General features: G+C 40.0%; 1 protein-coding gene across 1 annotated transcript; it reads left to right on the top strand.

The window, feature by feature from the left end:
- The first annotated feature begins 41,825 nt into the window (after nucleotides 1-41,825).
- CD44 (CD44 molecule (Indian blood group)) lies at nucleotides 41,826-143,058 on the top strand. The gene is made up of 20 exons (XM_030560054.1): nucleotides 41,826-41,912; nucleotides 46,092-46,191; nucleotides 83,618-83,783; nucleotides 87,873-88,009; nucleotides 89,454-89,525; nucleotides 90,230-90,469; nucleotides 92,591-92,716; nucleotides 107,446-107,562; nucleotides 111,315-111,434; nucleotides 113,494-113,619; nucleotides 114,685-114,792; nucleotides 117,133-117,351; nucleotides 122,375-122,542; nucleotides 126,715-126,894; nucleotides 129,039-129,203; nucleotides 130,099-130,278; nucleotides 131,394-131,579; nucleotides 135,818-135,916; nucleotides 137,723-137,801; nucleotides 142,140-143,058. Exons 1-20 carry the CDS (start codon nucleotides 41,907-41,909, stop codon nucleotides 142,354-142,356), a joined length of 2,811 nt encoding a protein of 936 aa, XP_030415914.1. The 5' UTR covers nucleotides 41,826-41,906; the 3' UTR covers nucleotides 142,357-143,058.
- Nucleotides 143,059-144,179: the final 1,121 nt, after the last annotated feature.

Raw genomic sequence — 144,179 nt, 5'->3', positions numbered from 1 at the left:
GCACCGCAAGCCTGGGAAGCAGGAGAAGTGAAGCAGTGATGACATGCTTGGGGTGCTTGTGCACGGAGCATGGGTGAGCTGGGGCGGGGAGGTGGTGCCTCATGGCAGAGGGTGGAGGTTGGGGAGCTGCCGCAAGGGGGGCACCTCAGGGTGGAGGGGGGGAGTGCCTTAGGGCAGGGGCGCGGGGGGGTGGGTGCAAGTTGGAAGTTTCACCTAGGGCACGAAACGTCCTTGCACCGGCCCTGGCTCCACATGCTACTGCTGGTTGGGAGATGTTCTTTATCTCTTTCACAACCTCCACCTGTTTACTCAACCTGTTTATCAGTAAACTAGATTTAGTCTTAGTTAGAATTGAACAGTCTCCCAGAATGGTGCTAGGGACTACTCTGCTGGTGGAGTGCTCACAAATAGTCCTGTGCACCAGAGATGTGGATGTTAGCCCCAGTGTGCACCAGCCAAATTCCAGGTAATTACATTCTTTCCTTCCTGTGTTCAGTGCCATGTGCCATGTGCTTTCAATCAGTTGCTGCATTTCAGTAATGAACAAAATTATAGTCTGTATCCAGGATCCTTCAGAATAAAGATGCTAAAGAAATGGTCATTATTGTCAATTACAAATATCTATAGGGATGAACATTCATTAAAAAGTTGTGAGGGCAAAAAGAGTGGAATATTCCATTCAGTAAATTACTCTGTGGTTTTGCTATTCATATGTAAAATGTATAGTACATCATGATCTACTACCAGACACATCACAAGCTCATTTGGTCTAGTGCCAGCCAAGAGACCTAATACGATTATGTGAATCTCCAATAGCTATCAGACTTGCAGAAGACTGATATGCTCTTTCTGTCCTGTGAATATGCAAACATTCTGGTGCTTGGAACATTGTTATCTGGAAATAAAAGTAGGATATGTAATGGACTGAACTGCAGTGCAAAAAAGTTAACTTTCACTAAAAAATTAGGTTTCTGATGAATAGTGCTGGATTGAGATGCAGGAACTGGAAGTCCTTTATTCAAAGAATATCAAAAGCAGCCATACACATTTGAAATGAACATTAGAAATACCATAGATGCATTCCCTCCACACTCTCTCTCTTCAACCAGGGTAAGAGGGTAGTTTAGACTCTGGGTCTAATCAATCCCTGGACTTCCAACGATTGTCTGTTATGGGCTTTTCTTGCTCTTTCTTCTGAAGCATCTAGTATTGGTCACTCTCAGAGACAGGACATTGGATTAGATGGACCACTGGCCGGGTTGGCAATTCCTACAGTTGTATATTCCTCCCTGCTGAAACACCCAACAAAGCCCCAAATTACTATACTATGTTGTCCCTGGGGGTGCCATTCAAATACTCTCAAGCTTGAGTCACTGCACGCTTCGCTAGCTCATTTTTTGAGTGGGCTGAGCTGTTACAAATATACAAAACCACTGTTCTGTTCTGCTCTGGCTAATTGTGATGGGCACTAATTAAGGAAAAAACATGCAATGTGTTTAAAATTTCCCCATCTTTGAGTAATTTCCCATTCTAAATAGAGGGAGTTTCTTCATTAGCATCAAATAACACTGTGTAGTAAAGTACTAATTGCCTCTCCATCCAAATACAGTCTACAAAGCTCTCCAGATATGGTCTCTCTCCTCATGTTCTGTCCTGTCACCTGTGATCTGCTATTTCACTCTAGCTGTGAGTTTCTGGGAGTTCCGGGAGCTGTGTCAGGGCATTTTCAAGGGAGAGACACATCTATGGAAATTTCCCTCTTTTATACTCTCTCATACCTTAAGCTTGGCGAGCTTGTAAGCACAAAGAACAAGAGTACTTGTGGCACATTGTTCTTTTTGCAGATACAGACTAACACGGCTGCTACTCTGAAACTTGTAAGCACAGCTTCTCTCTTTGATCAGGAGTTAGTTCAATATCAGCTATCTTTGCATCAGGGTCTGAAGAGCTTCTATACTGGCTCTTAATTTTAATAGGCTTATACTTTGTTTATGTTATAGTTTTGTTGAGGTGGATAGGCTATTTTCTACTGCCTAGAAGGGGTCCCATGTCTCTGCCTCATCTTGCCTCCCATACTCTGTGAGTAGGCACCACCATAACAGAAGGTAGCATAGGTGTTTTGGGGGTTAAATCCTAGCTGAAGTGTCTGAGCCCAAGCCTAGACAATCCAGCGCTGAGCCTAGACAGATTTAGATCCTTAAAATAGGACTAGGCTACTCCAAAGGAAGGAGGGAGGGAAAGTCAGGTGGTGGTTGGCCACAAGCTGGGCAGGAGAAGATCTGGATATAGAAGTGCCATCAAAGGCTTATTTTGGCAGATTTGGGCAGATTTTCATGGGGGTGGCAAAAGGCACATCCCTGACACAAGGGCCTCCCCCCACCAAAGTTCAAGTCCCTAGTATGAGGTCACTAGAGTTTCTGAAAGAAAAAGTCATCAGATTTCTTTTTAAATGGGCAAAACAATATATTTCCCCCTAGACTTGTTTTCAGAAACAGCTGAACCATTTTGGCTGAAATTATGTATAAAATCAGCTGGAGGCATACTCCCTGTAAGCAAAATTTCAGCCCAGTTGATTTAAATTTGTTAAAGTTAGAAGTACCTGACTTTTTAAAGTTAGAAGTACCTATAATAAACTCCTTGTGAGTCAGCAGATGGGAATGACTTTCTAGCAGAGCTGTACAAATAGTTGATTTTTCAAATTGCTGAATGAGCCAAAAAAAATTTTTAGAAGAATTGATGTGGATGAACCTTAAAAATGTTTTGAACTTTTCACCAACAAAATAAAAAATAAAAAGAAAGAAAAACAATTAATATCTGGGTGAATGAAACACTTTGTCAACCTGAAATGAAACAATTTATTTCATCTTTCATCTTTTTTTAAAATGAAATTATAACAAAGCCTGAAATGAAAAGTCACTTTGTATCAAAAATATTTTATTTTGGTGTTTTTTCTTTTCTGCCTTCTCTTCCCCCCTCCCCCGAATAATGTGGTGAATTGACAGAAATTTGCAAAATGTTTCAGCTTAAATCTTCCTTTCCTCCACCAATCTGCCCTTCCTGCCATAGGGTAAATTCTTTTGTTTCATGATTTAGAGTACTGGACATGAATCAAGCCAATTTTGCATCCTTTCAAAAGGACAGATATATTACTTGACATATGCAGGGAACATATTTTAACTATTAGCTGAAGACTGTTCATAAAATTTTCCATTCCCCTTTAAAAACTCTTCAGATTTCTCTGGCTTTTTCTTCCTCTTTTTTAAAAAAAATATCATCTAGAAATACTGGGGTGGAGTTTCTGGTTGAAGAGAGGATAAAAGACTCCTATAGCGGGCTGGAACATTCAGAGAGGGGAGCTGAGCCAGAGTTTCTCTCTCCTGCTGTAGATGCTGTTTCTAAATGGCAGGCAAAAACAAAACAAAACCAAAAAAACCCTTGAAACTATTCCAGATTTCTTAGTATTTCTGCTAGCTGCCAATGTTCCCTTTGAATTGTCTGAAGTAATTTCAAGGGGAAAGTCAAACAGCAGCACCAGAAAGCTGGGGTTTATTGCACAGTTGCTTTAATCCCCCTCTCTCCGTACTCGTGTGGAAATCTTTTGCTACTTTTACCCCATCCCTTTCATTTTTGCTGTCTCCCTCTCACCCACTTATTCCTCTTTCCCTTTCTGTCTCCTCCTTCTTCCTATCCCCTCTATTTTATTGCTCACATTAAACAGTAAATTGGGTTGTGGCTTGACTGTGCCATAATTTGCAAGCCAGGAGGCTGCCTCTTTAAAAACCCATTAAGGTTCTATATAGAATTTTCAGGGGGTTATATTCCGTTCCATCACATCCACACAAAGACGTATGCCAAATCTATATTTTCATACCCAGGAGTTAAAAAATAAACTGAGGGGTGGGAGGAATGAACAATGGTCTATTTATGTTTTCACAGCTGAGGACCACACACTTCATGGCGGGTATGTCAGGATCTGCTTCTCCAGGATTGGGTGCACAATAATAAAACTGTAAGAAATTCAGAAGCTTGAGTGTTGCATGAGAAATGGAAGGACAAAGAAGCCCTTTTAATGCTATCGTTCCCAGCATCCCTGAGAGAGAAAATCAATTACTATCTGTAGCCTACTCTCTGAGGCTGAGAAACAGGGAATGTTTTCTTTGTAACTCAATGCTACATGCTAAGGTGAATGGAAGTCCACAGCCCCTCTATCTCTGCTCCCTATTTTCCTTGTCAGGGTTCTGCTGGAATTAGTGAATCCTTAGACAGCAATGAAGTGCTCTTCAGAGGAATTCACAGTATGGATATTTGAAACATCTTGCTGAGAGAGATCCATCATTTCATTGCAAGAATTTATTAGGTAAAAATCTTCAAATTTATCATACCTTAGAATTCTAAAAGATGTAGTTTCATAGACCTTGGGTTATCCATGAACGCAGAAGCCATTCAGAAATGGTTTAAAATACCTAATTTCTGCAAATACAAAATTCTCTCTTCCACATGGTTTTGGTCTGGTTGCTTGAAAAAAAAAATGATTTTTTGTTTTGATCTAGGGTATAGCTACTACACATTGTAGTGTTTATTTATTTGCATTGCAGGTCTGTGTTTGTAGAGCAACTAGCAAAATGGGGTTCTGAACTATGACCAGGGCCCCTAAGCCCTATGTTGGTACAAATAATAATTATAATCAAGGCCCCAGTCATGGATCAGGAAGCTGCTTTACTGAGTGCTGTGCATAAAAAGGTATTTCCTGTCTCATCTATGTATAAAACAAGAGACAACTTGTGACTGCAACAGACAGAAAGGGAGGAATACAAGGCAACAATGAGACAGTACTGGTCGGGAGGAAAAACATGGTAACTGTATATCTTGATTTAACTGTTGTACAATGATGCTGTTAAATTTGTGAATCTGGCATTGGACAAAATACCTACGTTGCCTTTAGGCAATGCAGTTCGTTTCATTTATGTTTATTTTGATCTGAATACTTTGTTCAATTCTGGGAATCCCATACCAGGTATTGATAAACTGGAAGAAGCCAGAGAAAGACAACAAAATGATTAAGGGGCTGGAAGGACTGACTTAGGCAGAAAGATTAAAATAAAAGATATAGCTTGGGGAAGTGATGATTAAGAAAGAGTCATGATAACAGTCTGCAAATATTTGAAGGGTGTAAATGCCGAGAAGGAAGAGGAATTATTTAGTGTGGTGCACTGAGGTAATAGGATGAAATTAATTAAGGGAAATTTTCCTAAGAGTTAGATCCGTCAGGTTGTGAAATGGTGTTCAAAGGGATATTCCATTGCTTTGGACTTTAAAAAACTAGACTGGACAAGTGACTAAGGAAGGCATTGCTAGGACCAATGGGATGGATAATCTACTGGAATATTCTGTTCTATTTAGGTTCCTACATCACACCCGTTACCTTGGTACCTAGTGTCAGGTCTTTCTGTTTCTTACTTCTGTGTTAATGCTCTCAAGCAGTGCAACAACCTCTTCGAGGGACTGCTTCTAGAGATGAATGTAATTCAGCCTTTATGACCTTTCAGTCCTGGATGTCTCTGTCAAACACAGGGCCGGCGCTACCATTTAGGCAGCCTAGGCAATTGCCTAGGGCGCCAGAATAATTGGTGGGCGGCATTTTGCCGGAGGGGGCGGCAGGCAGTTCCGATGCAGCTGCCGCAGTGGTGCCTGCAGAGGGTCTGCTCGTCCGCGGCTCTGGTGGAGCTGCCGCAATTGTGCCTGCGGACGGTCGGCTCCTTACGCGGCTCCAGTCAACCGCCCGCAGGCATGACTGTAGCAGCTCCATCGGAGCCGCGGAGCACCGGACCCTCCGCAGGCACCACTGCGGCAGCTCCACAGGAGCCGCGGCACCAGCGCATGGGGCGGCGAAATTGCCGTCCGCTTAGGGCACTCAAACCCCTAGCGCTGGTCCTGGTCAAACACACTTGCTCTACACTGCATGAATTTACCATTTCACCCAAGGGACACACACAAATACTTTTAAAAGAAAAGTCTTCAATTCTCACTAAACACTTCCCAAGCTTCATCTTCCTGGAAAAGGCAGAGTTTGCAGGGTGAAGAAAGTGGAGAAAGTTCAGCCACAAATTATTGGGCACAATAGCATTTACTACAGTAGTAGGGATGGAAAAATCCCCACCACTGCAGAATCACCAGCTGAATTCCTTTGATTTGTATTTTCCAGGGCATATAAGTAGATAATAATTGTGATTCCTTCCTACCTTAAACCCTTTGAACTAGTGAAAACCTCTGGCTTGCAATACCCAAATTACTGCACTATCAAAAGCTGAGAAAATCAGTTGATGAGCTGACAGTGTGATGCTCTTGCTGCTGTGAATTATTTAAATCACAAGCAGAAAGGTGTCTGTTCTAAGATGTTAACAGATGTATTGGTCTAATAATTTATAAGCTCATTTAATGCCTTTCCCCCTTCTCATCTGATTTTACCCATCATCTCCCTCATTTTAGGAAAGTCACCCTGTGGCACCTTGTCACAAATATACATGGATAATGGAATGGCTGCGTCTTCTATCCCAGTGTGTATGACTTTTATAGGAGATGTCTGCAGAGGACCACCCCAGACCAAGCTATCTATCACAACTTTGATGTACTTCTCTTGCCTTATGCAGGCACCTGCATTAGAATTTGGAGACTGCCCATGCTTTCATTTCAGAGTGAATGACGTATCTGGGATGGCCAGGTATGCCTGGAATTTTGATGTGTGAACTGGTATCTAAGAATGCAAAGCATTTAGAAAAAGTTAGTATGCAAAGATTGTTGCTCTATAAAAAAATATATATATATATATTCTGTGGATTATTTCCATGCAATCCATGTAAGAAAAAGCTTTGGGACCACACCAGATGGTTAGTGCATCAGATTGCCAGGAATGGGACCTGCATTATTAGCTATATTTGAGCTTTGCTTTTGGGGCCACTGAGACTGTACAAAGGAAAGTAATGATCAGAACATGCGGGAGGGAATGGGCTAGGTAGAGAGAATTGACATGGTCACTTTGAGTGGGAGAAGCAAGTGGGAGCATAGAAGAAGGGAGTTCACCCTCATATGGAAGATATTGCCATTGCACATACCTTAATACAGGCAGAGATGAAGAGGCTTGTTTTGTTCCAGGCTATTGGCAGGGATGCATTTAATCTTGGTGGCAATGTAAATAACTAGCAGCCCTATTGAGACTATCTAGTTTGGTTTCAAGTTTTACAGAAAAAAAGCCACCAAAAGCCACTAGAACAATTTTCATTTTGTGATTATTTCGTGGTCCAGAAATGTAGTTTGTCATGAAATTTTCATGACAAGTCTATAGTCTCTATGATGAGATGAGAAATTTTGAAATTTCTTCTGTTTTTAAATACAAATTGATTTCCACAGCAAAAAAATCTCTCTATATATATCTCAAAATCTCTCTCTCTCTCTCTCTCTCTCTCTCTCTCTCTCTCTCTAATGTCAAAACTCTAATGAAAAAGGATTTATTTACACTCAAAAATTCAAAATTTTATAAGAAGTGGGTAGTGACTGTTGATTTGGAAAATTGGACCATTTTGACCAGTATCAAATAGGAAACCCAAAATACATGAAACTTATGAATATATGAGGAACTCCACCAGTTTGACACTTACAAATCATGCCTGCTGTCTTAGCCTACATCTACACAGCAGAAGGATTCAGTCATACTCACAGCTCTAGCAATCCGGTATTGTGTGGTACAATTGAAAAGTTCATCTTTTATCTCCTCCAAATTTCTCAGATGGGGAAGAACCCCCAGGACCTTTTGTTGCTCTCCACTCCCACATCTGTCCCCACTCAGTGCCCAGATTCGACTCATGTGACTGTACATTTCCAATGAAATGCAATTTTATACTCTCATCCATCTCCACACTAAGTAGATCCATGTTACATGCATCTGCTTTTAAACACTGCTTCAGCTAATATGGATTAAACGCTCTTTGCTTGGTCTGTGTTTATCAGGTGGGACCATGTAACATGAGATTTAGAAAAAACAATGTTAGATTCTTCTGTCAGCTACACTGATGTCAATTTGGAATAAATCTTTAGACTTCAATAAAGTTGCTCTGAATTTACACTAGAGAGAAGAATTTGGCCTCCAGTCTCCAGTCTAGGTTCTTACGTATCTGTTAAACTAAGGCTATGTCTGCACTACAATCTTAAGTCGACCTATGTTAGGTTGACTTACAGCCATCGCCTTAATTACTGTGGTGGCTGGTGACCACACTGCCCTCCTTCTGTCGGCAGTGTGCGTTCTCACCAGGAGCTCTTCCACAGACTGAAGAGGGGCAGTGTGGGGAACTGAGAGCTAGGACTCAGCTCTGTGCAGCTCCCCATGGGGAGCCCAGTTCTCCCCTGCCCATGAGCTTCTCACCTTTGCACTCCTAGTCGGGAGCAGGTGGGAAGCCACCAAAGGCTTCTTGCCTTTCGGTTCCCCACTGGGAACAGGGAGGCAGCCACACATGTCTTCCTGTCTCTGGAGTTCAGTTGGCTGCCGTGCTCCCAGAAAGGAGCAAGGACCCTGTGGGGCAGCAGGGCTTCCAGTGAGGACTGGGAAGCCTGAGCAGCTGCCCAAGCTGGCAGCCTGGCTTGGAGTGGAGACCTGGCTGCAGCCTGGCTTCTGAGCTATGAAATTGACAAGAATGACAGACAAAGCTGATGAATCTACGCAGACACTGCATCACCCTAACTACACTGATATAAGCCCTACCACTCTCTTTGAGGTGGTTTTATTATGTCAGCATAGCATGGGAGTTACACTGGTGGGAAGAGCATTTCAGCGTGTACACCATCACTGTTCTGTCGACCAAAACTAGTAAAGTAGGGAAGGCCTAGCTTAAGTAAAACAGCTTCTAGTCTAGATCCATGCACAGAACAGGATTTACATGCAGTGTTCTTAAACATCCTTACCAGGCTAGGCACACTTCACCTGTCTTAGCTGAAATCATTTTAAACAGAAACGTTGGGGAACTGGGGTACTCAGAACCTATAACCAGATCTGAATTTCAGAACTTGTCCCATCTCACTAATGGGCTGAACTACCCACCACATGCAAACATTCTCCACATCTGAACAACCCTGATTATTATTTTGGGGGTGGGGGGTGAGGAGGGGTGTCACAGGGATGGCCAATTGCAGCAGCTGAATTTTGCACATCAGCCCTGTCTCTAGTGGATACTGAGTAATTCTTATTATTTTGGACACATATTAATAGCAGCATAATATTGGAATTCCAGCTAGGATAACACATTAAATATAAGAAGCAGAATGGCCTTCAGGTACTGCCAAGATAGACTGTACTGCAACGAGGGAACAAGAGACATAAAGCTTTATTTTCCCCTGTGAATTCCTTGAGTCACCTAGTTCCATGTAGCCGGTGCTGCGTGCTGTTTTCACTGGCTATTTTCAGCTGGGAACCATTTCTTCAGTCTGCCTCTTTGATGAGAGAGACTGAAAATAAATTGAACTGGTATTAGATAGTATGAGCTCCCTCTGAATAAAATTAGACCACCTGGCCTGCACAAGGAAGGGAAATGAATGCTACCTGTGGCTCAAGAAATAGTTAAGATTCAAAGCTTTCAAGAAGGAAAAAAAAATTATATTGCTGGGGTTAGGGGCCCTAATCCTGTGGAGGTTGAAAGGATTGTACAGTTGTCTCAGCACCTGATACAGCTGGCAACTCATTTGCTCATACACAGAAATAAAACTAGGTTTTATTTGATACAAAGAATATGGAAAGCAGCAGAGCTCAGAAGAAGGGAAAGACAGAGAGCCTGGAGCACCCTTTGTCACATAATCCATGTGTGAGTCCCTTGGTGTCTGCTCTTGAGACAGGGAGTATCAATTCTTTGGTACTATCCAAGATTTCTTCGACGTTCTTCCACCAGTGCTTCATGTGGAAGGGGCTCAATGGGCTTTTTTTGGGGGTGGGGGTGGGGGGGGAGAACAATGGCATGATGCCTGCTGGGGTGCGGGTGCAGGTGCAGTGGATGGAGAGCCATTCATATATGGTGAGATATCCTTCCCTGCTCATTCCAGTGATTTGGTAGGCCTTACCTTCTGGAAATTCTACAGAGCCCCAAGTTCCTGTCACTAAATGATATTCTGAGAGGGTGCCTTTCTCCCCTCCGGTGGGTTTCTTTATGGCGAAGGCAGGGTAGGAGCAGTGTGGTTCCAAATAATTTCCTTTCCTCTCCCTTGATCCTCTCTCACCTAGCAGTATTACTAGGACCCTACTAAATTCACAGTCCATTTTGGTCAACTTCATGGCCATAGGATTTTAAAAATCATAAATTTCATTATTTCAGCTATTTAAATATGAAGTTTCATGGTGTTGTAATTATAGGAGTCCTGACCCAAAAAGGAGTTGGGGGATGTGATGCTCTGTACCTTGGGGGAACACCCAGCACCCCCATGTTCATCCTTGTGAAATGACTGTGTGGTATCCAGTGCAAAGTTTGTCATGTTGGGGATCTTTGGAAGGCTCATGATGCACTGAGCATGGTTGTTATAGTGACGTTATAGTAATTGTTACAGATTATAATTTCATGTATATAGTTATGAGGCTGAAAAAGTATCCTCATGACTTCAAATAAGTCCAGGCAAAAACTCTCCAAGAGCAGAGAGGCAATTCACGCCTCATCAGGGCAGGTATTAGACAAACCCGGCCCAGCCTCACAGCAACAAAAGAATCTGTTGGACTCTCGAGTGAGTCACCTGCCCTTCCTTTGGCCAGTTTGAGACTGCGAGGAAGTAAGGCTCACCTGACTCTGAAGGAGGGAGGGCAAAGCCAAGAGGGAAGAAAGGACATGATAAAAGGGAGAGACGTTTGCCGTGCTCTCTCTCTTCCACCTACATCTACAGGCACCACCACACTAAGTGATTGAAGCACAGATCAAAGGGGAGAGCCTGGCTGAAGAGCAACCAGGCAGCCTGTGGTGAGAAGCATCTAGGTTTGTAAGGGCATTGACAGTGTTAAGATCAATTTAGAATTAGTTTTGCTTTTATGTCATTTGACCAAATCTGACTTTTTATGCTTTGATTTATAATCACTTAAAATCTATCTTTATAGTTAATAATTCTGTTTGTTTATTCTACCTGAAGCAGTGCATTTGGTTTGAAGCATAACAGAGACTCCCCTTGGGATAACAAGCCTGGTGCATATCAATTTCTTTGTTAAATTGATTAACTTGTATAAGCTTGCAATGTCCAGCGGGCATAACTGGACAATGCAAGATGGAGGTTCCTAGGGTTGTGTCTGGGACTGGAGATATTAGCTAGTGTAAATCGGTTGCACAATCCCAAGAGCAGCTTACATGCCAGAGGCTGTGCATGAACAGCCCAGGAGTGGGGGTTCTCACAGAAGACCAGGGTAAGGCTGGCTCCCAGAGTCAAGGATTGGAGTGATCTAGCAGATCACCAGTCCGGATAACACCAGAAGGGAACGTCATGGGGGAGGCGGGTCACAAGGTTATTGTAGGGATGGGGTTGTGGTGCTGCTACCCTTACTTCTGCGCTGCTCTGGAGGAAGCACTGCCTTCAGAGCTGGGCAGCTGGAGAGTGGCGGCTGCTGGCTGGGATCCCAGCTCTGAAGGCAGAGCCCCCACCAGCAGCAGCACAGAAGGAAGGATGGCATGGAATGCACCCTTACTTCTGTGCTGCAGCCTGCAGAGCTGAGCCCTCCGTCAGCACCCAGCACTCTCTGGCCACCCAGCTCTGAATGCAGCAGCAGAAAAATAAAGGTGGTATGGTATGGTATGGTATGGTATTGCCACCCTAATTCCACACTACTGCTGGCAGGGTGCTGCCTTCAGAGCTAGGTGCCCGGCCAACTGCTGCTGGTCTCTGGCCTCCCAGCTCTGAAGGCAGTGCAAAAGTAAGGGTGGCAATATCGTGCCCCCCTAAAATAACCTTGCAACCCCCACAACCCGTTTTTGGTTCAGGATCCCCACTTTGAGAAACACTGGTCTCCCTCATGAAATCTGTGTAGTATAGGGTAAAAGTACACAAAAGGCCAGATTTCACGATCTGTGATGTGTTTTTCATGGCAGTGAATTTGGTAGGGCCCTAAATATTACAAACCACAAAGACCCTTAGCCAGGCAAACAGGAAGCCCAAACTATGAAAGCTCTTTGTCCAAGATATGAGACCTCTTTGTGAGATCCCACAAAACATACACACACAGAGCAAAACAAACCATCAGAATTTTCTCCTCAAATATGTAATGCATATGTTCAACATTTCTTGCAAGAAATTTTGAGTGGATTCAACAATAGAAGAGAACAAGCAAGAAAAGGACTAAAGAAGAGAGAAGGAAGGGGAGGGAAATTGGAATTGAATAGAAATGAGTCAATGAGGAAATGTTTTGGTTAAAAAGATCCCTGTCAGGGCTGAATGGCTAAATTATGTGCTTCACAAGTGGCTTGTTGTATGGGTTCATTTTAAAAGCAGGGAGACCACTGCGGATCTACATAATCTTCATCTAAACACATGTGCCTCGGAGCACTTGGCAAAGGGACAAAAGATTAAGAGTTGTTATTAGGCTAGTCTGCTCCAGTGATGTTTTAATAAGGTGTTAGCATTTGGTTTAAAGTTGCTTTCTCCAATCCCCTGGGTAAATTGTGATAAAATCTGCCCTAATCTATTTCATAGCAAACAACATTGAATTGGAGGGGAGAAGGATAAGCTAGTTAAACATTTGTACTTTAAAGGCTCTTTATTTTATAGTATAATCTTCCATTTACTAGGACAGCTAAACAGTGAACTGTTTGTGTCTTAGAGCAGGGCCCCAATCACAAAAGCACTACAGAAATGACTAGAACCCAATCCCATTTAGGGCTTGTATGCATGGTGGGGTAATGCACTCTACAGGGGGGTGATTTTTTTTAAAGGGCACTAATGTGTTACACATGAATTGGTCCATGTAGACCCTGCTGGTGCACTTAGAAACAGCACTATATTAAAGTGCACTAGAGAACCTTTAGTGCACAGCAGCAGGGTCTACACAGACCAATTTATGTGCAACACATTATGGCACGTTAGAAATCACATACCCATAGAGCACATTACGCCATTATCTTTAATATGTAGCTCCTCTGTAAGAGTCTAGACCTGGAGGAGATTCTGAAAAGATAAACATCAATAGTGATAGATAAACATCAATAGTGATAGTCTGGAACTAACACTCCAGATTCAAATTAAATAATAAACAAGAGTTTTGAAAGGAATACAAATTTCAGGGATTAGGCCATCTTCTATGTGGTTAGGAGGAAACATTCTCTGGGGACAGGTTATCATTATAACTGTGACTTGAAGGCTTTTTTGCACCTTTCTGTCAAGCAGCTGATATTGGCCATTGCTGGAGAAGGGATGCTGAACTAGATGGATTTTGAATGATAGAATCTGGCTATTCCCATGTTCCTAACCTCTCAGAAATTTGGAGAAGTGTCATGAGAGGAGTGTACACTGCAGGTCCCCCTAGCTGGAGCATAAACTGTAGGAATAATTTTGAGGCAAATTGTCTATATTTGAATCTGGCAGTCACAGCTTTATCTCTAGTTTGACTCTTTCTTCATCTTTATGGGATATTTGCAGGGAATGAAAACAATATGGCAAATCTGTACTATTAAGCTGTCTGCCAATTTTTCTTCTATTATACCAGTGCAAGAACAATAGAAGTATTCCATTAAATTTAATTTTAAAAATCCAATAGTAAGATAAAACAAAATCAATTAAACCGGAAAACAAAAAAATTGTTCTGTGTTGTTAGCAATGCAAACATTGCACCATTGGGCTAGTGCAGGAGAATCAGGAACTGAAACTGGCTGGAAACGGAAAGTTGACTTCAATAGACTTTCAGTGGGGTTTCTGAAACGAGAATTGGACCCAGGTGTTAATTGTAGCCTACTGGATTCTTGAGCAACCACTGGCAGTTGTTAAATAAGATGCTACAATAATGCTACACTTTGAAATCTGCTAATGGAGAGTTTATGGGCATCACTTTAGCTGAAGATGTGAACATAAGATTGTTCATAAAAATGATACTATAGGCATTGTATAGGCATTTCTTGTATACACAGACATTGTGGTCAGAAAATTAACACTGAACAAAATCTGTCAGTGTGACACATTAAATAGATTAAAAACTGGCTAATTGATAGATCTCAAAGGAACTATAAATGGAGAATCATCGACCAATAAGGATGTTTGTAGTGGGGACTTGTCTTGATGCTGTTCAAGATCTTTATCAGTGATCTCTTGGTAAAGTTTACCGGTGATTCAAAGTTTGATGGAGTGGTAAATAGTGATAAGTATATGTCAGTTTTGCATAACAACCTGTATCACATGGTAAACTCAGCTCATTTAATCAATGTGTTTTAATATAGCCACTTACTGGATGGGGAATATGTTCTGGAAAGAGCAGTCTCTGAAATGGGCTAGGTGTTATGGTGTATAAACAAGAACATAGTTCCCAATATGGAGATGATATTACTGCAATATTAGAGCTGATTGATGATTTTTCATTAAAATGTTTGGAGTCTTTTGCATGCAGTTACATCAAACTATGGGAACATTTAGATTCTGCTATTTTTGTTTTGTTTTATTTTTCCTTCAGATCAACTCACAGTAAAACATTCTGGGTTTTCAAACCAAATTGAATGTTTCCTTTTGGGTCAGTTCAACATTAATCTGTGTCCATCTGAGCTGCCATGGTCTTTCATGGGTGTTGTAGTTCTGGTGCCTTATACCCCCATTCTCCTCTCTAGGAAAGCTCTCTGGTTGTACTACATCCCCCATGATGCACCAGGTTTTTCCCTCTTGCAGAGTCACGGTGGTTGTATCATGGGATGATGCACTCCACCTTTGAGATGACTGAGAAACATTTTTGCAGCTATACTGACTTATGGGATCTAATGTCTGATTTGCCTGGTAGATTCTGAGATTGAATGACATATACAACTTGGAAGTATTATCATAACTACTGTGTTATAATGTCAGTATTTGCACGGAGAGGGTATAATTTGCAGTTCAGGGCTTTGCCCTGCATCATTAGTTATGAAAGTTTTTTCCATTGGCTCGAATAGAAACAGGATCAAGCTCTTAGTGTTTTTTTAGGATTTGGCTAATTTAAACTGCTGCTAACATGTAATGCACCAGATACCAACTTGGATAGTGTTCAACTGACCTTTATATCCAAGACATATTTCCTTTAGAAATCAAAAGACACAGGAGAGAAAGTGCCTGGAGTTTTGAAACCAAATGATGAATAGACTAGACCAGTGGAGATTGTTCCCGACATATTCTGGCTAGACATACAGTTGTGGTGGACCTCATGCTTTGTTTTCAGGAGCTGTATGAAGCAGGGAGTTTCTTGCTTAAGCAATTGACAGGAGCTATATTGAGCTTTCTCCTAAAAGTTGCGGTTTAATGGTTAGAGCAAGGAGTCTGTGTGGTGGGGAAGCACTTCTCTGTTCTGTTTCTATTTCTGCTGCTGACTAATTCTATACCTTGTGCAAGCCAATTCATGTCTCTGTGTCTCAGTTTTCCCAGCTGTAATATGGGAATAATATCATATACTGCAAAGGGGTATTGTGAGGCTAAATGCTTTAGTATTTGCTCAGTGCTTTGAGATCTTCAGTTGAAAGTTTCTGTGGCACTGTAAGGTAGTATTCTCTGTTAGAAGTCACTCTCAGGGTTTATGCACAGTTACTGCTGGTTTTTCTACTTTACATTGTAGCTAAGGCAGAGAAAATATAATCTTATAGATAACATATTTGATTTTCTAGTTGAGTATCTTAGAGACTCACTTAAGCAGACATGATCGCAAACACAAGGTCTGCACCATGTTTTCATACTAAATTGTAGCAAGGAAACACACCACTTTTCTCCCAAATCTTGTACAGGAACCTACCTGTAACATGCCAACAACCTGCTTTTTGAATTACTGAGCATACATAAGTCTATGTGTACTTTACGCAGCCACAATTCCCTATTGTAACTTTCACAAAGCAACCTCATTTCATTATTTCCTTATTTCATTTCATTCTTAAGGTTCAATTGTCTATAATAAACCTAGACTTTCATCTGACCATCTTTGATTTTCACTTTTGCTGACCTATAGTGATTAAACACATCTCTATGAATTTATTTTTACCGCATATCTCTCAGAAAAACAGGTGGAAGTAGTTGATAGAGTTGAAATATGATCTATTCATCTTTACATCCCCAAATGCATAGGAGAAGGAGATGATAATTGATTGGTTATTTTACTGATAACTGCTATAGTAAAATTCAGTAATATAGTAATCCTTCCTCACTGCTTATCTGGAATAGCCTTTCCTTCCAGGTTTTACCATGGAGGCTGTTAGTGTCATGGCATCACTTCATGCATTTTGCTTTTGTTGATATCACCAGTGTGAATTTCAGTTGAGTTAATAATTAATGCCACCCTAAGAGTAAACTCTAAAATATGCATCTAATAATTGATGGAGTTTGTATCCAATAATATGTAAAGGGACACTGTCCAGTTTCTATATATCTATCAAAGTCCCTGTGTTACAGATACCACTTTTAATTATTAACAACTGAAAGAATTTGAAAAAAACAAACAAACTATTTTACTTTTCACAGGTGCTTCTGTTTTTTGCTTCTTGGATTCTACTTAACCTGGACAATAAGAACAGACTTCCTGAGTTCAGTCTTTGATAGTTGATTTCGCTTTCAGTTTCTTATACATCGAGTCAAGGCTGCAATACTTTATTTGCAGACACCGAAATGGGATGTTTAATTCCTCTTTACTTTAAAAATGTTTCTCTTGGAATTAGAAATATCAAAAAATGGAAATATTATATGGGTCTTTAGGTTTTGTAAAAACTTTTTCCTGTACTAAAATGAACTGAGAGTTTCTTATTAAAGATGATCTGAAAAACAGTATTGATTATGCCAAGACCTAGCAACAATATTCAATATCTCTCCTGCAATAAGTGATGTTGCCCCTACTTATCACAGGAGAAATACGGAAACTGTGAAATCAAACATGTGAGTAAAAATGATTTTATTCTGTTATTTTAAAATGCAAATGTACAGGGCAAAATTGTCATTTGAAGTCGATGGAATAACAAAGGAGAATGTGTTGCATTGCAGCTGAAGTGACAAAGGAGAATGTGATGCATTGTCTATTCCTTGTTTCTTACTTAAAGACTTAATTAGCTAATTAAATTTTAGAAACATCTTTTCAGTTCATCTTACAAAGAGAAATATATTATTTAACTCCTAATCTAAATGTTCTTCTGGGGAACTGTGAGCGTGCATATCATCTGTCTGATTACAAGAATGTGTAGAAAACAAATGGAAAAAGGAACAGTACCCAAATACAATATAAGAACCACTCAGATGCAGTAATTCAGATGTTCCCACCAGAGAGAACTAATGCTTTTTGGGTAACAGAAATACTTTGTGATTAAAGCCACATAGTGGTTCTGGGTTGTAGGGACCCAAATGAATGTTTTTCTGGTTTCTGACCTTGAGAATTCCAGTCTGAGATTTGGATTTCCGCAAAACTCAGAGTGAAACTATTTCCAGACCACTGAGTTATATCTCAGAGTGGCAGCCATGTTAGTCTATATCTGCAAAAAGAAGGACACCTTAGAGACTAACAAATTTATTTGAGCATAAGCTTCCGTGGGCTACAGCCCACTTCATCAGATGCATAGTCTGGAACATACAGCAAGAAGATATTTCTACATATAGAGAACATGAAAAGGTGGAAATAGCCATACCAACTGTCAGAGGCCCATCAACAGAGAGGAGCTATCAACAGCAGGAGAAAAAAACCTTTTGAAGTGATAATCGAGATGACCCATAGAAGATGTGAGGATACTTAACATGGGGGAATAGATTCAATTAGTGTAATGGCCCAACCATTCCCAGTCTCTGTTCAAACCTAAGTTAATTGTATCTAATTTAAATAAATGTGTTAGTCTCTAAGGTGCCACAAGTACTCCTGTTCTTTTTGAGTTACATCTGGTTTCTGTGTGAAGCTAATTGAAACTAGGCTCAGGTATACTCAGAAAATTTAAGAACATTAATGAAGCATTTGGTGAACCTAGCTGATAATGAGAGGTGAAATCTGACAAGCCTCATGTGGTTTGAGTTCCAGAGAGATGTGGGCTCAGATTGTATCGTATGGATCAAAGATGAGATCTGAACAAACTCAAATGATCAGTATTCTAAACGGATCAATGCACAATTAAAAGCCAGCTGTGGATCTCATTCCAAACTCCCAGGATTTGAATTCAGTCTCCTCAGCCAGATTAATCGCTAGTTTCTACTTTTCTAATGAAAGATTTCCACAGCTCAGTTTGTTGATTTGGATTCTAGCCACAGCAACTTTGTGACCAAAGTTCAGTCAAGAGAAGGAGTAGAGCGTTAGTGCTGTAAAGCTGCTCTGCTGTCTGCAGAGTTCCTGTCTTAGACATTCTGGACTCCAAAGTTCCATCCTTTTTTCATTAATGATTTGGAAAGATGCATGATGATTACAATGTAAAGATGATCCCAAGGTGGAAAGTCTGAATCTGGACTTTAGATATGGTCCATTATAAAGATAGGACATATTTGTGAAATCCAGACCTGAATCTGAATGTCAAATACCTCCAAAGTTCATTTTGGATCCAGAGGTGAGGTTTGGGCTTATTTCCAATCCTGAGAACTAGTAACTGCTGTTCTGAGAATTGTTACCTGTTTGGTGTATGTGTAGAAAAAGTTGATGAGACTTGTACATAGCAAAAGAGCTTTTGAATGAAAACAGACATCTGCTATAGTAATTCAGGACACAATGCATTTTCTAAAGGAAAACAATACTATAAGATCAGCGTCTGTTTGAAGCCCACAGCCCTTCAGTATTGTTCTTGTCCCACCATGCTCAGGGACGCAGTACCTCCCTTGCTTTGCTGAGGTGCTTTTACTTGACAATTGCTCTCCATTCCATTAATGTTGTATTTCCCCCCCACACACTTCAGCCCCATATTCCCCCCTCCCATATACATTTTTTTTATTTGCTATTGGGATTTTTACCAGTCTATTTTTTTAAGTGAACATGAGCAAAGCTCTAAGTGGCATCAGTGGCCCTGAGTCCTGAGTGTGTTACCCAGTATTTACTCCATCATTGCTTAGGAAAACTGCCAGTTATGTCAATGGGAGTTTTGACAGACAAAAGTCAGAGTAAAGGATGTGATCCTGTGTGGATTTTCTTGAATGAATGAGAAATGAATAAGACTTCAGGATGTTGACCTCTGGCATCATTTAGAACTGGGCTCAAATAAGGAAAAAATGAATAAAGATCTGAGGTATGGCTTCGCTTTTTTATTTAAATGGGTGGCATTGACTATGTAACTCCCACTTAATATGTTTCCTTTTTGCTGCACATTTTTTGTGTGTGGATGACCAGAGCTCTGAGTGTACAAAAGCCAAGCAAAATTCCAATGAACATATGAGAGCTTCCTCAAATCCTTTTAACAAAGTACAGTATACACTTAAGCAGATGTTTTTAAAGCCATAAAGTGCTATGTACTAAAATATGAATTTCCAAAGCAGTGCAGCATAACTATAGGAATGAGTTCATTGACACTGGAAATGCAGAATGGTTCCCTATTCTATTTTCCTCTGTGCTTTGTCTAGTCCAATGTTGTAAACATTTCAGGCTGTGTATCCTCCACCACTTCCCTGGGGAAGACTATTCCACAGTTTGACAGATCCAACAGTTAGGAAATGTTTTCTTGATTTTGGGCAAAAATTAGCCCTCCTTTCTTGTGTGTAGTTCCATTCAGGCTAATGGGACTGCATGCATAAGTAAAATAAGCAGGATAGTGCCCATTGAGTCTATAGTTTCTTTTGCCCATCTCATCCTATTAGTTGTTAAGAAGGGGAGAATTAAGGAAGATTTTTCAGCACTAACTGACCTACTTATTCATCTCTGATCTCAGTGGAATACTAATAGACAGCTGTACTGCTCCAGCCAACTGAGTAAGAAAGAATCAATAATTACACATTTTTAATTGAATCTATTCCAACTGGAAATTCCCTTTGGCGAATCATTTTGTTTGCACTACATAGATTAATACCTGGACAGTGTGACTCTTTCCGGGTCAAGCAATTGATTCTTAAGAAACTTTCGCTCATTGATTGGAACCAATATGACTTTCTCTCATAATATGGCTTTCTTTCTGGGAGTTTTTTTCTTACAAAATTAATTTGAATGTTATACAGATAAAAACAATGAGCAAGAAATGTTTTCTTATAATAGAGACACAATTCAGCCTGTAAGTGAGCATTGAAAAGTTATTTAAACACAGCATTCTTAAGAAAGAGAGAGAGAGTGAGTGTGAACCTGGCATGACAGATGTGTAATCACATTGCTTAATGCAGTACTGGAAGATGCTCAGATACCAGTAATGAGGATGACATAAGGACCAGCATAGAATAGAATAGGGGGGAAAGTGTCAAAAGAATTAAAAACAATGTGGGTAAGTGCTGAGGCCATTGAGTGTCTGCTGGGTTACTTGATGTTCCATTAGGCAAGGCTCTATGGTCCCCTTCTCTCTAAGGCATTGAGAAGAGCAAATAAAAATAAAAGAAAAAGTCTCAAAGGTCACAGAAGTGGGGAATGGAGCCAATGTCACATGGTACCTCTAAGCCCTTCAGTTCCAATTCTGTGTAGATGTGCAGACATCTTGGCAGAGCTGGCAGATAGCAGCCCAAACAGAACAGCTTTTCTTATAAGCTGGTAGATATCTTGGACCAAACTAATGCTTCACCTGGCAGTACTATCTCTGTCTCTTCACCAGCACTCCAGTAGGAGGTGGGGTTAATTTACAGAGAGAGATGCCAAAGGATCTCTTAGTAGTAGGGCTGTTAAGGAAGAAGAGGCAACTGGTACATTGCAAGAGTGAGTTGGTCTTTCCCTGTGGATCCATGGGGCATGGAGACAGTATCCCTGTTCCTTCCTACCTCAGGAGAATTTGTGTAATACAATCCAAGGTTTTGATCACATCAGGAGAAAATGCAACCTATGCTGATTTACCTGCATGCAGAATAGATGGGCAGTTGCAACATGCTTTAATCAGGGATATATGAGCAAGATGTTATTACATTCCAATAGCTAGAGCCATAGTCACATTAGATGCCAAAGAAAAGGAAAATGCTGATTAAATAGATTGTTATTGTCCAAATAAACCATAAAGCATGCTAAACTAAGGGTAATCCAGTCTCATGCTTCAGGCCATAAACTGATACTTGCAGGGGTACCTACTACCATGTACAGCACTATGAAACTGGTCAGGTTGTTCTAGTAGGAGAGTTTTGCATTTTTCTGAACTAATAGGCAGGATACCAGACCTGAGGGACAGTTTCTCTCAACTGGTATGGCAATTCTTATACTCTTTTCTTCTCCTTTCACTTAATCCTCTGTAGACTGAAAGGTACAGAGAGATAACTATTTGATATGGCCATAAGTAAAGAATAACACTTCTTGCACTATTTGGTCACTAGCGGACCAAACACTAGCTCTGATATCTATTTATTCATCTGGGATATGTACGTAATGCCTATCACTATGGTGATTTCTTTTGATACTCAGCACGTGGTATTATTCATAATGAACACAGTCATTAATAGTGCCTGTGCAGAAGCCAAGAATAACTGAAGCTCTGAAATATCCAGTATATACTTGATGAGTTGGTGTCATGAGGCATTGCTGACTGTGCAGTGACACAAGCAGATATGCTCAGCAGATAATCTGATGGAACATAATGTACTCAGCAGTGCCTTTACCCACAAGTTTGTTTGTAACAAACTGTGTAGGCATTGTGAGCATTAGCATGCAATAAGCCTAGATTGCTTTGCAGCTGCTAATTCAGCAGAGAGAATGGATGGCTCTGGGCAGCATTAACAGAAGAACATAAGAATGGCCATATTAGGTCAGACCAATGGTCGACCCAGTCCAGTATCCTGTCTTCTGACAGTGGCCAATGCCAGGTGCTTCGGAGGGAATGAACAGAACAGGGCAATTATTGAGTGATCCATTCCCTGTCATCCACTGCTGGCTTCTGGCAGTCAGAGGCTTAGCGACACCCATAGGATGGGGTTACATCTCTGATCATGTTGGCTAACAGCTATTGATAGGTCTATCTTCCATGAACTTATCTAATTCATTTTTGACCTCAGTTATAGTTTTGGCAAAGAGTTCTGCAGGGTCACTCTGCTCTGTGTGTTGTATGAAGAAATACTTCCTTTTGTTTGTTTTAAACCTGCTGCCTGCTAATTTCACTCGGTGACCCCTGGTTCTTGTGTTATATGAAGGGGGTAAATAATGTTTCCTTATTGATTTTCTCCAATGCATTCATGAATTTATAGACCTCTATGATATACCCCCTCAGTCATCTCTTTTCTAAGCTGGACAGTCCCAGTCTTTTTAATCTCTCTTCAAATGGAAGCTGTTCCTTGCCCCAGGTAATTTGTTACCCTTTTCTGTACTTTTTCCCAATTCTAATGTACCTTTTTTGAGATGGGGTGACCAGAACTGTATGCAGTACTCAAGCACTTAAGGCTTTATAGGGTGGCATTATGATGTCTTATTGTCTACTCCTTTCTCAATAGTTCCTACATTCTGTTAACTATTTTGACTGCTGTTGCAAATTGAGCAGATGTTTTCAGAGAATTATCCATGATGATTCCAAAATCTCTTTTAGTGGTAATAGCTAATTTAGACCCCATCATTTTGTATGTAGAGTTGGGATGATGTTTTCCAAAGTGAATTATTTTGTATTAATAAACACTGAATTTCATCTGCCATTTTGTTATCCAGTCATCCATTTTAGTAAGATCCCTTTTTAACCCTTCTCTGTCTGCTTTGGACTTAACTATCTTGAGTAATTTTGTATCCCTGACAAACTTGGCCACTTCACTATGTACCACTTCTTTCAGATCATTTATGAGTATGCTGAATGGCACAGATGTCAGTACAGATCCTTGGGAGACCCTGCTTTTTACTTCTTTCCATTCTGAAAACTGACCAGTTAGTCCTACCCTTTGTTTCCTATCTTTTAATTGGTTACTGATACATGAGAGGACCTTCCCTCTTATTCTATGGCTGCTTATCAGTGTTTGGTGAGAGATCTTGTCAAGGCTTTCTGAAAGTCCACATATAGTATATCCACTGGCTCCTCCTTGTCCACATTGTTGTTAACCCTCCCTCTCAGAAAATTCTAATAGATTGGTGAGGTATGATTTCCTTTTACAAAAACTATATTGACCTCTCCCCAACAAATCATGTTCACTATGTGTCTGAGAAGTTTGTTATTTATTGTAGTTTCAACCAGTTTGCCTGGTACTGAAGTTGGCTTCCCGGCCTGTAATTGTCAGAATCACTCTGGAGCCTTTTTTAAAGATTGGAGGATAGATAACCTAATGCCAGTCATCTGACACAGAAACTGATTTAATCGATAGGTTACATACCACAGTTAGTAGTTCTGCAATTTCATATTTGAGTTCCTTCAGAACTCTTGGGTGAATGACTTATTACTGCTTCATTTATTGATTCAATTTACTTCAGTAAAAAGTCTTTCAAGTAAAGCATACATGGGCCCTCATATCCCTCAGAAGGAAAACTGTGCCCACATTATTTCTACAAAATCTAATTTCAAAATTAATGAAAGTTTCAAACAGGGAGTTTTGAAGATTTCATTAGGAATATTTTCCCTGTTTACATATTTTACATATGGTGTTGATGTGAAATCAATGACCATATGGGAAACATGGCTGTTACGGGGGCTGTGGGCAGGGCAAGGAATTTGAGACTCAAAAACTTTGTGTTATTGAAAGTGTATATTTATCCTCAGTAAAGTGTACTGAGGGAACTGAGAAGAAGTATAACGATCCTGCAAGCGGGTGCAGCTTCTATAGTTTCTCCAGGAAAGCCAAATTCTGCTTCTACTGGAGTCAGTGGCATTTTTATCATAGATTTTAGAGGGACCAGAACCTGCCCAGTTATTTAGCTCTCCAGTCTCCACTGTACTGTGAGAATTTAATAGGCTAACCCCCTTAGTGGTTTACCTCTCTGGTAATCCTGAAATCACATCAACTTGACTTTCCCATCCCATTTGCAAATACTCTTGCTTTCACTAGTGCCAATTCCCTTCTTCTGCTCCCTCCTGGTTAAGTGCTCTGTCCCACCTCCTAGTTGCTAGGGTCTGCATCTTACTCACAAAAAAATTCCGATTGGCCCCACCTTCCAGACTTCAGAACATTTGGAGCTAAATCCACAAAGGGATTTAGGTGCTTAACTGCCATTTTAGGGGCCTAAGTCCAAAATGTAGATCCTAAAACCCCCACTCAGCAACTGCCTAACCCTGTAGGTACCTCAGGTGCCTAAGTTTCCACTGATAAAGTCTCTTAGGTACCCAAGAATCTGATGATGGGCATGCGCACAGCCACCTAAGTTCTGATGCCTAGCTCATGCCTAAACTCTGGCAGGATCCTCAGACTCAGCATTACTTCACCTATCCTGACTGAGGAGGCCTGACCCGGTAAGCAGGCTCAGAGGCTGCCTTAGAACTCACCTACTGGATTGGTCCCTGCAGAAAACATGGTGGCAGTGGTGCACATTTTATAGCCTGTAGTCCACTGGTTAGCGCATGCACCCAGGCTGTGGAAGATTTGGCTTATAACCCTACTCTTTCTGTGAGGTGCAAGGACTTGAACCTTTATCTCCCACATGAACCCATCTAACCACTGGCCAGTCGGGTATTCTGGGGTGGATTTCTCAATCTCTCCTGCTGAAACTGTATTTTGAATGAAATACTTAAATATTCATTGGGCTATTAGAGCGCAAGCACATGTAAGACTGACTCTACAGCCCCATTGTTAGGGTACTTTCTGGGGATGTGGGAGATTCAGGTTCAAGTCCCTGCTCCAATGAATAGTTTATACAAAGTTGAATAGCTTCAAGAGGAAACACTGAGAATGGCTTGCCATAGTAGCCCTCCTAACACAGTGGTTCAGGTACTCTCCTGTCAAGTGGGAGATATAGGTTCAAGTCCCTGTTCCTCTTAGAGTGAAGATTTAAAACTGGGCAAACACTGTAAACACCAGGCCATTGGATAGAAGGAGGTTGTTACTACCACTTCCTTATTTTTTTTGTGTGAGACAGAGATGACCTGCTTTAGGCAGCTAGATCCAAGAGTGGGCTCTCAGCTATGAACCCCAAATTAAGCTAGGCACCTAACTCCCTTTAAGAGGTGGAGTCTAGGTCATATCCTTCTCCTTAGCATTCCCTACTGGCTAGCTTAGGCTGCACCCCACTCAGCATGCTGGCTTCTGTGAATCCCATTTGCAGGAGCCTAATTCTCCCCATGCATTGTACAGGGAGCCTGGATGCCTTACTGCATTCCAGCAGGCAGCAGGAAGCCTCAAGTTAGGTGTTGCAATGTTGAGTCTCAGTTCCCTTTGTGGCTCTAGCACTTGGTTTCTGGGTACCACTGCAGGGAAAAGCTAGTGTGTGTTGTTGTAAGAGTGAAGGAACTTCTTGTGTTATGGTTCTGAGTCCAAGTCATGTGTAGGGTTAAAAGGCCTCATTTCTTGGCCACGTTTTCTGAGATACAGTTCTAAAAATGAGCCTATTATGACCAGCTCTAGGATCAACTCTTCATTCCATTTGTAAGATGGTGGGAATCAAGGAATATATTAATGGCCTGGTCAAATAACTCTCTGCATCTCAAAACATCAGACAGCAGACAACCTGAGGGATTATGTAAAGCAAAATGAAATAGACATTAAAGATAATAACAGCTCTAATTTATTTCATTGCTCATATGCTTCTTGTTGGCTGTTTCTTGTAATGAAAGTTAATGTCTTTTTTGGACATGTATGGGAAAAAAAGAATGGAAGAGTACCCAACCGACCATTAAAGAAATGTTCTTTAACTTGTCATGTTACCATCTTGTGTTTAGTCTCTTCAGTTAAGAATAGTTGAACCTGAACAGAAAGTGGATGGGAGAACTGAGAGGGATAACTATAGATTTCTAGCCTCGATGGCCTTGCACTTTGTGTAGTCATTTACAGTAGTTCAAAGTCACTTAAAATGAGATTTGTACTCATTTTGCACAGGTGTAAATGGTTACACAAGACTGTAGAAAATTATCTGGCCGGAGCATTGTAAAAAGTGGTACTGGTCATTCAGAAGACAGCACGAAGGTCCTGTTTCAGTAAAATTCTTAAATATGTAAAGAACTTTAAACACCCCTTTGAAATCAATGGGAACTGCTAACACACTTAGCAAAGCATGTGCTTAAATAACTTGCTAAACTGGGGCCTCAGTCAGTGGTGCCTGAGTTTGGTCTCCGGGGCACTGTGCTGCTGGAAATTCTCTCACTAGACTGAAAAACAAGATCCTGAATGTTTTGGCCCATTAAAGATTTGATGGCACTTTTTGCAAGCATAGGCCTGTTAGCCCTAGTGTCCTGGTCAAACTCTGTTTTATTATGGCTAAGGTTTTATAGAACAGATGCCAAATGTTAGGCTTCTAAATCTTTATTAAGGCATCTAAAGCAATGACCTAATTTCGTAAGTGCTGAACAATCAGCAGCACTCATTGAGATCAGTAGGAGCTGCGGGAAGCTCAGCATTTTGGAAAAGCAGATCACCGATATGTATCCCTCAATAGCTTTGAATGGAGATGGTGTTATTTACTTTTCTGTCTGTCTACCTACCTACCTTAGATACTTGTGTTGTCCCACTTACTGAAGTATCAGAGCACCTCTAACCTTTTAATCATTCAGTAATAGAAATGTATGTCTGGAAGGAACCTTGGGAAGGAATCAAGTCTAGTCCCCTGCGTTGAAGCAGGGTGAAGTAAACCTAGACCATCCCTGAGAGTTGCTTGTCCAACTTCGTCTTAAAAACCTCCAGTGGTGGGGATTCTATAACATTTCCTTGGAAGCATATTCCAGAGCTTGACATTTTCCCTAATATAAAAACTAAGTATTCCTTGCTGCAGATTAAGCCCATTCCTTTTTGTCCGTCAGTGGAGAACAATTGATCACCACTCTTTTTATAATAGGTCTTAACATATTTGCAGACTATCAGGTCCCCCCTCAGTCTTCTTTTTTCAAGACAAAACATGCCCAGTTATTTTTTTTTAACCTTTCCTCAGTGATCGGGTTTTCTGAACCTTTTATCACTTTGGTTGTTCTCCTCCAGACTCTCTCCAATTTGTCCACATCTTTCCCAAAATGTGGCACCCAGAACTGGACACATTACGCTAGCTGGGGCCCTCACCAGTACTGGGTGGAGAGGGACAATTACCTTGCATGTCTTGCATACCACACTCCTGTTAATGCACTCAAGGATATTAGCCTTTTCCACAGCTGCATCACACTGTTGACTCTCATTCAATTTATGATCCACTAGAACCACCAGATCCTTTTTGGCAGTACTACCACCTAGTCAGTTATTACCCATTTTGTAGTGTGCATTTGATTTTTCCATCCTGGGTGTAGTACTTTGCAGCTGTCTTTACTGAATTTTGTCTTGTTGATTTCAGACCAATTCTGCAATTTATCAAGGTTGTTTTGAATTCTAATCCTGTCCTCCAAAGTGCTAGCAACCCCTCCAAACTTAGTTCCATCTGCAAATTTTATAAGCATACTCAACACTCCAGAGAAACTAAATGACTTGCCCAGGGTCACCCAGGAAGTCTGTGGCAGAGTAGGAAATTGAACTTCAGTGTCCCAAGTCCCAGTCTAGTACCCCATCCTCACTCTCTATCACTACATAACACTAACCACTTATTTCATTTTACCCTAAAGGTGGTTCATTTTAACAGCAAACAAAAACATTCTCTCCTTACAGCTTAAAAGGTAAATATGGCTTTGTGGGCCATTAAAGATGCACGATTTTATAGTAAGCCATTGGATCAAATTCAGAACCAAGTTACCACAGAGCTATGCCAAGAAGTCATGCCCACTTACAATAGGTCTGAATTTGGATGATAATGACCGAGTCCTGTTGGAAACCTTCTAAGACTCCCTTGCTCACACATAGTTGGGGTTTTGTTTTTTTGTTTTTGTTTTTATAAATGGTAGGTGTTTTGTAAAGTTGCTAGATATAGACATATATATCAGAACTCAAGGCATCTAAGTCTTTTTGTGTAGGCCTCATTCTTCCTTTCTTTATACATAAAAATAGAACCAGATGCAGAAAAAGAAACCTGAGATCAGTGACAAAGATTGTTGTCTTTTGTTACTTTTTTGTATTTAGTGGTCTTTATAGAACCTGACTTCATGGTGGTTTAAAACCAAAATGGAAATCATATTTTCAGCATCATCTCTACCCTTTAGGGTACAACAATCATCTAGTACTAATTGGGTGACAATTCCAGGCTGCAAGATAACAATGGAGCAACACTTCCTTTGGGATATTTAAAAACAACTGCCCTAAAAAACAACTCCAAGTCCTTTCAATCTGCTGGGCCTCACATTTCCCTTAAGAAGATGTTTTGGAATTTCTATAAGTTGAAACTAAGTCATGTCTAAACACAAAAACAAAAACAAACAAGCAAAAAAACCCCTAATAAACTATCTAACTTTGTTTCCTTTTAATTAAGCTCTGCTGCCTCTCATCTGAGGTGCAATTTCTTGACTATAATAGAATGATTGGACTGCCAAATGCTTGGCAAGGTTATTTATTCCTTTCTTTCACTTGTCATGTAGCTACATGCAGAGAAAAGACACGATTGGGCTAGGTAAAGGTTGTGAAAATGTGTTTGTTCATCTGGAAACTGGAGGGTTTATTTTTAAACCCTTCAGTTGAATTTTGGTTCTATTTCAAAAACTTTAAAAAATATATTTAGGCAAACAGGTTTGTTATTTAAATAACATTTCAAGAAACTAATTTGCACTATTTATCCAAATAAGTAGGTGGTGAAATTGTTTGTTTAGAGAAGCTTATGGATTGATGTGACTACTCCTAATCATTGGGTTTAAATGTGTGCTACTTCTCATCAAGGCTCATCTGTCAGCCTTGTCTCTGAATTGGGACTGTGACTGAAATCAGGTAATTACATTCTATCTTGATTTACCCTCTCCCTCATGTTCATTTTGAGGAGAAACATTTCCTGCCTTATTTGTTACAGTCACAGTAATGGTCATCTGGGATGCACAAATTGGAGTGTTCTAGGTTTAAAAAAGGTGACAAGCTGGGTGTTTTTTGTGAGGGGCCTGAGACTTTGGAATTTGCTCCCAGTCTGCTGATCTTTAGGGCATGCTACAAAACTTTCAGAGAGGAAGGGCATACCTAAGAGCTGGCGTGGGTGGATGGGGGAGTCTGTGAAACTGGGTAGTGGCTGTCATGAAGCGTTTTTTTTTTCTTTACTGGGTGAGAAAATTGCTGTGTTAGCATGCTTTCCTTAACTGATGTGTATTTCCTAAGATCTCTCAAAGAGGCCTAAACCTTTTGTATAGGCTTGTTTTAAGTATACAATGAAATAAATAAAATGATGATAAACAACAATACAGCTGTTGAGCAGTGAAAGTCAAGAGAGGATTTTGCCCAGTGTAGTATATTGGTTTCTATGTATATTTAATGACAACCCTGGATTTGTACACTCCCAGTATCTGGGAAAGTTTGGCTCTTAATCTAGATTGGGACAGAAAATATTATATTGCCTCTATATAAATTCATGGTATGCCCACATCTTGAATACTGTGTGCAGATCTGGTTGCCCCATCTCAAAAAAGATATACTGGAATTGGAAAAGGTACAGGACAGGGTAACAAAAATGATTAGGGGTATGGAAAAGCTTCCATACGAGGAGAGATTAATAAGATTGGGACTTTTTAGCTTGGAAAAGAGATGACTGAGGAGGTATATGATAGAGATCTATAAAATCATGAATGGTGTAGAAAAAATAAATAAGGAAGCATTATTTACCCCCTTCACATAACACAAGAACCAGGGGTCACCCCAGTGCTGGCCTTACCATGAGGCTAACTGAGGTGGCAGCCTCAGGTGCCAGACTGGGGGGAGGGAGGCGTCACTAGGACCCAGAGTGTAGAAAATTGTGTCTGCTGCTGGTACATATGTATTCTCTCTGCTCTGGATGCACAGAGATGGCGGAGTGAAGTGCTGTGCTGGAGAAAGGAGGGCACAAGAGACAAAACAGGCAGGCAGGAGAAAAGGTGAGAGGGAATAACAGAAAGCAACAGGAGCTGCAGGGAGAGAGAGGAGGGGGAGCCTTTTATATACCTCTCTAGCACCCTCAGGAGCCTGAAGTGATTAACACCAGCTTCTCAGGGAGCTTCCGGTTTCCTGCTGCTTCCCTGAACCCACTTGAGGAGAACAGGCAGTCAACTGAAGTAGTAGGAGCCAGTTAGATCCTTAAGATGCTGATATCTTCCCTCACTCAGGCCCTGCTATCGCCTGCTTATTTGTCCCCTTCAACTGAATGTTGAGAGCCACTATAGCTGGCATAGAACAGCAGTCATGAGTGAAAAAAAATGCCCCTCTGGGGCAGCATTCAGAAAAAGAAAGAAAGCAAAGGAAGCTTTTCTATCTAAGCAGGGAGGAGCTCTCCTGAGATACATAGACACAAATGTTCTCGGTGAGCCCTCCGGCCCCATTGAGGATGAGTGATGAGGAGATGCCTGATCTTCCAGTTAGTCAGAGTGCAGGTGACCTGGAAGCTACTGCAGCATCCATATCTCCATCTCAAATGCATGTAACCATGCACATTCCTGGAGAAAAGTGTAGATCAGAGAAGAGTGTGGTGGAGGCGCAAGAAACAACCGCTGCTGAGTTTAGTTCCATAAGTCTAGATGATCGAGGACTGTGGATCCACTTGAGCAGTAGCCTGAGGGATTTCTTTGTACTGCCTGGGCCACAGCCAGTGAAAAACTTTGTTTCCCAAAGACAATGAAAATAGAAGTTTCCATCCAACACATTACTGGCGTGAAATCACCAGTGGTGACAAAGTGGAGAGGCCATGGCTTATGTACTCAAAACCCCAGAATGCTGTATACTGTTTTTGTTGCAAACTCTTCCAGTCTAATGTTCCAGCCACATTAGGTTCTACAGGAACAAACGACTGGAAAAATCTGGCTAGAAATCTGGCATGCCATGAGAAGGCAGCAAATCACCAGAGAGCATTCCATAGGTGGAAAGAGCTTGAGATGAGAGTAAGGTTAAAGGCCACCATAGATGATCAACATCAAGAGAAGAGTGCATCAGAGTCTCTTTACTGGCAAAATGTTCTGAAAAGGCTTGTTGCTATTGTGAGAATGCTTGCTACCCAAAACCTAGCACTGCATGGCACTACAGATCAGCTGTATGTGCCAAACAATGGAAACGTCCTTAAAATTGTGGAGCTGATGACTGAATTTGATGCTGTACTCCAGGAGCGTCTAAGAGTCACCACCCAAGAAATGTACACACACCGCTACCTTGGAAAAACAATTCAAAATGAGATCATACAGTTACTGGCAACAAAAGTCAAACAGAAGATTGTGGCAGATCTGAAGTCAACAAGATATTACTGTTGTTCTGGACTGCACACCTGACATCAGCCATAGGGAACAAATGACTTTAATAGTGAGTTTTGTAGCAATAGAACCTAGTGAAAATGTCCTTGCAATGGTGACTGTCAGAGAGCATTTTCTAGAATTTATTGATATTGATGATACTACAGGAGCTGATATGACAAATATGCTTCTTAAAAAGTTGGATAGCTCAGTGGTTTGAGCATTGGCCTGCTAAACCCAGAGCTGTGAGTTTACTCCTTGAGGGGGCCACTTAGGGATCTGGGGCAAAAATCAGTACTTAGTCCTGCTAGCGAAGGTAGGGTGCTGGAGTCAATGATGTTTCAAGGTCCTTTCCAGTTCTAGGAGATAGGTATATCTCCAATTATTATTACAATACAAGCCAACCTGTGGAACTCCCTGCCAGAGGATGTTGTGAAGGTCAAGATTATAACAGGGTTAAAAAAAGAACAAGATAAGTTCGTGAAGGATAGGTCCATCAATGGCTGTTAATCAGGATGGGAAGGGATGATGTCCCTAGCCTGTTTGCCGTAAGCTGGATGGATAACTTAATGATTACCTGTTCTGTTCCCTCTGAAGAACCTGGCATTGGCCACTATTGGAAGGCAGGATTCTGGGCTTTGGTCTGACCCAGTATGGCCGTTCTTATTGGATCTGAATGTTATGACCATCTCTATAATGGGGCCAAACCAAAATCCTGGGTTTGTATATCCCAAATGTTGAGTAGGTCCATTTCTAGATCTTAATATTGTAGCTTGAGCTCTCTTGTTCAACTCTGAAACCTGAATTCTTTGCAAAATCAGTCTTAGAGTTGCAGACCTATTATATTCTGACCAGAATTATCCTCAAACCTGGGAGAAAGATACCCATTTTTGAATGTTTGAATCCATATTTTCTCTCATACAAACACTCACAATTACTCATACATCAAGTATTATTCATACCCAATCACTCATGTATCAGCCCTTCTAGAAACAGTGGCGTTAGCTAACCTGATTGAAATGCATGCACTGTATGTGCTTCCGTAGTTCATGTTAGCCATGAATAGTATGTCATTTCCCCCTACTCTTTTTACACTGAGCCCTGCATCAAGGAGTCTATTTTTCTTATCACTGGAAAGAAATTTCTCTTCCCAAAGTCAATGGGAATTACTTTTATCCTGTGAAAGAAGAACAGGGTCCCAAGTTTTCACATTTCAAGGGTGGGAGGCCAAAAAAAATGCTATATACAGTGTGGCATGACTAAGCCTTAGAAAGCTGTGAATATAGATAGGCATTCTCAGCATTCATTTGAAGGGCAATCTGCAAAGCACCAGCATTGTAAGGGATTACCCTTGTCTACCTAGAATTAAGTTTTGAGAAGCAAAGAATAGGCTAGGTATGTCTCCATACACAGCAATGTTCCTTCCTATACACCGACATTTCTGATGAGGGAGAAAATAGAGGAGGGGGCATTGTATAGTCGCTCTGAGTTTGTCAGCATAGGGAGGCACCGAAACATTCTTTGGTCCCATTAAAATACTGCCAGCGAGAAAGAAATGTTCATAGTCTTAATATTTGGAAATGGAGGACCACAGTAGTTCTGATGTATTGGATTAAAGTTTTTTAAATCCTGTGGCATGTTCTTCTATGAAATGTTTTAGGAAATACACCATCCCACCCATGTGACTTCAGGCTCCAAAATTATTGTTACCCAGCATATGCATGGCATCAGAAAAGTTTGGCCTTTGCTCCCGAAATGTGCTGTCTGCACTGAGAGTAATGAAGAAAATGTGTAGTGTGACAGTGAGATGTACTGAGGCTAGGGATGACTGCATGCCTTTGATTGAACATACTGTGCTATGAGAATCTGTTTTATGCCAGCTTCTGTTCTTTACAAGGCCTGTGGATAAATGAGAGGCTTCAGACAGACTCCAGACCTGCTGCTTTCTCTTAGTCTTATTACAACCAAGCACTGAATCAGTATATGGCTAGAAAGTAGAAAATGTTTGTCAAAGTGCCTGCTCCGGCAACGTGCTAATTGCATGGCACAGCTCTGCGTATACTGTCACATAGGTGCCGACTCCGTGGGTACATCAGGGCTGGAGCACCCATGGAAAAAATCAACAGGTTCTTAGCATCCAACAGCAGCCACACTCTCCCCCCAACTCCCTCCCCAGGGCCTCCTGTCTGCTGGTGACCCTGCCGATCAACTCCTCAGGTCAGCAGTTCCGCAGTGTGCAGGAAGCACTGGGAGGGAGCGGGAGGAGCGCGAATGGGGTGCACTTGGGCGGGAAAAGGCTGGGTGGAGGGTGGAGCCTTGGGGGAAGGGGTGGAGTGGGGGAGGGCTCTGGTGCAGAGCAGGGGTTGAACACCTTGGGGAAAATTGGAAGCCAGCACCTGTATAGTGTCAGCCCGTTAAGGGAAAGGGATTGGAGAAAGGAGGGTATGGCTCAATTAGCAATTCACTTTCCCATTTCTGAGCACAAAAAAGAAGAAAGATCATCAATAGCAAATCCAGTAAATGCATGTTTCAAATATTCTTCATTTTTGCCCTAGTACTTGGCCAAATGCCAATAACCCTTTGCTCTTCAGAGACCATAAAACAAAATCTGGAGGAATGTGAAGGATGCCATGTCCATGAAATAGTAAATGGTGTGACAGGTGTCCATTTCAGAGGCTAGGCAGGATAAAAGCAAAGACCTATGTGGCCCAACCATCCTTCCAAGGAAAAGAAGCAAACTACAAGTATCATGGGTAGCCATGTTAGTCTGTATCCACAAAAACAATGAGGAGTCTGGTGCCACCTAAAAGACTAACAGATTTAGTTGGGCATAAGCTTTCATGGGTAAAAAACCTCAGTTCTTCAGATGCATGGAGCAAACTACAGACTGCCTCAGTACTTGTCTACACATGATGATGTTCCTGATCAACTGGTCCTGACCAACTCAATATGGGATTTCACCTACTCTGATTAAATTAAACAGGAGCTTTTTAAATTAAAGAGTGACCACACATAGAGCTGGTCAGGTCCAGCTATTGAACTTTAAATTCATACCCTACCTTAATCTGAATTAACTTTCAAGTGTAGACAAGCCTTCAGATTCAGCTGGGCTATATTCTAATTGCTTTCATTGTATTTCAGCCTCAACACTGTGAGACTGGAAATCCTCATTGTCTGTGGTAAGAGCTCTGAAGAGCTGGTGCAATTACTGCTCCGGTTTGACAGTTTTCAGCTCTGGTGGCATTTGAGGTGTGGCATACTCTTAAATGAATCACAGCATCACAGACATTACAGCTGGAAAGACCTATTAGATCATCTTGTCCATACCTCTGTAGGTGTAGCGTTATTCCCTGAAGCATGTTTTCTAGTGCATTGAGAGGCTGTCCCACAATTTAATTGACTTCGTTGGTAGGAAGATCTTCCTGATGATAACCTAGATTTTCCTTTCTATGAGTCTCTAAAAAATCCCCCCACAGCCTTGGGGAAAGAAACAAAAAAACATTTCTCATTGCTTAGCACATGGCAAAGCCAAAATCCAGTACTGAATAGGCTGAAGTTATACCGACTCAAGCTGTGATCTTGTCAGGTCTTATAAATGAAGCAGAGGCAGGCCTGATCCACACTTCAATGGAAGACCTCCCTGGAAAGGCACCGATAATTCAGGGAAGGGTATTTGGGACTCAGGACTTGATTCTGCAAGTTGCTGTTCACTTTGCTCCAACTGTGACAAGGTTTGTGGATCCCAGATAGGTCTCATTAGTCAGCTGTGGGGCCACCGGAAATAACCAGCTATCATTTTATTGGAAGACCATTATCATTATACTCTGAGGGATCACCAGCGACTCTAACCCCAACCCAGCAAGCCACTTAAGCTTGTATTTGGACTATTCACGTACGTAAATGCTCAGGGACTGAATGCTTAGCAGTTAGAAAGTGTCTATCTTCCTCCTTCATTAGAACAGATCCAACAGCTCAGCACATTGGAAAAGATAATGTACTAATGGAGGAGAAGTGTTTAAGTGAGAAGTCTAGGCCGTCAGCATTAAAAAAGTCCCCTTCCATTTTGCAGAAGGGCGGGTGTGATTGTTAACCTAGAGTCTTGGCCACATTCCAACTCAGGTAATTGCATACAGACTATATAAAACTGTATTGTATAATAATAATAATTAATAGGAGATACACCTAGCTCCTAGAACTGGAAGGGACCTTGAAAGGTTATTGAGTCCAGCCCCCCCCCACCTTCGCTAGCAAGACCAAGTACTGATTTTTGCCCTAGATCCCTAAGTGGCTTCCTTCAGAATTGAACTCACAACCCTGGGTTTAGCAGGCCAATGCTCAAAACACTGAGTTATCCTTCCCCCATATAATTATGTGCTAACACTTGCAGAAGTTATTCTTTGCTTCTCCCCCTAAAACGGTGTTGTGTCAAGCATCTGCCACACTCCATGCTAGATGTGGCTGCATGTCAGTAGTAGATGAGTAATCTCGCTTTACACAGAGTCTGGGATCCTTTAGGATGAACAAATCTATATTTTTCTCATTTCTTTAGGTGTATATGGCACTGTAAAATAGGTAAAATGGAAAGAAAATATAGCACAATGGCTACCCGATAGTAAGAATGGAATTCACTGGCTTGAAACCTGGATAAGCTGGAATAGCCACAGCATAATTGTGTTTCTGGATGCATGTTTGTCATGGTATAATTCCCCAATCTTAACCTTAGAGTCCAAAAGATGGGGTACCAGCATGAATTCCTCTAAGCTTAATTACCAGCTTAGATCTGATAGGCTGCCGCCACCCAAAAATATAGTGTTTTGTGGCACTCTGGTCCCCCCCCAAAACCTTCCCTGGGGACCCCAAGACCCAAATTCCTTGAGTCTCACAACAAAGGGGAATAAACCATTTCCCCTCCCCCTCCTTTCTTCCTCCCAGATCTTTCCTGCCCTGGGTACACTAGGAGATCACCGTGATTCAAACTCCTTGAATCACAACACAGAGAAATCAGGTTTTTTCTCCCCCTTTTTTCCCCCTCCCAGGCTTTCCCTCCCTGGGCTATCCTGGAGAGATAGACAGATTCAAGGTCCGTGAATCTAAAACACAGAGGAAATTCACCTTTCCTCCCCTACTCCTCTTTCCCTTCTCCCACCAGTTCCCTGGTGAGTACAGACTCAGTTCCTTTGAGCGTTAACAAGGGAAAAAATTAATCAGGTCTTTTAAAAAGAAAAGCTTTTAATAAAAGAAAGAAAAAAGCAAGAAATCTCTAAAAAATCATGATGGAATATTACAGGGTCTTTCAGCTTATAAAGACTAGAAAGAAGTCTCCCCCCAGCACAAATACCAATCAAAATCCATCCAGCAAAATACACATTTGGAAATACAGAAAACAATCAAAAGACTATAACCGCCTTTTCTACTTAATACTCACTATTCTGAATATATAAGAGACTGTAGCAGGGAGATTGGCAAGAAACCTGGTTGCACGTCAGGTCCTTTCAGGGGGAAGGGGCACAAAGAGAGAGCACAAAGCAAAACCCAAAAACCACAAATAAAGGCTTCCTTCCACCGAGATTTGAAAGTGTCTTGTCTCCTGATTGGTCCTCTGGTCAGGTGTTTCAGGTTCACTGTTTGTTAACCCTTTACAGGTAAAAGAGACATTAATCCTTAACTATCTGTTTATGACATGTTACAGGCACTTATACCAACAGACTTCCCGAAAGATTCTCTTCCCATCATCTTAAAACTCATCCCACCCTGCTTCTCACCTAAATGACAGCAAAAGGGTTAAGGTATGCTATCTGTCATGTGGGATTTTGTACCCTTGGGGGAGTTCATTCCTGCACTGTCACGCTTTCCATGTGTTCTGCTAAGGCAGTTATAGAATATCACTGGACTCCTGCTAACAGAATTTGCTGCACAATTTCTATATTTTGAAGTTGTGCCGCTAGCTCTGGTCTTCCTGGCTGAGATGAGCTTGTGGGCACTAGGCAGTGCTGCTAACCATAGCGCACTAGTGCCAAAGAATGACTTGCCTCCTCTCTCAGAAAGGGCCCTATGAATAAGTAGTTTAACCCTATCCTGTTTTGTTCCAGGGGTCCTTGATGCATTTGTATGGTCTGTTTTTCAAGCTTTTAGAGAGCATCTTCCATTATCTAGACTATAGCATATAGAGTTCATGTAGCACCAGAACTGATAGATTAAAAGGACTGTTTTTTTCCCCTCAGGGAGACTTTTCATTAATTTCATACAGTTATTACATAAAGCAATCAGGGTGGCAACATGGCTAAAGAAAGCAGTCTGGGTGGAGTATGATATGCCAGCTTAATCTTTTTGTATGTATAAAGGTCTTTATTCTAACGTCTTCCTCAGGGTAGAGAGAGAGGTTTTCTAAAAGATAGTGACTGCAGATAAACTTCAGAGATATCCTTGATTACTCTTTTCAACCCCTTTAGTATTTTACAGAGACCCCTTGAAGTGGTTCTCACACAATATTTTTGGAAAAGTTGACTCAGACCTGGATCATTTCTTGTACATTCAGCATGGATAGGCTGCAGCCTTAATTTCCTGAGGAGTTTTAATAATACTAGATTTGACATGTTCAAAATGCTTTACAAACCTGAACTATTTAATCCTCCCCACACCTCAGTGAAATAGTTACAACAGGTAAGTTGCATTATTCAAGTAGAACAAATAACAGTAATTTATTAATCTCCACGTTCCATCTCTTTTTCTGCAAATGAAACGTTCATAAGCAGATAGTAAATTTTTCAGGCACCCATTATTCATCTGTAAATTTATCAGCAAATGTTTTCCTCCATACTAATAACTCATAAGTAGTGGGTTGGAGAAAAAAAAAAGGATATTCAACCATCTCTGTTCCCCATGTTGTATTGCTTAGCTATCTAGGTCACATGATACTGGTTTTGTTCCCTGCTTGGATGATTTACATTATTAACCAAGAGGTTTTTTTTGTTTTGTGTTTTACAACTCAATAAAAAATGAAATTTACTTGATGGTTGTTGGATCATAGCATTTCCTTTCTGTGTGTATATCTGCTGAATGTCTGTAAGCTCAAATGTCTGTAAAAAGCAAACCTAAAGGTTGCATCCACAATTGACTAGAGATGAATTTTCAAATTTAACTTAATAGTCATTGGAAATATTTTCACTTGTTGCTCTGCTATAATTATTATCCCTACTTACAGGAAGGGACCTGAGACTGACTTATCCAAGGCCTTGCAGAGAGTTGGTGCCAAAGCAAAAACTGGAACTCCAGCATTCCTGGCTCCTATTCTTGTGCAGTCCATTGTAGATCAGGAACTTGCCCTTCAAATTCAAACTAAATTTTAAAAGGGTTCTGCTGTCCCAGAGAACTAAGAAAATGATAAGACAGGTAAAATATAAGCTTCAGCTTCTATTGGCCCTTGAGAAGGACACTTACTATAATGGTACATTGAAAGTGAATGAGGTATAGTAAGTGGCTGAACTCTTTCCCGTCATGGTATCATATTGCACAATGAGGTGCATTATGAGTGTTTTCTTCTCTCTCTGAAGTATCTGGCACTGGCTATTGTTTAAGGCAGGGCCTTGGACTAGAGAGATCATTGATGTGTTCTGATGTGGCAGTTCCTGTTTCTAAGATTAGTTCCCCATCTTATGATAGCATTCAACTCTCCCTGAACAGCCATCTATTTCTCTACCCGTCTGCAAAATTATGTGCAAAACTGTGGAAATTCCCTCCACCCGCATAATTGCATGTCCCTTGTTTTTCTGCCCACTTACCCAATTTAACAAAACACTGTCTTTAGAGACATCCACAATTATGCAGTTTTGTCTGATTACACAGTGAAAAAACTTCAGTCATCAACCACGTTTATTTTCTTCCGGCAATTTCCGCATCAAATGTGCGCAGGTTACAAATAAAATGATGATTTTCTCACTGTCATCATTGCAATTTGCAAACTCAGACTTGGCTATAAGAATCAGGTTAGATTCTTTCTATTTTGTGTATCATCTCCAATAATAATGAATGGGCCCCTGGCAACATCTCTGCGGGCTCAATGCCTTCTAGCTGGGTTTTTGGAGACACCAGTGCAGTCCCATTGCCCTCAGTGGGTTTTCAGAGGTGTAAATGATTTAAGGTTAGTAAACAATCTCTCATTGTTCCACAAGAAGGAATAGAATCTAGCTCACTCAATTTTAGCTGTGTTAATTCTGCAGGGCTAATAGGAATAAGAATCAGGAAAACCCTATTGTCACTAGAGTCAACAGATCTGACTCTGAAAATGCAAACGAAGCTGTTCTGGTGAGGAAGCAGCAGCAATGCACCCTGATAGTGGATAGCAAAATGGATTAGGACTCAGGAGACCCAGTGCTGCTGGCCTATTGGTGACCACAGGCAAATTACTTCATCTCCTTCATCAGTTGCCCCATCTGAAAACGAGAATAAGGATGTTGCTCTCTTTTATCAAGCACTGTAAATCTGCTGAGGAAAAGTGCTATATAAGAGATAGGGATTATTATTATTCTCAGAAGAGAACCAGACTTAACACAAGAAGGCAGGCATATTTCCTCACATTAACTTACTTGATAAAACATAACTCTTCCAAACCGGTAGTCTGTGACTGTGGTTCCCCCATATGCTGTCTGTCACATACAATGCACACGACTGCACCTTCCGTCCCAATTCCCGCATGGAACCAGCTATTACCTTAGTCACTAAAAACAAACATGCCTTTAATGGTCTCTATAAATATCATGCTTTTCATTCATATTTACTCTGCACTGGGGTGACATACTGATTGTTAGATACAGGTTGGCAGCCAAACTGCTATTGTGCCTGTTTATATACAGACTGTGTATGGTTTAATAGGTTGTTTGTTAATGGAAAGGAAGTACATGAAAATTCATTCTTGCGTGTTTGTGTTTGGTATACAACATAAATGTTGCTGTATCAATAACAGGGGCAGCACACATCCAGCATGTTACTGTGCAAACAGTAACTGCCACACAGATGAATCCAACATGATTTTGGCTTCTGCTTTTTTAAAGTAGTAACATATTTTGTATTTATCACTGGTTGTGAATCTGACCATGCAATGCCACCCCTATTCCTATACAGACAAAGAAAAATGTTTATGCAACAGATGAGCCATGCACAATGCATGTACTGGACAAAACCCCACATTTGCCCCAAAACCTGAATGAACATCTGGCCTGATCCAAATCCCATTTAAATCAATGGAAAGACTCCCTTTAACTTCCAAGGGCTTTGGATCAGGCCTATACTGGGCAACTGAGGACAAAAAACACCTATTTGCACATGCAGCTAGCATTTTGCATATGCAAATGTAGAGTTTTACTCATGCAGCATAAATGTGTGCATTTGTTTGGCTCACAGGTTGTGCTGGGACTGTGTAAGTTTGGCCCAACCATTCAAATACACAGTGAACAAAGGAGGAAGGGTAGATGAGATGAGAGACAGGACAGAGAGGTCTGGGATCACGGAAAGGGTATGAGATGCCAGGGGATGAGGGGGAGGAAGAAAGAAGGGGAGGTAAATGGGTGAGGGCTGGATAGACTGTGGATGAGGGAGAGAGGAAGGTCTCAGAGGAGAGGAATAGAAGGGAAGTAAAGGCACAGAGGGAAGGACAGAGAGAAGAGCGACAGAAATAAGACACATTGAGAGAGAGAGACCCATATGTGCTTGTTCTACCTATTACTAAGCTGAAAAGGAAAGAGAGACAAGAGGATTGTGGCAGCTTATACCCTGAGACATACATTTTCAGGTTCTCATTACTCCATATCAGGCTTTCCTGAGGTGGCAAAGGGAATCATTCCAACCATCTACAGAGAGAGCTTATTCCTCCCCTCCCCCCAAAACTCCACATAATATTGGCTCGGTTAATAACTAATGCATTCAATATGCCTATGCACACACATCTGGCTTGTGACTGCATCTCTTGTGTGCTCTGTGTGGATCTCCCACTATGCACCCCTGTCTCAAACACACATGTAGGAAGCGGTAGATGGTGGGGAGATTATAAAGGGGGATGGGCAATCTGACTACTTCTCTCTGCAGTGCTTCAGGCTATATGGGCTGGCCAGGGACCAAATGCTTTGATTAAACATTAAGCTTAAGGAAACTGGCGGAGGCACGTGTTCTAAAGTAGATGGGCGTTTGTAAAGTGTCCTTGACAATAAACTTGAATATCTGAGACCATTGTGGTCTTTGCTCTGTTCTAACTCGTGGTTGGGAGAACTGAGGCAAAGCAGCAACGCGGACTGAGAGCTGAGGAGGCTGAACATGAAGGTACCATTCTAGGTTGCTTTTCTTTTTAGAAGTAAACTGGGGGGAGGGAGGGCATTGTTCATCTTCCTAATTCTGTGCAGGACACAGGCTGTAAATTTCATCTGGGAACAAAAGGTTGTTGGGAGTAGAATCGGATGCCCAGCTTCCAAGGAGAATGTTTTGCCCTCAAGCCAAAAAAGCAGCTTCTCTATTTCAGCACAGACTCTGTTATCCCCTCCCTGTCAGCTCCTGGAGCCCAAGGAAAGGTGTACTCCAGCAGTGTTTGCTATAATGAAACTTTAGGACCATTTCCATTATAAAACCTTGTTTCAGGATTAGCCATGACAATTAAAGTTAGGCTGAACTTTAGCAAACAAGATTTCAGAGTGGGAACAGAGGAGCAAAACAGATTAAAAAAATACCCCCCTGTGATTATAGGTAAGGGTAAGAAAAGGTTTTGAAAATGAAACCATCTTACTCTGAATCACAGGACATCTTACTGTAAGCTAAGGTTCAGTTAAAAATTTTGTACTGCAACCCTCTTAAACAATGTTATTATTCTACTTTGAATAAAGGTTCACTGTATTCAGGATTACTCAAAGAGGGTTCTATTGTGCATCTACACTCTGTGTGTGTGTATGTGGTTGGGAAATTATTTTTATTCTCACAAAAAATGTTAACAAATATTTTTTCTTTGAAATATTTTTAGGTTTTGGTGCTAAGTGGAAAATTTTGTGTTAAATCTGAAAAAATTTTGGCTTTCAAAATTTCATTTTTTTCAACAAAATCTCTATTTTTTTTAACAAAAAGGAATTTTTTTGTTGCAAACATTTGTTTCATGGGGAAATTATTTCCCATAAATAAAGTCCACCTTGACTGATTTTTATTTGACAAACTGTAATATACACATTAAGGTATACATCCTTATATGCATATAAACACAAGTACCATGGAAAAATCCTGGCCCCATTGAAGTCAATGGGAGTTTTGACATGTGCACTGGGACCAGAATTTCACTCTATAAGAGGATCCCAGTGCACATATCTTTTTTATACTGCTGTAAGTCACATACACAGTTTTACTGGAGGTCAAAAATATATGCAGAATCCATAATAATGGTTTTATCAGCATGAATTGGTGATGGCTACATTACTGTGAATGATGAAACAAGAATGAATTATTCAGGTACTTGAATGAATGGTAAAACTTCTATTGTACTTGGTACCATTTTGCATTCTATACCATATTCCAGGTGTTTTATAGGAAAACCATTTTAGAAAAGTTTGAGAGAGTTTAACATTTTTAGTTGTCATTTTTTGATGTTTTTCTGTCTTTGTAGCCAAGTTCTTTTAGTGCCATGAATCCAGCTGTACAGAGGAGAGAGAGAGTTAAAAAATTGTAAGAAATATATTTTAGAAACCTCTAATATTTGCATATAGAAATATCCTTTTGGTACCTAATAATTTCGTGGGACCAAATCCTCAATTCTGGTAAATCAGTGAAGCGCCATCCAAGTCAATGGCATTATACTGATTTATATCAGTTGAGGATCTGGCCCAGGGTTTTTATGTGCCTATGTCATGGTGCTGTCTCAGGTTAAACACAAGTGCTGCATGTTCCACTAGAACGGTAGGCAGTTTGTTTCGCCGATGTTATAAAGCTCCCTTTTCAAGCCCTCTAGCATTATGAACCCTAAATCTGATCTAATTTGTGATCAGCCTATGCCTCAGGCCAATGTATTTTGGGGAGAGAAATTCCACATTTGGGTGGAAAAGAAGGAAATAGTTTTGTGCCAAGTATTGTTTAACAGCAACTGTTTGAAGCTGCTTAATAGTTTGGAATGTTAGAATAAGTCCCAGGGAGAAGAATTAGTGGGCAGAGGGCAGGTGAGATGGAAAAAAGTACATACTAAATGCAATTTATCACCTGGCTCTGCAGTTTATCACATGAGGTGACATCCATGTGATAAATTGCATTTATCATGTACGTCTGACTGCCTCTCTTGAACTATGCACTAATCCATCTATGCACCTGGACTACTTATAAAGTTCCAAATCCCTGTACAGTCCCATACAACAATCTACTAAAGAAATATTTTCCAACCAAACCCCACCCCAGTGTGGAATTTTCCCCAAAATTACGCTATTCTGAGCTGCAGGATAGACAATATTCAGTCCTAGATGAGTGACGGGTTTATGATCTGTTGTCTTGGGACCCTCAGAGGCTAGAAGTAGAAGCTTTATTCCAATAGAAAGCCAAGAATTCCCATTTCCAGGGGGAAAAGGCTTTTGAGAAAGATCCTCAACCACTGTAAATTGGCATAGTTTCTATGAAGTCAATGGAACTCTCCAATTTACAGCCGCTGAAGAGCTGGCTTTTTGTTTCTAAAACTGATTGGGCCTTAAAACGGTGTTTTATGTATAAAAACAGCTGTTTCATGTAGTTTTTTTAGAGTTTTTACAAAATTAGTTATGTTTTCCTTCCAATGAGTGAAGTCCAATTATACACATAGGGCCAAATTTTTGAAAATCCCACTGGGTGTCTATATCCTAGAACACCTACACCTTTTGATAATCTTGCCCATAGTCCAAAGGCAGTCTAGCTTTGCAAGTGGAGAAATACAGGATAGAATACACTCACAATAGGCTATAAGCCTATGAACAATACACATTTTCTTTTGAAACAATAAGGAGCAGAGAGGTTATTTTACCTCTGCATTTGATACTAATGCAACCACTGCTGGAATACTGTGACCAGTTCTGGTGTTCCCATTCAAAAAGGATGTTGATAAATTGGAGAGTGCTCAGAGAAGAGCCACGGGAATGATTAAAAGATTAGAAAACATGCCTAAACAAAGAGAAATCAATATATCCACACAATGAAATATGTTTAAAGTGTAACTTTGAAGTTATAAGATCCATAAGAAACAAAACTCTGCATGTTATGAGGAAAGGCTTCCACCATTAGATATTCTAGAGCTGTTGCTAAAATTGGTGCTAGCTGAGGAAGGGGCAGTTAGCCACCTTTTAGTATGTTTTATTAGAAATGTTTGTAAAAGCAGTCACTGCTCTCAGTAGTTTCATTATATCTGCATTGTGAATACTTCACTCTGGATTTTCTGTTTCATATAATGGAATTAGATAATGGAAAGACCTATTAGATGATCCAGTTCATTCATTCTCTCTCACCATCCTGGCCTAATCCAGTGCTTTATAATACATTTCCTAGGGATTTGTCCAATCTAGTTTGAAAGGTGCCCCAGATTGGGACCTTCCATCACTTTCCTTTGGAGGCTATTTAAGAGTGTTCTTGAACCCTCCTCTATTTGCCAATTGAGAACTTGCTGTTCCCCTGTATGTGAAAGCATTGGGTCTCCTGTGTTGTTTCCCAAATCACTTTCAAAAGAGAAAGTCCTGAAATTTCCTTTGTTCTGTAAAGATTTAGTGCCTGTGGCTGGGAGAACCTGTGCTCTATACTTTTCCATTGTTTGTCTTATGCAAAACTAAAAATGTATATAAAAGATCTTTAATGTGTGGAACAGATGGTTCAACAGTATTAATAGTAAAATGATATAGAAACTTTAATCTCTAGGTTGCTCACTGAAATCCAGCCCTGATCAATCATAGAATTGTAGGACAGGAAGGGAGCTCAGGAGGTCTTCTAGTCCAGTCCCCTAAACTCAAGGCAGGACTAAATATTATCAATAGTGACTGAAAGCCATTGCCATCTCCTTGCTGTTAAAGGTTGATGTTTAATGGGCATTGTGGTCTCTGCCCAGTGCCCAGTAAAGTGATGTCTACTTCATGTGAGCCACCACTGTAACACATCAGATGGGAGATGGAGGTATGAATGGACTGTGCAGCATGAACAGGAGAGGGCAGGATGGTGGTAGCTTACACGTTCAGTGCCCATGTTGTATCCTCCCCTTACATAAACATTCATTGGCACCTTTCAATCGCATTAAATTAACATAAAACCCCACACTGCAATGAGTATATGCACATGTAGAAAATAGAAAGTGTCATACTTTCACTGACTCTTCCATTGTCTTTTGGTAATAAAGTCCTTCCCCCTTACACCATAAAAATAAGGAATCATTGGTTTCATCCCAGCTCCCAGTGAGTGTCTGATGTCTCTGACACAAAACAACCCACCATTATAACTGGCACTATTTACCTCTCTTGTTGGCGATGTCTGCAGAGAGGCCACGAATTGAATGGGCCATGGAGAGTGAGCTGTACCCTCATACTTACTGCAGTGGTGGTCTCTCCAGATCAGAACAGAAGCATGTTGGCAAAAGGTAAGTGTGAAAGAAATCTAATCTACCTGTGCTTCATCGGGACACCATATCCCTGTGCTGTCACTCTAGTGCTTTTTCAGCAGTGCTAAATTCACTGGAAAATGAGGGAGAGAAAATGGAAAGAGAAAAATGTCATTTAGAAATGTTCGGAGAGTTGTAGATGTTTTGGTGGGTTTCTAAAACTCAGATGTTTTATGTTCTCCTGCCTCTTATAAAGAGGTTTTTAAACAGGCTAAGGGAGTGGATGCTGATAAGTCAGTCAGCTAACTCGTGAGATGTTGCAGAAACTTTCCAACCAAGAAGCAGTAATATTATACTCATGAGTAAAAGTTTTGGTGCCTCTTTAAAACCCTGCTGGAGCTGCTTACTCAGTAACTTCCCCTTACCCCCTCCCCTTGCTCTGTCTAGTTTTGTTTCGACATGGGTGTGACTTTTGGTTCAGCTCCCCCTCCCTGTTATGTCACTGCTTCAATTTCTTTAGAATCCGAATAAAAACTGCAGCAAACTTCAGAGCTCATTGATTGATTGCAGGCTGACCTAGGCTTTTTTCATTCGTGCACCCTTCAAGGATCTCCTTAGTTTTGGCAAAGTAACTCTGAAGAAACAATGAGCAGGTTCTTGTTGTGTGCAACTTTTGGATTATGCTTGCTGCAGCTTTGTCTAGCAGAGATACGTAAGTAGTGTATGAATGAAAAGTCTAATGTTTGCTAATAAGTTATGCTTCAGACAGCAGCTGCTAGCCAACCAGCCAGCTAGCAGCCTGCTTCTCACACTAGCGCATTTTTGAGTAAAATTTTATTATCTGTAAGTTATTTTCCAGTGAAAATCATACCAAATTATACTTGTGCTGTTTTTCTTTTTACATGCAAGAAAAAAGAGTGTATGTTAAGTGCAGCTACAAAAACTTGAAAAGTTAACTGTAGTTAATCAAAATTAAGTTTAAACTAAGAACTGAAGTACCATAGGCAACTGATCTTCAGCTGAACTGTTCTAAATTAAACTGTAGAAACTGCTGTTATTTATTTATTTTGCTATACCAATGTTGTAAAGCAGACAGTTGGTGGGGGGGAATCCAACCCTCCTGGCATACAATAGCTGTATTATTAGGTTCACACAAGCTGAACTAAAGGCTAATGAATACCGGGTTGGGATGCAAAAACTAGGACAGGCATGCTGAAAAGAAACTTAACTGCTATGAACTGTGACTGAAATCTGGAAGGGGTTTTATGTCCATGGTGCATTTTTCTGACCTTTCTCTAAAGCTTTCTTTTGGGGTTAACTGGGGAGGGTTTGGAGCAAACAAAGGAGTTTGATGGAGATGAGCAATCTGCTTTTCTATACTTTTATAGTGTGACTACCAATACCAGAATAAATAACTTCTTTCAGAAATAAAAGCACTCCATTTTTAAAAATCTGAAAATCAGATGCCCAGGAAGACAAAATGACCTTAAAATTTGAGGTGATGCAGGCACAACAGTGTTTGGGGGAAATAGCTGTGCCTTTAACAGAGTCCCATTGTAACAGAAATTGCCTTGAGTTGGTTTGGAGGGAAACAATTATCCTTCCACCTTGGTTTTCTACTAGCCAGTTCTTGGTAATCTAACAAAATCCATTTGTCATAGACACTGTCACCTCGGTGCTTTTGTTTACCTCTTGTTTACTCGAGCACCAATAAATGGCTCCAGTTGTGCAGATCAGTGAATGGGTGTGTCAGAATGAACAATTCCAGACACATCAGTGATAGCTGGAGAAGCCTTATGCATTGCTTTCTGAAATATTTTTCCTGTTATACTAAGTGTACATTTCATACTAAAATCAAAGACTTGGATAATTCATTTAGGCTCAGGTAGAAGGACTGGAGGCTTGTCTGAGGTGTGGCTAGAACTTCGACTTTGACTTAGCATGTGTATGTACTGTATAATGATTAAGATGATTTGGTTGTCTTTTGCTCAATTAATGTATCCTTTTATGAACTGCCAAAAGTGCCATAAATAAACACAATCTGCACTTACTCTGGGGATAACACTTCTGCTGTGAGAGAGAAGAAAACCCCATAATCTAGTCCCCAGTGCAGTTAGGAAACACATGTCAAGCTTCACGTATGCCCCACAGGAAAGTTTCTTTAGCGGCTTAGCAGGGTATTAGTTTATAGCTACAGTATATTTTACTTGGTATGCAGTGCATTCCAGCCTGCCTTTGTAGTCATTAATGACTTTAAAACTGCAGCCGATTTTTTTATAGCATCCTTCTTACAGTACATCACAAAATACTAGCAGTTATATTTGGAACATATTTAAAAGAAAGGGCCTGAAGTGCAAAATTCAGATTTGGTCCCAATTTTGAATTCTTCTAAAGTTTGGAAATGTTTGAATCTCAAATTTTGATTCAAACCAATCTCTGATACTCTAGTTTGCTTACCAGGTCTCAGCTGCAGGCTGGGTAGGTTTCACTCATTCAGCTGGGAAGTGATGATGACGATGATTAATATTTAAGCAGAGTTAGGACTTGTTTAAACAAAGTTGTTCCTGCTTAAGAAATCCCAATTAACTTCGTGAATGGATACTTTTATTCTGGAACAACAGTGTACGCACATGGAGTTATTCAGGAAAAATTGTTGCACTTTAAATTACCATAATCTGTGTCAACTCTTAAGCGTAGTCAAGCTCTTAGAGTCAAGGCACGGGGCCTGCAAATATGGTAGCTAATGGAAAGATCAGGATCAATGGACACTGATTGCTGTCTTCAGATTAGAACCCAATTCTAGAGCCCAGGAGGTAGGTAAGAGGACATCCTATCTGGAGACTCCCTCCACCCCCACCACAAAACCTATATAAACCAATTGCCTCCAAACTCTTTGCATCTAGTTGGGTAGCATAAGTGTGACTGATGACAGAATATGACCCTAAACTGGAAGAAGATAGAATGGTACCAGAGATCTAAGTTGCAAAGAAAAAGGAGAGCTGGGAATGTCATTGAGAGAGAGAGAGAGAGAGGCAGAATGCCCATCTGCATAGAAGTGGTGGCCAAAGTTGCACCACAAGAGGAGGTGAAAAGAAAGGGATACTATAATTTATCAATCAGTCAAAGAGAGAAAGGGATCTTACCTGCCATTTAGGCTATATAACTCTTATGCAAAACTGTACATAAAACAATTCAAACAAGCCCGTTGTGCTAGTTTATTTCAGGAAGGATGTAACATTGTATACCTTGGCTAGTCTCCCAAAGCTCTCAGTAACTAGATTTTAATAAAGATTGTCTTGAGCTGCCATTGTCGTTTAATGGAAAGGGTACAAATCTGCCCTTAGGCTCTCTGTGCCAAGCCAACAGACCGCAGTTGCGGATATACCAAGGGAGCGAGAGTGAGGCTTAAATGAGGGCAGCTGGAGATGGGAGATGATGGCATCACAGTGCTGAAAACCCTTTAAGCTAAGCTCTCTTACACACATGGTGTGTTGTTGCATGTAGTGTTGTTGAAGCAACTCATCATTTCAGCTAAGATTAAGTGAAGGATCAGAACCATATCTGAGATATGTCTTCCCCTGTGGGATTATACCCTGCACTCTTAAGGACCTGGACTTGAAACATTATTATTATTATTTCTGCTGCTATTTATATTGCACCACAAATGGACACAGGGTTCTTCAGTAGTTGGGTTGCCAGACAATGCTCATAATCTTTGTTCAAAAGAGCTTAGAGACCATACAGAAAGATAAAGTGTAGGCTGTCGTGCTGCCATTCCAGCAAAATTACATTGTGGAACAGATCGGTTCTCGGGCCTATTTTCAAGGAGAAAAGGGAAGTGGGTTGTTGTCCTTACTTGGATAACTGCAAAGATGTTTCAAATTTAAAGGGAAGCATGGAAGACACCAAGAAGGTGAAAAGGGGATGAAGGGAGTAGTCAAGAGGGACGCTTGGATGACATGTAAGGAGTATTGTAAAAGGTGACTATGGAACGAGAGCTAGGGTGGAGGTGTGGAGCTCTTTGAATGAGAAGAGAAGTCTGACATTTATTTATATGGGAAGAATAGAGGAAACTAGTGGGGAGGTAGAAGAACTGGGAAGCTGTTGTCAGAAAAGCAGTAAAATAAGATGGATAAGAGGGATCAGAAGTAGAGTCCAGAGAGAAGAGAGGTTTCAGTAATACAGCTAGGATATAGCTAGAGCATAGTCTACAGATTTGACAGTAGGGTTAAAGAGAGAGAAATAAATTTTGTAGACACTGTAGAGTAGGGGTGGCCAACCTGTGGCTCTGGAGCCACATGCAGCTCTTCAGAAGTTAATATGCAGCTCCTTGTATAGGCACCAACTCCGGGACTGGAACTACAAGCGCCAACTTTCCAGTGGGCCAAGGGGTGCTCACTGCTCAACCCCTGGCTCTGCCACAGGCGCTGGGAGGGGAAGGTGCTGATCAGTGGGGCTGCCAGTGGGCAGGAGGTGCTGGGAGCAGGGGCAGGGGGGAGCTGATGGAGGGGCTCCTGATGTATTATTGTGGCTCTTTGACAATGTACATTGGTAAATTCTGGCTCCTTCTCAGGCACAGTTTGGCCACCCCTGCTGTAGAGGATTTGGGGAAGTTCTGGATATGAGCAGATTCACAGACAAAAATTAGGTAGTAGAAAATGGTAGTGTTGTTGCCAGAGAAGAGATGATCTGATGGAAACATAGTTTAGGTTTGACCATATTAAGCTTTAGGAAACATCAGGGAAAGAGGCAGACTAAACAGAGGTGGGGAAAAGTAATGGTCATCAGAGAAGTGGTTCCCATGATTTTGAAAAAGATGGAATCTAAAGGGACAAGGACTCTGGGGGATTCTGACAGTTTTGTAGCAGCTCTTTTCCATTCCAACTACTGTACTCTTGTATATTTGGTGTTTCTGGCTGTGAGAGTGCATGATCCTTTCAAAATACAGAGTATAATCAAATTTTCATAATTACCTACTGTGTAATGTAATTTGACAGAGAGGATAATAATGGAACAGGCACTGCCCACTATAATATTCTTTCCTACATTTAAGAAGAATGCAACAGTGCATTGGCCCGACAAATCAATACCAGTCAAAGTTTGGATTGGATACGAAACAGTGAAGTTCCCTATTGTGGCTTTGATCAAGCAGTCACATTATCTGTATAGTGCCTTTAATGGCAGCAATAGCCCACAATTTTCAAAGATCAGTGCTGCCGGTCTGAAAAATAGTTCATATATAAGCGCTACAAATCTCTTAACGCCAGTTAGTAAACAAGAACATACTACTAGCCTTAATCAAATACTCGTGTCAATTTTAACACTGGGATTCATGTAGTAGATCCATTTAGGATGATCAGATGTCCCGTTTTTAAAGGAACAGTCACGCTTCTTGGGGAATTTTTCTTATATAGGTGCCTATTACCCTCCAACCCCTCCCTTTTTTTCATGGTTGCTATCTGGTCGCTCTAGATCCACTGAAGTTTAAATTTAATCTTGAAAGTCAACAAAAGTCAGGGTTGAATTATTAATGGGAATTGGAGAGAGGATATGGAATTTTTCATCACTAGCTCCCTGTTTTAAAAGGGGTCATCATTAGTACCTGATATATCTCGTCTCCTGTCCACTAATTTTTTGCCTTTAATCACAAAGCCATCCTTCTTCCCTAATACATTTGGTGTTTTTTCAGGCCATTCTTTATGGATTATTGGCAATTGACCTCACCAATCTTTTTGGTATAATTGATAATCATTTCTCAGGCAAATCCAGCAGTTCACTGGGCTGTTAAATCACAATTGCCTGTCACTCATAAAGAAGCAGTAATCCCTGCAAAGAAAGCCTTCCTGCCTCCATTAAGTTGGTATCTAATTCATAATGGCTACCGTGGCTGTTATATTCCCGGTAGCAAAGCAGTGAGTGTCAAATCTAAGTGCTTGTCAGTTCCTTACCCTTCAAACCACAAACCATCTCCCCTGCAGTGGTATCAGCTATAACAGTAGCAGCTGGCTGTGATTTTCCTGTGTTGGAGCTGACCCCACCCAAAGCACGAAAGGGGAATTTCCGCATATGACTGAATCAGAGAAGAGTAATAAGAAATGACATAGAGAAGGGGGTTTCTTAGAGGAGCTTCTCTCTCAAATTGAAACTCCAGCTAATTCCAATGCATTTGGTCGATGTGTAGTTCCATGACTTGGTTTCCCTTCTAATGATGTCTGCATCAGTATTTAAAGTCTGTGGGTAGTATTAACAAGGAAATTGAACTCTCTTATGCACCCAAGAGATGCAGATCATATCTCTGGGGTTTTCCAATCAGCCTGCATTACAACGCCAGTTATGTTGTACAATGCAATGCAACTTATTTGTGTACAACATCTTTTATCCGCTGTGTCACAAAGCAAAAAAGATGAGATTAGAACAAGTTAAAGGGAGGGTCTCATTTAATTATTCACACTGAAGCTGAAGCAATCACACTAATTCAAAGCAAAAATCACAGGGAAGACCTGATTTTTTAATATATCCACAGCTGGAAAGTATATAGGTTGGCTTTTTTTTTTTTTTACTCATGACTGAACTCATCTCAGTGGGCTTGGAATCTCTGTGATCATTGGAACTCCATGCACTACCAAACCACTGTTGCACACTGATACACTGTGCTGTGTGTTTGCAAAAATAATATCAAGCTGTGGTAAAACTCCCATATCTGTTGCTGCAAATAAAGCTGTTCGAAAAGCAGCTTACGATGGGTATATTAGAGGATACCACTGTGGTGCATGCTGACAGCTGACTTGGAAAAGAATATTGAACAGTGGTAGTAAACTACACCAGTGGTTCTCAACCAGAGGTGTGTGTACCCCTGGTGGGTATGCAGAGGTCTTTCAGGGGGTATGCCAACTCATCTAGATCAGTGTTTCTCAACCTGGGAAAGTTGTGGGATGGTTTTTTTTGGGGGGGGTGGCATTGCAAGTGCGGGCTGACGTTAGGGGGTGGAAAGCAGGGCAATTGTCTATGGCCCCATGCTGCAGGGGGGCCTGTTAAGCTAAATTACTTGCTTCAGCCCCGGGTGGCAGGGCTCTGGCTTCAGACTCCTGAAAGGTTTACAGTAGTTTGGAAAGGTTGAGAACCACTGAACTACACCATTAATATCTGGTTTTGTAAATATTAAAATTGCCTCAGGTGCAGAATAAATTACTGTCAAGTGCCTGTTTTGGGAGACTGGTATATGTTTCACTTTGGGGAGCTGCTGACTGAGTGGACCCCAATGGGAAATGCATTCTTGGTACAGGATTTCCATGAAGTATTTTTGTGTTATTGGATGGGTGCCTTTAAATCAATAGGGTGCGGCAGGTGTAGGTAGATGTGCTAATTATGTTCCTTCAGCGTATCCCCATTCAGCAGTGAGATATTTCCAGGCACTTGGGGATGCTTAAAATGTGACCTGTATTGAATAGAACCCTGATATCCTTTTTGTAAATGTAATGATAATGTTTAGGGCTTTTCATCTGCAGATCTCAAAGCACTTTGCACAGATGAGTAAGCATTAATAGCCATCATTTGCCAATGGGAACATTGTGGTTACAGAGATGTGAAGTGACATGGCAACTTAGTGTCAGTCAGGAACAAAGCCCAAGTCTCCTGACTCACATTCCAGGCCTCCACCTACTAGATAAAGTTGCCATATTGGGAATATGAATAGTTAACAGGGTGGGTTCAAGGGAAAGTGTCATTATGCAACCTGTAGAGGGAAACAATTGATTAACAGTGAACACAGCTAAGGCGTGACGTGGTTGCCTTTCCCTTTCATCTTCTTTTCCCATTTCACTTTCATTCACTTTTCTATTCCTCCTCATCCTCTTCCCATTATATAGCTACTGTTAATTTTTCTGTCCCTTCCCTTTCTCGTGATTTACCTGGACAGTTATGGAATATATAGAGTACTTTAATATTCCTGTGTTTTGCTGAAGCTTCTTCAAATTTTCAATAACTGTTTTTCTTATTCACCATTCATTAATGTTTCTTATGCATGAATTGTAATGATAGGAATAAAGAAAATATTTTAACAGGGAAAGAGACTATATAGATTGTGAAGTTAATTCAGATTAATTTCCTCTGCAGCAAATCTGTAAGAAACCACACTTTGAATGAAGCTTTTGTTCCTTCTGTTGACATTGCTGTCCAATTTCCTGTTTCATTGCATAAATGATACCTGCACATAATCCTATAACCTTTCAGCTATTACCATTCGCTATCGTTTGATTTTTCTTAAGCAGAAGTGGATCCAGGTTGCAATTTCCTAAAAGTGTTCAGATCCAAGGTTTTGATTCAGATTTGTCATTTTTCTTAACTAGGGATGTTCAAAACTATTTGAACAAAATAAGAGTGGACCCAAACCTTTGCCCCAAATTGACGTTAAAAAAATCAGTCTTAAAATTGATTTAAAATAATATTTTTAATCATTTATGGTTTTTTATTTTTCATTGTAGTCCAGAGGACAATTCCTAGAATGTTACAATGTAGCAGCTACTTATATTGTTTGGTACTCATGGATTTTCATGGGTAAATGACATTAAAATATCCATGCCTCCCCGAGCAGATTAAAAATTGCAAACTTTGTCCCTCCTAGACTGCAGACCACCATTGCACAGGCCTCATTATTCTCAGTTTGTGGAAACATCTATCTTTAACTTCCATTGCTTCTTCAGAGTAACTTGCAGGTGCAGTTGGTATTCTGTTTAACCAATTGCTCTGTATGTGATCAGGGCCGGCTCTAGCCATTTCGCCGCCCCAAGCACAGCGGCATGCCACAGGTGGCGCTCTGCTGCTCGCCGGTCCTGAGGCTCTGGGGACCTCCTGCAGGCGTCCCTGCGGAGGATCTGCTGGTCCTGCGGCTCCAGTGGACCTCCTGCAGGCGTGCCTATGGATGCTCCACTGAAGCCACGGGACCAGCGAACCCTCCGCAGGGACGCCTGCGGGAGGTCCACCAGAGCCGCCTGCCGCCCTCCCGGCAACCGGCAGAGCGCCCCCCACAGCATGCCGCCCCAAGCACGCACTTGGCACGCTGGGGCCTGGAGCTGGCCCTGTATGTGATGATCCTAGAAGTCTGCTTCCTTTACATTTCTTATTTCCATCATCTTCATTAGGTTTTTCTCTTTTGTTCATTTTCCCTCTCTCTGGTATCTGGCTGAAGCAATCTGCTAGACTCTGTAGGTTCCTATCTGTCTAAATAGTTACCAGAGGGTTAAATCCAATTTATCTAAATTTGGTCAGTACTCTGGTCATCTTCAGAAGAAATAAAAATCTAGATCACCAATTGCTCTCAAGAAATAGGCCTTGGGGGACACTTGAATGAAAGGAAACTTTACAGGAGCAAATATGTTCTAGTTCTGGACTATATTTTTGTCCCTCACAACAAATATTTCTGTTCCTTTTAATTTCAGCCATCCTGTCCATGTATCTCTGACTTGCATGCCTGTGTTTTTTAACCATACCAATGTCATTCTGGGACCCTGGCTCCCAGTGATTTCATGAGAATGGTACTAATGAAATGTCTCTGTCTGCCAGGGCAAGAAAGATCAGAGTCGTTCTGGTCACCTTTTGATAAGTGATAATCTGAACACTTTCAATTTTAGTGGAGGAACAAAGATCCTTGCTTGAAATGAATTCTTCAGTCTCTGACTTCATATGTGGTACCAAACTGTAATGATGCCTCTCTTCATAGGCAGGGCTCAGCCATTTCATTTTCTAACCTGCAGGGAATAACTTTCTGGAAGTTACAATTAACCACCAGAGGAGTGCAGTGACCCTTTCAGGTGAAAAAGACATCCAATGCTGTTGAAGAAGAAATCTTTGCCCTCTACTTAGTGACTTAATGAGCTGCAGAGCCACTTGCTCATTGAGTGGAGAAACAATCACAGCAGAACATCCTTTGTGCTTTTGTGACGTGTGTTGTGACAGCATCATCCTGCACTGAATCCAGCATCATAATGACAATAATGGAATCCTTTGTCATCATGTTGCACCATGCTGATTTCTGTATCTCCCTGCAGTTCTCTCTTTTCCCTGTAGCCCCATTCGCTCTGTGCTTGGTGGGATGGGAGATAATCCTAGCATCTCTGATCTATTTTATTAGTGTGTTCCCCACCTGAGAAGCTTCAGATGTGTTGTGTAGGAGTAATATGAGTCATGTTCTCCATGAGACCAGGCAGTCAGAGGAATGCCACACATATTTAAGGATTCCAGGAGAGCTGCATTGGAGGGCCCTACAGAGACACATGCAGCTGTTGAGCCACAAGTTGAGTAACATCCCAGGGCTACTGAATGTAGCACACCATTCTCCTTTTTTAGTCTGGAATGATTCAGTATATGGATTGAGGCAGAAGGCCTGCTCCCCTTCCATCCATGAAGAGGCACGCTCCAGGACTTAGAGGTTGTCCACATTCAGTATATTTATAACAGAATGAGAGAGACTGTGTCCAGTTTGCAGCTGTCTCATTAGTAGTTTTGTTCTCTATTAACCTTTGACTGAGAGTACAGTTTTACCTATATAGTTCATACCACAGGGGGTTGGGGTTTCCTTTTTGAACAAAGTCTTTGTTACATTCAACGAGTATTCACTTGGAGTCAATGCTGTCGTGGTAATTGTTGATGAGAGTGGACTGTATATAAATGTACTACAATGGAGCATTGTGCTGCCACTATCTAGTGGCAATCCCAATGATCTTCAAGCACAGCATCTCTTCTTTTGCAAACCACTGCATCTCAGAGCACCTTCCCCTCACTGTGCAAGCAATTTGGAAACTGGAATCCATCTTTCTGTCTACTTATACATTATTATGGTGCCTGTCAATATTAAATATAAGCAAGAGCGGCTTTCCCAGCTGCTGCTAAGTGGGCAAACACTTGCTTCAAACATATAGAATGGCCACACACAATCCAAGATACTGTTGTGCTGATATGGGGATGCTTTGGGCTCAACAAGGGATAAGTTAATATTAACTTCATACAACAATATTTGCTGATATTGCCAAATAGATGTCATCTAACCATATCTCCCAAGGTAAATGGGCTGGAGAACTCTAGCAGTGTGCTAATAAAAGAGCTGATGGTGAACTAACACACCCTCAGTATATCCTATTACACCCAGAAAATGTAAACTGTACACTAAGATGTGCATGATCTGTATTTAGCTACGCCTGTCTCGACCCTCTCTGGAACTATACATCTGAAGGAAACACTCAGATGCCTGTACTTTCTCAACAGACACAATATGTCTGCTCAGAAATGGCTGGAGTATATGATGCAACGTCGCTGAGATGATCCAGTCTGGAGTCAGCATTTGGATGTTTTCTCTTTTTTTTTAGCACTATAGGTGGTTCTGTGTAACTATTACATCATTTGAGCTAGAAGGGAAACTCTGACACAATAGCAGGATGGGGACCATGCTGTAGGTGAATAAAGTACCAAGGAGCTTGACATTTCATCATTTAAGTATACGCATATCATTATGTAACACAACACAGATGAGCCTAGACAATGAGAAGCAAATGAATTAAACTGCTGCAGGACGGCTCATCATAATACCTAGCTGTCTCTCTCACTCTCTTTCTTTCTCTCTCTCTCGTGCTCTCTCTCTATATAATGGCTTTCTATCAGTAGAATTCAAAATACTTCACAAAGCAGATCAGTATCATGATCCCTGTTTTACAGGTGGGGAGACAGAGGCACAGAGAGGGGAAGTGACTTGCCCCACGTGACCCAGCAGGCCAGTATCAGAGCCAGGAATAGGACTCAGGTCTCCTGAGTCCCAGTCTAGTGCTTTATCCACTTCACCTACTTCTTTTGCCTGCTTTTATGAAGGACAACAGTTATGAATTCGTATAGCAGCTGTTTCAGAAATTTGAGGAGGCCATGAGCAAACCTCCTCCTAATGCTGTAGAAGTCAACAATAGTACATAGGGCCAGGGATGTTTTCTGGAATGTGGTGTCTTAAAAAAATTCAAACTAGGAAGGAATCCAGGAAAAAGATCTATATTAAATAGATCTATATAACCTATCCTTGGCCTGATTATGCAACCCTCAGGTGAGTAAGTGCCCACCAATGTAAGTAAAAAAATTTTCAAAAGCAAGGGAAGTGCAAGCCGACATTCAGAAGCAACTCTACAATTACAAGCTACTGGTTGCAGACCAGCACTTGAAGTGTTAGCAATATCAGCCAGCTAAGTTATTCACAGACTTTATCACTCACACTGTGGGAGTTCAGATTAAGCGCAGTTTATCAGTATTGCGGCACACTCTCATCTACCGCCTGACTCACACAGGAAGTTCAGGTTGAACTTCTGCAAGATGATTCATTAACCCCTGAACACCACCCTTTTTTTTTTAACCAAGAGAAAGGAGTATACTCAAGACAAACAGCCCCCTACAAACAACAATAACCATGGTAACACATGCCTATGCCAAGGTGAGACAAGGTGGGATTAGTGAGGTAATATCTTTTATTGGATCAACTTCCATTGGTGAAAGAGACAAGCTTTTGAGCTTACACAAAGTTCTTCCTTCACTCTTTAACATACTGGTTTGGTGCATGAGGTTCATGAATGCCCATTTAGTATCTTCCACCCTCGCAGACTAGAGTTAGTCACCTTGATTAGGAATATTTTCAGGCATTGCCACTGATAAACAATTGTCTGAGACAGACTTTCAACATATGCCATTTCCTGGTGGATAGACAAATCTTTCCCATCTACAATTACTGATCTTGGATCCTCTGGATTGATTGTTGTACTCTGGATTAGCTGTTTATGTAGTTCCGACAAGATGTCTCTAGTTTCTGTGAAGAACTAGACCTTGCTTTGCAAAACCGTGACAGGATCTCGTCACTTCCCTTTTCAGACTCCTTCACTGACTTTCTCTTCCCTTCAGCATCAGCGTGAAACTTCTTGTCCTCACCTTTGAAGCTCTTTATAACTGTATCAGACTGCGCTCTGTTCAGTTCCTCCTTCCCCTCCAAATCTCTTGAGTCCATCTAAACCTCTCACCTAACGACTCTCTTCCTTGACTTACTTTTAACTTCATGCTTTTTTCCTATTTCATCCTCCTTTACTTCTGGAATTCCCTCTCCTCACCTTCCAAGTGATAATCCTCTCGTCTTTCAAATCTCTACTGAAAACACACCTTGTTTGCAATAGCCTATCAGGAGGACCAGTTTGCTTTGAGCAAAAAAGCCCCCACCTTCTGCTCCCTCAGTATATGAAACCCATTTTTTGTCTCATTTGAACTCTGGTCTCTTGATCTCAGCTTATCTTTTGTACTGCATTGAGCACATTGTTAGCATTCACTAAATGACACATTATAATAATGGATGGTCCAAGATCAATTACTTTGTTTGCCCATTGGCCATTCTGAACTCACATTTCTGTCAATGGTTAGCTTTCAGGAACCCCTATCAGTGGTTGAGGTTGAATTTTCTTGCAACACTTATTCTGTGAAACAAGAATTAAGAAGAAACAAGCTTAAGAATGATACATACAGTAATCACACATTTTTATTTGGAATAAGAGTGCTACTGGTGATTTGCCACTCTGACGGTGTGTTGCTCTGTAGCTGAGGATTGCTACATGTAGGTTTATTAACATCTGGTGATTTTCTTAATGAAGGTTTTTTATTCCTGATTCAGCTAATCTATTTCATTATTTAACAGTTGAGAAGAAGGGGTGAGTATCAACAGAGGGAAAATTACTTTTTGTAGTGCTAACAAGGCCAATTCAGTCATGGTGCTAAGAGTGGCCCGTTTTCAACAGATATTCACCTCTTCTTGTCAGCTATTGGAAATGGGCTACATCCTCCCTAACTAAATTGGCCTTGTTAGCACTGACCCCCAACTTGGTAAGGCAACTCTCATCTTTTCATGTGCTGTATATTTATACCTGCCTACTGTATTTTCCACTCCATGCATGTGATGAAGTGGGTTATAGCCCATGAAAGCTTATGCTCAAATACATTTGTTAGTCTTTAAGGTGCCACAAGGACTTTTCATTGTTTTTAGATGAAATTGGTTCATCCTAGCACTTCCAAGGGATAACAATGGTTCTCTGTTTGCTGATTCCTATATTTGAAGCAAATAGTACATACTCTTGGAATAGCAGCAAAGAGTTCTGTGGCACCTTATAGGCTAACAGATGTTTTGGAGCATGAGCTTTCGTGGGTGAATACCCACTTCGTCAGATGCATCCACGAAAGCTCATGCTCCAAAACGTCTGTTAGTCTACAAGGTGCCACAGGACTCTTTGCTGCTTTTACAGATCCAGACTAACATGGCTACCCCTCTGATTCGTGGAATAGTTTGTGTTTGTTTTTACATTTGTACATGGCCAAAACAAAATTTCCTGTGCTTTCCTGGATATTTCAATGCCAATGTCCTTCATGGACAAGCATTTCCCAACATTTAAGCAGAATATTGTCATCCTAGAGATTCTTGAAGATTTGAAGAGTCAGAGAGGATAGCACTTTGTTACTACAGCAATTCCTGATTACTTTGATCCATGTTTAAAACATGGATTGCATCAGTCTTAGTTCTCTTTTTTCACTTCCACATTAGCTGAGAATCTTGACTTAATTTCCCTTTCAGTTGGCAAGAAATCGACTTAACTTAAACTTTATTAACTTTTCCAATATTTTAAAAAATTAAAATAACCCACCCAAATTGTATAATGATACCTGCATATTGTAGATGGGAAGAGGGTGTGACAGGGCTCTGTACTACTACAGCAAACCTGTACTGGTGTAAGATCCTACAAGAATTTTTCCACTGACCTCAGTGAACTCTGGATGGGGCCTTTATTCATCAAATTGAGCTAATACACATTATGTGAGTTTGTTTACTCTACAATGTCTTTTACCGTGACTTTCTATAATTTTAGGTCCATCAAAACCAGCTGAATTCAAATCAAGTCTTTTAGGCTCCTGAGAACCAAGTTTGTTTTTAAGCACTTCTATAGTTAGTTTCATGCTCCATCAGCAGGCAACATTGAAATCGGTATTTCATAAATTTCATTTTTAAGTGCTATGCAGTGTGCTTCCAGTTATCCTAAAGAAATATCATGTTTCCTTCCCCAAATTCACATGTTCACATGACTCAGCACCTCAAATATCTTGGCTTGTTGTGATGAGAAGCAGCTTGACTTTCAGCCCAGGCTTCATTTTTGTGACTGCAATGGCTTGTAGGTACATCTGGAAATGAATCTTAGCTTTTCCCCAGGCTCCTTTAAGACTGTCTGTGAGCTTGCGCTCTGAGGGGGCTTCTGATCTTTATCATGATCCGCGCCTTGGGAAAATGCTGTCTTCCCTCCAGTATCCCGTTTGCTTATTTTGTCTTCTATATCCAGCATTCCTGATCTCTGCAAAGTTGCCATTCCTGGTAACATGTGTTGTTAACAACAACCAGACTACTAAATTGTTTAGCAGAATTTATTTCCCCAAATCAAAGGACTCAAAGTAAGCAGAGCTTCTCAGCATTATGCTACATAAGACAGCTAGCTGCCTGCTGCTGGCCAGTGACTTAGCTAGGCAATTCCCTTTAGTTCCAGTTCAGAACTGAGCTGATGCAAGCTGAATCCTGCACTCCATAGCCACATAATACTCATGAGAGTCCCTACAATAACAGCCCAGTGTGCACAGTCCAGCATTCATAAGTAGCCTTTAATAACAAGCCAGCAAGTATGAGAAAACCTACAATAACAAATCAGCGTGAGTATACCATAGTTCACAAGCAACCCTGCAAAAAGAAAACTGCCTAGTTAGATCAGTGCTCAGTCACAAGTCAGTATCCTCACAATAACAAACCAGTTTGTGCAGCCCAGCAGTCTTGAGTATCTGTGGGGTAATAAACAAGCTTGCAAAGATCTGTGGCCCTGAGCAACCTTATAGTAACAAACCAGTGCACGTATGGAAAGAAGGGTAAATGTTTTGGTAAGAAGAAAGGTAGTGGCTTTTCATCTCAAGCTTTGAAGGAACAAAAGTAACAGTGAGGTGGAAAATGGTTTTTGAAGACTTGCTGATAACTTACTTGTGTCTCATTTTAAGACATGGTATCAAGGTGATATTTTTTCCCTTCCTCAGGTTTTGATAACATTCATTTCTGGGAAGCCAGGCTTTAAACCATTAAAGGTTGCAGGGCTGAGATGCCTGGCCATAAATTAATCCAGTAATTTATTGGACTTGTAGCTTCTCAAGTACACAACTAAAGCCATGCTTACTCCTCCTGTGTATTCTGTACAAGACAGGGATTCAGATGTCACCATACCTATATTAATGGCACATTCAACCTAGTATTCTGCCTCTGACACCTCTGAATCTCCTGACCAAAACACATAATTCAGCAGGCCAGTGGTACAGTATTATACAACAGAGAAGAATAAATTATATTTTGATCCTAGTAGGATCATAAACCCTAATGGCATAGATAGTTTAGTATACAATTTAATATTTTTGAATGATAAATGATTATTTGATTCTCAAGTGAAATTTTTTCCTCATATTAAAAAAAATCCATAAGGGTGAACTCCAGACCCCAATACACTTCAACTTCAGGAACGTTTGGATCGGAATCTGGACTGTATTTCTCACATCCAACAAATACAATGCTGAATCTAATTATTAAACTTGGCAGTTCAATCCAGCTCTCAATGAAATCATTTGGTGACTTCTATGAGAGCTGTAGCAGGCCCTAAGTCAGGGTTTCCAGTTGTGAACCTGGGAGCTCCAATTGATCCTTTGGCAACTAAATTAGATCACTGAGCAAATGAAGCTGAAGAACCAGATTCAATTTCAGTGGATAATTCTGTTGTAAATTACAATAAAATGGTACAAAATGGGTTTTGATTTTGTCTTTATTTTCCAGATACTTGAAAATAGGAGAGAGAGAATTAGTCTATCCATGGTGGACAAACTGTGTTTGGAATGAAAAATCTTAAAATAGATCTATTGTTTTGGGGGATTCTCTCTCTTCCTGGCATTACTTGTTAGTAGGAGGTTGGAATGGGTTGCTTGTCTTTTGGCATGTCTTCCTTTGTCGGGTGAAGTCTAAGAAGTCTTGCTCTACTTAGTATCAGAGGCGCCGACTTCCTGAGTTCTCGGAGGGTGCTTGACCCCCGTTCAGCCCCAGGCCCTGCCCCCACTTCACCCCTTCCCCCAAACTCCCACCCCTACCTCTTCTTGCCCCTGCTCCATCTCGCCTCTTCCTGCCCCTGCTCCACCCCACTTCTTCCTGCCTCATTCCACCCCCTCCCCTTCTCTTCCTGGCCATGCTGGCCCACTCCTCCCTCTCCCCACCAGCGCCTCCTGCTGAACAGCTGATCACTGGCAGGTGGTAGGTGCTGCAGGAGAGGAGGGCTGATAGATGGGACTGCTGGTGGGTGCTGAGAACCCACTAATTTTTTTTCATCCCATGGAGTTGGTGCCTATGCTCAGTGTAGCTGTTATCTTAATGTTGTGTGAGTCTATGTTAATTTGCTGGTTTTCAGAATGTTTAAAAAGTTTCTTGTGGTTTCCTTTGTTGTTATTTGTGGTAAAATAGCTTTAATGTTAAAGTCAACAGGCGCTTTTTATTTTATTTTTTATTTTTTTACTGTTGAGAATTGCCTGGTTTTCCTTAATAAACTTTCCAATTAATCCAGTTTAAAACAGGGAGAATGGTTATTAGAATTTCATGTAATACTGGGAGAAAAAGATGAAGTAACTAATTTATTCTATTGATTCTAGTTTGCAGATTATCCATTATCAGATCATGATTTTTTAAAAATTATTATGCCAAATTACTGCAAATAATTCTTAGTCTCATCAACTCGAAGCACTCTGTAAGTACTTGAAATTCATAATCTGTTCTACTTTAATTGGACATGTGGATCACATGTTTCACATGGCATGATTCGCTTATCTGACTGAATGAGCATAACTCTTTGGTTTCTCACGCGATCAACTTATGATTTGCATGGAAAGTGGTGCGAACACAGTAAAAGAGGATTTGCTTTAAAGTTCAAACAAGCACTGACATGTTTTGTGCCCACCTTCCTCCTCCCCCATTCCTTCCCAGTTATTCATCCCACTCTAGTTTCATGTAAATATCTTCACTGGGACTGCATGTAATTAACACCAACAAATGTGACCTCCCTTATTCTACCTTTGGGATTACAATGATATTTCTTTCCTCACGCCTTTGGGTTTTTCTAGTGCATGGATCTGCAACCTTTCAGCAGTGCTGTGCTGAGTCTTCACGTATACATTCTAATTTAACGCTTCGCATGCCGGTAATACATGTTAACTTTTTTTAGAAGGTCTCTCTATAAGTCTATAATATATAACCAAACTGCTGTTATATATGAAGTAAACAAGGTTTTCAAAATGTTTCAGAAGCTTTATTTAAAATTAAATTAAAATGCAGATCTTATTAGTTTAGTGTGATCCTTGCCCTTGCTTTTCCTTGCTGAGTTTTCCAGTGTCTGGTGGCACGTATTTGGATACTTTAAGCTGCACACAGGCTTCTGAGTTATCAGTTGATAAATGGCTGGTAGGAGGTCAGTGGCTGGAACCCCAGATCAGCAGCTGAGGTGATTGGAGCTGGCGGGTGGTAGGGCTGAGCAGGGCCAGAGGCCTGGAACTCTAACCAGAAGCAAGGTGAGTGGGGCTGTGGCGGGGACCTTGGCTGGCAAGGGGCCAGCAGCTGGAACCCCAGAGCGAAAGCGGGCTGAGCGAGTCAGCTTGCCCAGCTCTAGAATTTCAGGGGTGGGCTGAGTGTCTCCGCCAGCCCCCCTGGGGTTTCAGCCGCTGGCTCCTGCCAGCAGGGATCTCAGGCCACTGCTATCCTGGGGTTCCTTCACCCAGGCCAGCAGTGGGTGCTGAGTGGGACCGGCTGCGGGACTCCAGCTGGCAAGGGGCCAGCAGCGGGAACTCCAGAGCGGTGGCAGGCTGAGCAGCTCAGCCGCCACCGCTCTGGGGTTTAGGCCACTGGCTCCTGACAGCCAGGGTCTCAGCCTGCTGCCAGCCTGGGGTTCCTTTTCCCAGGCCAGCAGCAGGTGCTAAGTGGAACCCCGGCTGGCAAGGGGCCAGCAGCAGGAACCCCAGAGCAGCGGCAGGCTGAGCAGCTCAGCCGCCACCGCTCTGGGGTTTAGGCCACTGGCTCCTGACAGCCAGGGTCTCAGCCTGCTGCCAGCCTGGGGTTCCTTTTCCCAGGCCAGCAGCAGGTGCTAAGTGGAACCCTGGCTGGCAAGTGGCCAGCAGCAGGAACCCCAGAGCGGCGGCAGGCTGAGCAGCTCAGCCCTCCACCGCTCTGGGGTTTGGCCGCCAGTTCCTGCCAGATTGAGTCTCAGCCCATTGCCACCTGGGGGAAGGAACCCCAGGCCAGCAGTGGGCACTGAGTGGGACTGGCGGTGGGACCCTGGCTGGCAAGAGCCGGTGGTGGAAACCCCAGAGCGGTGGCGGGCTGAGCAACTCAGCCGCCACTGCTCTGGGGTTTAGGCCACTGGCTCCTGACAGCCGGGTTCATAGTCCGCTGCCAGTCTGGGGTTCCTTCCCACAGGCCAGCAGTGGGTGCTGAGTGGGACTGGTGGTGGGACCCCAGCTGGCCAGGGGCCAGCAGTGGGAAGCCCCAGAGCAGTGGTGGGCTGAGCGGCATAGCCCACCCCACGTGCCATCAAAAATCTGCTCACGTGCCACCTTTGGCACACCTGCCGAAGGTCGCAGATCCCAGTTCTAGTGTCAACATTAGTGATTATGTTTTGCTCACCTCAAGATGGCATATCACATGGTTGTCTAATTCTAGAATGATGATTTCTCTGCCTGAGCTTTTTGATTTTCCATTGAAGTATTTGGCTCTGATGCACAGCTGTACTACATTCTGATACAGGCTGAAGATTGTCATTCTGCTTTTGGGTGAAGCAATTGAAAATAAGATAATATTTAATGTAGAAAGCAAGGAAGTTAAACATGAGTTATGACGCTGTATAGACTATCTCCGGATGTTTACCACAACAACTGTTGCCAAGCAGATAAACCATGGCTGGAAGTTCCATTAGCAGCATTTTTTTCTGCAGCATCTGCTGAGGAATGAAATAAATGGCTTGTTCTGACTTGTACTTTCACAGTGAGACTAGCTTGCTTGGTTTAACGATATTCAGTTTATCCCTATTTTTAATAAAACTAATTTAATAGTCAAGAAAGTTGCCAAACTAAGTGGCTGAAGCTTTCTATCTATCTGCAGAACAGATGCAGAAACAATGGCTTTGGAAGCTGGTGGGCAGATTTCCCAGCGAGGGCAGATCAGATAGTCACATGATCAAGTCTCATTCCACATTCCCTTCCTCGAGCTGGGCTTATTAAAAATCAAAGTATACAAAAGGCTCAAAATAATGCAAAACAATGCATTTTTTTGCTTTTGCTTTCTTCCTTCCCCTACAACACAGACCTTCCTCGATAACACCCTATCAAGGACCATCCCTTCCCCACCTAGCTTCTGCCTTCCCCTGCTACTATTTGAAAGACAGCTCTATTTATAGCAGGTGCTGCTTGCAACATTCAGTCATATGACCAATATCACATGATCCCTGAATTCAGTCACCTCAGTTTTAAAGGGTCAGGCCAGGGTGCAGAGATAAGAACATGAGAATGGCCATACTGGGTCCATCTAGCCTAATATCCTGTCTTCTGACAGCCAATGCCAGATCCTTCAAAGATAATGAACAGAACAGGGCAATTATCGAATGATCCATCCGCTGTCATTCAGTCCCAGCTTTTGGCATTTGCAGGTTTAGGACACCTGGAGCATAGGGTAGAGACCTTGACCATCTTGGTTAATAGCCACTGATGGACCTATCCTCCACGAACGTATCTAATTCTTTTTTGAAGCCAGTTAGAGTTTTGGCCTTCACAACATCCCCTGGCAATGAGTTCCATAGGCTCACTGTACATTGTGTGAAGAAGTACTCCTTTATGTTTGTTTTAAGCCTGCTGCCTTTAATTACTTTGGGTGACCACTGATTCTTATGTTATATAAAGGGGTAGATAACACTTCCCTATTCACTTGCTCTACAACATTCATGATTTTATAGACCTCTATCATATTCCCCTTAGTCGTCTCTTTTCTAAGATGAACTTTGTCAGTCTTTTTAATCTCTCCTCATGTGGAAGCTCTAACATACTCCAGTCATTTTTCTTGCCCTTCTCTGTACCTTTTCCAATTCTAATATATTGTTTTTGAGATGGGACTAGCAGAACTGCATGCAATATTCAAGGTGTGACTGTATACCATGGATTTATATAGTGGCATTATTATATTTTCTGTTCTTACTATCTATCACTTTCCCAATAGCTCCTAATATTCTGTTAGCTTTTTTGACTGCTGGTGCACACTGAGCAGATGTTTTCAGAAAAATATCCACTATGACTCCAAGATCTGCTTCTTGACCCCATCATTTTGGAAGTATAGTTGGGATTATTTTTTCTAATATGCATTACTTTGCACTTGTCAACAGTGAATTTCATCTGCCATTTTATTCTCTAGTCTCCCTGTTTTGGGAGAACACTTTATAACTCTTTGCAGTCAGCTTTGGACTTCACTATCTTGAATGATTTAGTATAATCTGCAAACTTTGCTGTCTCCTTTAACCCTTTTCCAGATCACTTATGAATATGTTGAACAACGTAGGTTCTGGTACAGATCTTTGGGGACCCTGCTATTTTCCTCTTTCTAGTGTGAAAATTGACACTTATTACTACTCTTTGTTTTCTATATTTGAAACAGTTTCTGATCCGTGAGAGAACCTTCCCTCTTATTTCTTGACTGCCTACTTTCTTAAGAGCCTTTGGTTTGGTACCCTATCAAAGGCTTTTTGAAAATCCAGGTAGATTGTATCAATTGGATCACACTTGTCCCCATGGTTGTTGACTCCTTCAAAGAATTCTAATAGATTGATGAGACATAATTTCCCTTTGCAAAAGCCATGTTCACATTTCCCCAACATACCATGTTTGTCTATGTCTCTGATAATTCTGTCCTTTATTATAATTTCAACTAATTTGCCTGGTACTGAAGGCTTACTGGTCTGGAAGTGCCAGGATTGCTCTGGAGCCTTTTTAAAAAATTAACATTACATTAGCTGTCCTTCAGTCATCTGGAACAAAGGCTGATTTAAGTGATAGGTTACATACCGCAGTTAGTAGTTCTGCAATTTCATATATGAGTTCCTTTGGAATTCCTGGGTGAATATCATCTGGTTCTGGTGAGTTATTTACTGTTTAATTTATCAATTTATTCAAAAACCTCCTGTATTGACACCTCAATCTGGGATAATTCCTCAGATCTGTCACCTAAGAAGAATGGCTCAGGTGTGGGAATCTCCCTCACATCCTCAAATGCAAGAATTAATTTAGTTTCTTTGCAATGGCTTTGTCTTCCTTGCATACTCCTTTAGCACTTTGATCGCCCGGTACTGTGGCCCCACTGATGGTTTGGCAAGCTTTGGATAAAATTTGCTGTTAGTTTTTGCTTCTTTTACTATTTGCTATTCTTATTCTTTTTTGGTCTGCCTAATTATACTTTTACACGTTAGTTGACCTGCAATTTTTAAAGGAGGCCTTTTTTGTCTCTACCTGCCTCTTTTACACTTCTGTTTAGCCCTGCTTGCATTTTTTGGTCCTTTTACTGATTTTTTTTTTATTTGGTGTATGCATATAGTTTGAGGCTCTATTATGGGATTTTTAAATAGTTTCCTTGCAGCTTACAACCATTTCACTCTTGTGACTGTTCCTTTTAATTTCCATTTAACTAGCTTCCTCATTTTTCTGTAGTTTTTTTTGAAGTTAAATGGTATTGTGTTGGGTTTCTTTGGTATTCCTCTCCCCTGCTACAAGGACATTAAATTTAATTACATTATGGTCACTGTTATCCAGTGGTTCAGCTATATTCACTTCTTGGACCAGACCCTGTGCTCCACTTACATACATGTGCTCCAGGATCAGTGCCCTGGTACAGACAGGGCTGCATGGGAAATGGTTTTCTTGTCCCCTGAGAATTTTTGAGAGATTGAAACATTTTCCCATTGCAAATGGGACAAAAAGTTGAAATCCAAAATAATTTCACAAAATAATTATCTGATAACAATTTTTGCTCAGGTCAATTAAAATATTTCATTTTGATTTTGACCTTCATTTTTAAACCTTTTGTTAGTATACATTAACAAAAAATTCTAATCAAAAAGTAGTTTTGAACTGAGCAACTACTTATATTGTTTGGTACTCATGGATGTTCATGAGTAAATGACATTAAAATATGTCCCTCGACCCGCGCCGATTCCTGCAGCTCCCATTGGCCGGAGCAGCGAACCGCGGCCAATGGGAACTGCGATCAGCTGGACCTGTGGACAGGGCTGATAAACCGGCCTGACCTGCCAGGGGCTTTCCTTACATAAGTGGCAACCCCAGTTTGAGAAACACTGCTCTACAGGCAAGTATAAAGACATGGTCCCCGCCCTAATGAGTTGCAGTTTAAGTGTAATCTTGCAGTCTTCTTGGGTTAGTAAACTATATCACTGATGGTGCTGTTAAAAGATGGTCTTTCTGATCACACAAAGAAGGACAGAACTTCTTGTTTCTTGGTGCACATATTTCACCACTTTAAAGTGCTAATTTAGCAGAGCACCTACTTAACTTTAAGCAGACAAGTAATCCTTTCTTATCCCTCTTCAACAATGCATTTTAGTGTGTGCTTAAAATGTATTAGGATTTATGCAAGTGATTTAAACCTGTGCTTTAAGTGCTTTGATGAATCAGGGCCTAATTCAGGCCTTAGGTAAATTTGACACTCTTGTACTATTTTGGGGATACCAGTACTGTACTATACCAGTCATTAACTGAGTCACAAATATTTATGAAAGGTGTATATCATCATAATAACAACACTGCACTGATATAGTCCCTTTATTAACATTAAGCCTTACAACATCCCTTTGAATTATGTTCATATTATTATCCCTGATTTTTGTATGGGAAAACGGAGAGAGAAGTTAAATGACTTATCAAACACACAGTAAGTTAATGGTAGAGGTATGGGAATAGAACACAGAACTCCTACCTCCATGTCCTCTTCGCTGTCCTCCAGGTACATTTTGGTTTTTTGGCAATAATATGTAAATATTATTATTATTTTTTATGAGGTTTTTAAGTGAGTGTAATGCTGGTGAAAGTTGACAGGTGTACGGTCCTGGAGTTGAAGATCTCCATTTTTCTTCAAATATCACAGTTATGGGAGCAATATAAAGATCTAAACAGAATAGAATAGCTACTGACTAGGTGCAGCATAGATAAAAACAGTGAAACTTCCCACATGTTACCCTACTAATGTGCCCGTGTTGTCTTCTGGAAGGCATCTCTTGGAGTCAGTTGGTGTTTCAATTTCGTATCAGCCTTGTAGTGAGTAATGAAAAAGGTGTCACTTGTGGTGAAGCTGAATTCTTACATGGACACCAATCCACCAGGAGCTAGATATAGAATGCCAACTCACTTCATATAGGCCTCTTTGAGTCCTACAATGGGCTGAACCAGTGACCTAGAGATGAAAGCCTCTTTAGGCCTACCCAAAGTACCTTTAATTATTTGAACTGAAGTCAGGTACTGAATCTATGAAGGGTTTCACTGTAAAAAATGTTCTTTGAATTTGTTCCCCTTTTAATTCTGTTCTGCCACATTGTAGATGGGCCACTGGGATACTGGGAAACACAGGTTTTTTTTCTATTGTTGTCCTTAATGACAATTTAATTACCGAACATAGATATGAATGCCAATCTGTTCACACAAACAAAGCAGATTATATTTGATGCATTTTTAGTGGCTGCTTCTTTGATGTGTCCTTGATAAATTATTGTGGGTTCTGCAGAATTTGACTTTTTAATTTTGATCAAAATTTATTCATCCTAGTAAATTATTTCATTCATCCCACTATAGAGTGTAGTATTCCCAATTTCTTTGGCCACAAAGCCTCAAAGGGTGTCTATGTTGGTGTGGTTTAAAAATGTGGACTCTTGTCTACTATTAACTGTACTTAGACTAATGACTCATTTTACATAACCTGACAGTTATCAGATATTTTTCACACAGTACTGAACTGGGCTTTATTCCAGCCTCAGACATAGAGGTGGAAGCCTCTGTATTCTATTACAAAGTCTATTATAGTTGGCTGAACCATACATTCCTCTAGTGCATATGTTTTGATAATATAATTTAAAGAAATACTGGGTTACTCAGGAAATAATAAGGTAAAAGGTAGCTGAAATGTCATGATGTGGCCTTGCCTTAACTCCACATCTCAGTCTTTCTGCATCCTAGTGTATTGATAATCACTGAATGATAGAATTGTTCGTTCAAATTCTGCAGGAAGACAAAACTAGCTGACTTTAGAACATCTTAGTGTTTGTATTCTAATAATTCTTAAACATCTAATCCATCCAAATAACATGAGATCCTGCCTTCCAATGGCATTTCCACCAGATAGGTGTGAAATAACCATTTTAATTTGGTTCCATAAATGGTTCCCAGGAGTATTCTGACATTTTATATATCCTTTAAAAATATAAACACAAATTAGAGATGGGCTTGAACTGGGAGCTCAGCTCCTAATCCCAAAAACTCTGGGGAATTTTGAATCTTGTATGGCCCCAGTTCTATAACTGGATGTAGAGAAAACCCTGCTTACAAAAAAATTGACCTTTGAGGAAGTCTGAACATGGATCCAAAACCCTACTTTGCATTTTATGTCCTCCACTAGTGCATGTGCAAATAAATGCAAATACTTGAAATACAAATGCAAAGATTAACCCAGTGCATATTCCTCCTAGAATATGAGAACAAAACAAAATGATGTAGGGTACTATGACAGAAATGAAAACCGTTATTCTTGTAAGGATTTTGTATTTTTTTAACTAAAGAGATGATATTTGAACACATGCAGAGCTGCATGCAATGAAAGAACACAATCAGCACAAGGTCTGTTTAATAACCCAGGACAACATTTGTAGCAATAAAAAGTGAATCCTCTTGAAGTGTGTAGAAAGAAAATTATTTGTGCTATCAGAACCCTTGCTTCATGTCTTCTCACAGTCTTCATTCGTCATGTCCTGCTTACCTATCAATCATCTTGAACCACAAACCCAAAAAAGAAAATCCCCAAGAGAACAGCTAGCTGAGCACTTCCTGAATCCCCATGGCAACAAACATCATGGTTTTACTGAGCAGACTTCCTGAAGACCTTGAGTGTCTAAACACCGTTCCACTTCAAGGTTTTCTGTGCAAATGGCTTGCTGCTACTAGTTAGTTGCTTCCATGGTCTGCAATTATCAGCACAATGTTTTACAGTATTAAACAATATCCTTGCTGAATATTACACTGATAGGAAATGTATCTTGAATAGTAAAAGCAGAGAAAAAATAAAACTCCTACAGGGTGATTAATAGTCCTTATGGAAAAGAGACTTCACTTGCATGAGTAAGTGCTCACTTGCATGAGTAAGTGCTACTCACTGTGAGTGAGGGTTGCGAAAATAGCTAAATGTAAGATTGAACTTGGTTTGATGGTTGACCACCACTAAAAAGCTTGTGGTGCCAATGCCTTGGAGGTATCTCAAATCATGAAAGGGCAGAGCTCCCCAGCCTAGCTCCTTAGCCTAGCTTATATTGCTATGGTGGGCACTAGATAACAGTATGTGCTTGTGGCTTTGGCTAAAGAGGTTCAGCTCTCACTACAGGCAATTGGTCCAGAAGATGAGCAAGCAAGGCAGCTGCTATGTGAAAGGAACAAGGCTGAATCAGATATAAGTCTTGACAAGGTGTGCTGACATATGGGTTGACAGGAGTGGTTTGGATTGGGATGAAGGGTAAGATCAGGAGAGCAGGGCTGATCAGGGAAGAATTTGCAGCTGTTTTCTCAATTCCTCTGGGTGACAAGCAGAAAGGGGAGAGAAATTGAAGACAAAGGCTCCCAGGAAAGGCAGTAAGAAGAGTGAATGAGAGTGTGTGTGTGTGTGTGTGTGTGTGTGTGTGTGTGTGTGTGTGTGTGTGAATGTTTTCCATGCTCATTAAATCAGAAACATCCTTGGGGCATTCCATGTCTTCAAGTTGAGTCACCAAAGTCTCGTGGTTCGGGTAAGATTAATGTTGATGACAATTAAGGCATGTTGTGTAATTTTTGCCTCTTTTAAGAACGATTATTAAACAATACCGTCTTTCAGCTATAGCACATCACATGGGTATCAGGGAAAGAACATGGCCATGCCAGCTCTGAAGGGCACAGTGGAAGGAAATATTTTGATATTGATTCTGATCTCAATATAAGTGGGTTTAGAATCAGACACTTTGAGTGTTCAGGCAAGTTGAAAGTGTTAAAAGTAATTTGATGCACAGCATGAATTACACGTTGGTTGGGTGCAAGTGGGCCATAACTGAGGGCAAAATTCTTTCTTGGCATAACTCTGGTAAAGTCAATAGAGTGTTACTAACAAAGAATTTGACCCGAAAACTCTGGATCTGAACAGCCCTGAACTTTGGGGAACGTGGAATATGGATTTAGATTTGGGTCTGGACTTGGCAGTCCAGGCACTTCTTTAGTTCACAAGTAAACTGGAATCTTTCTCACCATTAAAGAAAGAAAAAGTCACTGTGTTGGTTTAGTTTAGAGCCTACATTTTATTTTCAAAAGGGTTTTATGGAGTCTAGTACGAATAGAAGCATTTTTATGAAATCAATTATTCGCTACATAAAGGGCAGCATTGTCTAGAGATTAGGGTTTAGAATTGTAGAACAGGACCTGCTGAGCTCTATTTCTGATCCAGCCACTGACTTTCTGTGTAGCTTTGGGCAAGCTTTTGTGTCTCCATTTTCCCATTTGTAAAATGGTGATAATAATATCCACTTCACAAAGGTGTTAAGATAAGTTAATGCTTGTACAACACTGCAAATGTAAAGCATTATGTGAGTGCTAAATATTGTTTGTTTCATTCATAGTGTCTCCTGGGGAGAGATGTCTGCAACGTTATGTAAAGTTGGTCTTCCCAACTGCTGTAACAGCATATAGAAGAGATATAGCAAAAGTAATACAGATTTCATTATGGGAAAGTTCTTTAGAATTTGATAGGGATGAAAACAGTCCTGCAAATACACACACAAGTAACTTTAGACAAGTGAATAGTCCCACTGAGTTGAATTGTGTAGTTGTTTGCAGGATCGTGGTCAAAGGGTTTCCAATTGGAATGAAATGAGTAGGGTGTTTAGCAAAATTAGGTTCCAAACATAACTGGGGCTTCTGGGTGCCACTATAATGTAAATAATAATAATCTGAAACAATACATTAGCCCAGATTTTCTCACATCTGGGCCAAGGTTCCCTCCAAAGAGCTATGACTTTACTCATAGACTTAAGGTCAGAAGAGACCATTATGGTCATCTAGTCTGACCTCCTGCACAATGCAGGCCACAGAATCTCATCCACCCAGTCCTGTAACAAACCCCTAACCTATGTCTGAGTTATTGAAGTCCTCAAATCATGGTTTAAAGACCGCAAGAGAATCCTCCAGCAAGTGACGCTTGCCCCATGCTGCAGAGGAAGACGAAAAACCTCCAGGACCTCTGCCAATCTTCTCTGGAGGAAAATTCCTTCCCGACCCCAAATATGGCAATCAGTTAAACCCTGAGCATATGGGCAAGACTCACCAGCCAGCACCCAGGAAAGAATTCTCTGTAGTAACTCGGATCCCACCCCAACTAACATCCCATCACAAACCATTGGGCCTATTTACTTGCTAATAATCAGACATCAATTAATTGCCAAAATTAGACTATTGCATCATACCATCCCCTCCATAAACTTATCAAGCTTAGTCTTGAAGTCAGGTATGTCTTTTGCCCCCACTACTCCCCTTGGAAGGCTGTTCCAGAACTTCACTCCTCTGATGGTTAGAAACCTTCGTCTAATTTCAAGTCTAAACTTCCTAGTGTCCAGTTTATATCCATTTGTTGTTGTGTCCACATTGATACTAAGGTTAAATAATTCCTCTCCCTCCCTGATATTTATCCCTCTGATATGTTTATAAAGAGCAATCATATCTTCCCTCAGCCTTCTTTTGGTTAGGCTAAACAAGCCAAGCTCTTGGAGTCTCCTTTCATAAGACAAGTTTTCCATTCCTCAGATCATCCTAGTAGCCCTTCTCTGTACCTGTTCCAGTTTGAATTCATCCTTCTTAAATATGGGAGATCAGAATTGCACGCTGTATTCCAGACGAAGTCTCACCAGTGCCTTGTATAATGGTACTAACACTTCCTTATCTTTACTGGAAATACCTCACCTGATGCAGCCTAAAACCGCATTAGCTTTTTTAACAGCCATATCACATTGGCGGCTTATAGTCATCCTGTGATCAATCAATACTCCAAGGTCCTTCTCCTCATCTGTTACTTCCAAGTGATGCTTCCCCAATTTATAACCAAAATTCTTGTTATTAATCCCTAAATGCATGATCTTGCACTTTTCACTATTAAATTTCATCCTATTACTATTACTCCAGTTTACAAGGTCATCCAGATCTTCCTGTATGATATCCCAGTCCTTCTCTGTGTTAGCAATACCTCCCAGCTTTGTGTCATCCACAAACTTTATTAGCACATTCCCACTTTTTGTAGAGAGGTTAGTAATAAAAAGATTAAATAAGATTGGTCCCAAAACGGATCCCTGAGGAACTCCACTAGTAACCTCCTTCCAGCCTGACAGTTCACCTTTCATTATGACCCATTGTAGTCTCCCCTTTAACCAATTCCTTATCCACCTTTCAGTTTTCATATTGATCCCCATCTTTTCCAATTTAAATAATAATTCCCCATGTGGAACCGTATCAAATGCCTTACTGAAATCGAGGTAAGTTAGATCCACTGCATTTCTTTTGTCTAAAAAAATCTGTTACCCTCTCAAAGAAGGAGATCAGGTTGGTTTGGCACAATCTACCTTTTGTAAAATCATGTTGTATTTTGTCCCAATTACCATTGACCTCAATGTCCTTAACTACTTTCTCCTTCAAAATTTTTTCCAAAACCTTGCATACTACAGATGTTAAACTAACAGGCCTATAGTTACTCGGATCACTTTTTTTCCCTTTCTTAAAAATAGGAGCTATGTTAGCAATTCTCCAGTCATACAGTACAACCCCTGAGTTTACTGATTCATTAAAAATTCTTGCTAATGGGCTTGCAATTTCATATGCCAGTTCCTTTAATATTCTTGGATGAAGATTATCTGGGCCCTCCGATTTCGTCCCATTAAGCTGTTCGAGTTTAGCTTCTACCTCGGATGTGGTAATATCTACCTCCATATCCTCATTCCCATTTGTCATCCTACCATTATCCCTAAGCTCCTCATTAAAGACTGAGGCAAAGTATTTGTTTTGATATTGGGCCATGCCTAGATTATCCTTAACCTCCACTCCATCCTCAGTGTTAGCGGTCCCACTTCTTTCTTTGTTTTCTTCTTATTTATATGGCTATAGAACCTTTTACTATTGGTTTTAATTCCCTTTGCAAGGTCCAACTCTACATGGCTTTTAGCCTTTCTCACTTTATCCCTACATGTTCTGACCTCAATAAGGTAACTTTCCTTGCTAATCCCTCCCATCTTCCACTCCTTGTAGGCTCTCTGCTTTTTCTTAATCACCTTTCTGAGATGCTTGCTCATCCAGCTTGGTCTACAGCTCCTGCTTATGATTCCCCCCCCCCCTTTTTGGGATGCAGGCTTCTGATAGTTTCTGCAGCTTCGACTTGAAGTAATTCCAGGCTTCCTCTGCCTTTAGATCCACAAGTTCTTCAGTCCAATCCACTTCCCTAACTAATTTCCTTAATTCTTTAAAGTTAACCCTTTTGAAATAAAAAACCCTAGTCCCAGATCTATTTTTGTTTATCCTTCCATCTAGTTTGAACTGAATTAGCTCATGATCACTTGAACCAAGGTTGTCCCCTACAACCATTTCTTCTATGAGGTCCTCAGTACTCACCAAAACCAAATCTAAAATGGCATCCCCTCTTGTTGGTTCTTCAACTACTTGGTGAAGGAATCCATCAGCTATCACATCCAGAAAAATCTGAGCCCTATTACTATTACTAGCACTTGTTCTCCAGTCTATGTCTCAGAAGTTAAAGTCTCCCATGATCACACAATTCCTGTTAGCGTTTACTTAATTAAAAACATTAAAGAGGTCTCTATCCATATCCAAATCAGATCCCGGCGGTCTGTAGCACACCCCAAGCACTATCTCAGGGGAGGCTCTAGTAGCTTTCTTTTCCAATGTGATTTTTGCCCAGACAGACTCTGTCTTATCCATTCCATCACTTCTTATTTATTTACAGTTTACCTCATCATTGATATACAATGCTACTCCACCACCTTTGAATTAATTTCTATCTTTCCCAAATAGCACATAGCCTTCAATACCTGTACTCCAGTCATGACTACTATTCCACCATGTTTCTGTTATCCCTATAATATCTGGTTTCACTTCCTGCACCAGTAACTCTAGTTCCTCCATTTTACCCAACATTACAGCGAAGCTAAGCTGAGTTTTAGGTTTGTAGCACAACCCCAAACCCAGCAAGTTTTATGTGGTTTCTGATTTTTTAGTGAAAGTTTCCTGCAGCCCCATAAATAAGTCCAAAGTTAATAACTAGTTTCAAAATTGCCAGGTTTGTTACTCTTAATCTCCCTAATAATTTTCTAGGCCAGTGGTCCCCAACGCAGTGCCCCGTGGGTGCCATGGCGCCTGCTGGGGCATTTATGTGCACCCACCTAGTGCCCAGCAGGGGAGAGAAGCTGCAACCCTGCTCCTGCCGGACACAGAGAACTCCGGGGCCCGCAGGCTGCGGGCCCCGGTGTTCTCTGTCCCCAGCAGGAGCAGAGCTGCAGCTTCTCTCCAGCTTCTCCAGGGCTGCAGGCTGTGGGCGCCGGTGTTCTCGGTCCCTAGAAGGAGTGATGCTGTGGCTTAAGCCAGAGAAAAACTGCTGCCCCATGCCTGCCAGGGACAGAGAACTCCGGGGCTGCAGGCTTCATTCTATATTAAAGTAAGAATAATAACTATATTTGGACCAGCAGTTCAACAATGTTTAACTTTTTAAAAGTAAATAATGAAAACTGTTTGATATTTATTTTGTAAAAACTCCTTAATTTTTCTTACAGGTAGATAAAAAAGAGCAAATTCACATGGTAAGGTGAAAGAGTAATTGCTGAATAATTTAATTACTACCTTTTACATGTAAAATTACCCTTTTTATCTTATGGATTCATATATTATGTATATTAAATATGTTTTTCGTATTATTTAATGTACAAATACAAAATAAGCCTTGAAAAATTGTTGGCGCCTGCCACACTCTTCTGAAAACGTGAATGTGCTACTGGCCACAAAAAGATTGGGGACCACTGCTCTAGGCTATAATAGCCCATTTTATTAATGAATCTTAGACTTAATGGAATATGTATTATTTACAGATTTAGCTAGCTCATTTGTGCAGGAGACAACTATAATTTGGCAGCTTGTGCGATAACCCCCCAAATGCGTTATCAAGTTTTGAATCTGGAGCCCTCAGATCCAAAGCTCCATTAGCTGACTGTGATAGTAGACTGTTGGCTTCTATGTGGGCCAGTCACTAAAGGGAGATGTAACAAACACTTTGTGTTACACCTACATCCTAAGAGCTCAAGGGGTAAAGTGGCAAGCAGTGCCACTTTCCCTGATCACGCTGAAGGAAGTATTTTTCAGTCGAGTGGGGCTATGGCCACATCTCTTTTTTTTTTTTTTGCTGGCATCAGGAATCAGTGCTTCAGAGCACTTGGGGAGGCTTTATGCCTGTTTCTGCACTCTGTAGGAGTAATGCCTCTGACTACCACTGCTAACGCAGCTCACCAACTTCTCCCTTCCCAGCATAATTCAGGTGCCTTGAGCCATGCTGGAAAAATGTACTTGATTCTTCTCCCAGTCTGCATCATATACAACCTCTTATTCTTGGCATCAAAGGCCACACATCATGGCTACCATTAAAGCTGGTTGCAGAAACTTACATGGAATCACTTTCTGTCAGAGAACGCAGTCTGTCAAAGTTGAAACAATGCAAAATCCTGTTGATTTTGCCAATATTACATTTTTGAGAAAATATTCTGACAGTGTCAAAATGTCTTGTTTTGATGTTTTTAGAGCAAAAATTTTTTTGCGATGAAGACAGGTGTCAAAATCTCAGAATCCTTCACCCAGTGGAATTGCAGTTCTCCACACAGCTCTAGCTGCCATTTTGTTCTGCTCTCATCTCCTTTCAAGGTTGCTCTAGCCAAGCTGAATAACTTCTCCCACTCTGATCATTGTGCCTCTTTCTGAGTGGGTCCCTAAAGTCAGAGCTGCTTCTTGACTAGTCTGCCATTCCACCAATCACGCCCTCCTGCTTCAGATCTAACTGAAGAAACCACAATGTCTTGTTGTTATAAAACATCCTTCCTTTCTCTACCCCCTCCTAGCTCCAGGGTTTGGCCCTAAATTTATACATGAGATGAAACATGTAATACCTGGTGCAATGTTTGCTACAATGATTTCTCCCACTGCCTTGGTAGTAAGTGTTTTCAGGATTGAGCCCATAGATTCTAAACTCCTTAGGTCAGGGACATTGTCAGTGTCACGTGCATTTATGGTGCAGTTACTCTTGTATAAATAATAAAAATCCTTTTACATACATACAGTCTGAGTTTGATTTACTGTTCCATTTGTCTATTTGTTTCCAACTTCCATATGGTAAGAAATATTCCATGTGGTTTACAACAGTGGTGATTTATGCAGTACCCTTTGATTGCTATCATTTATTTTGATGTGTGTGTTTATAGAATAACGTTGGCTGTTTAGCTCTTGGCAAAAGATGGGAGTTAAAGGAGAATGACTGCCAATATATCCAGAAGAGGTGTCTATCCAAATGTTTAGGGATTGCATTCTGGAACTCATAGGGGAGAGATTATTATGTTGTACCTTTTAGTTTGTAGGCACCAGAGAGAAACGACATTGCAATGTATGCAGGAGATTGGATCTGTTTTCTCTTTGATGCATGTTGGAACTCCTACTAATGTTAATCTGAGTCATGCCCCGCACTTCGCTGGGAAGAATAAACTGAGTTTTTGCATGATCTGGGATTGTCATTTTAGTCTGGGGCTGCAGTCAAGTTTCCTCTTGAGGGAAGGGTGGGGTCGGAGCTGAATTAATTATTTTTTGCTTTGAAGTATATTGAATCTTTCCCCACCTTCCAGAGCTGTTACTTTTTTTCCACACTGTCAAAAAAGCAGTTCATTGTGTATGTTTGCTTTCTTCTTCCCCTCACTCCTTTTGTTGTTTGTCTGTGGGTATTCTTCGGATCATACAGTCTTTTCCCCACTTTACCATTCATATCTCGACGCCTCTAACTTTCCGAGCCAAAGAGGAATGGAGAGGTGTTCTCTTTGGAGCTTCTCGAGTTTTATGCCTTTCACCAGCTGATGAAGTCTCTACAGCACAATTTGAGGCACTTCCCTCCCTTATGAGCTGAATGTGCTATTTAATCAGTGTTCCCAGGTCCAATGCCAGATGTATGATCAAGGCTTTTAGAAATGGATGCCTAAAGTTAGGGTCCTAAATCCATATTTATGGACCTAAATAAGTGGCCTGATTTTCAAAGGTCCTACCTCTGAAGTAAGTGGGAAGTCAATAATAGAGGAGGCTGAGTGCCCATAGGAGAGATTTATGTTTGTTTGAATTTTTTTATTTTTGTTTATTGTGCAGTTAGGCTTTCAGACATTTAGATCAAATTTAGAGGTGAGTCTCAGGATTTGTCTACATGAGAAAGTTAGCGTGCAGCACACTAAGTTGTGAATTTTAAGTGCACTAGCTAATTCACATTAACTCCCCTTGTGGACACTCTTGCAGTGCATTAAAGGGATATCTATATACTGCGATTCCCAGTTCATGTAGATACACTCACTCTAGCTCCAACTGCGAGAGTGCACTAAAAATGGTAGTGTAGCCACAGTAGCCTGGGCAATGGCAAGTGGTGGTGCTGGCTAGCCACCCTGAATGGAAACCCATGTGTACCACTTAGGTATGTATGCAGAGCAGCTATCCTATGCCAACTCTATCCCTGCATGAGCTGCTGGACCCACACTACTATTTTTAGCATGTTAGCTTGATGAGCGCTAGTGTAGATATGTATACGTGCTCTAGGAATCATACCCCAGCTCCAAGTGTAGACATAGCCTAGGAGTGCTTTTGTCTATTTTAGCTTAACACATTGACGAAGTTCATTAATTAAACAGCACAATGGTATTCTTAGTGAGCAGCGAGAGTGTCCACATGGGGAGCTAGACTTACACTGGCTACTGCAGCCTTTTTCCTGTCTAGACAAGCCGTAAATGACTCTCACGTCAGACTAGGTTGATATAACTTAAGTGCTGAGAGTCTGGAAGAAGACTTACATTGCACTAGGACTCACTCCTGACTTTGGCCCATTTGAGTTGTCACATAACAGTGGCACCTAGATTTTTTAATACTACATAATTGTTGTTGAAAAATTACTTAGCACTAGTCAAATGTAGTGCTTTTCATGGGCAAAGCGCGTTATGATATTATTACATTTTTAACATCCAGCATTCTTTACAATGTTAGTTACATTGTTGTGTTGTATACTGACATTGATATAGTGGTTCACAGTAGAAAAAGGTACTTCACACTGCCCCACAGAGATGTTGACCATATCTCTGAAACGAATGTCCATATTGTCCGTATACTGGCACTAGAAAAGATTCAGAAACGGGCAACTAAAATGATTAGGGGTTTGGAACAGGTCCCGTATGAGGAGAGATTAAAGAGGCTAAGACTCTTCAGCTTGGAAAAGAAGAGACTAAGGGGTACAGAAGTATATAAAATCATGAGTGGTGTGGAGAAGGTAGATAAGGAAGTTATTTACTTATTCCCATAATACAAGAACTAGGGGTCACCAAATAAAATTAATAGGCAGCAGGTTTAAAGCAAATACAAGCAAGTTCTTCTTCACGCAGCGCACAGTCAACTTGTGGAACTCCTTACCTGAGGAGGTTGAGAAGGCTAGGACTATAGCAGTGTTTAAAAGAGAACTGGATAAATTCATGGTGGTTACGTCCATTAATGGCTATTAGCCAGGATGGGTAAGGAATGGTGTCCCTAGCCTCTGTTTGTCAGAGGATGGAGATGGATGGCAGGAGAGAGATCATTTGATCATTGCCTTTTAGGTCCACTCCTTCTGGGGCACCTGGCATTGGCCGCTGTCGGTAGACAGGATACTGGGCTAAATGGACCTTTGGTCTGACCCGGTACGGCCGTTCTTAAGTTCTTATATTAATATGCTTCCAAATGAAAGTGAATTAGGTGTATTCCAACCATTCCTGGCTGGCTGTGTGGTTCCTTAGACCACGTCTGTGAGGGTATATTTAGCAGCTCAGTGCTTTTATAGTTAGAAATACTGTTGCACACTGCTTACTTGCTTTCTACATCAGCTGTAGCATATGACATCAAACTAGTCTAATTCATCTGCTCTGACCAAATACATGCCAAAAGGAACCTATTGCTTGTGCTGATGCTGAAATAGTTTCAGATGTTAGTTCTGCTTTGATGTATGTTTTCATGAAAAATTTTAAACCCTGAAACAAACAGAATGAGATCATTTAATACTCTATATTTCAGAAATGGTCAGATTATGACCATTTTTACCTTTTCTTGTTTTTTTCCCTTTATGAACGAAGTGCTTAAATGTAAGCAGATTTAAAATTGACCTGGATGGTTGGACACTATTTCCTTAGATATAGGAGTATGGCTGCAAAGACTCAAGCAGTGCGCTTTCTATATACTTTATACCAATGTCAATGGAGAACCACTTAATTATGACAGTGGTGAATCTGGTGCATGTTGTACAAAAACTAGAGAAATCTGCAAGACTGAAGTTTTGAATGTGGTACATATTTATTAACAGGTTAGTTGCGAACTGGAAAATTTCATTGACGAATGTTTACAGTGAAGCCAAAACTATTCCAAACCAATGTATTTCTAAAATATCTTGGCAATCTGTCCCATTAGATCTTCTGCACCAATTTGTTGTTGATGATGATTTTTTTTGCATGTCCCCAGAATTGCTAGGCACTTCACAGAAACACTATACTACTGTTCTTGGACATTAATGTGGTGTTTGAGCAAAAAGGATCTGAGTGTAGTTTGGAAAAACAGATTTATTGTGCAAGCCTTCTCCTCTAATGAACTGGCAGATGTTGATGGTTCTCTGTAACTTCATTGTACTTGGAAATTAAATCTTGCCAGGGTTTCAGTGAAACAGCAAGTATTATCATTGTAATAATTTCTTTTTTTTTATCAACAGAATTTAATATAAGTTGCAGATATGGAGGAGTTTTCCATGTTGAGAAAAATCGTCGCTACAGTCTCACACGAGATGAGGCAGTTGAACTCTGCAAAGCTCTCAATAGTACCCTGCCAACAATGGACCAGTTGAAGAAAGCTCACAATTTAGGATTTGAAACTTGCAGGTAAGGAAATTATAAAGAAGATAATATATAGTGAATATGCATAGCTGTCTGTCTGTCCCTCCATGACGATGTGGTGTGCCAACTGCAATTATTTTTAAATAGCTATTCATTAGATGGTCACATCACCTACGAGTAGAAAAGCATGACTGAATTGTAATTGTAAATGAAAGTATCATACTCAAGCAAGTGTATTTCTAAAGGGATCTTGCAGGGATTGGCTTTTGGCCTTACACTATTTAAATTTTTATCAATGCCCTGGAAGAAAACATAAAATCATTATTGATAAAATTTGCAGATGACACACAAGGATTGGGGAAATATTAAATAATGAAGTGGGCAAGTCATTGATTCAGAGTGATATGGATTACTTGGTAAGCTGGGTGCAAGCAAACAATATGTATTTCAGTATAGCCAAATGTAAAGTCCTACATCTAGAAATAAAAAATTCAGGCCATACTTATAGGATGGGAACTCTCTTCTGGGAAGCAGTGGATCATGGTGGATAATCAGTTGAACATGATCTCCAAGTGTGGCACTGTGGCAAAAAGGGCTAATGTATTCCTTGGATATATAAAGGGGTGAAATATTGAGTAATAGATGATATTACCTTTGTATCTGACACTAATGTGACTGCTACTGGAATACTCTGTCCAGTTCTGGTGTGGACAATTCAAGAAGGAAGTTGAAAAATTGGAGAGTGTTCAGTGAAAAATTGCATGAATGATTAAAGGATTGGAAAACATGCCTTACAGAGAGAGATGCAAGGAACTCGATCTATTTATCTTATCACGAGAAGATTAAGGGGTGACTTGATTACACTCTATAAGTACCTACATGGGGAATAAATATTTGATAATACAGGAATCTTCAATCTAGCAGACAAAGCTATAACAAGAGGAAATGGCTGGATGTTGAATCTAGACAAATTCAGATGAAGATAATTAACCATTGGGACAATTGACCAAAGGTTGTGATGGATTCACCATCACAGGAAATTTAAAAATCAGGATTGGATGCTTTTCTAAAATATATGCTCTAGTTCAAACAGGCCTTCCTGGCCATATAATCTATGACTCTATGAATTATGCAGCAAAGAGTCCTGTGGCACCTTATAGACTAACAGATGTATTGGAGCATGAGCTTTCATGGGTGAATACCCACTTCGTCGGATGCATATCTGTGAATTATGCAGGTTATTCCAAACAAGCAGCTGTTGAAAGGAGACAAGATTCAAGTTCAGCAAGTGCAGAGGGGATTCATTGTCAAGCAATATAGACTCATAGCAATAAAACTCTTATTTAAATCAAATGGATCAACTAACTTCAGCGGGATTTCAACTTTAGTAGGAAACGAGTAGGGATTTCAGGATTCATCCTGTAGGTTATTGGGTTAGAAAGCTCAGTGAGCATCTCTTCAACTTTTTAAATGTTGCCAGCTTGTACTTTTTATCAGCCCTCTAAAGAGAGTCTTAATATTTATCAAACAAAAAATTAAATCAAATGACACTGTTTAAAATTATTACATGTGAAGGTGGAATTGTCTGTTGTAAATTTGAATCAAGGCTGTTTTGTTTTTCTCAGTCCTTTAACTGTTTTAATTTTCTTCCCTTTTCATTTGCAAATTCATGAGAAATTGGTAAAATTGCTTTCATGTTGGTGTAGCATTGACAAAATCATATCTATGGAAAGTGATTAGTTTAATTAGTATCAAAATAAATAAATTAGTTCATGTTTGTGCAGTGCTTTGAAAATGTTCAGTGTAATGCAGTATTAATATCACACACTGCTGCTATTAATTGCAAATGCATGGGCAGGCAATCTTTGAAGTTCTCCTGCAGCCCTAGTTTCCCTTACACCAGGACTGTGCCCTGTGCTCATTCACTGGTATATCAGAATAATATGTGTGCCTCTGCAGTAGGAGAATGATGCTAGCCATATTGCCAGGGAATATCAGGCAAAAATTCCCCATGGCGAGTGTTACATAACAGTCTCCCAAGTGAAGTGGAAGGATGATTTAAAATGCTGCCAAATGAAAGACCAGTCAGAGGCACAGTCCTGCAGTGGTAGGAAAAGTATTGAATGATCGAATAGGCATTTTCTATTTCTAACTTTTGACTCTCATGCACTGAATGGAGTCTCTTATAGGTAAGGTGAGAAGAAAATGGAAAAGAACTTAAAGTGTAAAAGAAATAGAGGGAACTCTTTTTCACATTGGAGGAGAGCTGTGGTTTTGCTTTCACTGCACTTTCCCCCCTTATCCATAAACCTAGAAGAGGACATATATGGAATTTGAGATTTTTTTAAATAATTTGTTGGTGTTGTCTTTTTGTAGTCCTTTGGCACAGTACCATAAATCCAACTATGTGGACCTGAGTGAGGGACAAAAGGAAGAACTAATACATTATATATATATTAGTCAAAGCACACAAGGAGTAGAGAATGAACATGAATGAGTCAGCAGGCCATAAAATAAGAAAGATTTTTATTATAACACTGCCAATATGGTAGTCTTAGCAATAGGATACAGGATCTAGGACTAATACAAAATATGGCTGTGCCAGTGAAGTAATCTATTGTTCCACCCATATTAGAGATTTAGAATTTCAAATATCATTGCCATGATTTGATCCAGGTGAATGTGAATCATGGATGTGGACTGTAACAGCGCTTGGGGAACCACAACTGAGACAGAGTCCAAGCAGCGAACATACCACGCCTGCCCCTCCCTGATAAGTAGCAGCTCTTAAAACAGTCCCCAAACCCTAGGGCTCTTTAACATTTAATCACCACTCTCATCTAAACAGATTTCAGGGAAACCAATGCCTGCACAGGAATTAGTCATTTGATATGGAATTGCAAAATAGTAATAACTTGTTACATAATTTTGTTAACCACAAGCTCACTTGAAATTTCAGCCTGATTTATCTGCCCCATACTCAATGGCAGCATTATTTGCAACGCATATTATCCAGAGGGATATTAAGTATTTTAGCTAACATTGTGTAGGTGAAATATTGCTACATTTGAACACTTTAATAAAGTTTTGCACTTCGCAGAGACTGACACGTTATAAATCATTGCTGCACATTGCTACAAAAGTAGTGAAAATGTAGCTCAATGAAAGAAAACCAGAGCCTTGATCCTCTGTGTTTTATAATACACATCCCAATTGAATGAGAAGTGTTTATCCTTTTTATTCTTCATTTCATTGCATCCCCATGCAGACCAGTTGTCTCATCTAATAATTCACATTGCATTGCAATGGTTATTAGTTCAGAGATTACATGCAGAATGATATTGGAGGTAGTTGCTGGTGATGTTAATGTGGATGTAAAAAAGGAGTAATCTCTATGACCAGATTTGGGATTATTTTTATTCTATGATATGAAATGCTTTGTCTCCTATTTGGCCTATTTGGTGGTATTGGAAGTCTGAGGAAAGAATCTGTTGTATGCTGTGATACAGGAGCAGCGCCAGGGTTTTTGGCACCCTAGGCAGGGGTCCTTCCACGCTCCCGGTCTGTGGCAATTCGGCGGTGGGGGGAGCCCTTCCACGCTCCCAGTCTTCATGGCACTTCAGCGGCAGGTCCCGGAGCGAGTGAGGGACCCGCCGCAGAATTGCCGCCGAAGACCTGGAGCGCGGAAGGGCCCCCTGCCGCCGAATTACCATCGATGGCGGCAAAATGCCGCCCCCCCCAAATCCTGGCACCCTAGGTCGCCTAAATGGAAGCGCCGGCACTGCTGTGATACATAACATGGTGTTTGTCAGCCACTGAATATGGGGGTCAGAACTGGTGGTTGACATATCAAGGGTCAAAGACAGAGTCAGGAAACAAGCAGGGGAGCAGGGCCAGAGAAAGGAGGAACAAGGCTGGCACAGGAGCGATTGCAGCTGCGGTCGTAAGTGTTGAGCTGTCAGTGATCTTCTGGTGCAGCTGGGCTTAAGAACATGCCTCATGATTCTTTTCAGCTAGTTGGGCAGGTTAATCAACCAGCCAGTTCTGCTGTAGTTGTGTTCATTAGCCAGCCTGGAGACTGAGCTAGCCGGCTCAGCTGCACACCTGACAGTGTTCACTCTCTGTTCTTCACAGGTATGGTTACATAGAAGACAAAATTGTAATCCCACGAATCAAGCCATATTTTCTTTGTGCAGCAAATAACACTGGAATTTACATACTCACTTCAAATATAACAGACCGGTATGATACATATTGTTATAATGCATCAGGTAGGTATTGGCTGTACTGTGTAAGTGAGAATGAATATTTTTAACAGTAACATATGCTCTCTCTCCTTTAGATAGCTTGAACCAGAGCTTCCATATTAAATTGTATGTGCATTGTGGTCTTATTTTCACATTTGAAGATAGAACACATTTTGCCAGTCAGTGGAGTTGCACCTGCTGATGCTATCAGTGACTTTGGCCTATTGTATTTTGAACTAAACAATTTTCTGAGTTCATATTTAATTTATGACTCTAAACCTCAAGAATTGTCATTTTAGTATGGAAATGCCAAAAGTATGGATCCAAAGGACACAGAATTCTTGAATGTGATGATTTCTACTCCTCACATTCTTTTACTCATATGTTTTTAGAACTGATAATAGTGAAATTTACAAGCACTGAAAGATCAGGGACCCTGAAGACTCTTAGCTTGCTTCCTCCACTTGCATGAGGCCTCTGGGAAGCATAAATTCAGGTGTTGCTTAGCTACATTACTATTGTAGGTTCAGGGGCAGGCCACTTCTTTTTTGGAGTTCTTCCATTTATGGAGTTACATTTTTTAATAATAATTTTAAATGTTTCTGATTTTGTTTATTTTTCTGTGCCACATGAGGGCCAAAAAGGACCCTTGAAAAATTAAAATTTTCAGAATCAAATTGTCAGGGAACTGTGGATAATTTTGCTCAATGTTTGTGCTGCAATAACTGGGCACAGGAAATGTGTGAAGAATAAGAGACTGGCTTGATTGAGTTGCCTAGATTTTGTTAAATTAATTGGTCATATTCAGAGCGGTATAAATAGAGGCAACCCCATAAAAATCCTTAGGCCATATTCAATGGTGATTTAAATAATGGTGACATTTTGAAATTGCAATTTGCTTTGACATAGAATATCTGAAGCTTCATTCCATTCTCTGGAGCTCAAGGGGCTTAAACCCGGCTTAGGGTAGAAAGAGGGTCTGAGCTACCAGCTCTGATACTGGAGCTGTTGGAGAGGGTCAAACTGGACCATAGAAGAGTTCTAATTTATATTGATTGGAATGGTCCCTAAAGGACTGTTCTGTCAGCCAAGGATTAGCTTCTTCTACCCCCATAATGTTTCCTAAGTGCTCTACCCCAGAATGCCCTCAGTACAGAAGAATCATACAATCCCTGCAGCTGGAGTGGCAAAATGAGGACTCGTCCTGGGTTGAGGATCTGACTCAAATTGAGAACACTGAGAGTAATTTTGTGAAATTTGATTAAAATACAGCAATTTTGTTCTTTTAAAAATGTTTACAAAATTCTTAGTTCTCAAAGTCACTTTCAGATAAGACCCCCAAGAAACTTTGCTAACAAGAGGTTGATAACACTCTGAATCTAATAAATAAGGCAGAAAAGAGTGAATTTTTCTCACCACCTTTTGTCAAATTAACTAATTAATTTCTTCTGTCCCCACCTCCTTTCAGAAACCAGGGAAAAGGCATGTGAACCAATCATAAGACTAGATGTTTCTGGGCATGATAATCAAAGCCAAATAGGTAATGTATTGCATAAGTGAATGATTTAGCATTGATTGCATTTTCAGCTACCAGGTTTCTCTTCTGTATATAAGTAATGCAAATGTTCAATAGCATGCTAAACATAAGAGAAGCAAGTCCAGAGATAGTAATATACTGCAAATGAAGCAATCAGACCTCCATCTGCCACCCAGCATTAGGCTATATATGACAGCATTTATCTTGAGGTAGTATGAGCTTAATGAATTCTCCATATTGACACTAGATTGTTTTTAATAAACAGAGGACTGATATTTGCTTCTTTGATGAGAGAGCTTTGTTTAAGCCTTCTATGTCCTACGGTTATTGTGTACCCTCCACTTCATGCCAAAGCCTGCTAGCCTGGTGAGGAACTAGGGATGGAACTGATCTCTCAGGATGAAATCCTGGTCTCATTGGAGTCAGTGGGAGTTTTATCATTGACTTCAATGGTACCAGGATTTCACCCTGAAAGTTAATCCAGACTTTGGCCCACTTACCAGACTGGGCCCATTATGGTGTTGCATACACAAATTAGAACTGCTATAGACAGATCAGTGAAGGATAAAACAAACAGACAGAAAACAAATTGGTTGAGATCAGGTATGACTACAACTGTGGCCATAGCCCTTTAACCTCACCCCACAACTCCCAACATTCACGATGTGAGCCTCAGACATTTCAACTGATCTTTCTCCTTCCAACAGTCATAGATAATGCAGATGGCTCACGTTACACTGATGGTGTAAAACACACTGACCCAACTCCGGTTACAGATGATAATCACGTGGGTAGTGGGTCAATACATGACGGAGATGCAACAAACCCCACCATCATCGGACCTCACATGACTGGTGCCTCATATTATGAAGATATAACCCCAGATGCACTGCCAACAGATTATTCTTCTGGGTCGGGCAGAAAGGAAGATCATCCCACAAGTACCAGTAAGAATAATGGATTATATACTATTGTAGCTTAACGTGTCCTCTGAAAATAACTGGATGAAAACATTGCACTTTGATTCCATTCTTAGAATGTTAAGGGGCATCGCTGATGGACACAGTGTGTCTTGGGGCATCAAAATCTGCAAAGGCTTTGTAACCACTATAGTCATGGAAAAGAGAGAGCGCAATCTCTGCCCCATATTCCTGGGGCTCTTGAGAAAGAATTGGATGGGAAAAAGTTGTGTGTCTTTGTGATCATAGAAAATTTTCACTTTCTGGAGACATTTCATAACAACATGACAGTGTAAAGCAATCACACATCGAAAAAAATCTGGTTTTCTTCCTCTGGAAATAATTTCACAGTGTGGTGTGATGATAGATGTTTCTAAGAGCCTGGTGTTGCACCTACTGAAATCAATGGGAATATTATGGTTGATTTCACTGGGAGAAGTATTAGGCTCAGTGAAATCTAGCAAACCATTATTTCTATAACAAAGAAATATCACAGGTACAAGGGCAAGAGATGAATACAATGAAGTACTTTACCAGGAGAGTCTGGAAAAGTAAGTGCAGAAGCAGGTGTAGGAGGGTAGGATTTCAATACATAGAGATCAAGCTGGAATAGTCTTACCTATTCTCTGGTATGATCATATTTGTGGAACCCATATGAAATAACACATGAATAAGAAGAGATTTACAATACAAATGCAGTTGAATCCCTTCTTGCAAACCTTATGTTGTAAACTGTATTTGATAAGCATATCACAATATGCAAAAAAGGTAAAAATGTTGGTGCTGTCAGCCTTCCATTTTGGTTCTTATTCTTCCAGGAGATGGGAAAGGGCTTTCTATATAGACCAAGAACCAAGCTCTGCCATGAGCTACATCCAGGAAGCCCTAGAGAAGACAAAATTGGGTCTGGGATAACCATGGAGTTGTATAGGTGTGACCTAGGGCAAAATTTGTGTAGGTAACTAGAAGAGAATTAAATTGTTTCATTTTCTTGGTTTTCTTTTTCTTTTGACTTCAAGGCACATGTGGTAGAAAATTTTCTGATGTAATCTCTCTTTATATTGATGGTTAAGTACCTATTAGCTTTCATATGTGTAAGCACTTATGGCCCACATCCTCAGAGTACATGCAGGTCTCACAAATATTAATAAATTTGCCCTCACAAATTGGGAAGTGCTATATGAGCTCCATTTTAGAGAAGAGGAACTGAGATACAGAGAAACTAAGTGACTTGCCTAAGATCCCACAGGAAGTTTGGATTGAAACTAGGTTTCCTTAGTCCTGCTTCAGCAACTTAACCACAAGACCAGCCATCCTTCCTCTGTAGCAGAGAGCATTCCTCTGGGCTGTGGACATAAGCTTTTATTTAACTGTTCACTAATCATTTACAAGTAGAGGATACCAAAAGATCATGCCATTGTTCTACCCATCTATTAAAATGTTTAATTAATTGTTTTTTGAGTGAAAGTGTTGGCAGAGGATAAAGTTGATTTGCTGGAGGTACTGTACTTGTGGGACTTTGGGCCTGCTTCTCCACATGGCTTACCAGTGACATCAAAATAACATGGCAGGGTAATGCCACTATTCTCTCCATGAGAATTAATGTTAGAACAACACCTTTCTCAAATTTCATGAATTGTCTTTCAATTGCTCTCTGTGGAATTTCTCCTCTTTTCTGCTTACAATTGTAGTCTTTGCCTGGACCAAAGCTCATAATATTTAATGATAAATGGCAACATTACAAATTGCCTCAAGCACTTCTCTGGGTTCCAGATCCAGAGCCACAGCTACAAGAACATAAATCTAGTCTTCGGTGAGCAAGTTGTTGTCTTTGCCACCTTAGCTGCCATGCTCATTATCATTGGGCTGCTGCAAATTAACACTCCCTTGAACCATCAGTTTTAGTGATTAGATACCAAGATTTGAAAATCAATGATATTTAATGATGACCTACACAAAGACCCCAGTCTCCTGTCCTTTTACTCTTCCACTGGACCAACAAATGAAAGACCTAGGCTTCCTATAGTGTGAAAGTACTAACAATGAGAACAGCAGGAGTAGTGGCTCAACAAAGGAAAAGTTACAGTTGATTCACCCTTCATCACACAGATGATATTGCAACACCCTTCGATGACAAGTGGGGTGAAGATTCAACTGTGATTTCACTGATAACTGATGGTGTTCCTGGAAAAGACAGTGATCATCCTAGCAAAGGACGGCATCCCACAAGTACTAGTAAGGCTAATGAATTGTAAAAACTTTGCCAAATGCAGACTGTATTTAACCTACTCTCTTATTCTGGCAGGATATTATGGTAAGTAGCCAGGTACTTATCTTCAGCATTGGAACAACATTTCAGAACATAGCTTTCTGGGGTAGTTAAATCAGAAATGAGACCTATGGTATGATGGCAGTCACTGGTGATCAGGAGGGACAAGTGGAGACAAAGTTTGCCTTGTAACCTGTGTTTAAAGTTAAGAAGTGATTTGTGGACTCTTTGGTGCATATCTCTCATGTTCCATTTCATCACACTTATTCACCCTATACCAAGCAACATAATTTAATTTGTTTTGGGCTGCAGGTACCTCTGTGCATCATCACTTGAAGACACTGTATATGAGAATTAGAAGTGCAATTTCTGCCCCTTTATTCTGAATATGTGGGCTTTGATACTTGGTTCATCAGTGTGTGGTTTTAACTCATTCATGGCTGTGAAGTAGGCAGCGCAGATCAAAATCCTGACTTAACTCACTAAGGAGATACTTAGAGGCAGTGACAGAGTTAAGGTTGGAGGTGTCATCCTGCTTGTTCACTGCATATAGGAATAGATTTTATTTCTAAGTGCTTGTTGTTATTTGCAGCATGACTACAGGGGTACTGTGATTACCAGGCTTCTTGGGCTTTGGGATACTTGAAGAAACATTAGGTAGTGACCTTTCCTCTAGTATTCAGTAGAACTCTAGCACTGTTTCCTGCCCTTCTCCTGAATAACTATGCTAAGGTTTGTAAAAATCAACTCCCTGTGATATCTTCCTCCAACATCCAGTGCACCTGTGCATCATGGGGTAGGATCTTATCAGTAGTGGGACAGCAATATTAAGTAAAAGCAACTTAATTTTTTTAAATGGGGCTTTAAATGTATTTGATGGAATTCTTCATTTTAAAGTTTTGGGATTTTTCTTTCGTGTTAAGAAAGTTAGGAACCATTAGGAAAGGGTATCAGAGGGGTAGCTGTGTTAGTCTGGATCTGTAAAAGCAGCAAAGAGTCCTGTGCCACCTCATAGACTAACAGATGTTTTGGAGCATGAGCTTTCGTGAATGGCCACTACATGCATCCAATGAAGTGGGTATTCACCCACGAAAGCTCCAAAACCTCTGTTAGTCTATAAGGTGCCACAGGACTCTTTGCTGCTTTTATTAGGAAAGGGATAGATAATAAGACAATAAATGCTATAATGCCACTATATAAAGCCATGGTACGCCCACACCTTGAATACTACATGCAGTTTTGGTTGCCCCTTTTCAAAAAAGATATATTAGAATGGGAAAAGGCACAATGAAGGGTAACAAAAATGATTAGGGATATGGAACAGCTTCCATATGAGGAGACATTAAAAAGACTGGGATTGTTCAGCCTGGAAAAGAGATGACTAAAGGGGATATGACAGAGGTCTATAAAATCATAAATGGTGTGGAGAAAGTGAATAGGGGAGTGTTATTTACCCCTTCTCATAACACAAGAGCCAAATGAAATTAAAGGCAGCGGGTTTAAAACCAACAAAAGGAAGTACTACTTCACACAGATGCACTGTCAAACCTGTGTAGGGTGACCAGATGTCCCAATAAAATTGGGACTGTCCCGATATTTAACTCTTTGTCCTACATACCAACCAATGTATGATCAGGACACCATTTTTCCCAATATTGTAGAGTTGCCAGGCATCCGGTTAGTGCGGGGCTAGCAGGCTCCCTACCTGTCTTCACACAGCTCCCCAGAAGCAGCAACATCTCCTTCTGGCTCCTAGTTAAAGGAAAGGCCTGGGGGACTCTGGATGCTGCCTCCACCATGAGCACAGGCTCTGCAACTCCCATTGGCCAGGAACTGTGGCCAATGGGATTTGCTGGGGTGGCATCTCCAGGTAGAGGCAGCAGTAGCATGTAGAATTGCCTGGCCTTGCCTCTACCTAGGACAAGAGGGAGATGTCGCCCAAGGTAAGCACCACCTGGGGCCTGCACCCCCTCCCACTGGGGGCTGGAGTCAGGGCCAGGCACCCCTGCCACGGGGCTGGGGCCGCTCGAGTCAGCTGGCTTGGGGTTCCTCTGGCATGAGGAGGGGGAGTGGCTTGGAATTTCAGCCACGGAGGAGGCGGAGGAGCTCAGAGCTCCTGCCGCAGGAGGTGGGACCTTGTGTAGGCAGGGGCGGGATCACAGGGCTGGCCTCCATGAAGTGTGGGGGAGTCCACCCTCCACCCATGCTCTCCCACGTGTCTTGATATTTTATTCTTGCGATCCGATCACCCTACACCTCTGGAACTCATTGCCAGGAGATGCTGTGAATACCAGAATTATATCTGGGTTCAGAAAATAATAAATTCATGAAGGATAGGTCCATCAGTGGCTATTACCCAAGATGGCCAGGGATGCAACCCCATGCTCTGAGTGTTCGTATGCTGGGACTGGATGATAGGGGATGGAGCATTCAATAATTGCCCTGTGCTGTTCATTCCCTCTGAAGCATCTGACATTGGCCACTGTCAGAAGACAAGATGTGGGCTTAATGGACCACTGGTCTGAGCCAGTGTGGCGATTTGTATGGTCTTATGTGTGCTTGGAAGGATATAGATGTTTCTGGAAGGAGAAATGAATGCCATGTAGGAGTTTCTTGCTGAAATTCCCTAAGACTTTTTCTACTTGGTTTTATCCAGTTTTATGGAATAGAAGAAATCAGTTCAACTCTGGACTCATCACTAAGGTTTCTTTATTCACATACAGTCAAACTACCCTTGAGTTGATCAAGCTCGAGAGTAGACGGCGGGTACAGAGTATACCCTAAACCCAAGATACATAATCATGAATTAGCTTATTAACATACTTATACTGAATACTATTTGTTAATATGTTGTATTGTATATTTTATGATTGATACACTCATTTTTATAATTGATCCCGGTATAGATCATGAATTGTCCAAGAGCTGCAAAGTATGCTAGTAAGCAAAGCTGCAGCTGCAAGCTTATCACATACTACTCTTCTTACAATTTCTTTATCTACTAACTATATATTATTGACAAGGCCACGTGTGAGTTTATGCTTTGTCCATTGTTAACCTCTGTTTCCTTACCTCTCTTTCTTCATTCCTTCTTGCATTGTTCATGCAAGGCTGACATTTCTAATGCTTTTTGTGGTAAACATTGGACTGGTGGAGAAAGAAAATAATAGAATGATTTCTTTCTACCATCTCTTGCTTCACATTGATGTCAATGGAACATAAAGTTAAGCATATGCTTAAGAGGTTTGCTGGACAGGAATAAACGGATGAAAGAGGCCCTGATCGCCATAGGTGTGGCAGATATTTCCCCAATCACCCAGGTAATATAGCTGAGTTAGAAGAATAAGATTCCTGATAGTGGCATTAAAAGCTTTATGAAGAGGGGGAGACTCCTTGTGTAAACAAATGTGCCCTTCTGCCTGAGAAAATGTGAAAGAGGTTCACGCCTTATGGATATCCTCAGATGGAGACATAAAAGGTCAATAATATTCAAAATAAGAAACTTGACAGTTAATTTTCTAGTTGTAGGTTTGGATGTGGAGCAAGACTTTCTCTACAGCGTGATTTCTGGAAACCTTAGTCTTGCTAGAGCCTAGTAGGGGAAAAAGCAGTTCCAAAATGACATAAAATGTTACCTTGTTTTGCAATTTTGTTGTCTGGTTGTTTCTACTGGGATTTCTTTCTTCTTGATTTCCTCTTTATTTGAATTAATAGTTCTGTGCTGTTGCAAAATCTGTGTATAATCTTGGATAGGGGCTTCATGATGGACGTTTGGTTTTCTTTTCCTTAATTGTTTATGAAATGCATTGACACTTGAGGCTGATGTCTTGCTTGTGTTCTCACACTCCTTCACTGGCATGACAAAGTTTTGGGGTGAAAGTTAGAGCGAAGTGAAGTTTCAATGAAAAAAATGATTAAAAAAATTCAACAAGTTTGTGCGCATGTATGTGAAAATATGTTGCTATTTCTTGATCAGCTGTAGTGTGAAAATATTGGCAGGATTGCCTAGAAGTATAAGGTGATGCAGTAACTCTCCAGGTAAATAGGCTGTGGATATGTCACTTGTGGATTTTCCTGACAGGAACTATTATCCATTGTTCAACAGCATCTTCTGTAACTCAGAGCAAGACGTTGTGTGAATTGTACCAGCAGGGATTTCATTTTACTGCATCAAAAACTAGCAAAACCAATTTCAAAGTAAATTGTTACATTTATGCTATCTATCTCCCTGAATGATTTTCTCCCAGATAATTCTGTGACATGGGAAAAATGACAGGCACAGAAGACAAATCTAAGGATTAGCTCCCATTATGTAGTAATCACATCATGCAGACACTCAGACTTATTCCGTAACCATGATTTAGGGTCCCAGGGCAGGATCTCACTGATTGGTAAGTAAATCACAATGCTTAGGGTAAACAAAATGGGATCAGATTTATTCCCATTAGGAGTTAGCCCCAGAGAGAGCCAAAATATAGTTTTTAGGTAGGATGGGAAAATCTTAGCCTAGATATCACAGTAGCTGTATAGATACATGAGAAAGAGAGACAAGAACATCAAAGAGCTAGCCATAATTCTGCATCAGTTTAACTAATCTGAAGGCTCAAACTCCTACAGTTATATGTGGGTAACAAGTTACACTCTAGCTCTTCAAAGTGGATCTTTACAATGCATTTGAAATGGCAAGTTGCTGCTGCTACTTGGCCTGTCATTATTGCTGCTATTTCCTCGTCTATTGCTGCAGCTGCATTGCACATTATCACTGGGATGTCCTCCATCAGTTTCACAACCCTGACCTCAGAATGTTGTGAATGAATGGATAAGGGAAAAAGCAGTGATAGTGTTGAACAGAACAGAAGGACCTGTCTACTGTCCTCTTTCTTTACCCTTTACACAAGAGAAAGAAAATGGTCTGGTGTAAGAGGAGCAAAGAGGTGAACATATTGTGAGTAGTGGCTCATTAAAAAAAATGTTGGTAATTCATCCAGCCATCATCACAGCAGATGAGGACTCCCTACATGGGGCACATCATGAAAACTCTACTCAAGGTCAACAAATTCCTGGATTTATTCCTTTGCAGCAGCCCTCGACAGATCACAAAGAAGAGCATCCCATCACTGTTATGAAGGGTAATACATTATAACAATTTTATCTAATGTACTTCCTGTAAGATCTGTTAAGTAATTGGTGGAAAGGAACCTGGCAGACAACCAGCTTTTCTCCAGCTCAGTGAGTTTACCATCTATTTCTAGATTTTATTTCCCATTGACTAGACTCTGAAAGAAACAAAGCATCCACAGCACTCTTCTGAAGACATTCTCCCCCTCCCACCCTCATTTTCTCTCTCCAAGCCTAACTGCACCTTTTGCTGGATCCTTCAGGGAAGTCATACTCTTCCTGTGGATGTGCCAGGGTATCAGGATATCCAGGTTCTGCAGGTTCCGTACCATCATTGATCTCTGAGTTAGAAAGTCCAGTGATTGCTGCTACTGATTTTTTGCTTCCACTTTGTGCTCCTGTAGCTTCTTCCTTCTTCTTTGTTCACAGTATTTCCCACAAAATCATCTCACTGAACAAAAGCAGCTTATTGAGTGCTGGTATGATGGTAGGCTCTCTAGTATATAAAAGAAAGCCTTAACTATCAACTGATTGCTAAGCTAAACAAATCATTGAACTCTGTTGTTAAAACAAAAAGTAAAGGTGAAAATTATGCTTTGTGTTGGTACTAACTCAGAGGAAAAGTTTAAAGGAAATTAACATATTACAACAGATGAGACTCATATGATAATGCTGCTGCTGCTGAACACTCAGTACAAGAGCCACTTAAACCTAGGTTCTTTCATGAGTGGGACAACAATGAGGACAATGATTATTAGTGAGGATAGTGATTAATTGTCCATTTATCTCTTATACTTGATTTGAGCTCTATAGATATAGGTTAGTGAAGAGTAGCATTGGGATGCCATTCACAAAATTAACCATATTTGGAAAGATGACATGTAATGGATGATAGCATTTCTGGTGATGCTGTGCCATTGCAAGAACATGACTTTGTGTGGCACTAAATTCAGGAATAGTATTAGCAACATATTGGCCCCTGTGATCGCTCAGGAATGGGAACAGGGAATGAACATCCCCGCTCTACACCTGGCTTTCAGGTTTTAAAAAAAAATTATATTCAGAGTTCCATAACTTTTCTGAATTTGTTGAGTCCACTAATATAGTGCACCATTTACATCATTTTAAAGAAATATATCAAGTAATTATCTCCTCTGTGAAATTATGTGTTCCTCTTCTGAACTTGAAATGGGAGGTGGGATGTTCACTAGATCTCTACAGATCTTTATATGTTTTCTTATATTTTCTTATTGTCTGAGGTTATGGACATTAGATTTAATAAATAATTAGGGCCTATGATTTTAGGATTTCACTGATAAATGCTGATAAAACATGCCCAATGCAATCAACTGGTGTTTATCCAATGGACATGGGGAAAAAACACCAGAAATGGTTACTTGAATCTCAGGGCTTGTCTACGCAGAGCTGTAATGCATTCTACAGGGGTGTGATTGGTCCATGTAGACCATGCTGGTGCTCAATAAAGGTTCTCTAGGTGCTTTAACATAGTGCTGTTTGAAATAGTACCACATTAAAATGCACTAGAGAAAACCTTACAAGGAGATTACTCATTACAGTATATACAAAGAAAGAGACCCAAAACATTCTAAATTTTGTACATCTACATGAAACTACATGAAACCAAAAAAAAAATAATTAAACCATGATAAACAGAAGCCTTATGAATAGAGTTAGTAATTAGTAGAAATGGGCCTCAGGACAAACCCCAGATCTCAACCCCCTGTACATTGGTGACACATGATTCCAAGAACAGATCCAAATCTGAATGTCCTGGTTTTCCCCTCTCTCAATACTGGGATGAACCAAACGCTGCATACCTCAACACCCCTGCTCTTTGAGGAAGTAGGGAATCTGTAGCTACACGTTGCCACTCAAGCCTGTAATCTCATGGCTATTTGGGTGATAATCCTTAGCACTGACAATGAAGAGCATTAGGAAAGATAATCATTTTCATATGAATTTATGTGATCTCTTACTTAAGAGACTATTGGTTGCTAAGTGTCCATGTGGGTAGCATCACATGAAAGTAAGGTCAATAACTTATAAAATAATATTTGTGGGGGATTTTTAATGTTGATTGCATTATTAAAGTTTGATTTTGCTGGTGTGCATGTGCAGAAAGGTTTTCTCTCTGTCTTTGGCATTCTAAAACTTGATTAGGACATGATAGGAGACAAACATCTACTCTTACTAGAGACCAAATTCCGCTGTCCTTTCTCAGTTTTTACCAAGCCCACTGACAGATTTTTCCCTGAGGAAATGAATGCAGGCTTTGACCCTAAAATCTTACTTTGCTTTGGCAGTTTGTTTGCTTAACTTCTGGATGTTTCTGGTGGGAATTCCCCTGCTTCATCTCTCTTTTGGCAATTGACTTTGTGCCCATTGCCAATATCCTAGTCAACCTCTAGATTCATCTTCTGGCCAGGGGCTTTCGTTCTCCTTATACTTATTGTTTATATAATAAATTAATACCAAAGGTTCATGTCCTTTTAACATTCAATATAATACTGACATTATTATAGGCCAATGCTGATTCAATTAAAATCAAAACTTCAGTGGAAAAGCTTTGGTGGTGGTGGTGCTTCTTGTGACTTTTGTTAAGAACATGTCTGCAGTTCAAAAAGAAGTAAAGAACAAGAAGAAACAACAAATGGAGAATGAAAACTAGAAGTAACCACAATGACTCCATTATTGTAGAGCAGGGTTCTGGTTTTTTTATATCAGATGAGATTTTATTTTGCTGCATCATAAATTAGATGAAGAAGTTGACCCCAATTCCAAATTGTTCGGAACGATCTTTTCCTAGATAATTATATGATATAGAGAGAATGTCACAAGTGAGTAAACTGTTGGTCACATCCATTACACTGCAAACAGATCATGCAATCTCTACAGATTCAATGTCATTCCTTAGCTATGATTTGGAACCATAAGCAAGTCAGTCAGAGTGGTCAGAGAACTTTCCCTTTAGAAGCTCACACAGAGACATTTCCAGCACACATCTTTGAGATAGGGATTGAGGAATTTATAACCTGGATAGCACATGTTCCTTTGCAAGTGCATAAGAAAGACTCACATGGTTAGACAGCTTAAAGACACATGGACGGGGAACTCCCCACTATCAAAATATGCACTTCACTAATTTGCTCTTTGTGATATGTAGAATAAACAGTTACTCTCCTGCACTCCCAAGTGGTTCTTTACAACATGATGGAAATGACGAGTTTATGTTGCTACTTGGTCTTTTGCTGCATCTAATTCCTTTCTGTTACTGTTGCTGCTTTGCTTATTATCACTGGGATGCTCTCCATCAAATTTACATCTTCTGAGCCCAAGACAATGTGTATGGATGGATAAGAAAAGAACAGTGGTAGTGGTAAACAAAATTGATGATCTTCTCTGCTATCCTCTTTCTTCTTAATATTCACCAAAGAAGGACAAAGACTGTGGGTTTGACCACAGGGGGACAATCAAGAAGGTTAATCCAAGTTAACTAAAGGAGTGAATTTAAAGTGGATTAGTTAAATTGCATTAAACCCTTGTGTGGATACTCCCATTTAGAATTAATGTGGCCTTAATTTGATTTAGTTTAATTTATTTAAAGTGAATTAAACTAAACCAAATTAAGGCACTTTAATTCTGAATGAGTGTCTGCACATCAGTGATTCAATGTAATTAATTCACCTTACATTCACACCTTTAATTAATTTGTCTTAATTTTCCCTAGTCTTCCCCCATGTAGAGAAGCTCTGAGTGTCAAAAGAGCAAAAGCTGAAAATAATAATGGGGTGGTCGCATAGCAAATAATTCAGTAACCCATCCTCACAGCAGAAGAAGATTCACACGATGGGGCAAATCATGGAAACTCAACTCGAGATCATTGGGTTCTTGGATTTATTCCTTGGACATGGTACTCTACAGATCACAAGGAAGAGCATCCCACCTCTGCCAGCAAGGGTAAAACCTTACAACAATTATAGCTAATGTCCTTCATACAGAATAACTTGCTAACACTGATAAACAGCAGCACGTAAAAATAAACTCTCCATTGATAGGATTTGGCAGCTAATCACCTTTGCCCATGTTATCTGAATTGTCCATTTATTCCCAAATTCTATTTCCAATGGGCAAGATCCTGAGAGGTGCTGAGCACATGTAACGTCCCACTGAATACATTCTTCATCATTTTTCTCCCTCTGTTAGTCCCATTTTCTCACTCCTAAATTAAATAAGTCCCAGCAGGATGGCTAGGCTAGGCTAGGCTTATTGTAAAAACAATAGATAAGAATTATACCTTTGGTGGCTAAATAAATAAAAAGTTCTTAGTATATTTAACTTCAGTGCGACAGATATAGACTCATAGGAAGATGGTGCAGCTGGTGAAGACTCAGTGTAAAATTTATTAAAACATGGATTTTTTCCTGCAGGGGATAACTCTGATGATAAGGAACAACAACCGCCTCATACTAGTAAGGATAATAATTGATGATCCTTCTATATAATGAGTTTTATTTTAAGTCTATAGATATAGCTCAGTAAAAAGCCACACTGGAATTATGGCACTATCCTTGGAAGGATGAAATATGCCAGCTGGTCAGCCTTTCGTTTGTCATTCTAGATCAGGTGATTATGTGTGCCACTGATTCCAGAAATGGCATAAGCAGCATGATGACATATATGGTTGCTCAGAATAGGGAACAGGGAAGAGATTTCCTTGCTCTATTGCAGGGTTTTCATTTTGGAAAAACCCTGTATTCAGAGTTCCAAAACTTTTCTGACCTTGTTGCATTTAGCTTTACTGGTGCATCATTAACGACATTTTAAAGAAACTCTCAAAAATATTTCTCATAAAACCTCATTGTGCTTCCTTAGTGTGACCTGAAGTGGGAGACAGGTTGTTCACCAGATTTCTACAGACACAGCAAGCATTTCCTTTATCTCTGAGATTATGACCACTTGATTTCATGACTAATGTAGTTAAGAGAGGTGGGAATCATCCAAACCCCCAGATCTGAACACCTGTTTGGTGAAATTTGATTTCAGAGTGGGTTTTATGTCTGAGCTTCATGGCTGACTTTTATCTGAATCATCAGCCTACCCAGAAGCTGTGTTCCAAACTTCCCCAGACTTTGCTGGAGGTCTGATCTGAAATCAAGCACATTTTGACTCAATATCCATGAACAGATTATGATACCATATTACATTTTCTGGCTCTGCGAGTAGCAATATATTCTTGGAGCAAAAACTCAGTAACATATCAGGTAAGGCAAACGTGATTTTTCTTTATTGTTATGTTAATACATTATCAGTGTGGCTTTTGCTGAGGTAGGATTATGTGGAAACTGTAAACTCTCCATCTGTGTACAGATCTCTGGCAACACAATTGTTTAGGATTAGAAGATGGAAAATATATTTTAAATACATTAGAGTATTTCAGATGTTTTTGTTTTCTTGAATTTACTGGTATTTGTGGTGATATTTTCTCTGGCTAAACCTCAGTTCTAGCAGATGGCTTTATGCCCGTTGCCTATACTCTGGTTCAGCATGGTATATATTCTCTGGGCAGGGACTTTTGTTTTCCTTGCACTGGTAGTGCATTGTGTCTTCATTCTGCTCTCATAGATATGGCATGTTACTCTTGCTACTTGGCCTGCCATTGTTGCTGCTAGTCCTTTTGCTGCATTCACTTCCTTTTCTGTTGTCACAGCTGCTTTGCCCATTAGTGCTGGGATGTGCTCCATCAATCTCACTCCTCCTGATCTCAGGTTGATGTGACTGAATTGATGATGGAAAAAAATGAACAAAACACAAGGTGCTTCTGGCTGTCATCCTCTTTCTCTACTATGTGGAAAGGGAAAAGACAAAGATGTTGTATAAGAAGATCAAAATGTGAAAAAAAGTATTGGAAGTGGTGGGTCAGTAAATAAGCTGTTCATTGATTGAATCATCCAACATCACAGCATATGAGGACTCTCATCATGGAAACTCTACTCAACGCCAACAGATGCCTGGATTTATTCCTTCATGGCAGCCCTCTGCAGGTCACAAGGAAGAGCATCCCTCCACTGCTGGCCAGGGTAATCCATTATATTCATTTTATCTTATGTGCTCCGTCTACTGCCTGTTGACAAACCTGAGCAAAAGTTGAGCTCCAAAGGGCAAACTCTTTGATGGCAAAAGGCTATTAATCAGCTTTTCTCATCCTATTTGTGTTTTTTATTATTACTAACTCTATATGGAATCCCCTCTTGTTGGAAGTTTTTAAGAACAGGCTAGACAAACACTTGTCAGGCATGGGCTAGGTGTACATAGTCTTACCTAAGCACATTGGGATGGACTAGATGATCTCTTGAGGTCCCTTCCAACCCTACATTTTTATGATTCTATATTCTATGGCCAGATCCTGAGAGGATGCCGAACACTTGTAACTCTTTAATGTAGGTCCTCAGCATCTCTCAGGATTTATCCCAACACAAACAACCCAAACTGTATCTACACTTTTATGCTATCACTCATCAGAATTAATATGGTGAATATGGAGTTCATCATTAAAGGGAATACTCAAAAGGGGTGACTCATAGATGAATGTGATATCTCGGCGCCATGAACAATTTTCTTTATTAGCTTGTTTCTGGCTGGGTGAAGAAATATTTTGCTAGTGGATGACTTAAATAAGTGAACAGATTTAGTCATTTAAAAAAAATGTAAGTTATTGTAAGGTATTTATTATATTTTTCCTGCTGAATCATACAGGCAAAGAGAGAGGAAATTTTGTACTTGGTCTGCACGATGAGTTTATTTTTTTTCATTCTCTGTTATTATTGAAGATATTTTAGTCATGGATTTGTCCCTTCCAAGATATTCTCTCCTCCTTCTTGATCCTACAGTTTAATCTGCATAATGCTATACATAAGATAACTGTCATGACTATCTCTTGCCACAAATTCATCTTTATTTCAGAGGATCAAATCTAAGGAGGCATTACTTTGACTTTCTTTGCTAGTAGAATACAGTAATTTCTGCTATTGTGGATCCTTTATTCAGGGACCATTATTCAGGGATCATTTCCAGCAAATCACATCTTCTGAAAGAAAATGTGATATCAATAGATGTTTTTTCTGCAATTTCTTCCTCCCAAGCCCCCTCAGATTTCTTCTAGTAAAAGTGTAAAATCTGTTGTAAAAAAAAGAAGAGATGAAGATATAATTGTCTGGGTGCTGGCTCATTATCCGCAAGTTCATGTCAGGTTTAACATCGTCATAGCAGATGAGGACTCACAGGAGAATATTACACGTGGTGAAGATTCTAGGCAAAGTCACCTAAACCGTGGTTCTCTTCCTGAAGGAGACAACAATGAGGGGAAGGACGGACATCCCACAAGCACCTGTAAGGATACTGAATTATAATCCGCTTTGTTAATTGAGCTTATATAACTCTCTAAAACTTGAAACTCATAGAAACAGCACTAAGCACCACATTTTTCTATAATAAGCATTGGACGAAATCCTAAGGATCTTATTCTATTTTTTTCTCAGACTTTACTTGGGCAAAAATTGACTTATTTTATACATCCCCACCCTTGAAAAGATGTCAAAGCCCTCTTGCAAAATACTTCTGGAGCAGAAGTGTCATTCCTAGAGAGATGACTTTGTGCAGTGCTTAGTCCAGAAGTGGCAATGGCAACACAATGACATTCAGGGTTTCTTATATTGGCAAACAGGGAGTAAAATTGGCATGCAGGGAGTAAACTTCTTTTTACCTGAGTTGACATTTTAAAAGCCCTATGTTCAGAGTTCCATAGCTTTTCTGAACTTGTTTCTTCCATCTCTGTTGTGCACCACTTGTAACGTTTTAAAGATGGAACTATCAAATGATTTCTTCTGTAAAACACTGTCACCATTTTTGAGAAAGTACTTCTGCAGAAGAGAGTTAAATTTACCACTTCTCCGTAGATGCAGGAGGTATTTATCTTAACCGTTGATCTTTATTAGTGCCATATTTTCTGAGTAATGTGACTAGCCTGGTGGTATAAATCTCAACTGTAATTAAATGGTGTATGAGTAAGGTGAGTCTCTCCACTGAAATTAGTGACACTTCCTGCTTCAGAAGCTATGTCTTTTGCTGAGTGTTGCTGAGAAAGCCCAGTGTTTAACTCATTTCTAGCTGTGAGGGGGCAATAGCTTGTGAACATTGTAATAAGCGTCTTGCACACAAGTATGTTTGCAAGAGACTGGTTTTATTTTCTGGCCTCAATCACATGATATAGGTCAAGTTTACATAGCAGGGGTGGGAATGCCCTGAGTCCACTGCTTAATGTTCTGAGTGGGATGGAATGCATAAAAAAATCTTTAAGTTTAAAGTTAGATACTGTTCAAACTTTTTTTTTAATTGTTTTTAAAATACTGAGTTTGATTTTACTGGCATAGAGTTGTGTGTGTGGAGATGTTTGTGTCCAGTTTGCAACCTGGTCTTTGACAACATAACTTAAAGGGAGAAAATTATCTAAAAGAACTAAAGGCCAGATCTTGTAGTCCTTACCGAAGTCAGGGGCATCTTGCATAAAGACTGCAGTATTTGTCTTTAAAAGTTTAACTTTGGGGGGTGGGTTTCTTGGTTTCTTGCTGTTTTGCTATGGGAATATTTGTGAATTCATCTGTCTTTGAGCTGATGGGTTTGAGTACAGCACTATTCACACATACTGTGTGTTCTCTGGGTTTCCTTGCACTAATTTTTTACAACATGCATTGATGCCAGAAGGTCCAACCTTTGTCTTGTACTCATATTCATTTCAATATTGTTATGTTTATTGGCCAGTTCCTCTTCCCATTTAATTCACTGCTGAACTTCTATTGATTTCAAAGGGAGCAGGGTTAGACCCTTTGTTTTTTGATGCAAGTGTGCACAAATTTTTAACTTCTGTATGTAAGGCTGATATATTGGTACTGTAGTAATTTTGGACTTTTTCCTAACAAGTATATCTCTGTCATTCAGTAGTGTTTCTGCTATACTTGCAAGGTTTTCATTTCATTATGTGATAAACTAACTAGAAAAAAATGGGATATATTTTGAATTTTTTCGCATTGCAGAATATATACTCTCCTGTCTGTTTGTTGGAATTGGTTAGTTGTCATTACAAAACAGTAAGTGAAATGCCACTGTGACTTATAGTGATCTAGTTTTTGAAAGCAGTACAGTTTGTGTCATTAACAAAAGATGAGTTAGAGGAACAATCAAATAACAGAAAGGTTGCTGCTATTTGGTCTGCCACTGCTGCTTCTGTAACTTCCTTTGTTCTTTCTACTTTGCTCTGTATTACTGGGAGAAATTCCAGAAAATTCACATTTCCTGATACCAGGATTATGTGAGTGGATGGATGAGAAAACCAGTGAAACAGTTGAACAAAGCAGAGGGTCATGTCTATTTACCTCTTGTTTCTCCACTATATACACTAGTAAAAGACAAAGACCAGGTGTAGAGAACAGCAACGAATAGGAATCATATAAGTTAAGGCTCATCAGTGAAGTGCTCTACATTGATTTAACTATTGTCCTAACAGCTGTGGATCGCCACCATTACACACATCATGAAATCACCACCCAAGCAAAACCATTTTCCCCTCCATGGTGGCATTCTGTAAATTCCAAGGAACAGCACCCGACAACTGCCAGTAACGGTAAAGAATTTATATAATTTCACCTAAGCAGCTTTGTTTAAAGTCTGTTGCTAAAGCTGAGTTGAAGGCAGCATGGAAGTGTAAACCCTGCATATATATGAAGTGGCAGCCAAACAGCCTTTCTGATACTATGTTGGCTTCTTATGTGTTCCCTGTTTCTGTTTCCAATAAGAATAACTCACTCTTTTACATTCACTATGTTTTCACCAGAACTAATCTGTTAAATCTTGAGGTCCTAATTTAGTGCATTTTTATATAGCATGTGCAAAGGGCAAAGCTTATTGGAAAAACACAAGTGAAAACATGGATACAAGATAGCTAGCTGCTGCAGTGATAAAAACATTTAAAATGTTCATAATAATAAATATCTTGGCTTTAGAATGTAGTTTATTTTAAAAGCATAGGTGGCATATCTGTAGCAACATAAACCGTTGGTAGCATCACAGGATTAGAATAACAAATATGATTATGTTTACAACTACAAATTATGCAAAAGGATTTTTTAAGATTTCTTAATTGGAACTGTTACATTGAAATAGAGAATATATATATTAAATGTACCTGGCCATTATTTTCCTTGATTTCCTAAGTTAATTTTTTTAAATGAAGGTATTCTTCCTCCAAGCCTGGATTCTCCATTGGCTTGATCCTACACTGAAGTCACCATAATCCTATACTTGTTACATCAAAGTCAGAGCAGGATTAAATTGAAGGACGAATATATGGGCTATACGAAGAAAAAATCCTTGATCAGTCACAACTAATTTTTAGCATAAGCCAAGATCTATTAGGCTTTGTTGACAAAGAGCCACACGCAGAACAAGTAGGGCTCTCAGTGACACCTGAGATTGTATACTGATAAAGAAACGTTTCTGGTTGAATGACCTCAGCCATCTCTCAGAGTGATAGGCTTCTACCTACTTTGACTTCCATTGTTAGCATGATGCTTTCTACTATTGTGGCTTATTGCTGGAGGAGTTTGTAGTGAGTTCATGCCTGGTGAACAAAACCTGTGATATTAATGGATGTTTTGTAAAAAAAATTGTGTGTGCAGAAGCTATTTCTGTGCATAAAAAAGAAAGGTACCCAATGTTTCTTCTCCTCTTATTAGACATGTACCATTACAAATGAGACCATTGTAAATGGCAGGAGAAATACAAATGAAACTGATATAGGTAGTAGTTCGGCAAATGAAAGTTCACAGTACATTTAACATCATCACAACAGATGTGAACTCACATGACGATGATGCAGATGATGAAGATTCAACTGAAGAGCCTTTAAAACCAATAGTGTTTCCTGGATGGGACATGAATGATGTCAAGAACGAGTATCCTCCAAGTACTAGTAAAGAAACTGATATATATATATATGTTTTACTCTATCTGCCCTATTCTTTATAACTATATTGCAGAAAGACAGGTACTGTTCTCAGTAGAATTCAACTCTGGAAAGAGGTCCTTTGGAAGGAATACACCTAGTGCTACAAACTCAGGACAAATTATTATTTGTAGAATGAATAGTAGCCATCATTGCTCAGAATTGCGAACAAGATGGAACATCTGCATTCTACATATGGGTTTCATAAAAATAATGCTGTGTCCAGAGAAGTACAAATATTCTGAAGAGGTCCTGAAGTCTGCACAGTTACTGTAGAATTGTATGATTTCTACTGATGTGCATACTTGACTGGCATTAGAGATCAAATGGGAGAGGAGTGATTTCCAGTAATTTACATGATGTATGAAAAATTATTTCCTTTTCTAAATGTTCATGAGATCTGTATGGAATAATGATAGTTTATGTCTTGCTATTGGAAGACAATATTTTATGCATGGCATCAACTAGAGGAAAAGTTTAATATCTTTTACTAAAAAAGTGTTTGTTTCTAAAGTGGATTTTGCTCGTGCATGTGTGTGTGTGTGCGGCATGGCTCTTGCTATAGGCCTGGTCTTTGGTAACATCAACTGCATCAGGATCTCTCTGGAGAAAAAAGCTAAATTAACAGACTCAGTTTTCTTGTGGGACATTTTTTCCCTTTCTCTTATCTGGATGGTTTTTTGTTTGCTTGCTTGGTTGGTTGGGTTTTTTTGCTTTTGTCTCAGTATCTTCATCTGTTCTTGTGCCAGTGTTTGGGTGCCTGTTCCACATATTGGCCCAACTCTGCTTTTAGTCATACTTATGCAGCCCAATGCAGACTACATGGACTTCTGAGGCATTTGCAAGGACATGTAATTGATCTAGGCCACTGCAGCTGAGCACTGTGTATATTGTTGGGACTGGGACTATTGTTTTTTCTTGCAACTAATCAGTTACCAAACGCACTGATACCAGAGTTTCATGTTTTTAACCCGCACTCATATTCAGCTTATTGGCATGAGCATATTTATGGGTGAAAGTGTTGATGGATTTTAACTTTGCAAGGAAAAGGTGGCTCAGCACATAAAAAAGATCACCAGTGATTTAATCATTGTCGTAGCAGCTGTGAAGCCCATTCATGAGGAAACCTCCACCCAACCTCAATGGAATCAATTTGCTAACTTTTGGTGGTGGTCCCACTCTGACCACAAGGAACAGCAACCTACTCAGGAAACAAGGGGTAAAGATCTTTAATATTAAATCATGTATTTTGTCTACGGTCTGAATAAATAGCAGCACAGAAATATCAGCTTCACAAGAATATCCAGTCACCATGAATTTGTATTTCTGATGCCATATAAGTTCTCTCTTTAATCTTAAATTGTGTTTTGAATGGAAAAATACACACCTCACCCTTGGCTATCACCTGTCATATTAGCCAGATGACCCTAGAGGACTTGGTCTTGGCTATGAAGTAGTCATATCTTGAAAGGAAGGAATTCTATATAAATTAAAGTGATATTTGCACTTCAGAAGTTCTCTTCTTGTCACTGTTTGTGACATACCTGTGATGATTTTTTAGCTTATTTCTAGCTGACAGAGTAAACATTTTGTTCATTGCGTGAACAAAGAAACAGAAATTGTCTTTTTCAAACTGTACATTGCAGTAAAGGAGTTAATGTGTTTTTATATTTAGACTTTCACCATGAAGATGATTTGGAAAGAAGAGACCATTTATAAATGTACTTGAACTGTACTTTTCTGGGACCCTTTGTTATTCAAGATAAAACTCTTTTGTCCTATCACCTCCACTTTAACCCAAGAGATTTAGGCCTTGCTAAAAACAACACTATATACATCCCTTTAACTTTTATTGACATTGTTCATAGTCCCAGAAACAACTGGTTGTGTTAGTTTTATGTCATCAATTATCCCTGATTTTAGAGGAGCATTTAAATGCTCTTGATTAGTTTTTATTCCCATAATGCCATTTCTTGTAGTTCATAGTTCCAGAAACAACTGGTTGTGTTAGTTTTATGTCATCAATTATCCCTGATTTTAGAGGAGCATTTAAATGCTCTTGATTAGTTTTTATTCCCATAATGCCATTTCTTGTAGAACACATTGCCTTCTGTGCTTGACCAATTGTAGGGGTTAATAATCTACATTCAGAACATTGTAGTTGCTAAGGGAAAGTCTGATGTTACTGACTGGTTTGCCAGATTGAAAAACAGATGTTTTGTGCATGAGAAAGAAAACCCTGTTCACTTTGCTACATTTCTTTAAGATGAAAGAGCTCACAGTAAAGACAGGAAAAACATAAATCTGAAAATGATGGGGATGATGGTTCAGCAAATGGAAACTTCATAGTACATTTAACATCATTATAACAGATCTCAGCTCACATGATGATGGTGCAGATGGTGAAGACTCAACACAGGATCCCTTAATATCAGTAATTTCCCTTGGAGGGGACAACAGTGATGACAAGGAACAGCACCCTCCAAGTAGCAGTAAGGATAATGAAATAATATCTATTCTTTGCTGTACCACAAATTTAGGCCACAAATCAGCAAAGCACTTATGCACATGCTCAACTTTTAATATGTGCTTAAGTCCCAGGGAATTCAGTGGGAGAAGTCACCCTCTTGAAGTTCAATATATGCTTAAATGCTTTCTTAAATGCTTAAATGCTTTCTTGACCAGAAATGGGATTGCCCACATGTGTAAGGTTGAGAACATGTTTAAGTGCTTTACTGAACAGCGGTATTAGATATACTATACTACAGAGTAGACCTCCTGCAAAAGAACAAGCCATGGAAAGATGTCCTGTGTCACTTGAACAGCATTTCTGGTGCTCCAGTGTCATTGCAGGGCAAAAGACTTTTTTGTGGCATATTTAACTGCCACTCTTCAAAATAATGTTTAGAGCTGTAACATTTCTGCTCTGCATCTGTCTTCATTGAAACAATTACAAATTACAAATCTGTGGTCAGAGTTGTGAACATCCTGTGAAGCTAATGGTCCATTCCAATTCTTCTTTTAGGATATTTTAAAGAACAATGAAATAGTTACATCTCTTGTGAAAATGTCAGTGTTTCACAGTGTAAGATGAATAGATGCTGATGATACCCATGGTTAACTTGATTAGTTAGAAGTTAATAGACTACTGTTATAGAGAACATAAGAACTATATGTGATCACCTGCATCAAAAACCATTTTCCCCTTCAAAATTTCCATAAGGCATTCATGACAGCAAACTAACTTCTTACTGTGCGAGGATAGCATTGTGTGGGCGGTAGCTGGTGGAAGAAAAGTTCAACAACATTATTTTTAAAATGTATTATCTACTTTAATAGTCTTATTATAGTTGGGCTGTTCTTGTAAGACAAAGGTTCTTGCTACACAGACAGATCTTGGGAATATGTGGCTTCTGTCCCATGAAGGGAAAACAATTATAAACTAACTCTGTTTCCTTTGGGATTTTTCTTTCCTTAAGATCTGGAATTTCCTTTTGCTTCATATCTCTCTGTTCCCATGTTTGGTGTGTGTTCCACATACTTGGCCAACTCTGCTCTTGCTCTCACTCATGCAATTTGTGTGGACTTCTTTGGTATTCTATGGTGATTTCACAGGCAGGCAAGTAACCTGGGCTATAGGAATTGAGCATTTTGGCCTTAAATTTCAAAAGTGACTAGTAATGTGAGGTTTCTCCATTTTTTCAGTGCCAGATTTCAGATACCTTAAAGCAATCTGATTTTCAGAAAGTGCTGAGCACTTGCCCATGCAAACCAGCCCCCTGTAAATTGATACCCAAACTCACTAGACCCTTTTGAAAATTTAGGTCATTATATCTTTTTCTGGACAGACTATTCTCTTTTCTTATACTAGTCTTTACTCATGAATTGATGCCAGTTCTGCGCACACATTCATTTTATTATTGGCATGATTCTACTTTCAGGTGAAGGTGTTTGTAGATGTCAGCTTTGTTGTATGGTATTGGTGCTGTTACTCATTGGATTTTTCTAGCATTATCTTTCTGTGGTTCAACAACTTCACCTTTTAACAGGAAACGTGGGACATGCCATACTTATAATGTATTTTACTAAGCACTGTAATGAGATCAAATTACATTTTCCCTCTCTATGTTCTTGAATTGGCTAAGTGCCTAATTCTCTAATATAGCAAAAGGGATACAATTACAATCATTGGATCAATGTAAGAAAGTTCTTTAAGTTCATTGGCTACAGTCAAACCTTAATTAAAGGTGCAAGTTGTTGCTTCTGCCTATTCAGTTACTGCTGCTGCTTTGCCTTTGAAGACCATGGTACTCTGTAGCAAGAACATACCTTCCAATACCAGGATGACATGGAAGAAGTGGATTAGAAAATCCATTAACCTATCAACAAACCAGAGTTCCCGCTTGACTCTGCTCCAGTTTCCTTGCAATCTGTATAGTTGTAAAAGAGATATATTGGGTATAGAAAAGAGAAGAACAGAAGCTGACTATATTATGGGTAGTGGCTGAGCCAGTAAAAAAATCACAAATGATCGAACCATTGTCCTAACAGCTGTGACCCCGCATCATGGTGCACATGAGGAAACTTCCATCCAACGTGAGGGGAATCCATCCCCTGACATTTGGTGGGGGTCCACTACAGATAACAAGGAGCAGCATCCAACCACAGCAACTAACGGTAAATAATATGTCTTTTTAACTACTAGAGTTTGACTAAAATCATCCAATAAGTTAAGTAATAAATCACTTTACAATTCCAATAATGGCCTATTGATGTCTGGTGGCTGTTAAACAGCCTTCTTAATGCTCCGTAAGGGAGAATAATACTTTTTCCTTCAGATTCTACTCTCTTAGAGCAGGACTGTATCTGGAAGGCACAAGTCCACTTTGGGAAAGAGTGAAGGGACACTGCCCCAATGAGAACACCTGAGTAGCCCCTTCCTGATGAGGGGCATGCCTACTGCTATTCCCGTGCTCTTGATTTAGAAATCTCTCCTTAGCACATCACTTGTTCACTCCCAGAAGCTCTGCAAGTTTTATGTGTTCAGTTAACCATGGTTCTATGCTCTTTTTTATTTTGACCCCCATGGTTAGCAGCACACAATGTTTTTTGTCTTAATGGCCCCTTGGGTCTGTTATAGATGGGAAACATTACAGAAATCTCATGCCTGCTAAATAGAATCATGATGTCAACAGATGTCATAATGACCTGAAAACCCAGGGCTTGCTGAGGGTGAGATGACTTTCACTTATGGTGTCATGTCAAAATTACATTGTGGGTTCTTCAGGGAAGGGAGCATATCTCTAATCGTTTTATGAGTTTTGGGCACATTTTGGGGTGCTCAAAATTAATGCTATAAATAAGATAAACAATAATCATCATCATCATCAACAGCAATTGATTTTCTTCCACAAAGAATCATATAATATTAGGGTTAGAAGGTCATCTAGTCCAACCCCCCTGCTCAAAGCAGGACTAATCCCCAGACAGATTTTTGCCCCAGGCCCCCTCAAGGATTGAGCTTGTAACCCTGGGTTTAGAAGGCCAATGCTCAAGTCACTGAGCTATCCCTCCCCCCAAGGTACCTCTCTCTCTCCACATTCTTTCTTCTTTACTAAATACATCTCTAAAAAAGCATAGCCTATTATAAAGGCAAGAAAGAGTAAAGATGAGAATTTGAGTGATGATGGTGGTGGGTCAGCAAATGTAAAGTTTACAGGAGGTTTAACATCACTGCAACAGATAAGGATTCACAAGAAATTGAAACAGATGATGAAGATTTACTACAAGATCCATTACACTCTGGATGGGACACAAATGATGACACGGAACCGCACTCTCCAGTCACCAGTAAGAGTAATGAATTCTAATAGTTTTATCTAACTTACTATATTCAAAGCAAAATGACATACCTCAGTATAGAGTGGCATCTGGTGCCATTTGCACAAGTGAGCAAATATGTCACATAGCCCAGATAGCTCAGAAATCTGTCATGGGCCACCAGAAATGCAGCTATAGTCCATCAGTGTTTATGGAATAAACTGCTGTAAACTTGTGTATTCAGTTATCTACTGTGCAATATTTACAACAATATAATGATCATCTATCACATAATTAGTTCTCCTGTACTCTCAGTACTTTATGCCATGAGCTAGGAGATGAAGCTTTTTTTTTTGACTGAGAGAAGACAGGATAGTATAGGTGTTGAAAATAAAAAGCTCAATTATGGTTATCGGTAAAGAGTTTTGTTTATTTTAAAGATTGTATCAATATTTATGTTTCTGAACTTGGTTTGGGTGTGTGGAGAGACTTTCTTTCTTAAATAGGGGATTTCATTAAGAATTCAATAAAGAATGCCTAATGGAAAACTCAGTTTGCTTTGGGATTTTGGTTCTCTTCTCTGGCCTGAGTTTTGGGAGTTTCTGGTGGTGGTAGTGTTGTTATTATTATTTTATTTGGCTTCATCTCTCTCTGTGCTGACTACTTATTATATCCTTACTATGCCATCTGCCTTCTGTGATTTCAGTTGTGGTTGAAAAATTTTGTCCTATTGCAACTAAGGGCTGTAATTAGTCTCTGATCACTTTGCATTAACCATTTATAAACTGCGTTAATACCATAGGCCTCTGTCATTATCTTGTGCTCAGATTTCTCCTACTTTTGGTATTGAACTATTGGTGGATTTTAACTGTTTTGGCTAAAGTTGGTGGTGGCATGTTACTTACAGACTTTTTATTGACTGTACAGCTCTCTGGCTCAACAGCAGAACGTTTCACACTAATCTGGGCACAGTCTTAGCACTTGGCAAGGATGCATTATCCCAATTCAAATCCTTCATGTTATTTGATGCAGCATCATCCTTCAAACTTGAGTTAGAGGGCCAAGTTGTTACAATTACTGTATTAGGTATGTCCAGGGCTGGCTCTAGCGTTTTTGCTGCTCCAAGCGGCAAAAAAAGAAAAAAGCTGTGATTGGTGGCACTTCGGGGGCAGCTCTACTGCTGCCGCTTTCGAAGAGCCGGATGTGCCGCTCCCTTCCATGGGCCGCCCCAGGCACCTGCTTGTTGCGCTGATGCCTGGAGCTGGCCCTGGGCTCTGCCACTGTTTCAGCTATGGTTTATTCTTCTGTTGCTATTGTTTTTCCCAATATCACTGGGAAACTTCATAGCAAGATAACAGCTCCTGAACAGTAGTGTGATGTAAATGGATGGATAAGAAAACTAGTGATACTACAGTAAAATCTATGCATCCATCTTTAATGCTCTTCTTCCACACTATGTATATCCATAATATATTAATGATGTATAGGAAAGAAAAGCAAATGGCTAATTGAGTGTGGATGATGGCTCAGCAAATATACATATCCTCATTGAGACATCCATTGTCCTAGCAGCTACGGATTCCCGACATGCTGCAGTTCTGAAAACCTCCACACCATATACCTGGAATCCTTCATTTAACTCTTGGTGGTCCAATACAGATCACAAGAAGCAGAGTCTCACCACTGCCAGCAGGGGTAAAGAATTTATATAATTTCATATAAAACTCAGCTTTGTGATGGAATTCCTGGAAGTACAAGAACTACACTGATGCTATGGGGCAGCCAATCAACCTTCCCAATGCTTACCAGAGTGCCTGGTATTTTCCTACTTCTAATGGACATAAGCATCTCTACATCATGTGGGTTCTACCCAGTTTGGGTTAGAATCTAATCCAATCTATTCTAATCTAATCTAGCTATATTCTCCCATATCCCTGGGATACTATATGCCTCTTGAACACTTGTGTAATGCCCTAAGTGGATTTCCACATGTAAAATATCAGCTACCATGTTGAAAAAAATCCTCCCACATCTCCACTATCAAACATCTGATATAAAATCAATTAAAAAATGGTCAGAAAAATATGGTTGGTGTCTCAGAAAACAAAATATTTGCAATTATCCAAACAAATATGGGCTGTCCATCACCACTGATATTCTTCTCAGCCAAATCATACTTCCTGAAAAATTAAGAAGAACTTGTTGGTTAGGATTAAATCAGAGGGCACCTTTTACTCTTTTCTTCTATCCATTGCACATACATAACTAACAGCTTGTTGCAGAAATAACTGGGAGAGGCGTTCAGAATAATGTGGATGGCAGCTCAGGAAATTTTAAGTTCACAATCTATTTCAAACATACTCTAAACAGATGTGGATTCCCATGGCAATCCTAAGCGTATAGAATCAACCCAAGATCCTTCGTTACATAATGTTTATTTTGGAGGGGATAAAGATGAGGACAAGTATCCCATAAACACTACTGTGGATAGTGTGAAGCCTGCACATTTCCCTGTAAAGGAAAGAGATCATTCTTCTTCAAATGTGACTGTGAATAATGAAATAGGACGCAACACATATACTCCTACAGGTATCAGTAAGAATAATGAACTGTAATCATTTTATCTCCTTGTAGGCCAAACTCTGGGCCCAGATTCTCAGCTGATACTAATTGGCATAGCTTCATTGACCATAATGGAGTTATGCAAGTTTACACCAGTTGAGGGTCTAGTCCCTAGAGTCCATTATTGCGAAGTGAACTTTTTTGTGAAAGAGACTTTTGCCAGAGTAAGGACTGACTATCAACAGATTAGAGACTTTAGGACTTGCTCTAGCAGTAGCAGAGATATTGTTACTTTCACATCCAAGTCCCCTTATACTATATGTTATTTAAAGTTTATTGCAAATTTGAGTGAGGGAAGTACTCAGATTCATTAGGAGAATTTTGGCCTCTAGAACTAGGTGTTGAATTGGCCTATTTGGTGTTTTTGGTGGTGCTATGCCAACTCTTGGCATATGTCTTTCAGTAACAGTAACTTCAGAGTCTGAAAATTCTTACAGGTGTTCAGAAAAGAGAGTAGAGGGAAATGTTACTGCCTAACACCTGAGAGTCTGGAAAAACTCCACGTTCAGTGTTCTTAGATACAACTGAACCTATCTGGGTTGTGGCTTTTATATACTCTTTCAAAAATTTGCCTGATGAATTTCAAAAAGCTAATTCTCAAGATAATTCAGTGTCAGAATCCCAGCTGCAGTGTCAATAGAAAAGTAACCACCAGGTCCCATGTTGTGAGTGTATACTTAGTCCCTTATTCTATCACCACTGTTATTAGCTTAGAAGCAATAACCAAATGAATTTCAACAGTCATCAAAAATGAGGCACTTACTGCATCTCTCAATATGTTCCCCTTCCTCAGAAACTAATTATACATGAAATGCCCATCGTCAGATAGCTTGTTCTAGGCTGTGAGAAGATTGGCATTATATGGATGGCTTCAAGTGAAACAGTGTGCATTTGATAATATTTTAAATATGGAGTTGTGTGCTATATTTTATTTTATTACAGTTAGTTGTAATTATTGAAGGTTGTATGTTTGGAAAATGCCTCCTCTACGGGGTCTTGATCGCTGACAACATTGTGCTGGCTTAGAGAGTGAAGTGAGAAAAAAATCTAAAATAACCAAAAATACACACTTTGCTGTGTGATTTCTTTTTGTGCTGCTTTCTTGACTCAAGATTTTGCTTGATGGGATCTTTTGTTGTTGGAATATCTCTGGTGTGATTTTCCTGCATATTTCTTTCTGCTGCTGATTGGGTACCTAACTGCATCCGGTGCAGTGGACTTTTATTTTCAGTGGAAATTATTTACAAAATGGTTTTCTAAAGTGCCTTCTACTTTTATTCTGCAAGCACATTAAACTTGCCGTTGCAATCGTGTTTTCTGGTGAAATTGTTGGTGGTTTATAATTTTGGAGGATAAAATTGATATGGTGGTGGTACTCGTGGACTGTTCTGGGTGCTTTTCTCTGTAGATCAAGAATGGCATGCTTAATAAGGTGTAGGACACTTTCTATATTGCCTCAATAATTGGTTAATTGTCTGTATCATCAACTATGAATAAAACTAGACTTTCAAATCTTCCCTCTTTTCCCACAATGCCTCAGCAAAATAACCTCTTTGGGCTGCTCCACACTATGGGGGGGAAATCGATCTTAGATACGCAACTTCAGCTACATGAATAACGTAGCTGAAGTCGAATATCTAAGATTGGATTACTCACCCGTCCACACCGCGCGGGATCGATGTTCGCTGCTCTCCCTGTCGATTCCGGAACTCCGTTGGGATTGATGGAGTTCCGGAATCGATTTAAGCGCGCTCGGGGATCGATATATCGCGTCTAGATTAGACGCGACATATCGATCCCCGAGCAATTGATTTTAACCCGCCGATACGGCTGGTAGTCTGGACGTGGCCTTTGTGTAGCACAAATATGAGCACCTGTATGATAGTGAAACCGGTACAAAGAAAAATCAGAAAGTTGTTGGCCACATCAACATTTATGGATCCATGTCAGGGTCCTGTAAATGTATGACTGAGATGATGGTGATACTGTAGAACAATAAATAGGGCTTTACTTCTATAAGGTGCATTAAAGAGACAAGAACTGAAAGTAAAGGTAATGGTGTAAGTGGTTCTGCAGATGTTAAGTTCAAAATTGATTCAACCATTTTTATAGCAGTTGTGGTCTCCAATGAAGGTACCAGAAATGAAGACACAACCCAAGATCCTTTGTTGCATAATGTTTATCTTGGAGTGGACGAAGATGCGGACAAGTATCCCATAAACACTACTGTGGATAGTGTGAAGCCTGCACATTTCCCTGTAAAGGAAAGAGATCATTCTTCTTCAAGTGTGACTGTGAATAATGAAATAGGACGCAACACATATACTCCTACAGGTATCAGTAAGAATAATGAACTGTAATCATTTTATCTCCTTGTAGGCCAAACTCTGGGCCCAGATTCTCAGCTGATACTAATTGGCATAGCTTCATTGACCATGATGGAGTTACTCAAGTTTACACCAGTTGAGGGTCTAGTCCCTAGAGTCCATTATTGCGAAGTGAACTTTTTTGTGAAAGAGACTTTTGCTAGAGTAAGGACTGACTATCGACAGATTAGAGACTTTAGGACTTGCTCTAGCAGTAGCAGAGATATTGTTACTTTCACATCCAAGTCCCCTTATACTATATGTTATTTAAAGTTTATTGCAAATTTGAGTGAGGGAAGTACCCAGATTCATTAGGAGAATTTTGGCCTCTAGAATTGGGTGTTGAATTGGCCCATCTGGTGTTATTGGTGGTGCTATGCCAACTCTTGGCATATGTCTTTCAGTAACAGTAACTTCAGAGTCTGAAAATTCTTACAGGTGTTCAGAAAAGAGAGTAGAGGGAAATGTTACTGCCTAACACCTGAGAGTCTGGAAAAACTCCACGTTCAGTGTTCTTAGATACAACTGAACCTATTTGGGTTGTGGCTTTTATACACTCTTTCAAAAATTTGCTTGATTAATTTCAGAAAGCTAATTCTCAAGATAATTCAGTGTCAGAATCCCAGCTGCAGTGTCAATAGAAAAGTAACCACCAGTTCCCATGTTGTGAGTGTATACATAGTCCCTTATTCTATCACCACTGTTGTTAGCTTAGAAGCAATAACCAAATGAATTTCAACGGTCATCAAAAATGAAGCACTTTCTGCATCTCTCAATATGTTCCCCTTTCTCAGAAATGGTTCCTTTGGCTAATTATACATGAAATGCCCATTGTCTGATAGCTTGTTCTAGGCTGTGAGAAGATTGGCATTATATGGATGGCATCAAGTGAAACAGTGTGCATTTGATAATACTTTAAATATGGAGTTGTGTGCTATATTTTTTACTGTATTATTACAGTTAGTTGTAATTATTGAAGGCTGTATGTTTAGAAAAGGCCTCCTCTACGGGGTCTTGATTGCTGACATTGTGCTGGCTTAGAGAGTGAAGTGAGAAAAAAATCTAAAATAACCAAAAATACACACTTTGCTGTGTGATTTCTTTTTGTACTGCTTTCTTGACCCAAGGTTTTGCTTGATGGGATCTTTTGTTGTTGGAATATCTCTGGTGTAATTTTCCTGCATATTTCTTTCTGCTGCTGATTGGGTACCTAACTGCATCCGGTGCAGTGGACTTTTATTTTTCAGTGGAAATGATTTACAAAATGGCTTTCTAAAGTGCCTTCTGCTTTTATTCTGCAAACACATTAAACTTGCCATTGCATTTGTGTTTTCTGGTGAAATTGTTGGTGGTTTATAATTTTGGAGGATAAAATTGATATGGTGGTGGTACTCATGGGACTGTTCTGGGTGCTTTTTTCTGTAGTTCAAGAATAGCATGCTTAATAAGGTGTAGGACACTTTCTATATTGCCTCAATAATTGGTTAATTTGTCAGTATCATCAACTATGAATAAAACTAGACTTTCAGATCTTCCCTCTTTTCCCACAATGCCTCAGCAAAATAACCTCTTTGTGTAGCACAAATTTGAGCACCTATATGATAGTGAAACCGGTACAAAGAAAAGTGAGAAAGTTGTTGGCCATATCAGCTTTTATGGATCCATGTCAGGATCCTGTAAATGTATGACTGAGATGATGGTGATACTGTAGAACAATAAATAGGGCTTTACTTCTATAAGGTGCATTAAAGAGACAAGAACTGAAAGTAAAGGTAATGGTGTAAGTGGTTCTGCAGATGTTAAGTTCAAAATTGATTCAACCATTTTTATAGCAGTTGTGGTCTCCAGTGAAGGTGCCAAAAATGAAGACGCAACCCAAGATCCTTTGTTGCATAATGTTTATCTTGGAGTGGACGAAGATGAGGACAAGTATCCCATAAACACTACTGTGGATAGTGTGAAGCCTGTACATTTCCCTGTAAAGGAAAGAGATCATTCTTCTTCAAGTGTGACTGTGAATAATGAAATAGGACGCAACACATATACTCCTACAGGTATCAGTAAGAATAATGAACTGTAATCATTTTATCTCCTTATAGGCCAAAATGGCTTTGTAAAGTGCCTTTTATCTTTATTCTGCGATCACATTGAACTTGCTGTTGCAATCACGTTTTCTGCAATCATTGTTGGAGTTTCATAACTTTGGAGGATAAAATTGATATGGTGGTGGTACTCATGGACTGTTCTGGGTGCTTTTCTCTGTAGTTCAAGAATAGCATGCTTAATAAGGTGTAGGACACTTTCAATATTGCCTCAATAATTGGTTAATTTGTCTATATCGTCAACTATGAATAAAACTTTGATGTAGATTTTCAAATCTTCCTTCTTTTCCCACAATGCCTCAGCAAAATAACCTCTTTGTGTAGCACAAATATGAGCACCTATATGATAGTGAAACCGGTACAAAGAAAAATCGGAAAGTTGTCGGCCACATCCACTTTTATGGACCCATGTCAGGGTCCTGTAAATGTATGATTGAGAAACAAGAACTGAAAGTAAAGGTAATGGTCTAAGTGGTTCTGCAGATATTAAGTTCAAAATTGGTTCAAACATTTTCATATCAGTTGTGGTCTCCAATGAAGGTGCCAAAAATGAAGACCCAACCCAAGATCCACTGCTGAATGGGGCTCATCCTGGATGGAGCGATAAAGTCAAGTATTCCACAAATACTACTAGGAATGATGTACTACCTGGAGTTATTCCTTCACATGAAAGTGAACATTCAATTACAGGTATCAGTAATTAAGTGAGAACTTGAGAATGCTTTTTCTTTGGCGTTAAATATTTTTTTGTTAAATGAACTCAGAGGCTAAAGACCAATATGTTTATTAGGTGAGGATACTGTATTACTTCAAAGTGAACAGGAAGCATTGTTTAGATGTTGCTACACGGTAATTAAATAGTTCTGAGTTATAATTAGGTTTAAAGTACAGATGGGTCTGAACTGCAGAGTTTGGAAGGTTTCAGATACATTGCTCCATTTCATTCCATTAAAGAGAGAGACCCAAATCCACGAAGTTTCTATTTATTGACTGTTTTAGGGACAGTTGGTACCAGATAAGCACTACATTTTTATGGGGCTTTTGCAGACCCTCCTCCTTCCCTCTCTTCCCCCATCTTACCAACTGGAAGTTTGGGGATTAATTGTGACTCATGCAATCTGGCATACTGAGAGACTGTGCATGCTGCACCATCCATTTGGATGTACATGAGATGCCTCTAATATCCTGATAGCTTCCTTTTTGGTTATGAGATAGTAAAGTTGCTTTTTTCTGGCAGTGAGGTATTATGTGGGTGGCATCAGGTTGGACAACTACTAGTACAATAAACTTTACAGTCAGGATTTGTGTGTTGAGGTTTTATTTTGTAAATATTTTAAAACTGTTTTATTCTTAGATTTTAAGGCTAGAAAAGACTGTTATGAACATCTGCTCCTTCCTTTGGCATAACACAGGACATAGAATTTAGCTCAGTAATTCCTGCATCAATCCCATAATATCAGGGTAAATTAGTACAGCATTAGTCAGTGAAGTTTGTTTGAGTGTAAAACGGCCTTCTCTATGAGCATTCTCTATGCTTGCAATGTGGACCTTGTTTAAGAATTGAAAGAATAAATGCCACCATCTCTAAATAAATAAATAAATAAATAAAATCTACACTTTCTTGGGTTTAGTTGGTGTACTTTTCTCTTGCTGTTGCTTTGTGCTGATGGTTACTGCTTACTGCAAAGGGTTGTCTATATCTTTTCATCTTCTGATTATGGGCCCTTATTTAACCATGAGTATTTCACTCATGGAATGCACTGATATCAAAGGCAATATTCTTAGACTGTGTTCTAAGTCATCCTAATCTTACATGCATTATGTTTGCCAGTGTGTTTTCTGAAAGGCTTTTAACTTTGAAGGGTAAATCTGATGTGGTGGCAGTGTTTCAAGACATTTCTGACCGCATCTCCTATGTCTAAACAACAGCACCTTGAATAGTGAACAAGACAATTCATTTACTGTCAGCTGCCATTTTAATACAGCACAGAATATCAATACAAATGTATTTTTCAACTTCAGATGTATATACACAAATATGCCAAATATCCAACTATAGTATCCTATCCCATTCTCACAAACAAAGGCAAATTTCTCTGCAGCTTGAGGTCTTTAAACCACAATCTGAGGACTTCAATAACTCAGACATCGGTTAGGGGTTTGTTACAGGAGTGGGTGGGTGAGATTCTGCGGCCTGCATTGTGCAGGAGATCAGACTAGATGATCATAATAGTCCCTTCTGACCTTAAAGTCTGTGAGTCTATGAATTTACCTGGAGCCAAATCTATAATTATTCAGAGAAGTAGAGTAAATGATGGATTCTCTGTAACTTGAAGTCTTTAAATCAAGATTTCATAGAATCATAGAATCCTAGACTTTAAGGTCAGAATGGACCATTATGATCATCTAGTCTGACCTCCTGCACAATGCAGGCCACAGAATGTCACCCACCCACTCCTGTATGAAACCTGTGTCCGAGCCATTGAAATCTTCAAATCATGGTTTAAAGACTTCAAGATGCAGAGAATCTTCCAGCAAATGACCCATGCCCCACGCTGCCGAGGAAGGCGAAACCCCCCCAGGGCCTCTGCCAATCTGCCCTGGAAGAAAATTCCTTCCTGATCCCAAATATGGTGATCAGCTACACCCTGAGCATGTGGGCAAGACTTACCAGCCAGACACACAGGAAAGAATTCTCTGTAATAACTCAGATTTGAGGACTTCAGTAACTCAGCCAGAGTTTATGAGCCAGTTACAGGTATGGGTGGATGATGTCCCATTGGCTGTGATGGCCAGGAGATGATCACGATGGTCCCCTCTGGCATTAGAGTCTATGAGGTACTATCTACAAAAAATTATAATTTCCACCTGTATGAATCCAGAAGCCACAGACTCCACCTATTAATTGGCATCTATCAAAGATGAGTGAGAGAGGTACAAGTTGTTGCTGTTACTTGTTCTGTCACTGCTGCAACTATGACCTTTTTTCTGCTATTGCCATCTTTCATTGGGACAATCTCCAACAAGCTTAAAGCTTGTTACTTGTATTGTTGTAGTACTTAAAGCCCCCAATCCCTCCCTAGTTTAAAGTCTATTGATAAATCTCAGTTTTGCATGGAATCCTCAGGTCAAAACTTCCAGTTTTTTTGGATTATTTTGATTATTCAGTTGAATATATTGTCGTCTTTTCTTTTGCATTTTTAAAGGTGTTGGTATTTTCTTTGGTTTCTCTGTGCTTGCAGAATAGAATAAAACAGGACTAACAAATGTTAGCACTAATAATTATTCACCTGAAAATCCCCACTGGACATTTATTATTTGCTATTCATTTGACCCATCATTTGAAAGTTTCTGTGATCCACCCTGGAAACAGAAAGAACACCATGTGATTTATAGCCATTGATTATTGATGATTTTTTTGTGTTATGTGGTTTGATATTCACAAACATTTCATAGATCCATGGACTTTAAGGCCAGAAAAGACCGTCATGATCATCTTGTTTGACCTCCTGAATATCGCTGGCCACAGAACTTCACCCACCCAATCCTGTAATAGACCCATAACCTCTGGCTATATTACTGAAGTCCTCAAATCATGATTTTAAAACTTAGTTATAAAGAATCTACTGTTTACTCTAGTTTAAACCAAAAGTGACCCATGCCCTATGCTGCAGAGGAAGGTGAAAAACCCTCGGAGTCACTGCCAATCTGACCTGAGGGGAAATTTCTTCCTGACCTCAAATATGGTGATTAGTTAAACCCCGAGCATATCAACAAAACAAACTGTAATCTGAATAGGATTAGTTCAAACTATTTGGATAATACTTACAAATAACTCATATATTTTGAGAAAATTTGAAATGAAATGGCTTGTCTCAATTATCAGAATCTGCCTTTCTGGAGACAAGCACTGTAATGTATATAAAGCACTGAAATCCCCCAAAAAGAAAATTATTCTTCCCTGCCATGTTTGTGATTCAGTCTTCATGCCATGTAACTGAGATCAAACTGAGTTACAAAGGCAAGCTGATGCTGCTATTTCTTCTCTCCTCGCTGTTGCTTTTACTTCTATTGTCAGAGGATTTCTGTTGAAAACATTGCCCCTGAACAGGAACATGGCCAGTGATAATAGAAAATAGAAAGTCCTCTCTACTTTTCTGTTCTTATGCTCTAAAGCACCAATTCAGCAAACACTTAAGAACATTCTTAACTTTGAATATGTGAGTAGTCGCACATGATGATGTGTTTGGTGCAACACCACCTAAATACAGCAGGAATATCAAATTAAATATTGCCCATTTCATTCCATCATTTTCTTATATGTTATTTTGTGCCCTTTATGTTACAGAAGCAGGTTTGCTCCCACCCATGGTCAGACTCTACTTGTCTGGAGGGAGTGTAACTAAATGAAACTGTGAAATCTTGAAAGAGAAAATTAATAGTTGTAAAAGAGACATAATCTTCATTCTGAGTATCTGATCAAACCTGAATTATCGGACCAAATTCTTGCAGCTGCTACTTCTTTGTTGTTCTTGCTTCTGTGCCCATTTTCACTACGTTTATGGTCAGCCAAGGCACAGTCTTGAAAAATAGTACAGTGCTTGTAAAAAGATTTACTAATGTATCTTGAGTCAGAAGAGCATTGAAGTATGAATTTAAGTTCTGTTGATATCAGTGGGACAGTTTTCTGAACTGAGATAATAAAGAGGAGCAAAACCTTTATGCCCTTTCTGTGCTACTGAGTGTAGTAGATATATGAAAGGACAAGGCCTGTGGTACAGAGAAGAACTGAAGAAGAGAATACTATGAAGAGTGGTTCTGTGTGTATTAATTTCACAATTGCTTCACCACCATCATAATAGCTATGGCCTCCAATGGTGGGGCCAAACATGAAGACTCAACCCAAGATCCACTGCTGCATACTGTTCATCCTGGTTGGGGCAATGCAGACAAGTATCCCACGAATGTCACTAGGAATGATGTGCTGCCTGGAATTATTCCTCCAAGTGAAAACGATCAGGAAAAGAAATCTTCTCATACAGGTACCAGAAAGAACAATTAATTATGCGTGAGAATTTCAAAAGCACTCGGCATTGACCTAAATCTCCTCTCATTGAAATCAGTAGGAGTTTTACTATTTATTTTGACAGGAGAAGAGTTTGACCAATGCTGCATACTTTTCAAAATCCCACCCTATAGTCCATTTGCTCCCTATTTGGAAGGAATAACACTACTACATCTGTGTTATTTCCTTATGATACTCTATTGAAAGTCTGTTGACAAAATTTGGCTTAGAGTGGAACTGTGATCATTAGCATGGAATCTAAAATTTCCTAGGTTGTGATTTCTTGTTTGCATTTTTCTGAGTTGATGTATTGGGGTTTTCTCTGACTATGTTGATTAAAGCTTGCTGAATAATGAAAAGCAAGATTCACACATAACATATAGGTAAAAGTGAAATCCCAAAAGAGAAAATTATTGGTCACTGTCATATTGATGGTCAGTCCTCAAACTCAGTAACTGAGATACAACTTGGATTACAGAGGCAACTTGCTGCTGCTATATCTTTTCTTGCTAAGACATCTATCTATGTTATCAGCATGGATAAGTTCAGCCAAATCATATTGCCCAATCAGCCAGATGGTGTTGGTTAAAAGTTGAGAACACCAATGATAATGTGGAACAAAATAGAAGGTCTCTGATTTCCTTCTCCTTCAAACTTAATACAGTAGAAATATAAAACTCAAAGGTCAAATGTAAAGCTGAAGATGAGAATATTTTGCAAATATTAAGTTCACAACTGATTCAACCATCATCATAAAAGCTGCCATTGCCAGTGATAGTGCCAAATGTGAAGACTCATCCCATAGTGTACTCACACATATGGATCCAGGATGGGACAGTAAAGACAAATATCCCACAAATACCACTATGAATGATTAGCTACATAGTGAACATGAAGATGAATCTCATCACTCTCTGTGAAATGAGATATTATTTCTTCTGCACAGTTCTCAAATAAAATATTTCATAATACTTTCAAGATGTGAAACAAGGAGAATTTGCCAGATATCCATTGATAGTGCTAGATGTTTTAATAATTGTTGCTCTCACTACTCTCTCTCTTCCTGGATATTGGCATGATGGAGTTTTTTTATTCTGATTCTCTGTATTAGATACTTATTAGAGACTCTTCCACCAAGAACAGTGGAAGTTTTGTTCTTTCATTAAGTATGCTTATTGAATGTCTTACTAATCATTTGACAGCATGGTAATGGCAAACCCTCACATTTTTGTATCTTGCTTCCCTATTAACCTTTATATTTCATCACTAAGTTTGTTTTAGTGCACTTACAATGCGGCAATGCAAATCTGGAGAGGTGGTAGTAGTTTAGATGAGCTTTTTGAATGCTTAACTTTTTCACTAAGAGGGTGGTGAAGCACAGGAATAGGTTACCTAGGGAGGTGGTGGAATCTCCTTCCTTAGAGGTTTTTAAGGCCCGGCTTGACAAAGCCCTGGCTGGGATGATTTAGTTGGGGATTAGTCCTGCTTTGAGCAGGGGGTTGGACTAGATGACCTTCTAAGGTCCCTTCCAACTCTGATATTCTATGATTGTCCCTATGGCTCATCAACAATCTCTTTATAGCAGAGCACTATAAAAGAATCAGAGAATGGATTTTATATAATAATTAGAGTATCATAAATTCTTCATTCCATCATAATATCTTATGTTGTGTGTGCCTTTTATGCCACTGAAACATTCTAAGGAGTGTCACCTAAGGAATATCACAATAATGAATCAATGAAATCTTAAAAGAGAAAATCATTGTCATACTAACTGGACATGGTTCCAATGTTCAGCATTTGTGATTAATCCTAAATTACAGGGTAAGATGTCACTGCTACTTGCTCTTAGTATTTTAACGGTCTTGCTTCTATGTCTATTGTCACTGGGACTTGTCTAAATTAAACCGCAACCCTAAGAAATAGCAAGAGAATGTGGGTTGAAAAGCTGAGAAACCAGTGACAATGTGAAAGAAAGCAGAAGGCCCTCTCTTCTAATCCTCTAAATACAGTAGAAATGCCAAAGATCTTGGCCAAATGTAGACCAAAGAACTGAAGATGAGAATAATGTGTTTTTTGCAAATATCAAATTCACAGCTGATTCAACCATTGTCATAACAGCTGTTACCTCCAATGATGGTGCCATATATGAAGACTCAACCCATGATTCACTGCCTCTAGATAATCAACCAGAATGGGGCAGTGAGGACAAATATCCTACAAATACCTCCAGGGATTATGTCGTACCTGGACTTATTCCTGAAAATGAAGCTGAGTTTTATACAGGTACCAGTAAGAATAAGGAATTATATTCGTTTCATCACCCTGTGTGTAATGAGACATTATTTCTTCTGCAAACAATTTATTCACTATTATACCTTGTTGGAAATCTAAATTCTCAGCATGGAGGTGCATTGGTGTGGTGATGGTGTTTTTGACCTTATTGCATGGAATCAGTTGAACAACAATTTTTATTTTTTAAATTTTCTTCTCTCTTTTTTCCTGGGTCTGTATATTGAACTTTCCTCTGGCTTTTTCTGTGTGGTGACTAGAATGTATTGAATAATGAAAATAAGATTCAAAAAATGTATTTGTGAATCTAAGCCTTGAATTGAATTGATCGTATATTTTGATTTCCCCTTATTCTGTGACAACCAGAGATTCCCCTAAACCAGAGAAATCCCTAAATGTCTTGGCAGGTCAGGTTGCTAGACATATGTAGAAAATAGAGCCTGGTAATTCCAAAATCCCATTTTTTTTATCCTATACTACCAGCAGCCTAAATATTTTCTGTCTCGTTGTGCTTTAATGACATTCTGATTTACGGAGATAAATTTGGTGAGGTGCTGTTGCATTTGTGAGCTTATCTGACTGCTTCTCCCATTGGCTGAGATCAGATCTGAGTTCCAGAGACAAGTAGATACTTCTGCTTTCCTTGCTCAGGCTTCCATGCCTATTATCATTAGGGTTCTGTTAAACCACAGTAATGCAACAGTGTTGGTTAAAAAGATGAGAAATGTGGATCAAAAGCCTTCTATGCTTCTCTCCTCTGATACTCTAAATACCGCAGAAATTTTAAAGAGCCAGGCCAGGCATAGAGGCAAACAGTGAAGATGAGACTAACATGGCTAGTGCTTTTGCAATTATTAAGTTCCCAATTGCTTCACCATCATTATAACAGCTGTGGTCTCCAATGATGGTGCCACACATGAAGACTCAACCCAAGATCCATTGTTGCACAGTGTTCATCCTGGCTGGGGCAATGAAGACAAGTATCTCACAGCTACCTCTAGGGATGATGAGCTACCTGGAATGATTCCTCCAAGTGAAACTGAACATAAAAATGATTCTTCTCATACAGGTACCATTAAGAATAATAAATTATCGTCTTGTTACTTGTTTTTTTGGATGAGATACTTTTAATTGTTATTTCACCATTTTTAATATGCTAAAGGTCTATTGATAACTCTTACTAAGTTGTGGCATGTTATTGTACCTGATTACAGGAAATCAGCTAATCAAAATTTTCTGTAATATTGTGAAATTATTTTTTATTTTAGTTTATTCTTGACTTGTGTCTTTTTGTGTTAAGAGTTTCTTCCTTGTGTTGTTGGATTGATACATAATGAGCTTGCATGAGGGCTATTCTCCTTGTCTCCTTAGGTAATGCTAGGTGTCCTAATAATCATTCTTCTTGCTACTCTATCGTTTTGCAAGCTGTACAGTTTTGTGATGCCAAGCACTCTCATTTTTGATCTTGCATTCCTGTTATACTTTAGATTATCCTCTCTGAGTTTATGTTCTGGTGCGCTTGTAATTGGGGGATATAAATCTGGTGCGGTGATGGTGTTTTGGGTGAGATTTTCTGATGGCTTGCTCCTGTGACTCACCAGTAACCCCTTTATAGAAGAGCACTGTCTAGAGACACAGGGACAGGATTTTACAAAATAATTGCAATATCATAAATTCTCCATGCCATTCCATCAGACCTTCATACGTTGTGTGCGCCTTTTATGTCACTGAAGCCTGTTCTAAGCAGTATCACTTAAGGACAAGAACATAAAAGAAATTAGTGAAATTTCTAAAGAAAAAATAATTGTCATATTTATGGGACATAGTTCCAATGCTCGGCATCTGTAATCACTCCTGATCACTCCTGTCTGCTTCTTGCTCTTGGGTTTGTTTGTTTTGGGTTGTTTTATTTGGTGGTCTTGCTTCTGTGTCCATTGTCACTGAAACTCTTCTAAATTAAATCATAACCCTGAATAACAGCAAGGGGGTGTTGGTTAAAACGTTGAGAAACCAGTGACAATGTGAAAGAATGCAGAAGGCTCTCTCTTCTTATGCTCTAAATATAATAAAAATGTAAAAGATCAAGGCCTGTTGTAGATACAACAGGACCAGAAGAGGAAAATAATGGTGCTGGTGGTTCTACAAATATTAAGTTTAAAATTGATTCAAGCATCATCATAACAGCAGTGGTCTCCAATGATGGTATCAAACATGAAGATTCAACTAAAGATCCACTGACACCTGGCATTCATCTTGGAGGGGATAATGAAGACAAATATCCCACAAACAATCCCATTGATAATTTGATACCTGGAGTTTTTTCTGACATTGAAAGTGGACATGGCAGAGGACCAGCTTCTACAGTCACCAGTAAGAACAGTGAATTACAATAATTTTGTCTAATCCTTCACCCTTTTTTAATGTCTCTTGATATAAAGGTAAATTTGTAAAGTATTGGGGGAAATGTTATGATCCAAAAGTTTTTTCTTTTAATTGGAGTTTTGAAAGCTAGAAAGTAGCCTCCTACCAATGTGCATGAAAGCGAAAGTGTTTTAATTGTAGAACCATGTGAAGTGGGATGATTTAAGATAGTATTTCCAGCAATCTTTCTTCTCAGAGAAGATGAGTAGCATTGCTTCCTTTCACCAACTCTGGGGATCCTCTCTAGAACATCAGAGAAACATCTGATTGCAGTTGCTAGTGTTCCAGTGTCAAGCTGTGGAAATAGTATTTTCTATACTAACGGCTCAAAACACAGAACACTTTTGTTCCATCTTTCTGATCATTTTATTCTCTGTCATCCAATGGCAGTTATTTTGAATGCTGGCAAAGTAACACTTAGTCCAACCAGCCCTCACCCCACCCTCCTGATATTATGAACGGAAGAGAATGGAAGAGAATTTCCAGTATGGCATTTCCACCTCCCCCTTCCTCCCCCTGAGTAATTTTGCTGTTAAGTAACTCATCAGTGATTATTGGCATCTATGGGTGCTAGGAAGCAATAGGCTTTTCATTTCTCAGCTGCTTCAGTTTTAAAAACTTGTTTCTGACAGAGCTCGTTTGTATAAAGAAATAACATGCATTGATCACAGTGTGAATGTTGTTGTTCCATGTTGTAACATGCAAGTAATTATATTTGAAAATTAAGAGGCTTTCCTGTATGCCCAAAGGTACTTTTCATTTAAATTATCAACCCAGAGGCTAAGGTTTTCCTAGATGCTATCCCTTCTCAGTCATGCTGCGACAAATTGACAATTGTCAGTATAACTCCATAGAAGTCAATGCAGTCGTGCCAGCAGAGAATTTGTCCAACAATCTACAGCCATTTTTTGCACACAACCAAAAATATGAACATGTATTAATACCACATCTCTCATCAAAGTATTTTTGAAGATAGTCATGAAACATTAATAGTTTAAAAGAGTTTGCATCAAATAAACACTTTAATTTGATTTTGAAAGGAGTTTTGAATATGAAAAATGAGTTGGTTCTATGATGGAGACACACTGATTTAGTTTCTGGACTCTATCTGGGTTACATTAAATGTTCTAGATGTTACTCTCTTCCCACACCAGTTTTACACTGGCATAATTCCATTGGCTTTGGTGGAGGCAGTGTTATTTACATTGGTTTAAGTGAGATCAGAACCCAGCCCTCAGTCTTTTCAGATCTTAATGAAAAACATGATACAAACTCAGCAAAATAAACCAGATCAAAACTGCCCTTAGAGGCCAAATTTTATAGAGCATAGATGCCTCAAGTATTATAAATGTAATAACTATATTTTATAAAATGCTATTTTATTTTTCTATTTGTAATATTTAAATGTGTAACTTACAAAGGAGAACTCATGTCTCCCGACTTCCAGTCCCCCATTTTATTAGGCTGTCTCCCTAATTTACTGTGTGTACATTAGACACTGTGTAGAAATGTTTGGTTGCTTTTCTTTTCTGAATATGTAAAATCTGACAGAGCTGGAGCTGAGGTAACTTTCAAGGATCATCTGTTTAGGTTCTTAGCAGAATCAGAGACGTGATATTAATGGAGCAACAGAGCTCATGAGACCCTCTTCCCAACATTTTCCGTGCTATGGCATGCTGTGCATCCATTTCTTTTAGTGCTGTGGCATCATAGCAAAGCAGAGAGAATGCTAGGTCACAACTCTATCACAGTGGAAAATGTGTGCGCACATTGAGGGAGGGAAGAAAGGTCTTTTTTTCATGAAATGGGCCCTGCGAAGCATGAATGGGATGACAAAGTTCACTTCCTGTTTTAATAGAACATATTTAAAGGCTCATTCTGAAGAAATTCTTTTCTCTGTTTGCTATGCCTCATGTTTTGACTTGCTTTTCCTCTATAGTCATGTTCAGCTGTGGTCTGACATAAATATGACTGATCTTTTGCCCAAAAGCCACAGTGGGATAGTGAAACCATGCACTGAAGAAATCCAAATACATATTTGATTCTTCGCAAAGAAATAATATGGTTAAGTTGTCATAAAATGAACCTCACAGAGGTCCCTAGCACCCCTATCTGTCTACTTCCTGCAAGTGTCTCCTATGGAGGGGATAATCTGGGCCTATGATGTTAAATTGCATAATTGAATCCTAAATGTTGTGAATATTTCTGTGGTGTTGATAATATAGTTCTAGACAGCTAAAATCTTTAGTAAATATCTGGGCTTTATTGCTATACAAAAGTCAGCGGTTCAGTTCAAAGGGGTTTTGTGGATGGAGCATCATGCTAGGGCCTCTGATCAGATAACAATGTCTCTTGAAGTCTGTGGGTACACAATCCACCATAATAGTTTAACTATCTGCGTCTGTTTTCTTGGAGATCAGCTCAGCTCCACCAGATGCTAAATTCAGTGCTCAGTTCTTGTTGTGGGCTATGAATTTCCCATGAGATAGCATGAAGTAGTCCGTCAGACATAAGTAAAAACACCTGGAGGTTTCATGAAGAGCCTGTTAACAGCAGAAGAAAAATGTGATTCTTAGTTGTTTGTTTGCCAGCTATTATTAGGAAATGAGGTCAGAGATTCTGGCTAGAGAAGAGTAGTGAAGTGCTTTGAAGGGTGAGGGGAAGTTTAAACTAGACAAGGGAGAATCTATGAGAAATTCAAAGGGTATATAGGTGTGTGTGGCGGAGTGGCTTGACTGGAAAAAGGCACCAACGTGAGGGTAGAGGAGGCCGAGACTTTACCATACTCAGGAATTAAGTTGATCGGTGCACGGCCCAGCAAATGTTATTTGATGAGAAATAGGCCAGAGTGGGGGTATGTGGTTGAATTGCAGACCTAATCCAGCTTCACAACTCAACTGTCTTCCAGAGGTTTCACTTCTGGAACATGAAACTTCTGAGAACTGTAACCATATCAACAGCTAAACAGAGTGCCTAGGGTCTAGAAGGACCATTCATAAAATCAGCACCAACCGACATGGTGATGTCCTGGTTCAGCACGAAAGAGATACCTGCTCCAAGTATAACCCACTGGACCTATCTCTATAATGTAATCAGTTGATGTCACTACAGCAATGTTTGTGACCTTACAGACTGATTTGGCTAACCAATACCAATGTAAAATCCACATATAGCATGGATTATAAACTTACTCTGTCAGTAAATTGCTATATGGCTGACTCCATTTGATTTGTGAAATCATGGAACCACTTGGGTCCTAGTCAATCCAGTTCTTCATTTGCTCCCTAGACAGAAGGCTTTGAGAGTGCTGAGAGGACAGCATGCTTGGCCTGATTGGAGAGAGTACCTCACACATTGCTCAGCAGCATACCCACTGGTTGTTTAAGGGCAGGGTCTCATCCAATATAAGGCCAGAAAATAGTTGTTGTAGGTGCATAATGGTGATAAAAAGACAAAGGAATCTATCTGCAAGAGTGCAGAGGACAATCCTTCCACTAGGAACAACATTCTGATGTTTGAGACCTCTTCATGATAGTAGTTTTCACAGTAAATGACAATTCTGTTTCATGAACATTTGAGATTTCCAAATTTGTTTTTGTTGCATATTGGAATGAAAACAAAACCTTTAGTAAGTTTTCATGAAACAGATTTGTGTTGAAACTTCCATTTTTGGATTAAAAAGATGAGGTTTTCAATTTCCCTCTGTCTCTCTCTCTCTCGGGAATTGACCAGACAGTCCTTCCTGGAACTCAGAAACCTTCCTATCAAACATTTCATCAAAATCAATACCTTTCTGCAAAACATTTTTATTTCGATGAAACAGCATTTTTTGAGTGGAAATTTTCTGACCAACTTCACATTTTAACCCATGAAACAGTAGCATGATAAAAAGTGAAAACTGCCCCAAAACAACAAGATGCTATTGTTGAGAAAAAGGAATGATATTATTCAAGATGACGAGGCCAGTTATACTGATTACGAACGTGTTTTGAAGAGCTGTGGGCTGTGCAACATTTTTCTATGCTACTTTAGTATGAGATTTTGCAGTGTAAATGTCTTCTTCTTTCTAGACTCAAGGTGAACTTTCTAGTTATATCATCCTTGTGAAAGGGCAAGTCTGTAGTCTATAGCTGCCTTTTAAATATCCTCTAGGCTTGTTGGTCATAATGGATGTTTTTGTTGTCTAGGTTCTACACTTAACAAACACGATGGCAGAAGAGCAAATCCATCTGGACAGGTCACAAAACCAAACATAGCTTCACAGCCAAGATCAGCCCAAATACCAGGTTGGTATCTCAAGCCATTGCCTTTGACAGTCTGATCACAGAATTAAAGAAATGGAGATGAAGAGGTTATTATAGGAGATCATAGCTAATCCACATTCCTGCCAATGCATTCAGTTCTTCAACTCTGAAGCAAAATATTCAGGACACTTGGAAAAGTGAAAATAGAGATCTAGAGCACTGGGAGGTTCTGCATATGTCGCAGATGCTTTTTCTACTTATTATCTACAATGTGTATGATTATGTGTTAGAAAGATATCTTACCAGATTCTGCCTCCATTGTATTGTGCCCAGCACTATATCAATGGAAGTGATTCCATAAAAGTAGCTTCACTGTTGGGCCTAATTTTGCTCTCAGTTATATTGGTATATCTCCATTAATTTACTCTCAATTTACACTTGGGTAAATGAATTCAGAATCAGGCTCAGAATTTACAGTCAGTGTCAGGTTCTCATGTAGTAGCTCTATGATGCAAAGTTTGGATTGTAAACAGTGTAGGGAAATGTATTAACTGGAAACAAACAAACAAAAAAGCCTTTCTCTATTGTTTCCAGATTTCTGCTGGTATGATCCAGTTTTTCTGAAACAAAAAATGGAGAGCAAAGTTGACCTCAAAATGTTCCTTTAAAGCAGGAGCGGGCAAACTTTTTGGCCTCGGGGCCACATCAAGTTTTGGAAACTGTATGAAGGGCTAGTTAGTGGAGACTGTGCCTCCGCAAACAGCCAGGTGTGGCTTGGCCCTGCCCCCTATCCAATCCCCCCAGCTTCTCGTCCCGATGGCCACCCCCTAGACGCCTGCCCCATCCAATCAATCCCCCCGTTCTCTGCCAGCCCCTGTGGGGCCCCTGCCCCATCTACCCCCCCCCGGTCCCCTGACAGCCCCCAGAACCTCCGCCCCTGACTGCCCCCCGCCACCCAATCCAACCTCCCCCCCATTCTTGGCTGCCCCCCTGGGACCCCTGCCCTCATTCAACTCCTGTTCCCTGCCCTCAGACCACCCCCACCCCCTGACCACCGCCCTGAACTCCCTTGCCCTCTATCCAATCCCTCCACTCTCTGCCCCCTTACCGCACTGCCTGCAGCACCAGTGGCTGGCAGCAGTACAGCCACACTGCCCAGATGGAGCCAGCCAAGCCACTGCGCAGCACAGAGCACCAGGTCAGGCCGGGCTCTGCAGCTCCTCTGCCCCAGGAGCTCACAGCCTGCCACTCAGAGCATTGCGCTGGCAGCGTGGCAAGCTGAGGCGGTGGGAGAGGGGGAACAGCAGGGGAGGGGCTGGGGGCTAGCCTCCTGGGCCAGGAGCTCAGGGGCTGGGCAGGAGGGTCCCACCTCTGCTTTAAAGGTTTAGGATCTGTTTAAATGGCAAAATGAAGAAAAGTGTAGGCCTTCCACTTTGCTTCTAAGTCACCTCTGTTTGAATATTGTTTCAGATATCTCAAAACCAGGCCCCTCTCTCTCCCACTGAAGAAGTAAATGACTAATGCAAATCCTTTCCCCCGCTATAGGCCCAATCACTGTCTCACAGTATGGAGTTTCCAGATGTTAACATTCAGTGACAGTTTCGTTTAATTTGACATTCAACATCATTAAATATATTTCTCATTCACATGCTCAGTGTAACTATCAGTAATGTCTTAGCACAGTTATGTTAGTACCATATTATATTTACGTTCTTGCATATTAGAAAAAACTCTGACAGTAACGGGAGAGGTGTATTGTAAACGAATGCAAAAGTGTCCAAGTTCCTGCTATTGTGTCAAACTGCAAATTAGAATAGAAGCTAAATTATTTCCCAATTCCACCCACAGAATGGCTGATCATAGTGGCTTCTCTTCTGGCACTGACATTGATTCTGGCAGTCTGCATTGCTGTCAACAGTCGGAGCAGGTAGGGAAGCCCATTTCTAGCTTTGGTTAGAGGAGGTTGTTGTTGGAGAACATGCTGCCTTGCTGTCTTTATTGTTGGGAGATCTGTGAAGCTTCTGGTAGCTTTGGAAAAGCACAGAGAAGAGTTTCTGCCAAAATGACACACTCTGTGAACAGCACACCTCTTCTTTTGTAATAAACAGTAGTTATCAGACATTGCTGAGGTTTGAGGCTCTGGTCCTGTGCTGAGCGCTGTGCAGTGAACACTTGCACTTTTGTGGAACCCTATTGAAATTAGCGGGTGAATGGGTCATTATTGTTGTTCGTTTTCACAGTAACAAAAACTGAACTTATGCATGGCAGAGTAAGGGAATAATTTCTCTCTGTGTTTTACATACTAATGGCCTGATCCTGCTTCCCCTGAGGTCAATGAAAGTTAATAGTATGCTAGATGGATGTAAACAGAAGCACATACAGTAAATAACAAGGTGGTCCCCAGGTTAACTAAATATAAACCCACTGTGTGTGTTGCATAGGCCACAAGAGTACAATTATTCTGTGTGATAAGCTGTATACACCGCATCCAGAGGACTGTAGAGACAGGATTCACCTGCTCCCATTAGCTAAAGGAAGGGTCACAGCTGCCAATCTTGATAGCAGGAGTTTGCAGTGAGCCTAGCTGGATCAGCTGCAGAGAATCAATTCCCCAGTCCCTCCAGCAGACTATGAAAGGGTTCTGCTGTGGGGAATTTGAAGCTGGTGCTGATGACTGGAGGAATGGTTCTTTAGTTAGAAGGCTGAAATTGAGGGAAGAATTGAATTGGGAGGGGGAGAAGGTGGTCCTTTGGATCTTGGCTGACATGAGCCACAGTTTTGACCTTTGTTTTAGAATTGGTTGAGAGGAACCCTGTAGTAAGTCTAATTTAGCAGAAATCTTTTAAGTATTAGGAATATTCCTTGGCAGTGTCAAGTTCACTACTTTTCTTCCTTGTTCTCTTAGCTTATAGTGTCATTTCTACAGCACCTTCCGTATGAGGCTCTTTAACAAACATTAGGGAAAATATCCTCACAACACCACTGTGAGATAGATAAATGCTATTTGCCCCCATTTACAGATGGGGAAACCAAGGCACAGAAAGGTCACATGACTTACCCAAGTTTAACCGGGAAATCTGTGGAAACCAGGTCTCCTTATTCAAAATTCTAAACACAGGACTGTCTTTCTTCTCTTATTAATAGCTGTTCTGAGGTTTACTATTATTTGTTGGTAATAGATTGCCACTTTTATTTTAAACTTGAACTTTCCGTCAGTGCAAATATTCTCATACACTTTTGTCATAGTACACAAGGAGATACATTTAATTCCTAGTTTACACTGGCCGTCTTTGAAAGCACTGCTTCCCTCACCTCTGGTACCTGCATGCCCAAGAAAGTGAGTGTTGCTTAAAAGGGAGGAGACATAGCCAGGCTGGCCATTTAAATGTGATCTCCACTAGCAGCCTGCCATAGTGGAAATTAAAGCTGGCGGGAGGGAGCCCTTGATTAGGTCCTCCCCCAAACTAAAGCAGGCTTATGTGAGGCGGGGAAGTGCAAATTGGGTGAACTCAGACTGTGATTTGTGGGCCAGGTCCTCAGCTGATGTAAAATGATATTGTTCTGTTCAAGTCAACAGAGGTGGTGCTGATTTACACTGGCTGAGGAGGGTATGGCCCTATGATTATATCCACATTATGTGCTTCTTTGATAGTCTAGAGAAATTGCTACTCTAAACTATCAGTCACACAAGGTAAAACACACAAGAATCTACAACCTCCCTCTTGTTAGTTGATCTAGGAAATAGAATATGAATGTTATGGTTTATTGAATTGTATCACTCTGCTATGTCTAGAAAGCTGAGACTGCCTTCTTCTTCTCCCCCTGTTTCCCTCCACCCCACAAATCACCATATAAACAGCCAGGTCCAGCCATGATCAAATACAGATAGATTCTGTCGAAAAATTAAGCAATCTGGAAGCTATACATTATTAACTACTTTTTAAAATTGAAAACATATTTTTACTTTGAAATTCAGGGAGTTAAATGATACATACAGCATAATGCTAGGTATACACACACACACCTGCTAATTTGTATTGACTGGGAGGCAAATTTTGTGAAGTAGGAGGTAGAGGTCTGCTCCAACACCCATTGAAGTGAAGGGAAATCTTTTCATTGACTTTAAGGGACACTGGATCAGGCCTTAAATTAATAAATTCAGTTTGTTTGTCTTTTAAAAAAATCATGGGTAATTTTTTGCTCATCTATTTGACAAGTGTAAATTAGTCTTACAGTAATTTATACTACCTAATAAGCATACTGTAGAATATTTTCTAAAAAATTATGTCTTAGAAATATGAAAATATTAATTTATGATCTCACAGTAGCAACTTTGTTGTGAGATCTTTGCTGAAAAGCAGGATGGAGTAAACTGAAGCTTTTGTGAGAGGGTTGTTAGGGAATTAGAAAGTAGAATTTGGAAGACTTTCACACATATATTTTTAAATGACCAGCTAAGTTATAATGTGTTTCCAATATTTACTTGAACTTTAACCAACCAATCACATATAGTTTCATTCTCCTTCTCATACAGAGTGATCAGGAAGAATATATTTTAATGCTTCAAAATCCAATTTTCACAAGAAAACTTTGACTTGCCTAAAGCACCAAAATGTTTGATTCATTGCTCAAGAGACTGAGCCTCTTTAGTTGGGAGGTTTATGTGCCACAGAATGTCTTAGAAATTTTAGAAATTCCAACCAAAGAAGTAGATCATTTTGGTGAATAGGGAATAGCTTGATCTTATCATTTAAATTTTCCCTTTTTCACAATTCCTATCTGGGTTAAATTTTAAAATAGTGTGACCCAAGGCCCAGCATGACTTGTGGAGCCCCAACAAAATGAATGAATATTTTATGTAAAGAATCCGCCTTTCTAGTCTGAATAGCCTCTCCACAATATTCATGGATTGTGGAGGGCCCTTCTGTCCACAATCCATGATGAAATGCAGCACACTTTAGATATCATTTTGGAAAGAAATTATGTTCTGCCTCACATCCCATGGAATCCCATTACTGTGTAGTATTTTCTCTATTGGTGTTGTGAGGGTGTAATTCAGGGCTGAATTTGCTCACATGTGTTGCATAATGTAAACATAGCAAATTGAGACAAGGTGGATTTGCTCTCAGTCACATTGGCTAAAACAGCTGTTGTATGTCTGTCTGGCAAAAAATATATATACTTGATTCAAACTACAGATGGAGAAATAATTTAACTGCCAAATTAGTAGTTCAAATGGAATTCACTTAGCCAAAGCAGGAAGCATTTTAAAACACGTTTGCATAAACACTGTAGTTGTTTTCAAAGAATAGTGCTGCATGTGTATGTCTTTAATTAATTACATTTAACTGTGCAACATAACCACAAAGCCAGTTTAACCAGCTCCATGAGATATCCCTGAATGGTATAGAACCAGCACAGCAAGCGTCTATGCCACTCCTCCTACAGCATAAAACAGAGTGTGTTAGGGGGAAGCAGTGGCTGTTCCCATCCCCTTTTTCTAGAGTGCTGATGCATTATAATGCCTGTCAGCTGACATATCAACCTCTTGGGTCCATAGTCAGCAGGTACAGTTTGTAGCTGTACTAAGGCTGTTCAGAACTACATGAGGGATTGGTCAGCATGGAACCAGTTGCAGGATCAGAAAGCCTCAAATAACTTATTTGTGACCTCATCTGTAGCTGCATCCAGGATGCAGCTGAGAATCTGAGGCATAATAGCCAAGTCCAGTCTTTGTTTTCCATCCTCAATATAACCTTTAACAAGCCAAACTGTTGATGATAATATTGTGACCCCTTTCACAACTGTCAGCATGGTTCTAGTCCTGACACTAAAAAGAGAACAGAAGACAAAAGTGATGAGAAAAGTGACCCTCTGGCACTCAGTCCATCTTACTCTTACCCTCTGGAATAACTGGAGATAGGTTGGAACCCTGGATCCAAATATTACCAGTTCCAAATGTTGAACCTTCGGACCTAGTTCTAAAAATAACTTGAGCAACATATGAAGGGTGGGATTTTCCAAAGAACTGTGTTCCCACTTACGTCAATGGGTGCAGAATAAGGGCAGTGATGGATACTTTTGGATATCTCACCTGAAAAACTTAATATATCCACTAAAGACAAAAGCTTTATGTATTATATTTGAGCTTTTCTCCATTGATAGACTCAAGTTTTATTTCCTTTGCCCCTTTTCTAGAAAATCTACTCTGTATGTTGTGCTTCCCAGTTTCATAATCTCCATTTGTGTTGCTTATTTTTACTAGATGTGGGCAGAAGAAAAAGCTAGTGATTAACAATGGCAAAGGGTCAGTGTCAGACAAGAAGATGGGTGGACTGAATGGAGAAGCCAGCAAATCTCAAGAAATGGTGCACTTGGTACATAAAGAACAGCCAGATAATCGAACAGGATCATGTGATGAATTCCTGACCACAGACGAAACGAAAAATCCACAAGAGGCTAACATGAAGACTGGGATGTAATAGTGTTGGTCCATTTTGTAGATCAAGAGTTGGGGAAATGAAAATCACGTGGAACTGGGCCTGAAACTCACAGATGCAATGTGCTACTGATGTCTTTTGAGCATAATTAAGCATACATTTTATTCTTTTTAATATTTTTAAAAATCAGGTCCAAATAAAAAAAAATTGACATTGCTTTCTGATATAAGTGCCTGAGACTTGCATAAATTTGGCAGTTCCCATTTCCCACCTGGAAGACACTTTATATGTAAGGAGGGATGTTAGTTGAAATCATATTTTCTCCAGTTGCAGCACCTTCACTAAGTGGATATACAGAAATATCTAGTCACTCCATCTCAAAGGCATTTATGATACTAAATTTACATAGTATGAGCATAAGTGAGGAATAAACGTCTAGAGAAAAATAGAGTTAAAAAAAAGGGCTTCTATAGAGTTTTGTATTACACCAGAGTCTTTTCAAATCACCTTTCAGCCCTGCGGAGTTTGTCAAGTGCATTCAGGATCTGCTGGTATAGGCAAACTGTGACAGTTTAGAGTGATTACAATGAGGGCTACAATGAGAGAACCACAAAGTACAAAACTATGTATCTCTATTTTTTAAATGCCCATGGATATATAATGTCAATAATTTTTATTGGGGCAGGCGGGAAAAGACATGAAAACTTGAGCTGATACATAATAAACTTCTATTCTTTATCTTAACAATCTGTGCAGTTATCCTTCAGTTTCAAAACTGTATGTTGCTGTTCCCCCCCATCAATCATATTTTGAGTATGTTCCCTAGTGAACCTTGTTAGTTAAGTTGACAAATAAATACAGTGACCACAACTCAAACACATATTTCAAAACCTAGCAGTAGGAAATGATCAAATAAGATGGCAATATTTTGTTTCTCGCAGAACAGGGGTCTATCTATCCCTGCTCTCAGATTTATCATAAGATGTTGAGCTTAGCACAACCTGTTTTTTCCCATAATGGTTGCATGTTACCCTATCTTGCTGATATTTTAACAGTCAAATTAAAATTATGTGATGTTCTCTTTTGGATTCTACTTCTGCCATCTTTTTGTTTAAACTCTGCTTATTAAAAATGCCCAGAGAAATATTGTTCACTTGTTGAAACAAGAAGTTGGAAAACTGCATAAAGATCAAAGAAAATGAAAGAAAACTATCCCAACAACATAAAATAGCTGCAGCTGCACTGACACATGCTTCCCTCCCCTTTGTACATCCCATTTATGTAAAGTATTTGTGTACACTAAGATGGCATTCAGTAACGTACACTGATTGTATATATTATCAGCAAGAAATCGAAATACCAGCAATAGTCTATCCAACTTCGCTTTAAGGAAAAATCTAAGTAAAAACAATTGATTATGTAATTATAATCAATGAGGACCCTATGCACCATGGGATGGAAACTGTTAAATGTTTAATCAGTTAAGCAAAATAGTCCCATTCACTGACCATGGATCCTTAATGAACTGAGAAGAGCGCACTAGAGTCATTTATTTTAATTTCCTTTTTGAAGAAACTACGGCACTTAAAATTTTGGCTAGAATTGTCTAATATTGTGCTTTATTCGTACCACTGTGCATGAAATTGCTGAGGTTGTGTTTCTCAGTGTAGATCTTTAGCAGCTCTCCATAAGTGTTTGTTTAATGACATACTATAACTTGGTAACATTTCTCAGGCAGATTGCCATGGGTGAAATTCACTCTTGTGCACGAGGGCCAGCAAAGCATGACTTAATTTGACTGCTTAAGTGGCATATGTGCTGGCCCACTGAACAGGGTTGTTTCATATATAGAAAGTCATGTTCGT

This window comes from Gopherus evgoodei, chromosome 4 (genome assembly GCF_007399415.2).
Source record: "Gopherus evgoodei ecotype Sinaloan lineage chromosome 4, rGopEvg1_v1.p, whole genome shotgun sequence".
In the NCBI taxonomy this organism is placed as follows: Eukaryota; Metazoa; Chordata; order Testudines; family Testudinidae; genus Gopherus; species Gopherus evgoodei.
The sequence above is the reverse complement of the archived record's forward strand: the minus strand, read 5'-3'. Positions and strand labels throughout refer to the sequence as shown.

Bases quoted from the DNA above. Each gene is read 5' to 3' on its own strand.
- CD44 (XM_030560054.1), top strand. The intron at 92,717-107,445 runs GTAAGGCTAATG...TTGTCCTAACAG, and splicing joins ACGGCATCCCACAAGTACTA to CTGTGGATCGCCACCATTAC. The intron at 113,620-114,684 runs GTAAATAATATG...TCACTGCAACAG, and splicing joins TCCAACCACAGCAACTAACG to ATAAGGATTCACAAGAAATT.